At 37.0% G+C, this 129775-nt stretch overlaps 12 protein-coding genes across 22 annotated transcripts; 6 read left to right on the forward strand and 6 right to left on the reverse strand.

Moving 5' to 3' along the window:
- The first annotated feature begins 16209 nt into the window (after positions 1–16209).
- LOC131673562 (uncharacterized) lies at positions 16210–36119 on the forward strand. Of its 5 annotated transcripts, none has more exons than XM_058951645.1 (13): positions 16210–16353; positions 16872–17068; positions 22087–22156; positions 22250–22860; positions 22938–23280; positions 26490–26917; positions 28294–28357; positions 30452–31102; positions 31172–31723; positions 31846–32985; positions 33123–33221; positions 33358–33582; positions 33655–36119. In XM_058951645.1, exons 3-13 carry the CDS (start codon positions 22123–22125, stop codon positions 34989–34991), a joined length of 5484 nt encoding a protein of 1827 aa, XP_058807628.1. In that variant the 5' UTR covers positions 16210–16353; positions 16872–17068; positions 22087–22122; the 3' UTR covers positions 34992–36119. The 5 variants fall into 5 exon arrangements, with proteins under 5 accessions (XP_058807628.1, XP_058807630.1, XP_058807626.1 ...); XM_058951647.1 differs by having other exon boundaries at positions 31846–32273; positions 32385–32985; positions 33358–36119; XM_058951643.1 differs by having other exon boundaries at positions 33358–36119.
- Positions 36120–39628: 3509 nt separating this feature from the next.
- Positions 39629–40339, forward strand: LOC131673577 (uncharacterized). Its single transcript, XM_058951670.1, has 3 exons — positions 39629–39694; positions 39784–40017; positions 40111–40339. Exons 1-3 carry the CDS (start codon positions 39629–39631, stop codon positions 40321–40323), a joined length of 513 nt encoding a protein of 170 aa, XP_058807653.1. The 3' UTR covers positions 40324–40339.
- Positions 40340–40425: 86 nt separating this feature from the next.
- On the forward strand, positions 40426–41583 carry LOC131673572 (DNA mismatch repair protein Mlh3-like). The gene is made up of 3 exons (XM_058951662.1): positions 40426–40926; positions 41007–41130; positions 41201–41583. The coding sequence occupies exons 1-3, from the start codon at positions 40426–40428 to the stop codon at positions 41581–41583; spliced, it is 1008 nt and encodes a 335-aa protein (XP_058807645.1).
- A 255-nt stretch (positions 41584–41838) lies between these two features.
- LOC131673571 (endoribonuclease CG2145-like) lies at positions 41839–46291 on the reverse strand. Of its 2 annotated transcripts, XM_058951660.1 has the most exons (6): positions 46131–46291; positions 44946–45095; positions 44119–44283; positions 43035–43869; positions 42524–42953; positions 41839–42433 (listed from the first exon to the last, which is right to left on the reverse strand). In XM_058951660.1, the coding sequence occupies exons 1-6, from the start codon at positions 46195–46197 to the stop codon at positions 42200–42202; spliced, it is 1881 nt and encodes a 626-aa protein (XP_058807643.1). In that variant the 5' UTR covers positions 46198–46291; the 3' UTR covers positions 41839–42199. The 2 variants fall into 2 exon arrangements, with proteins under 2 accessions (XP_058807643.1, XP_058807644.1); XM_058951661.1 differs by lacking the exon at positions 44119–44283.
- Positions 45527–56446, forward strand: LOC131673574 (histidine protein methyltransferase 1 homolog). 2 transcript variants are annotated; one of them, XM_058951666.1, is made up of 7 exons: positions 45527–46135; positions 52515–52766; positions 52834–52994; positions 53081–53325; positions 53405–53520; positions 53594–53714; positions 56322–56446. In XM_058951666.1, the coding sequence occupies exons 1-6, from the start codon at positions 46111–46113 to the stop codon at positions 53632–53634; spliced, it is 840 nt and encodes a 279-aa protein (XP_058807649.1). In that variant the 5' UTR covers positions 45527–46110; the 3' UTR covers positions 53635–53714; positions 56322–56446. The 2 variants fall into 2 exon arrangements, with proteins under 2 accessions (XP_058807649.1, XP_058807648.1); XM_058951665.1 differs by lacking the exon at positions 45527–46135 and adding an exon at positions 52057–52340.
- LOC131673573 (glyoxalase domain-containing protein 4) lies at positions 47092–48780 on the reverse strand. The gene is made up of 6 exons (XM_058951663.1): positions 48646–48780; positions 48522–48571; positions 48186–48451; positions 47933–48088; positions 47681–47856; positions 47092–47605 (listed from the first exon to the last, which is right to left on the reverse strand). The coding sequence occupies exons 1-6, from the start codon at positions 48733–48735 to the stop codon at positions 47486–47488; spliced, it is 858 nt and encodes a 285-aa protein (XP_058807646.1). The 5' UTR covers positions 48736–48780; the 3' UTR covers positions 47092–47485.
- Positions 49659–51957, reverse strand: LOC131673575 (pyridoxine/pyridoxamine 5'-phosphate oxidase). 2 transcript variants are annotated; one of them, XM_058951668.1, is made up of 5 exons: positions 51578–51721; positions 51362–51518; positions 51135–51288; positions 50864–51060; positions 49659–50784 (listed from the first exon to the last, which is right to left on the reverse strand). In XM_058951668.1, the coding sequence occupies exons 2-5, from the start codon at positions 51514–51516 to the stop codon at positions 50619–50621; spliced, it is 672 nt and encodes a 223-aa protein (XP_058807651.1). In that variant the 5' UTR covers positions 51517–51518; positions 51578–51721; the 3' UTR covers positions 49659–50618. The 2 variants fall into 2 exon arrangements, with proteins under 2 accessions (XP_058807651.1, XP_058807650.1); XM_058951667.1 differs by lacking the exon at positions 51578–51721 and adding an exon at positions 51770–51957 and having other exon boundaries at positions 50346–50784.
- Positions 55360–57067, reverse strand: LOC131673576 (signal recognition particle receptor subunit beta). Its single transcript, XM_058951669.1, has 4 exons — positions 56881–57067; positions 56284–56450; positions 55999–56138; positions 55360–55928 (listed from the first exon to the last, which is right to left on the reverse strand). The coding sequence occupies exons 1-4, from the start codon at positions 56972–56974 to the stop codon at positions 55592–55594; spliced, it is 738 nt and encodes a 245-aa protein (XP_058807652.1). The 5' UTR covers positions 56975–57067; the 3' UTR covers positions 55360–55591.
- A 4566-nt stretch (positions 57068–61633) lies between these two features.
- LOC131673556 (kinesin heavy chain) lies at positions 61634–72428 on the forward strand. 2 transcript variants are annotated; one of them, XM_058951628.1, is made up of 13 exons: positions 61634–62007; positions 63667–63833; positions 63910–64051; positions 64427–64600; positions 64674–65189; positions 65264–65500; positions 65580–65932; positions 66133–66477; positions 66564–66848; positions 66927–67112; positions 67205–67408; positions 67487–67790; positions 68002–72428. In XM_058951628.1, the coding sequence occupies exons 2-13, from the start codon at positions 63675–63677 to the stop codon at positions 68025–68027; spliced, it is 2931 nt and encodes a 976-aa protein (XP_058807611.1). In that variant the 5' UTR covers positions 61634–62007; positions 63667–63674; the 3' UTR covers positions 68028–72428. The 2 variants fall into 2 exon arrangements, with proteins under 2 accessions (XP_058807611.1, XP_058807612.1); XM_058951629.1 differs by having other exon boundaries at positions 61636–62007; positions 67487–67829; positions 68002–72427.
- A 231-nt stretch (positions 72429–72659) lies between these two features.
- On the reverse strand, positions 72660–73993 carry LOC131673569 (uncharacterized). Its single transcript, XM_058951659.1, has 4 exons — positions 73697–73993; positions 73494–73630; positions 73309–73434; positions 72660–73211 (listed from the first exon to the last, which is right to left on the reverse strand). The coding sequence occupies exons 1-4, from the start codon at positions 73991–73993 to the stop codon at positions 73112–73114; spliced, it is 660 nt and encodes a 219-aa protein (XP_058807642.1). The 3' UTR covers positions 72660–73111.
- A 273-nt stretch (positions 73994–74266) lies between these two features.
- Positions 74267–80142, reverse strand: LOC131673553 (transmembrane protein 201 homolog). Of its 2 annotated transcripts, none has more exons than XM_058951625.1 (8): positions 79812–80142; positions 78223–78344; positions 77908–78143; positions 77692–77809; positions 77260–77613; positions 76888–77175; positions 76520–76806; positions 74267–76455 (listed from the first exon to the last, which is right to left on the reverse strand). In XM_058951625.1, the coding sequence occupies exons 3-8, from the start codon at positions 78003–78005 to the stop codon at positions 75735–75737; spliced, it is 1866 nt and encodes a 621-aa protein (XP_058807608.1). In that variant the 5' UTR covers positions 78006–78143; positions 78223–78344; positions 79812–80142; the 3' UTR covers positions 74267–75734. The 2 variants fall into 2 exon arrangements, with proteins under 2 accessions (XP_058807608.1, XP_058807607.1); XM_058951624.1 differs by lacking the exon at positions 79812–80142 and adding an exon at positions 78969–79195.
- Positions 80143–90162: 10020 nt separating this feature from the next.
- LOC131673557 (nuclear receptor-binding protein homolog) lies at positions 90163–100754 on the forward strand. Of its 2 annotated transcripts, XM_058951630.1 has the most exons (11): positions 90163–91028; positions 92741–92833; positions 93267–93491; positions 93697–93827; positions 94168–94262; positions 94952–95035; positions 95229–95516; positions 95591–95750; positions 95859–96045; positions 96120–96239; positions 96770–100754. In XM_058951630.1, the coding sequence occupies exons 1-11, from the start codon at positions 90900–90902 to the stop codon at positions 97064–97066; spliced, it is 1809 nt and encodes a 602-aa protein (XP_058807613.1). In that variant the 5' UTR covers positions 90163–90899; the 3' UTR covers positions 97067–100754. The 2 variants fall into 2 exon arrangements, with proteins under 2 accessions (XP_058807613.1, XP_058807614.1); XM_058951631.1 differs by lacking the exon at positions 92741–92833 and having other exon boundaries at positions 90370–91028.
- Positions 100755–129775: the final 29021 nt, after the last annotated feature.

The raw sequence follows: 129775 nt of genomic DNA on the forward strand, positions 1-129775 counted from the left end.
ATCTTTGCTTTGCTTTATCCAAAGCTTCCTCTTTATCTTTATCGTACTCGTTGTTCACTTCTGTACAGTCGAAACAATTATTTTCTTCATGGTCCACTTTTTAGGCTTCCTGGATTACGTCGATGTCGTTCTTTACAAATATCCTCCTCGTGCTATAACATATTTTTCATCGTCACTTTTGCCACGTCTTTATAATAATTCATTCTTTTCGCTACACATTAGTTTACGTAACAGCGTAGCTTCGATCGAACGTGTAACATCGCGCCAGCTTTCTTAATAATTCGTAGAATACAATCTGAAACACGTCGAACATAGCGTAGTTCTATGCGTACTTCAGGTGCGCTCGTCAAGTGCGGCTATAAGTTTAACGAACGACGCGTTTGTTATTGACAGGCAAGTGCAGTTGAAGAATTGAAAAAGGGTGCAATTGGAGCAAAGTACCCTCTGGCCCGTAAGAAAGACTATCGAGGAGAAAACTTTTGTCGAATACTGTATGCAGGTAAGAGAACCGAGGTGTTTGGGTGCAACACATATGAGTGCGAGAGAGAGAGACCAACAGAGTCAGAAAAAAGAGAAAAATCAAAGGATTTATACCGAGAATCGAAAGAGTATAGATAAAGGGAGCTTCATTAGGAGGAGCATGATCAGACAAGCCAACGTAGCCTCGTGGAAGCTGCTACTGATTTTTGCTATCACGGCTAAACATGCTAAGGGATTGAATATAAATGCTTACGAATTTAGTGTCCGTAAGAACTATTAAGTTGCTGGTTTACAAAATTCATTTATTTTTATTATGGTTAAATATTATATGTAAAATAAACTAATTTGGCCAATTTAATGAACTATTTTTTTTTCTACCAACAAAGCAAGAATATATAAACGAATTTAATTATAATGTCACATTGCTTCATTCTCAGAATTCTCTGGATCTCTTTTTCTTGTTCTCTTATTGACTACCCATTATAATGATCTTGTTGTCGCTGTGAGCTCCGATCGGATACGCGTTCTAACTCATTGAAAATTCATGCGCTACTTTGCAGTTCACCTGCATTGCTCTTCCTGGGACTTCTGGGGAGTCGGAAGAGTAAAGATCGGTCTCCTGATTTTCCAACTTAACTCTATAGTTGTTAGATGCACGATGTGTCTTTCGTCGTGGTCTTTGTTTGTCTTCTCTCTTATTTGTCTTTTATTCACCTTTGTCAATCGATCCCTACTAGGCGGTTTGGCATTCAAATTCCGTCTCACTGAATTGACAATATATAGTGTCAAAAAAATCTCTTTATATTCTTTTCGCTGTTTACTTATTTAAGTAGGTCGATAAGCCAACTGAAATTCTGAAATTTCAATAGTTTATGTATTTATTTGGCAACATTTCTGCTACTCTCCACGGCTATTCAATGAATATAGAATACAAACATTGCGTAAAATATTCACCTTTATTAGTTATTCACAAGTGAATAATTGTTACCTTATATATCACTTTTATTCGACGTCCCACGTACGTTGATTAACCAACAGCGATAAAGACAAAAAGTTATTACCTATTAGATAATACGCTACATGTAAATAACTTGTCAAACGTCAAACAAATATAATTTTTACGTACAAATTCTATATCAGTATTATTAGACACGACAATCATATTAATGATTTGATCACAGATCACGGCATAAATTATCCATCGAATAGTTATAAACAATACAAAACTGTAACTCAACTCAGTCTTTGAATTATGGGATTTTGCGTTCGTGTGTGTGTGTGAGTAAGTAAGTTGAGTTCTAGATATCTTACAAAAAGTGATTTTTCAACAATTTACTTTATCCAAAATAATATAAATTTGACACATCGCGCATCGGAGGAGATTATGTAAATTTTGTTACGGCAGTAAGTAATGCAATATTCGTGCAAGCTTTTTTCTTGAAATAACTGCTTAGTTTGCTCCCACCTGAAAGAAAGACAGTGCCCTCTTTGTTGACATTTCGATCATATTATATGCTCTTGGCGTAGGATTAACCATTCTGCGCGAAGAATGTAGCGATTTAGAAACGCAACTTAAGCTGTAAGAAAGTGGTAGTCACACTCGCGGATTGCAAGGCTATAGTCATTTCAGTCATTATTTTTTGTTTTTGTAGAAAAAACTAATGTCTTCACGCGCACAAGTGGGCATGAGACTTTGAGGTGGGAGGGCCAAACAAAAAGAGAGCCTTATCACCATCAATTTAAATTGGACATCAGAATGGAAACCAAGAATAATAGATTGCATACCCAATGAAATGTATTTTTGCATAGATTTGCAAGTTCTCTTAGCGTACTATTTCGCAGCTACACTAAACTTTTTAATATATTAGTAAAAATGATTAGCATACTAATTTCATATAAACTTTGGTTCTGCATGGATTGCTACACTCATGGACACTTTGGAACGTAAGACGAACAGATAGCGAAAATGAGAAAGAGAAGCCGATTTTTATTTGATTCAGTACGTAATTCTATTGTTTTCACGGACTATTAAGTTTCTGGTAATGGGATGCTTCCGCCAAAGTATACTGTGTTTGCACTGAGTCGATTTATCCGACTCCTCGAAATGCAGGAAAAGGTGTGCCTAAACTGTTTTAAAAGTGGACCCCGTAAAATGCGACACACGTATACATATATACATAAATATACGCGTGCGCACGTGCGTGTGTGTGCACGTGCGCGCGATGCGTATGTGTAAACGCACGACTTCAACGGCACAGTCAATTCAATGTAGGTATAAGTTTAGTCTAAAAGTCTCGATTGACCGTTAAGGATGTGTTTTCCTCGCGAGCTTTCGATAAATAGAGTTTACTTCATTCGGAGCTTTATTAAAAAATTCAAGGCAAACTTCGTTATCCGCACGTATTGCAACGTGTCATTTCTCTTACCCTCTGAACGTCCAAAATGATAATCAATATAAACTGCCAAAAATTGGGCAAATGTTTTCTTCAGTTTCAAATAAGTTATTAATAGCGCATATAAGAGGCCAATAAATAACGACTCCTACAGTACAAAAGTGAATGTAACAATGAGAAATAGAGAAAAAAATGAAAATGCCACACAAGAAAATTGCGCATTTGCGTGAATTTGTAGGCGTGTACCTATACTTTAGATTGGTTGCGTATGAACCCGCCTTAAGCCCGCCCCTTAACGTCGATTGGCCATCGTACTCCCACTACTCCATAAGCACTCGAGACTTGAGAGCATCATTTGTTTATTAATGTTGTAATCAGGCCTGTATCCTCTTTTGTCCTGCACGGAATGCGACCAGTTTCTTCTGACTGTACTTCTCACTTCTTTCGTCTTTCTTCATCTCCAGAACAGAGCATAGAACAGAGTCAGGGAGCGAAAGAGAAAGAGAGAAATAACGAGACAGAGGGGAGCACACACATATACATATATATTAACTTGATTATGAGTCTAATTATCGAGTACAATTCTATTTCTATATTAATCTTCACTTTATCTTTCCAAAAAAATAAGGTGAATCCAGTCATCTTAGTCATTTACATATACGTTATTTATATTTTCTGATATTGATTATTATCAATACATATAAGCAGATTTACTCTTGCAATTGATGATAAATTATTTGTAAGAATTAAACAGCAAGATTTAGCTTAGGTTATATACAAACATCATACAATGTAAATTTTAAATTAAATGTTTGCGTGTATAGAATTACATTTGTTGGTGCTTAACAAAACATATACTCAACCATCAGTGCTCTTGAGTAACATGAGCTGTTAAGGTAATCACGATCTAGTGTATATATAGATATATAAAGTACATGAATGATAGGCTTCAACGTCTAATTTAGGAATCCGAAAGATTTACTTTATACTATCAAAATTTCGTGAAATTTTAAGTTTCACATAGAATACGATTGCGTATACATTTTAGTACTGCTTAAAATCCAGATTACAGAGCAATAACAATTATTTGATCGATTCACGATATAGAATGATGGTGTTGTCATTTGAGGGATGTACCCTTGACAATTACAATCGATCTTAATTCTGCACCCGTAATGATACGTGATGTGTAAATTTCTTAGCAGAATAGTCTGCTAAGAAAATTGAAATTTTGCATTTGAAAATCTTGTGTTGTAGAATGTAGTTACAATACCGTTAACGATTTACAGTATAGTGTATAAGAGTGTGTCTCCAATTTGTCGTGTAACATAACAATAAATGTAAGTCATATGGAAAGCTTAGCGTACGAATAAGATATATATACTTGAAAGTCCTATTTTCAAGGTTTATTACTACTGTCAAGACAGTTTGTTAATATCAATAAACTATATATTGATTTTCGAGCATCTTGAGACTATACGAGTGCAGGCGTTGAATTTAATGTAATCTAATCAAATATAAAAATCAGTAGCAAACGTGATTTTATAAAGCATTGATTTGGACTGTCAAAAAAAGATTTTCTTATTTCATTAGTTGATATTGCGCGATTACATGAAATTTCACATTTTTATATATTTATATGTTTGTTAAGATAAGAAATCCGCAATAGATCTCAAATGCACATTCACATCACAGGGATTCGTGCTCGCGAAACACGTAACTCAACTTGCCGACTATTACACATTCGCACGGAATAGTTCTAAACGTATGGACGACGCTGAAGAAGACATAAATTTCTAGTATCACCAACGACAAGTTTTACGCCTTTGTCCACAGTAACACCGAGCAGTACGCTGAACTTTATTTCAGTCGAGCCTGCTATAACACATGTGTTGGCAGTTAGGAGCATATCAATTCTAGAAATGCAGTCTTACAATTAGAGGGGTTCTGTCAGTTGGAGTCTCCGACTAAACAGTCGTTTGATTACTCTCTAATATATTACGTGTTAGTTACTCAGCGATTTAACAAGACATAAGTAGAGAGTCGAGAATTTGACAATAAAGACGTTATGAGTTCGCTGCATCGCATGCATACTTGCATACTTTTTCTACGTACAGTTTACTAATGAGGCTTAAGGGCCTGGCTAAATAGAAGAGAAAATCGAGGTTTTGAGTCTCGTGTCAAAGTTAATAGTACATAGACAACATTTTAAGCATTTCAATGTTTCCATTTTCATTAAGAATATCAGGCGCACTGTGTCTAATGAGGCAAGCTAACTACTATAGGACCATTTAAATGAACACTTCAATATGATACTTAATATTCTCATACTATTTTTATAATATACTATTTTTGTAACGATCGTACAACTCCTTGTAGATAATTTTTAAACAACTAACTCGTTTCAAGGATCATTGTTTGGCTATTTTATTTACTTTTAATTGAATTTTCAGAAAAATTTTTATTGCATTCAAATATTAATAACATTCAAAATATATATGTTTATTGGTTTTTTTTACCTTGAATTCAGTTCAGTATAATATTCAAAGAATGAAACAATGCATTCGTATTCTATAACTAATAAGAAGAATTTTTAAGTTTTTAATAACTACTCGGTTGATTTTCATGATCAGCAGATTACGTGCAAGAATAAAAAAATTAATAAACAAAAATAATTAATGAAAAGTGAAATGGAATGATACAAAATGATAGTATTGATTTTACAAAAGCATGCATATACAGAATATTGATGAAATATATGATTTTTAAAGACAAAATCATTGATTTCCAAGATTTAGCCAAAACGTTAGAAAATTTGTTGACTTGATACATTTCACAGTTAACAGATGTATAGAATATACAACTTTTGATCATCTTACCGTGGATTTTTCTGATCGACTATGTATACAATTCTATTTCTCAGTGCATAAATTACATGGTTGTATCTAACATGTAAATGTGAGACGAGAGTTTAGAAGGTACGAGTTACTACACGGCTATACTGATACAACTCTGGACCAGAGGCTCAGGTTTGAATTTCCATTACTGAAGAATTTTTTTTAAGAAATGAAAATGAAAATCCGAATGCTTGTATAATTGATAACGACGTTATGCTTTAAGTTTGCTGAAAGTGCATTTGACATGTTAGTGAAACACTTGTAACGCTGATCAACTCGTATACTATGTAGAAACAATAATATAAAAGAACTACTTTAGGACGCGGCACTATGGCGGTTCTCAAAAACATCAGCAGAAAAATTATCTCTCGTCAAGAAGGTGGTAAGTGACGCTCCGTAAAGTTATTAAGCAATTCGTACTTTCTAATTAATTAAAGTTTTTTCCAGGGAGGCATTGCCTCTGAAATTACCTAATTTCTTGTCGCCATGAATAAAAAGTATACCATAGACCCATAAAATTAAATATTTTATTCAGCTACGTTTTCAGCATAATGTCATATAAATATAAATCGTCTTTCAATAAGATGCTCGTAAAAAATTGTTAAATGGCTGGCCATGAGTAGGAAAACCGTAAGATCGCTTTTCCTCGAGTGATTCGCTGAAGTAATTGAAAGCGTTTTTTTAAATATATCCTTTCGTTATTTTCATCCCTCTTTTCATTTCTTTTCCTGGGTGATTGGCTGTATGTAAATTAACCGATAAATCAACTAGGTGACGCAGATTTACACACGAACGGATGCATTATCGGCAGCTGCCGATATTATTTCTTTCTCTCTCTCTCTCACTCGCTCTATCCCTCCCTCTTATGCGTGCTCTCTACCTCTTTCTTTTCTCGCTTATTCGTTCGATATTATAATGCGCTTTCAAAGGTAGAGAATGATCTATAAAGCCGAGTATGAAACTTAAATATACATAAAATTGATGTAATTATTTAAAAAGAAATCAAGGAAAATGATAAAAGAACTGTTAAATTATTCTAGCAATTTTAAATTATTCTATCTACATAGTAATGAAAAACAAAATATGTAGGTAATTAAAATATCATGAATCGATCTCGAATCGCACAAATAGAAATCTTTTGGAATTTTGACAAGGTTGTTAATTGTTTTCAGTTTACATCATTAAAAACAAGTAAAAAATAAATAAATAAATAAAAGTATAGTTATTAGTAAAACTAAAATCTTCATCCAGGCTTCATTTGCAGTTTATTGGTTTCTTAATGAGTAGGTCAATGAGTTATAAAAAAAGATGTAATTTTGATTGAAGATGAAATTTGCAAACTAGAATTGCAAAAATAAGATGAATAGCAGATGCATAAGCATTAAATTTTCATTACATTTATTATAAATTCTTGACGACTGAAATGTTATTATCTTATTGGAGAGTTGCGTTCTATAGGTAAATGAATAGTAATGTTTGTTATGAAGCATTCATAAGATTGTACGCAAAATAGAAAAAAGAAAGAGAAAAATAGAAGAAAGGTGAGCAGGCGAAAAGGAATACAGAGGTGGAAGATATTGAAAGAAGACAGGAACAAGCACAGCTATTCACGAAATAATAATTATTTTTGCTGTAAATCACTCGTGAGCGCTCTTAAACCTTATTCCATGCTTTAGGCTCTTTTCGTTTATTTGTATTGCCTGCAAACAATCTCAGCTTTTTATTGGTTTTCGCGTACCTACACCTGACTTAATTTACAGCTTCGGTAGTTTTGGCCAAGAATTGAGAGTTGATCTTCCATGCGCGTTATTAATCAAAAGATACGTCTGCGAAGGCAAACCTATGGTATTTTCAAGTTTTAGCGTCGCAAGTTGACAATAATCAAATCAATACCGTTAAACAGCCACGTAGTAGTACACGAGTTTCTAGGGAGGAATATGAAACTTTTCATTCAATATTGATAATTTTTCAAATAAATCTGAAAGATCGACGATTTGTATAAGCCGTTTGCGAAATTTTGAAAAAGTTTCTCCTGTTGTAATTTGAATTTGATCCAATGGTGTACTTATAGTCCCTCTGCCCCACGCACCTTTTGAAAAAGGTCAAACCTTATGCGAGTATGCTATATATCAAATATAGAGATTATTTGACAATCTTTAAATTTTTCAGCAGAAAGCATGTATATACGCTTTAAATTTGATAAGAAAACAGGTAACTATATTATTATTTAGCGGAACGGAAATATGGTAAATGAGCTCTTATCAGGTTTTACCTTTTTGAAAAGGGGAGGGGGTCGGGAACACGGGGAGTTTTACTTAATATACTAGGGTTATAGAAACTATTACCCGGAAACAAATAAGTTAGTAATGATTTTAATATATGCATATGTGTGCGTACATACAATTTTCCGCTTTTTCTGTCAGTAGAAAGAAAACTTCGTGCATACAAATCTTCAAAAAAATATGATGAAAAAAGAACTTGTTCACCTGATAGTTATGCGTATCGACATATATGGCACATATATACAATATGCGTGATACACAGTGTATATTATATAATTAATGAGCAACGTTAAATTTTTGAGCTGGCTCGTCTCTTTTCGATCAACGAATTGATCAAAATGATTGTTTGAATCGTAACTATTTGACATTTTCATATTACACCAAAAGTCCGCTTAAGCATTATTGTAAATATTTGGATGAAAGTAGTACATTACTAAATTGCTCAAGAACGTTTGTTATTCTTGATAGTAATATACTAAGACATTAGGAAATCTGTCAACTCTCCACTAAAACATGATAAGTTATGTACCTTATTTCTTATTATTAAGTAGTAGTCATTTATATATTAATTTTTGCAATGTTTAAGATCTATTACCCATTTAGTTTTTGTGTTATTTTTAATAAAAAATTAAATGTTAAAGGCAGTTTTATTTCTATTTTATATTTTTTTATTACATTATTTCTCTCAATAACTATGAATTCACTTTGAATCCAACGGATTAATTTAATGGGTCAAAGATAAATTCCTATGTTGTGTTATTTTTGCTACTATTAGTCATTTTTCAGTTTTTACCACGAATTATATACCAATGGTAATCATCTTTATTTCTTCAGAATTTGTATAATCCTACATCTCCAATTTGTTTTTCTTTCTTAAATAAGCATATAATACGTGTAGCTATATAGAACTATTTTGGAATCATGAGCGACAACTAATCGATGATTTTGACTTTTGTCCAGATACGCACATTAAATCTCATAAATGTGGTTTGGTGTTAAAAATTCAAAAGTCACTTGTCACTTTTTTTATTTGCTTTTATTTTTTCTCAAGAGCAAATTGATCGTCAACAAAATACACTTCTTCGTGTGATACTGCATTTATATTTTCATTAATAACGGGGATGACGACATTGTAATTTTTGCCTCAATCAAATGATAAAAATTAATTTCATTTCGATTGAAGCAAACTTCCTTCCGCTTATGATAGTACACAGTCTAATGCGAAGGGTGAGAAAAGCTGGTTCACCGAGGTTTTGCCGAGGAAAATTATAATAATTTTGTGATTCGTAACTGTTGCAACCAGGCGAATAAATTTGTGCTCATTTAAATAACGGTATAATTTGAACGCCATTAGGGCGGGACCGAAAAACGACCTTCACTATCAAAGATAATTTAGATGCTGTTCTTGCATACCGTATACTTTTCTCTCGCGATATATGAAGGATTAGAAACGTGTTTAATTACCGTCACACTATGTAAAAATTAAATTGCGTATATAACATGTCACTATTAGAAGTTCTGTATAAGTCATATACAAATACTAAATGCTCACAAATATATATACTTTTTTCTTGGCAAATGTGTAAAGATACGGAACTAGTATATTAATTTTTGATACTTTTACGCAAATTCAACTTACGAAAAAGCTCGATGATGAATAAGTGTATATTAATTATTCTTCTGAATCTCAAAAACTAAACAATAGAAAAAAAAAGTCGAAATACATTACTCATAATCACATTCTCCAAGCGAAAATTGAATATATTATTGAAAGCTGGGTTTTATTAATCCAATAAAATGTTGTCCTATTTACATTATTTAATTTACGTGAAAACAGACGAAAGTATGACTACCAAAGTAAATTACTTAGTCTGATCTGAAAATGTGCAATAATGGAGCAAAATATCTGAATATACAAAAAAGAATAAGAACAATATAAACTGCAGTAATTATCTTTTGATATTTAATAAAATAACGTCACTTATTTCATTTCTTTTATCTGTATCTACTCTTTATTAGAACTAGCGTTGTCAAGCGCGTTTCATGCGCGCTTTCTTATGTTTTTCTCTTATTTATTACATTATTTGAACCTTTCATGTGACAATTTTGAGATTCTAATTGTATATACGTATAAATAAATTATGCTGTTTGAAATACATTACATCCATCGATATTTATTAATGAGTGAGAATAGAATTCGCACCCATTTTTCCACAAAACCGATGAACTTTTACTTATTTAAAGATGTATCGGAAAAATTATTCGAAAAATTAATTAAACTTACGATTGATAAAATGAACTAAGCTATTATACTATTATACAATACTAAACATTACATATTTAATAGCAGTGGTTACGGCCCCAATCTTATAGTGTGAGTAATATAATTAACACCGTGACTTTTTTTGCCTTGTTCAAGACATCCGTGAATATTCTTCAAATTTAATGGCTTAATATTTTGATAATTAATTTCCGTTGTTGGCATACCTTTTAATTTACAATGCTTAAAAGCTACAAATGTATTTTCCTACATTTTATTTTATTCGCTTTCTCCCTCTTCTAACCAAATTTTAAGACGATAATATCAATTTCAGTATTAGATGGTTATAAAAAATAAAAACATAAATTGAATTTACTGTTGACATATAAATCTCATACTTCTAGATATATGATGCAAATATTTCAAAGTATACTAAAATTCAACATTTCGCGATCTTTTTTAGCATTAACTAATCATAATGGCGTAAGTCGGCGACTCATCATTTTTTTAAGATAAGAGAAGATAGGATAGAAATATAATATTCAATTTCATGCTCGAATCGAATATACCGTATACGTAAAACAATTCTATGCTTAACACTCATTGACGTTAATTGGCAAATAAAAATCTAATTGCGTTTCTCCTTTTTTTTTCTAAATAAATCTTAACGTCAGCTGCACCTGACAATTTAATTTTCTTTATTTTTTAAACATATTTTTCTACTTTTTTTAACAAAAATACTAAAATTTAATTTTACTTTATTTGGAGCAGTACTTTTTGCAAACTCTATTTAAACATTTTTACTTTTAGCAAGATAACGGTAATTTTTTAACTATTCATTCCTGACAATTTTGAGGTTATATTTACATTTATAAGTTTGTTTTCATAATTTTTTAAAATAAATTACTGCATAAATTAGTTCACAGTATATTATTAATGAAATAATTTATCGGTTTATGAATCTTTTCACTGCTAATGATGTTTATTTGAAGTTAAACATTATAATATATATTCAATATATGTATGCCCTAAGAGTAAATGTAATTTGAGTGCATTAAGATTATTTTAAGTTGTAGCCTTTGAGTGAATGTGGACGTTATTCTTTTTTTTAATGCCTAACTAAAGTTCAATACATGTACATAAACATACATACTGCCACATGATGGTAATCCATGTGACTACCTTTCGATCAATTCGATCACGAATAAAATGACTTCAGTTGACAGGTCATCACTTTTTTATACAGATTATATAGAACTTTTAAATATAGAATTTAATTTAATTTATAAAACTTATACGGAGATAGAATAAATTATACGGTATCTATGCTGCATTCTTACTTTTCATACAGGAAGTTTCGTTTTAGAATTATAAACTAACAAATTATCTTTTCCATGTTCAATTTTCACGCATTCATTGATGAAAACACGAACAAAGGAAAATTTATTATGACATGGTTCTATGCAATTTTTCCGAGATTTCTTATTTCTTCATATTTGTCTTTGCAATGGGAATTTGAGGCTATCCAAATATGTTAGTATTGAAAACGGTACTTTCTTAATTCAATTCAATTAACATTTCAAACCGGAAGTATGTCTGCTGCTTCTTGACGTGCAGGAATGAGAGAAAATGTGTACGCATTTATACTTACAATTTCGCTTCCGCCATATAGGTACAACAAGAAAAAGAAAACGGCTGAAATTGATTGATGAAACTCATCACGCATATATGAATATATAAAGATATATTTATTAAATTAAATTGTTACTATTATGGCTACTTTTGTGTGATCATCTCTTCATCTTTCAGCTTCTCTATAAAAGTCTATATACAAGCATGGACTTATTCACACTCAAAGATTAGTATCGACATTTATTTTTATGGTTATATATTTAAAAGTATATATATGATTTCATGTAGACTAAGCGTTACTTGTTGTTTGTAAGTTTATATTTTATTTTTGTATTTTATTTTACAAATGAATCATGTACGTATTTGAGATGTACAAAGGCATATATATATGTATATATATGTATATATATCGTTCACAATGATTAAACTTGAATTATTTTTTAATATAATCAGTACCGAAAGTTTATTTCACGATATTATTTACTGTAAAAACTATGCGCAATTTATAATTCTAAAATTTCGCACACAAAGATCATGAGAAAACGAAATATTTAGCAAGCGCCAGTCAACGAAACCGGTTATATTTCCAATAAAAATGTCAAACCGCCCTCGACGCCAGAACGGCGGCGGTGGCAGCGGCGGCTGCATATGGAAATTTCACGGCCATTAATCGAAAGGATCTCGCGCGCTTATTGTTTTCCAAGGGGTCTTACGGTCGTTAAGCGATATTGCTCTCGCTGCCGCCATAGGTAAACGTGTTTCCTTAGCCTCCAGCCTTCAAGAAACAGTATATATACAGTCAGTTGCATATGTTGACTTTGTATATCAATGGATTTTTCTCGATATTTTATACTTTTCATAATTATATCGACTCTACGATCTTACTATAAATGTTTACACATTTTTTTAATGCTATTTTTGCGGAAAGAACATTCGATAATTTATTTTTGTCGCCGTTATATAGATATTCTCTTTCTTATAAATATAACAAATAATTGTTTTTCACGTCAATTTTTCTTTTCAGTAAGGTGATACCTCTAAAAGTGATCATTTGCTTTGTGATAATCGAAGACAACTATATTTTTCGCCGCGTGTCGTGAAACTATTTTGCAACGACGTGATCGCGTTTTTAAAAAATAATTGTAGACTCAATCACACCGATACATTTAAAAACAGTTACAAATGCGGCTTACGATATGTGTCGTCAATATCTAATATTTCTGTTACGGTTACCATAAAAGTATTCCTTTGCCAGGATATAGCGTATAATCAATGTAAACTGTTTGAATTCATGTAACAAATATTTATATAAACAACAATTTTATTCAATATACCATCCGTAGCAACTTATACTGTCAATCAACTGTTTAAAGCAATTGCGATTTAATTAATAAACTTATTTATTCAAGTTCTATTTTTTTCCAAGTTAATTAATTAATATTGGCAAAGTCGATATGCGGCATTGTAATTTATCGGAAAGAAAAAGATGCGGACATATGATGCATTCTTAATTATATGTAAAATAAACGAAATCAAAGAAGTAATTACAATGCAGGATGTCACTTCATGAACAATCCAAAGTTTGATTATATTCATTTCCCGAAAGCGACATAAAATTTATACCTATTGAAAAGCATGAAGGAGCAAACTGACGCCTCTTGCATGTAAATTGCAATACGTCCGGAGAATGTTTTCTTCTTTAGACTTTCGTTTGATTTTGTAAGCCTCGTATGTTGATATATTTTTTACATAATGAATCATGATTACGTAGCATTTTAGGCAGTTTGTTGTAAAATTATTCTACAATGATTTTAGACAACGCGCTCAATTATATTTTATAAAATTTATTTGAAAAGTATAAATATTGCATTAATGGTATTTGATGAACTTAAATTTATTGACGCAAAGAGATTAATTGTTTTCTGGAAAAGCTTGGAGAAAATAAAATAATACGGAGAGCTTGTTACAAACAAATCGTGAGAATTGATTTTTACGTAAGCCAAAGCTCGAGTGCTTATTAAAAGATGATACATGTACGTGCATTCCACATATAGATCAGGCTTACTGCTTGTATATCGACTTACTCGCTTGCAGAAAGTCTCTTTCGTATCGATTGTTTTCCAAGTCAAGTCAAAGGATATCCTGTTTCTTGGACACCGAGACATATAATACTCGTGCATACCTACTATCTACAGAAAGTATATGCAATATACGGATGCTTATGCAGACACACATGCGCGCGCGCACACACACACACACACACACGTACAAAGTATTTTAATCAAGTACTAATGTCATTAAAATGGTAAATTCTTAACTGAACTTGAGCTGAAGCAATTAATGAATCTGCACATAAATCCGAGAGAGAGAGAGAGAGAGAGAGAGAGAGAGAGAGAGAGAGAGCAAGGTTTGGCAGATAGAAGAAAAACAATCATGATGTACTTTACGACGTTTCGTTAGCTATGATACCAATAGTACGTAGAAAATAAATAAACCGTTACATTGTAAATACGTTTGAAGCAGTTTATTCTAAGCAGTCTTCTTGGTACGGTGTTGAACTATTAAATATGCCGAGTTATAAGAAGTAAGTTAATCAGCTTTTTCAACTCAACAGCATTTTTTAACCTTATTTTTAATTCCTTACAACTATGCACAAAAATAGATACTCAAGTAAATTAATGCATTATGCAAAAGTGGAAGGAGCGATAAAATGTTAGTAAACATGAGTAACTCAGATGACGCTTCGTTTCTGACATAATGATCATAGTGGCCACTTTATTGACTTTGCAGATAGAATCTGTGAAAACGCGAATTATTAAAAAGTTAATCATTTGTTATCCAGAGTAACTTGATTTCAAATAGTAGCAATGTCATTGAAGTACGTGTAAGTAAAATTCTCTATCCCAGAAATTCACGTGGAAACAAGGTACAGAGAAAAGTACCGTTTTAACTCGACTACTTCCTGCTGACGCGTAACGTATATGCAAGGGTTTGACGCACGAACGCAACTAGTGAAATTTGGAATGTGGGAAAAAGCGTAAACGACCCGTTAGTTTCTTTTTTTTGTGAGTGAAGGGTGGCACGAGAGGAAAGGGTTGCACGAGACTGAGAAATAGGTCAATTCAGTCAGCTATACTCTTGTTAGTTCTGAAGGGAGTGTCACTGATCTTTTTTTTCTTTACACCCTAACCCATTTTAAACGCGGCTCATTCATTTCGTTTTATAAAAGATATGTTTATATAATATAATAATTTTTGTTATATTTCGTGAATTTTGTAAATCGCACGATACGCGATGTTGTTATTTCAGTTAAAATTCATATTTTTATGGAAAAATAATATCATTGGACTTTTATACCTATGAGTAATGGTGTTCGTCATTTGAAGAAGCACGTGTTCTTTATATAAAGATCTGATAGAGCTTGTACCAATAGAACATGTAGCATTATTCTATGTTTTCCTTAGTATACCGATTACAATATATTATATTACTATTATCCACATGCTCAAGTTTAAATGAAGCTTTAAAATTTTTCGCAAATATAAGCGTCACATTCGGGATGCAGTAATGAGCCCTGGGGAAGTGGTTATAATGAAAGCGGCATATGACTGGGTAGGTCGTATATCCGCGCACGCGCCTTGACAAAACAGCTCACCGAGGCTTGAAACGCTGAAGCAGATTTGAAACTATATTTGCCTCAGAGGGGGCGATACTGGAAGCACCGCGCACGCGTAAATCGTGCGTATTTTCTTCCATTTTCCCAAATATGCGAAGATTTCAATGCTTGTTAAATGTACCATTGCTAAGGTGTTGAATGTTCAATAGTAACTTGAAGGATTCACGCACGCGTGTAGAATCAACTTTATAATTAAACTAAAATGTAGAACTGACTTTTCATTGAAATTTGGATTATGAATAATTGAAAGTTTGGAAGTAATCAAAGAGAAAAAAAATATAGAAAGAAGCAATGATCAATCTATTAATTTTAAATGGCGTGTCATTCTGTCTCTCTATCTCTTACTCTTTGTTTCTCTGCCTATCTGTATATGTTCCTGTTTCCGTCTCTCTCGGTCTGCGTCTCTCTTCTGTATGTACATTGTACATGCACAAGGGGCGGAGCAGAGAGCAAGTTGTAAAGTGGGGGGGTCGCAAAGAAAAGTCCATCCTTCTGTTACTCTCGCCCTCTTGCGGAAACCGGCATATCGTCGAAACGGGGGGCTTACTCAGTCACCTCGCGCCAGTCGAGCCATGAGCATAGTTGTGTCTCCGTGTGCAAGTGTATGTGTCTTACCTCGATCTTTCTTTCTCCTACGCTTGTTATCGCAATCTCTTTCGAGTGCACGTGTGCGATTCAAAACAGTGGACGACGCAGGGGGTATAAGAAGAAAACTATCAGCATTTAGGAACAAGTATTCCAAATATTTTCTGTTCGAATGAAGCAATAATAGGGCAGTCTACAAGAGCAATTTCAAAATTATTCGATCGTTGCAAATCGATACCTCGTTCATTTCATCCGATCAGTATATTGTCGACAACTTTTCTCGCATTTGTTTGGAATTTATTGGAATAAAAAAAAAGAAAAGAAAAAAAGAAAAAAAAAAAAAAACATTCCTTGGCCTGTGTGTTGTGCGAACGTGCGCCCACATCATATACATGCATAAGTACGCGCGCATCCACACTTTTATGCGTTACACATGTTATTCTGGTTACACTCCCAACACGCGCGCTCACACACAGATCAAGTCGAGCGTATATCAGTGCTGCGCTAGCCCTAGCATCAATCCCGTTGGACTGCTCTCGTCGCTCGCTCAAATAGTGTTACGTGCTCTAAAAAAAGTAGTTATAGTTGCAACTAGTTCAATCAACTTATCGACCTAAAAGTGAAGATTGACTTGCATCTTACTTGAGACCATGTGGATGTTTACAGGTTTTATCGTGAGTTGGTGTCAGCTTTAATTGAGATGTGCGACAAACTTTGAGCTTGTACAAGTGCAACAACAGTGCTGCATCTATGTGATTACGAACCAATTTTTTATTTGCTACGAGGCTGCTGCTTGCAGCAAGCAGTGCCTGAAATATAGTTTTCAAAGTCATGTACCTCGCTGCTGACTTGATCAATTCAAGGTAAACTACTGAAAAAACTCTTATTTTCGAAACAATGCCTATGTGTGCATGTGCATGCGCATGAGTGTTTTTACGTATTAATTTTCCGCCTTTTGTAAAAACTCGGATGACTTTTACTCAATGCTCTGCACTCTTCTTAAAAGTCATTTATTCATTGTAGTTTCATTGGTAGTTTAGCTAACTGACGTACTTGAATGTTAGCACATATCAAAAGTCTTCTTGTTGCCTCGATGAACTGCTGTTTTTTTGTTTGCCGCGGAAAATTGAAGGTGCAATCATCGTTTGCGCTTACCAGAAAGCCGTTAGTAAACGTGCTACACATTTCCATATATTTTCTACTAGTTGCATACTATTCGTTACTAATACACTGGTTCAGACGTCAGGTTTACAAACGTATGTAATAGTTGATCGAAAACGAAAATTCCGTGGTTGTACGGTGTTTTCTTTTCCACCGCATGAAATGAATTTTTATTCATGCAGCCAATTAATCGAATAAGACTTTTTGAATAACCACAGTGAGCGCGGCGCACACTTAGCTCGAGTTGAACCCAATTTACCGAGGAGGTAATTTCTATTGACTATGTGTTGACGATTATGTACGTACATGCTTACAAGGTTTAATATATGGTAGACACACAGTACAGTAAATATTACGATAATGGTTACATTTGAAGGCGTAAGTGATAAATACTTTCTGTATCTCTATAACTGTCCTTAAAACGTTCACGTTAGATATCTGAGTAGAGAAAATTATTAGCACGATTAACTTGAAAACGAGACAAAAGTACTGGTATGCCTCTCAAAAAAGGCCATTATTTGAAGAAAAATGGACTGAGGTGTGAAACTGTAGGTATTTCACTATTAGAAAAAGGAGAGAGAAGGATTGTAAAGCGGTGAAAGGTTGGACGAGGTAGCAGGAACTGTAGCTCCAATTCGTTATAGTACAACTATTTCACTTGAGGCAACTATAAAGGATAGGCTATTGCATTATTTATCAATATTTACCTTTGGATAGTAAATTTGGAAAACATTTGACGATAACATGTACAGTATTTATTTATTCGATTCGGTGGCGGGATTGATCAGTGATTTTCTATATCCGCCGATCACCGACTGATAAGTGAGGCGAACGTTGTAAGAAAACTGAATACATACATATATATACGTATTATATGTTTCCTTGCAGATACAAATATCATTTTAAAGCTTCGCAATACTGTAGTGCTATGTGAATTTCATTTTTTCTTGATGAAAACCTTTTGATTTTTCGAGGCGCAAGAAAATGCGTAGACTCGCGGAAGTATCGGCGCAAAGAAACCGGAACTTCCGGAATGCGCTGATTCTTTCTCTTTTACTTGCGTACATGAGGTTATCTTTAGAGTAACCAAGCTACAACCGGTTTTAACCTCAGCATCTTTCGACTTCTCGTATCGCGTCAACACCAACAACAAAAGAGGGCAATGCTACAGGGCTGCTTGTGTCACTTGTGTGCCGTTTATGCAAAAACTTTTCTGATTTATTTAATTTTTTGTTTTAGCAAATGAGTTGTCGACAAAGCATTGATATCATATTTCAGTTTTTTAATAAAATAAAATCTAAATTTTTTTCTACCTATTGTTGAGTTTATATATTTCTTCTCTCTCTCTCTCTCTCTCTCTCTTTCCCTTCTTATTCGGCTTCGCTCTTTCATTTTGTTTGAATGCTATATTTAAATTTACGATATGCTTATTCACCTCTTAATTCTATTGCGCGGAGGTGCAACATTAAATCGCGATGTTTCCACAAAGCTGCTAAAGCGTCGATCTCAAATTTATTTTAAACTGAACGACTTTGCTCATTTGACTCGTCATGTTGTTGCACAGCAAAACTACGCTTCGACAATAATAAAGTAGTTATGATTTCGTCTTTACTAAAAGTCTATTCTATCTTTTGTATCGCTACCCTGAGAGTTGGAGCAATCACGAGCCGTCCGATATGTCATTGTGAATATTCTCTTTATGTACACCAATGCAATGTTTGGTCTGCGTTTTAGTTTCTTTTTCGTAATCTCAAATCGTTTCGTATTTCGAGTGTGTGGCAATTAAGAGTGCACGAACGGAGTAGAGGAGCGATGACCTGCGACGTCAATCTGTTCGATGGGTAGACTATTGTTTCTTTATCTGACTTTCCGTGGAATTGACTGGCGGTAATTTTTGACTTGCACGCTTGAGTTTTCTGCAAATGAAGCTTCACTTAGCCGTCGGCGATGAGCACGAATATTTTGCAGCAGTCGAAAGACGGATGGTCTTTACGGTCCGAATAAAGGAAATGTAATTAAAAAAAAAAGTCTCGTCAACGCAAGTAGTGCTCCGAGTTGTTGTGACCTAGGCAGAACACCCTGTATTTTCAGAGTCTGTTCGAAAGAGATATTTGACCGATACGCAATGGTTTGGCGATCTATCGAAGGAGCGCGATAATTTAGAAACGATTAGCAAAGGACGTTGCACGAAGCTCTGCAGGTATGCATAATTGGCGTCTAGTTTCTAGCATTAATTTGCACGAGTGCGCGAGGTATTCGGAATGAAGTTATAGCCCCTGCAGATGAATAAGTTTGCGTGAATCCGGCGGCGGCAGAAGCAGCGCCTAATATGTGACAAATGAAAGCAGAGCTGCTCGAGGACTGGCGGCTGTGTAACAAAGAGATACTAAGGTAGAGGGAGGCACGGCAGAAAGAAAAAGAGAGAAAGAGAGTTACGATGTGATTAATGGACTTGGTCGAGTAGCGGGGGATAAGATCTCGTCGATGGAATTTCCGAGAGCCAAGCACTGCTCCTTTTCTATATTGGATTTCTTTAAAATTTGTTATTACGTTTTATCACTGCGCACTATGTTAATAGCTTGCCGACGTGATAGCTCCGGTGCATTTATCACCTCGAGGATTTTTGCTGGAATCGGTCCGAAATGCGCTTGGTACTTGTCGAATGGTCGCTGCATCTTGCCACCGCTGTCTTTTTCTGCGTTTCGATGAGAGGGCCACGTCCACCTCGCAGCTCCTTTCGTTCGGCACAGTTGGTTCGACTCGGTTCGAAAAGGTGCAAAGTGCGCTCGGGCCCGATTTCTGCGAGAGTTCTGCCGATTTTAGGTCTTGCGATCGACTGTACCTCTTAATCCGGATTGAAAATATGTAAATAAATCCAGATCATGGTGTTCGCTCACTGCTGAATGCTCGTTCTATATTCTCCGTCGAAAAAGTATTTTAATAGAAACGATTCATCATTCTGCGCTGGCTGTTTGAGCGCGAGGCCCGAGCTCTCGTCTTTTTTTTACCACGACAGTTGATTCTTTCCCTCTCCAGATCGGCCCGTCATTTCTCCTCTCCTCGAAGGAGTAGGGGAGAACGCGCTGTACCACGAACCCAGCCGGACGAATCAACCTTATTTCTCGGATCATTCTCTCTGTTTCTCTTTCTGTATCTTGTTACTTCGTTCGGTACTCCTTACTCGTCAACTATTCAAATGTTCGCATCCGAGCGTCAATTTTGAGCGATCCCAGAGCACGGAGCATCGACACCGATCGGCGCGGCGGAAGCTCCCTCGACAAAAGCTTATAAGCAACGAAATAATTAACCTGTTGCTTCTGTTCTCGCCCATAGGCCTCTCGAGCGCTTATAATAAGACTTTTTAGCGCGCTTCTTGAAAAGAGGATCAACGCCTTTCGCAACTGCCAGCCAGTACGCACTTACACGAATGGCTGCGCATTCAGGTCCTAAATGGCCAGTGTTCTGCTAAGTGGATCTAACCAGATTAGTGAACGGCGTATGCACGGAGAAAAACTTACCAGTGTAGGGCATGCCAGACGAGCGTTCGACGGCTCTTTCCTCTATACTCGCTCCTTCTTGCTTTCTGCCTTGCAACAATTTCATCAATTTACCTTTATCAATTTATTCGCTCTGCGAGAATTGTTATGACTTGCCGAGCCAGCTTCCAAGAATCCCCTGTTTTTCATTCTTTTATCTCAACTTCTCGGCTTACGTACAAAATCTTGCCAACAACGATATGATGATTATTTCGTACGAACGCGCCCCTTTGTTTCAGATAATCAAATAAAATATAAATAAAATATAACAAAAACACGTGTTATTTGGGATTTTGTTTATCCGACGTAATTTTCCGTTCGATTGATTCGAAAGTCATAGGTGCGAATGTGCGAACTTTGCTGATAACCAAAAGACGCAATGTTACCGCGGGGATGTCCAATCGACAAGCGCATCCCCTCTTGGCATGCTCCTCCTCCTCTCTCTCTCTTTCTCTCTCTCTCTCTCTCTCTCTTTGGTATGTACAGAAGGGATAATTAACAACTGTTACAATGGCTATTGCGTGTGAGCCAGCCCATTTTCCTAGCCCCACCACACGGGGCGGACCTAGAATACATTATCACCCTTGAAAGAGTCCGAGAGTAAAGTCGCTCACTTATACTCTCACTCATAGGCAGGTAGACCGAGCTGGCATGCATGCACGCACACGCACGTATCGTTCTTGCAGATCTGTTGGCTCTCTCTCTCTCTCTCTCTCTCTCTCTCTCTCTCTCTCTCTCTCTCTCTCTCTCTCTCTCTGTACATTGCTCCGCGTTCGCATTGTTGCAATTTAACACGCATGAGTCGAGTCAAGCTACACTCTTACTTCCATGATTTACCTTGCTTCTTTTGCCGACAGCTCAGCCAAGAGTAAGTATTTTTATTCATGGCGCCTCATAAACGACACGCAGTAACGCCTCGAGGAGGAAGGAAAGAGATGCGTGCTTGCGTGCTCGTAAATTGAAAATCCGTTCTGTGTAATGCGATCATCGGACCGTACTATGCCTGCACATTTTCAGCCCAACCAGTTTCGCAATTTTATCCGCATCTCCAAACTAGTTTGTTCATAATAATCATCTTCTTTCTAACTTAGCTTGCTAATACAATAATGACAACAATGAAAGAAAAATCTTATGCTCTTTGATGGATGTTTTCAGCAGTACTTGGTATACGATTTGTGTTTCAGAATGCTGTGACAAGTAATTTGTCGTAGAGCTTTGCAATGTCTGCTGTAACAAGTCCGTATGGAGCTTGCAGTAAGAAATATCGAGATTTTATTTTAGCAATGAACGCCAATTCGAAGCATTTCGTTTGTCTCACAAGGCTAATTGCCGTTTGTTTGTTCACAGCGGATATGCTTTCGGAGTCTGTATACAATTTTACATCAAGCTCGTCTACTCGTCGCAGCGCGGCTAACTCAGCTGGTGGCAGCTCGGCCGATCAAGATTGCAGCGATTCTCAGCTGTACGACAGTTCGAGTACAAAGTTACAGCTGGCTGCTAGTATCCAGTCATCTCAGTCTACGAGTCAAATTTCGCTCCAAGATGTACAAAATAAACCACGTAACAAACGGAAAAATTTCAAGCCAATCAGCAGTCGTATGGCCGAAATATCGGACGAGTCGGATGCAGACGGCCAAGAAGAGTACGCGAAATCTCCGGAAGTAAGCAACGATCGATCGAACGATGAAGCCGTGGATTACGAAGTGAAAAGCATTCTACAGCAAGAAAATGATTGCCGCAACACCGCAGCAGAAGCTCAGCAGATTACAGCAGCAGCAGCAGCAGCAGCAGCGAGCCAAAGGCTTAATAACAATGAAACAGTTCCAATGGACCTCTCGGTAACCACGACAAGACCACCTTCCTCGGCAGAAGCTGACGAAGACACAGATGATTCATTTAGACATAAATTCATATTAGAGCAGCTCGAATCTCATAAACTCTTTTCTCCGCGTACCGATGTGAGTATTAGCTCGTTAGGACGAGTGGAGCGAAGCTTGATTAATTCATGAAACTCGAACAATTTTCATTCGACTAGGCGAGAAGTCCTACCTCAGAATCATCGGGCAGAAGCACGAAAAGTACCTTGGAGCAGGGGCAAGTGAGCCAGTTGGACGAGCAAGAGGCACAAGACGAGGAGAGCTCGTCAATATTAAATAATCAAGACGAAACGGAGACTGAAATGGAAACGGCGGAGTGTGAAAGCGTTGCTGGGAATAAACCTTTCGAAAATATGTGTGAATACGCGGAGTCAACTATGCAGGAGCTCCTAGCAATCTACGGACTGACGGGCAGCACCGAATTAGCCCGAAACGTCAATAGACAATTGACACCTAGTCTTTTGAGCGCAAACACAGCCTCTCATAATCTCCCCTATAAAGGTCAGTCCTATGCACTCTTCACTCTTCACTCGACAATCTATCTATTTTTCCACCAATGACCGACGAAGCTTATGCCAACGGTCGTTGCAAAGCCCAACCTTTTTCATGAAAAAGATAAGTAATTTTGTAAACTACTCGGGCATAATTCAACACGACAGATCTCAGCGTTATGCATAACCGCGTCTCTGTCTTCTTCTCTTCCTTCCCTCATTCTTCTCCGCGTGCCGTAGCAAAAAGCAAAGTTATTTTTACCCACGTATATCGCAGTCGAAGGCTCCTAGGCTTACTTCTCTTCGGTAGCATTCATGTCGATTAAGCATACAGTTCACAGCTGAATATTCATAATCGACGTTAATTTATTTCTAAGTATAGATTGTTCGCGACGAAAAGTATTTGATATTTGACAGCGGTAGCAGCAGCGCAATTTTCAAATAATAGGACACTCGCGATAGAGCGTACGAGTTTGAACATCTTCTCACCTGAAGCGTCGTCTACGATGCCGCCTATATGTGCCTTGGTTTATTTCTATAGTCTTCCGATGATATTCTGCACGTGAAATATTTAGTTAGCGGCGGAAAGAGTGCCGTAATCATGTAGGTAACTTGAACGATTCGCACATGTGAAACTCTGACAACCAGTGCTGTTGCCGTTGGTATACGCGAATATACGATTGCTTACAGTGCACAAGATGGCTGACTTATAACTCATAAAGTCGCTCAGACATCGCGCTTGTGCAACGTACAGGGCGATGCATGTACATGCCGGCCTCGATCGATGAGAGAACAAGAAAGAAGCGAGAATGAGAGATGAAAAGACAAAGTTATGCGTGTGGGTAGTTGAAACGTTACTGTACATTATTCAATACGAAACTTTGCTTCTTTCGAGATTTTATCGATTATTTAATAACGTTTGTTTTTTTAAAAACTTTAATTTACCTAAATGCCGTTCGGGCTTGCAAAGTACCAGAGTGTTGAGGGAGTCCATTAGTTCAGTCAGTGAAGAAAGGATCTTGGAGTCCTTGTCAGTCTTACCCATCTCATTCTCTCTCTCTCTCTCTCTCTCTCTCTCTTCGTCTCTATGTTTCTTTTTTACGAAAACCAGAAAGTCAACTTGTCAAATTAATCACGGATGACCAATCCATCAGAAGGTATTCCTAGCTGCCCCAATGCCCATTCTTCTCATTTATATGTTTGAGACTGCAAAATCATCCATAATTGATTTTAGTATCGACGGAAGCGCAATTGCAACTAAACATTTATTGCTGTCGAGACTATTAGCTTTTAAAGAAGCCCTGCACTCGAGGATGTGCGATTGCGGAAAATTTGTTGTTACTCGTCTGAAATGCGCATATTACGTATTACAGATAAGCTGTCCAATTCAAGTATTGCTTTGTATGCGTGCGTGTGAGCCTGAGTGCAAGCCTCTTTTTCATTTTATGCCCAGAGTCTTTTATAGCGAGAGAGAAAGAGAGACAGAAAGAGAAGGAAAGAAAAGGAGATGGGGGGAGACTCACACAGAGAAAACAGAATCCAATTCTCTTTTTCACATCGGAGCCTTAGCCACTCCCTGTAGAACTCTTTTCCCTTTTTTTACCCCTTTGGAATTAATATAAACGCATTTTAGTGACTTCCCACGATGCTAACTGAAGGTTTGGTTTTTTTTGTAATCCGCCGTTTGTGAACCGAGCTTAACATTTTTTAAATATCTGATATGTTGAAATTTACCATTGTTTGACACTAGACCAATTAATTATTTTACCATTTAATAGACTAAGAGATTGGATATATATACGTTATTCGGATATTCTTTAGCAAATAAATTCACGATACCAATTGAGATGATAAAAAATTAACTTTTTTTGGCACAAGATGTTGGAGATAATATGCTTTTGCTTCAAGTATTGCACACATACATTCCGTTTCCTCGCAATAATAATCATAGTGATAATTTGCTTTTGTCAATATGTAATGATCGGGTGAACTAAGCCGATTGGAATTTGATCATATCAACATGGCCTGATTCCGTGTCGATGCTCGCAAAGAATGTCATAGTAGTCAAACGAAACCAGTTGGTAAATAGAAAGCACCATGTCGAGATTGCGTAATTATTATAAAAGACGATTTTTCAGAGAATATATTGCAAGATTTTGCCTAATTACGATTGTAGTTCAACGGACACTTTTTCTCAAAGCTTAAGAAAGGAAAATGAAAACGAGGAGTTTTGCATTTTACTTGTTATTGGTACGCCTTGCAAATATTTGCTCTATGCGAGTCAAGCAGTTTTCTGCGAGGAATGAAAGTGGCACAAAAAAAATTTGAGGAACGCCTACGGAGGCAGCGTAGGGTGAATACCGTTTTACCGACTATTAACTTACTTTTACCCTCTATATTCCACGCTTCACCCCTCTAACGTATAAAAACGAGACTGCTCGATGACCGCTTTTTTCGCTTATTTTGTCCCTTGGCCTGTTTTCTATAAGTAATCTGCTATAAGTATTTTTCACTTTTTTTATGTTTCGACTACAGGTAGTGAGTCGCGTATAAAGAGAATACTTACACACAAGAGCTCGCTACCTGCATAGTATTCCCCTAAAAAAAGAAATGTTTCCAGCTGATGAGAGAGAGAGAGAGAGAGAGAGACGCGCGCTTGGTGCGCCAGAACGTACACGCTCGACTAAACGTGCGGAGAAGTGGGATGTTGTACGCGAAGCGGCTGTTGCAAATGAAACGATTTGCCTGAAACAGACAAGAACGATAAAAATAAGCATTCGAATGCACACTAATACTAGGTACTCCGAAGATTAAGAGTGTCTATCTGTTTGGAGAAAAAAGCAACCGCGTTGAAGGGTGCAGCTTTTTTTCTGCAACAAAAGTCGATAGAGCAACAGCAGTGCGTACAGAGCGGTAATCGATCGATTAAACGGAGCAGATGTACCTGCTCGAACGATTATGGGACTTTATAACGTCGAGACGTCTCAATTTCACGATTGTTCCGTGTGTCTAGTAGAAAAAAAAGCCAAAAAAAAAAGCAGGTCACTAGAGTGATTGATTTGCCACAATTTTTTTTCGTCCGACCCTCTCTATTCTTGTTTCACTTCTCCCTCGGTGTTTCTTTGAAAAAATGCCGTTTTATCAGGAACGCGGCGCATGTGGCTGGTTTTCAAGTTGATATGATTTCCATATGAAGAAACTCGTGCGTTTATTTGGCAGATGCGGCAAAAGCGAAGGCGAAAGAAGACAAAGAAGCGTCAACGACAGCGCCAGGTAGTCCACCGACGCCGCCACATACACCTCAAAGTCCATCGCGCCAATTGAGCGCCAATAACAGCAGCAGCAGCAGCAGCAGCAGCGGTGGCTTGGTCAGTGTTACACCTTTGAGCATCGGTTCGCCTAGCGTTCAGCAGGCTGCCGCCGCAGCGGTGATCGCGGCTGGTTTGCATCCCGGGCCAGTTGCTGGCTCGCCCCTCAAACAAATTCTCGTCCAGAATCCAGCGCTCGCCCAACTGCTGCAGCAGAATCCTGCTATATTAAGTCAAAATCCACAGTTGGCGCAGCTACTGCAGCAAAACCTTCAAGCTCACTGGAACAGCAACGCGCTCCAAGGACAGCCGAGCGCTGACGACGCCGATGAAATAAGGGTAAGATGAAAAAAATACGTCTAACCGTCGGGCTTGCAGAACAAACTCGCTTTCGCACAATGGTGAATTCTGAATCGCGCATAAGCTGGCATCGAGCAGCTCTCACTTGAAGCGCAGAAATTGTTCCCTCGATTTTCGCCATGTTGTTTACATTATTTTTCACCTTTGAATATTAATGGGCATATGCTCTTCGGCATTATAACGTGCACACGCAAGCAGATGTATAAGAAAAGTAACAACAGTAAGAGCACGTATAGTACTTGACTCTTAACGTTATTCTATTGTTTGCAAATTAGGCTCTATTGTTTTCTCATACCTTTCTAGACTCTTGGTATTTTGCGTTCATATAAGCCTATATACTCTTGTCCACTCGCTCTCTCTCTCTCTCTCCCTCTCGCGTCTCCGTTCGATAACTTCTCTCGTACTATCTTAGCGACTACTCAATTTGCATAATGTAAAGTCCAAATCAGCATTCAAATCAATAAGCTAATGGCTACGTATTTGCAATGAAATCTTGAGCAACAAACTGATAATTTGGAAACGAAGGCGTTTTTTGAGTGCACTCTTGCGGCAGCACTTGCGCGGCAAAAATAGAGTTGCTAGCCATCGGGAACAGCGCACGAATAAATGAACGAAGGAGAGAGAAAGACCGAGAGCTGGGTGCAGAGGTTCCAGGAAATCCTTGTTAACGACCATTGTAAAGAGAATGAACACGTAAGCGGAAAGTGAATCGACCAATCGAACTCGACCAACTAAAAGCAAGAGAATGAAATCTATAGCACAATTCGCTATTCATAATACTTTTTTGTTTATTATTCATAGAATCGAGTGGATCGAGTGGAAGGAGAGAGAGAGAGAGAGAGAGAGAGAGTTGCGCGCGATTAATTAAAAAGACAACGATATCTAAAACGTTTGGAAAATTCATGTTTCACGGACGAGGCGGGCGTTGGTTGGATGTTCTCTCTGCCTAAGGCTTCGGAAGTCATACAGGATTTAAATAATTTCAGTGGAGTTTGAACGGGGCTTCCGTGCTGCTATTGCCGCTGCTGAGCTCTGGTCTATTGAATAATTCCATAAGATAAAACAACCATTTAATTTCGATTATTCGATGCAAGGTCGGCCGCCGATCCGACGTACTTACCCAAAGTTTTTAGCGAAAACCGGAAATCGGTCATTGGCTTTCGGCGATTCTGCTTACATCGTTCGTCATTGCATACAATGCATATTTTGCTTGGCATTCTTCTTTTTTCTGCATTTCATTGCTGCAGACTTTCTTTGTCCTTTTCCGATTAACAAATAACTTGAAATTTGATCGAACGACGAAATTAATGAAAAATTCGAATGAACGCCCGCTGCAATTCTGTCTTTTCTTGCAGATACCACCGACAATATCGAGTTTGGCAGCGATGAAAGTGGAAGGGATCGATTCCAAAGTTTCTGGTGAGTCTTTATCGATAGTGCATTAGTGCATTAGTGCATGCAAGGGACCGGCTCGGATGGCTCTGTCTATGCGCTCGACAGAAGAGTCATTAACTTGCGCAACAGTCGATACGCGTCGAGTTATGAAAATACGCGTGGTCAAGTAGAACTGAAGCTTTACAAGACATCAGAAAAGGGGGAGAGCGGAGCAAACGAAAGAGAAAAAGAGAGACGGAGCAGCAATCAAAGTTGATTAAGCCCACAACTGGGGAATCTGTGGGGCCAGTGTCTCACGCCAATCTCACCCAATCAGCTGCCGCCGCTGCTTCTCGAGGAGATTTAAAAAATAGAATGCCTACTGTCAATTGTCCCATAATTTAAATAAATCGAATAAATGGACAAAGTGGCCAATTAGAGTAGTTGCTGCTTGCTGATTTAACGTATTATTCTCTTTCTTGCTAGCTCTTTCGTTCTGCGATGCCTATAACGATCAATGTTTGGTGCAGCTCCGTCCGCGGCGATTTTCGATGGAAATCAATGAAAAACGCGCAAAACTCAGCGTCGGATCTGTTTTGAGACGCCAAATTAGGACACGACTATTGCTCGCTTCGAGTTGATGTGCAAATAAAAAGATGTGCTCAAAACGCAAAATAAAAATTACGACATTATCAGCAGCTGGCTGCCAAAAGAACGCATTTGAAGCTCTAGTTTTGGCCCGCGCGGCGGCAATTGTCCCCGATCGAGGACCATGATCGAGGAAAAATTCTAAGTCGCTATTTGTCAATCGGCACGAGACGAGGAACGAGGTAGTTGGATTTGAATGACTTTAAGCGGAGCCTCGTTGGAAATGTCGCGTCGAAAAGACCGAAAAACCGAAAAAATCAAGATGAAAACAATCGAGCAATGCTCGTTTGTCTATAAAAAAAATACCAAATTTCAATTGGATAAGTTATTGGAGCTCGAATAGATCATTGTTGTTTTGTACTTGACAAAACATCTCAGCGGCGGCGGCGGAGCACGCAATGCAGTGTGCCAAATCACTCAAGCTTGGAATTGGAGAAATTTAAAAAATATTCTAAATTTAATTGTTGGACGCGCTGCGCTGTGCAGAGTTTGGCTTTCGAAATCGACCGATGCGCCAAGAGAAAAATAGTACCAATCCGCAGACGCGTCCGTCGCAAATTGCAACTACTTGCTCGCGTACTTTCTATTTCGACGTTTTTTTCTTCTGCTCTGCGAATACTTATCTTTAAAATAGATCAAAGTTAGTCGTTTCGGCTGTACGGCAATGGCCGCTGATGTCTTTGACCCCGAGGACAGGCTAATACGGACGGCAAGTAAAAAGTAAGTGCCGTGGTAGGCAACCTATCGTTTCTTCGATTTCCGCGTTTTTCTTGCGACGACAGATCGCGCGTTCTAGAGGAGCGAACGACCCTTGGAAAATTTTAGTTTTAGGATTCTTTTAGGCATTGCAGCCGTTGTCAATAAGTCCTAGAATAGCACCACGTTACATCTGCAGTTTACCCTTTAACCGAGCTCGAAATAAACCGTTAATAAGTAATACTTAGTCCGCATACATCTGTTCCCTTTTGCCTAATAAAACAGCGTGTAACACATGTTTATTAGAAGCATTTTTCCGGAAACAATGTTGTGACAAGGGTCATCAAAAACTAGCCGTCCGTTACGAGCAATTTTTCAGCAACGTGTACCTATTTGGTTCTTTTTTAAAGAAGCAATTCAATTGAAAGCCCGAAGCGTACAGCAGCCGACCACTCCACTGTATACATTCGTTCTCCCCTTGCTGCTGTATGCGTGAGATATAGGGCAAGTCGACGCATAAAGGGTTATTCAGTTGTGCCCGTATGGATTAAGTGATAAAAAAAGAATTCGTCCCTTTCCCTTTCACGATCGGCTTTTTGAAAAATTTTGAGGCCTCCCTTTTTCTTTTTTATTTTTTTTAATCTTGCTCTCCCTACTCTCCTTTATGCTTAGGAAAATAAAAAGGTTAAAAAGAAAGACGAAACGATAGTTTTACGTAAAAGATGTATAAAGGAGTCTCAAGAGGGAATTAATCTCGCGTTCGTGAGTCTTCATATTTTATGTGTATTTTTTCAGCTCTACTTCGGCAAAGTATGTCTCCGGTGTCCTCTGAAATGTTGCTTAGTACCAGTTCGATAAGCACAAAGGCCATCGGCGTAACTTCAGGGGGAGGAACATCGTCTCAGCAGCAGCAGCAGCAGCAGCAGCAGCAGCAACCGATAATCGACTATTCTCGCTACGTGCGTCGTTACGGTAGTGGGCAGGAGTGCGGCAATTCTTATTGCAAGGAGCTGGGTTGTCGCGAGCATTTTCATTGCCTCGATTGCAGTGGCGGACGAGTGTTTATTAAAAAAGAAGAAATGATTCGACACTTTAAATGGCATAAAAAGCGGGACGAGTCCCTTCAGCACGGTTTCATGCGCTACTCGCCAACGGACGATTGCGCGGAACGCCACCCCGGCAGGCAGTGTCCTCACAACCGCAAGCAAACGCACTACCACTGCATCCATGAAAATTGTGATAAAGTCTACATATCTACTTCGGACGTTCAGATGCATGCCAATTATCACAGGAAGGATTCGGCGATCATTCAGGAGGGTTTCCAAAGGTACAGGGCGACCGAGAACTGCGCCACTGAGCACTGCCCATTCGTCGGCCAGAGGACTACGCACTTTCATTGCCGAAGACCGGGTTGTCGTTATACTTTTAAAAATAAAGCCGATATGGGTGAGTCGATTCCGCGCATTGATCGTCGAACCTGATAATAATTTCATTACCATGTTTGCTCGGTTATAGACAAGCACAAGTCCTATCACATCAAGGACGAGCAGCTGTCGCGCGACGGATTCAAAAAATTCATGAAGTCCGAGGCATGTCCATTCGAGCAGTGTCGATTCTCACGAGTCTGCAATCACATTCACTGCATACGCCCGCAATGCAATTACGTACTTCACTCTTCGGGCCAGCTGTTCTCGCACAAGCGCAAACACGAAAGAAGCGACACAGAACTCGCTTATCGAAGGTACAAGCAGCAGGCGAGCGCTGGCACCGCTAGTTCCTCGGTCTCGACTTACAACCGAGGACCGTCGACGTTAGCCTCGTCTTCGTCCTCGTCGAGTGGCGCTTACTGGACAGCACAGCCACCCCCGTACGACGAGCTCGCGACGCAAGCTCTCTCGTTTAATCTCAACGGCGAGAGTTCGAACGAAGAGCACGACTCGCCCCCGCTCTACTCTATGGATGACTCTTGTCAGAGCAGTAACGCCGATCTCGCTATGGATCTAACGGCTAGCACGACTTTGGGGATCTCGGATCAACTGCAGCGGCAATTGACGTCTACCGAATTGGGTAAATATTACCGAGCAGTTATTATTTTTCAAGGATTTCGTTATCGCTACCAAGTGAATTTTACCTTGCAAATCTCATTAGCTATTCAAATAAATAAATAGGCGTATTAATAAATCTTACAGCTTACTTGATTGCGGCTACGACAGAGTGCAACTGCAATCTCGGCAGAGAGCACTATCATTGCGGTCTCGAGCGCTGCGGGGCCGTTTTGCGCGATCCTCGCGAAGTTCGCGAGCATTTGCGCGAGCACGAGACCCAGGAGCGAATAACGGATGCATTTTTCGAGGAGGGCGGTTGTGACGAATCCAGCTGTCCGTATACCGACAAGGAAAAGCATTATCATTGCAACTGGGACAATTGCCGAGAAGTTATACTAGCGACAGACAAGCCATTTCGCAGGTTACAGCACTATAAGATTCACGAATACAGCCGACAATTAAATCTCTCAGGCGACGGTTCTCATCTTCTGTCTTCCGAGGTAACGCTAACTCATCTGACAAACATCGATGCTATGTTCAGAAGAAAGCGGGGCCGACCTCCCAAAAACAGAGTAATTGAAATTTGGAGTGCAGGCGATGGTTTGACTAGCCATACGCAAGACTCACCGCAAGCGATTTTTACTAGCTTCAAGCTGCCAAAAGTCACTCCGACCTCATTTCAGCCTGCCCATCATCATCAGCATCATCATCATCCGCAGCAGCAGCAGCAGCAGCAGCAGCAGCACCATCAGAGCGCAGGCACAGACGCGGAAAGAGAGGGTAGCGACAACGACCAAGATCCCGTTGGATTTTCTACCTATGGACCAGATACCTGTCCCGACAATTCCTGCTGTTTACGTTCGATCAGACATCATCACTGTTCGCAACCACGTTGTCATTTTTCTACCGATCGTCCTGATCAACTGCTCATGCACAGTAAAGATTTTCACGACAATGTTGATATCCCAGACGGTTTCGCCTTCTTCGACAGGATGGTCGACTGTCGGTTAACGACTTGTCACAACAATCGTATCAATCGTCACTTTCACTGTACACGTCCGGGCTGCGATTATTCTTTCGTACGCTACTCTGCGATGACACTTCATGATCATCCCGAGCATGTCCAAAATGAAGAGATCAAGCCGAGGATACACGTAAAGAATCCTGCCGAGTTGATTGATAAGTCGGCGGCGTCGACGAACGAGGCTGCGAGAGAAAATAAAGAAAGAGACACGGAGGTTCTGCAGCAGGTCCCACAGGCAGACGTCAATAGTAAAACTACTGGTAAGAGCTTTTGACGAGCAGTGTACACACTACTATCTACTCTCGATAATGCATGTAGCTTGCACTTGGTAGAAAGATTTGAAGTAAAATTGAAGTGTGCTTGTTTTCTTTTTTTTTTTTTGGTTGATTATTGTTAGTGGTGAGGGCTGCAGGCACCTATTATCCGGTCACCGGACCGCCGAACGAATCCGCACTACCGGGCGCCATGTTATCCATGCGAGCTTCCGTGCACCAAGGTTCGTGTCTCATTTATTTTTTCCGCTTGATAAATTTTCCGGTAGTTGAGTTATTAGTTGGTTGGTTAATAAGTATTATTCTTGCAAGTTGAGGCGAATTTTTGAAGAATTGTGACCGACTGTACGATTGTTTTAGAAGTAGCGGCGCAGCCAAGCGTAACAATGACGAGTGCAGCAGTAGCAGCAGTTTCCACGGCACCAGTACAATTGTCTTTAACATCGTCATCGCCGTCGTCGTCGTCGTCGTCGTCGGCGGTGGCGGCGGCGGCGGCGGCGGCAGCAGCGGCGGCAGCGGCGGTATCGCTGTCGTCGTCGGCTCATACGCTGTACGGGCCGGAGCAGAGCTGCAGTCGTCCGTTTTGTAAGCTCAAACGAAAAAATCACTACCACTGTAACGCCTGCAACCAGGCATTCTCCGAATCGGATCGTTTAGTCAGTCACGTCGCGAAGCATTCGGCAGGCGCATTACTGGGCGCTAGTCAACAGATGCCGTCTACAGCGCTCGAACATATACAGCAGCAGCTGGATTTGTCTCATCCCCAGCAGCATCCGCATCATCATCACGTTCATCATCATCATCATCATCAGCAACAGCAGCAGCAAACGCAGCAGCAGCAGCAGCAGCAGCAGCAGCAGCAGCAGCAGCAGCAGCACTATCAAAATCAACAGCAGTTATTAAAATCGTCCAAGGACGTCAAATTCGAGTCCAATACTAATAATCAACAGAGCCAGATAAAACGAGAGCAGGCAGAGCTGATCGAGGCAAATAGCGTATCGGCAATAGCATCGACTGATAGCCGAGAAAATAATCAACGTCAGCAACCTCAGCAGCCATTGCTGACCCAAATTGTAACCGAACCTTTAAACGTCCAACAAGCTCCTGCAGGCTTCGAATTGGATCTAAGTCACGGTTTTCATTTCCCTAGTCCTGCCGTAATGGCAGCAGCTATGAACCAGCAAATTGCTCTGATGAATCAGGCGTTGCCTCCATTTCTGCAACACGCATCGACAATGTACGCCGGAGCACCTAGCCACCTAATGTTTGGCGGATCAGCAGCAGGATTACCTTCCAATAACTTTTTACCGACCACGGGTAGGCCAGCAGATGATAATCCTTTGGCCTCCTTAGCTGCTAACTTGAATCTTACGAAGCGCTCGCTGTCACCGTCGGACGCTACCTTATCAGCTTCGGATGCTAAGAAGCAACGGCTTCATCATTCGATGAGAATGCTCAAGGATGAGCCCGTTCCCGACGGTTACATACGATTCCGATTCAACGAAGACTGTCGCTACCCTCATTGTGGTTACAGGGAGCACCAGACGCACTTTCACTGTATGCGCCAAGACTGTGGATACTCGTTTTGCGATAAAACTCGATTTGTTCAACATACCGCGAGGCACGAGCGACTTGATACGCTGATGGGCGGAGATTTTCAGCAGTACCGAGCAAACGTCCCGTGCGGAAGGAGTCAGTGCGCTTACACCTCGTCCTTGGGGTCCGTGCAAAATAAAGCTTCACACTTTCATTGCCTTAAATGTGACTTTGTATGCACTGACACAAATAAAGTTGTCGCGCACCGGCGACAACATGCCAAATTAGACAGTATAGCCGCAGCAGGCTTTCAAAAATTTACTCCCAGTCAACCATGTGGGGCAATGCAATGCCAGCATTCCGGTAAACAAACTCACTATCATTGTCTGCAATGTCAATACGCAGTCCTTGGATTGGCTCAAATGTCGGCTCACAAGTACAGACATATGGACGCTTAATTTGTAAATATTTACGGCGGCGATCGGTAGGACTGAACCAAATTCTCTGACTATCGTCGACTCTTTCATTTGCGTTGATTAGCATACAAGACTCGAAACCAATTGTAACTAAGGCAATAATTCAAGTTAGAATAAACCAAATAGATGATTTGTGCGTATGTATGCGTGTGTGCGTGAGTGCGCGCGTGTTTGTGGAACCGTGTGTTTGTGTATTTAATTGCATCGGAATAAACGTTAAACAGAAAATAATTAATCGGGAGATAGAAAAGGTGCGGATATCGTATTATATACAAACAGTATTGTAAAGATTTTATATGAAATTTAATTTATTCGAAAGACTGCCAGTTGAGATAACTCGATAAATAAATTAATATTATTATAATAATAATTATTATTATTATTACGACGTGTAGACACGACAGAGGAAATGATAATGTGCCTTGAATCCGATTTATAAAATAAATTTTGCCGCTTACTTAAAGTTCAAATAACAAATCTAAATCATTAACCAATTATTTGTGCCTGTGTCAACTTGGTTGGATTTGCAACAATCGAATTATTTTCGTAATTTGTGTACTTGATATTATCCGTTACAGAGTTTACGATCTTGCACGAAATCTTTATTTTCGCATTGCGATCGAATATAAATAAAAAAGGGGTATAACAATTCCTGAAGCTAGACTATTAAACTAGCTAGCCATAGAAGTGCCATACTTGAATTGCAACATGTCAACAGACGAATTAATTAGCCTCGAGTGAGCAAACTGGTAATCAGCAAGAGTGAATACGATTCAAGTCATAAACAATATTTATCTAGTTTTTAGGGTAAAGTTGCAAACTTTCAGTCATGAGAAAAGCGTGGACGTAGATAGATTCATATAGGGAATCAGTTTAATTACAATTCACAAAGTTACGGGCCCTTTAAAAGTGTGCCCTGCTGTAACAACGTAGCTGTAGATTATACGTAAAAGTAGCGCTATGGAATATTGTCATTAGTATTATTATATTTTTCGCATTTGTTCATAAAGCGAAAAACAGAAAAAATATATGGATTTGATTATTGTCGATCGCATGTATTATTACTACATTGGAAAAATATTTTATAGAGCCACATTTTATGTAGCTGTGATTTTGCTTTCAAAAAGTGAAAACTAAAGATATTTATAGTAATGTAATATAAATAAATAGTTATAGAATACAAAACTGTACCAATTATATTTCATTTCCCAATCAACGTTTAAATCGCAAAGAATCCTAAGCTAACTACAAAGTTTATCACTTGCTTTGTTTATGTTTGTAAGTTCAAGTGGAGCTTTTGCTACTGTTGTAAAATATTTCGCTCCCGTAGGGTTAAGCAACAATTTAGTACTGTATACTTGATAATTTTTTTAATTTTTCATATTGTGTACATTATATAAGGCATTCAAGCTTAAGGGCGACGGACGTTTCTCAAATTTTTAACTAACGATTGCTCTCTCTCAAGTTTTGAGTATTAATAAACCATATTTTATCTCGTCTCGTCTTTACGATAATCTCGATCACGATAAACGCTTCAGGGAGTATTAATTGTGAATAGTTTTTTCAAATTGTTATTTAGTGGTATTATTACTAATGACATTTTCAATTGACATATTAATATCGATAACACTTGAAAATAGCGAAATGAACTTAAAAATTAAGGAACTGCCATCGAGAATCACTGAGCAAGATAACACCCTTAAGTCTATCGAGCTGAGATTTTCGATAGAAGCACTATGATATGTTGGTGAATCGTTGTCGGAAAGTTCAACGTTTTGCATACGTTACTTCAAAATTTCAACACGAAATATCCGCTTATTTTTTTACAACGACTGGTTGACTATTGAATAATATCGAAAAGAGCGTTATTTTTCGATCAACGATTAGATCTGTACTCAGCAGGATTACTTTTCAGTAACTAGTTACCAATTACGCAGGTAACCGATCAATTCCCAGATAGTGCTAAACTTTCAATTGACCCAAAATTCAGGCATAAAAGACGCCCTCGTACAAAACTTTCATTGTTCTAAATGGAACGAACCGTTCATAGTATTTGTCGAACCCATTGACAAAAAAAGCTGTCAAGGGCAGCCTTAACCCCCCCCCCCCCCCCCAACATGCTTGAACGCCTCCTCTCAAAATCCTACTCGGACTTTGTTTTTTGTGACTATAAAAAAACACAGGCCAATTCAGAGTTTCAGTCCCGTTCAAAACCGGTGCTGCACCTCCAACCGTCTACTTAACGACCCCATTTTTATCAAATCTAAGAGCTCCCACCCCTCATGCTCACTGCACGAGACAGAGCATAATAAGAGACGTCCCTCGTGACATTTCAGCTTCACAAATTCTCCATCTGATACAATCCCCGAATATCCGATATCAGATCATTGAAGTAAGAAGACTTCACCGCAGAGACAGAAAGCCAGACGGCTTAGACGCTCTCATTCCTACTAAAAACATCAAACTCACCTTTGAAGGACAATCCCTACCCCTAAGGTGTATCTCTACTCATCAAACCATTGAACTGCTTCATTAATGGATATCTCAAAAATGAATGCAACGGCAGACCACTCTGTGACAAGCGTAAAAAAACTATAACATAAATCTGACGATTCCTAAGATGTATGTGCACATAAATTGTAGGGGTGACCGTCTGCCTACGTCAAAAGAATGTCCCGAATATATGTATCAACGAGAAGTGAGAAAATCAGTTGCTTATAATAACTGCTCAGTCCAAGAGACACTCAAGATTCAGCTGAAAAACTCTCCTCCGACCTTTCAATCTAGAGCTTCAGCCATTCACAACAAAAAACTTATAAAAGACCTATCCTCGTCTTCTTCAGTGACGAAAACTTCTTTCCCCTCTCTCAATCAAAACATGCCTTGTTCTCAGTCACCCACAGACAACTCTTTTAGTTCTATCTGACACTATCAACCCCGGGGCTCTTAGCGAGAAGAACAACAACAGCAAAACACTTCCTACGCTACGACCTTCTCCAGAAAGTCACTGCCTTCCCAACAACGTCGTCTACAGCACTAGGCGTCTAACATACATTCATTCGACCAGCCTACGAGCGCCTACCCATCTGCATCACAACCTACAGTCGCATACGAAGCTAGTGACGCGAAGCGCCAGCTTTTAGGCCAGCATCATACCCATTATCACTCACTTGGTTGCTATCCTGTCCCTTCGCGAGTGCAACAACGCGAGTACGTCAACGTTCTATTGTAATTTCTTCGCCCTTGCCTCCTGTTTTCTCTTTAGCCAGCGTTGCCGAGGAAGACCATTATCAACATCTAAATACTGAAGACGACCATCATATATTTGAAACTCTCATAGACGCCTCCTATGCTCTCTCTCTATCTTCTTCATCATAATCACAAAGTTTATTCTACCAATTGTTGCAAAGTCGAACAGCAATCATTTATCCAAATTTCAGGAATTCTTCTCAAATATCGCAACTAAAAATGGTCTCAAGGCCCAATAATAGCTCTCTTCGTATTCCAAAGACCGTAGTTTATTAATATTTCGGACGACTAGCTACGACATTATCATACTCCTCGAGACGAAGACTAGCGAAAAATATTAATTAACCTTGAGCCATTTCACTTTTTTACGTCGCGGCAGGGATGGCAATGGCGGAGATATTGCGCCATAGTTATCAAGAACAATAGTCTATTTACCTCTTTAGAAAGTATGTACCAAGCATACCGAAAATAATGGAAACTCTGATCTCACGATTGTCACTGTATGTAGACCGACGAACGATCAGTTTTCAGCGGCGTATTGACTATTTTTAGTCAGTCCTCTAGCTCCCTTTAACTCTATCTTCGTAGGTGGCGATCTTAACTGCCACAATGTCGTATAGGGAATTAAGCCCTTCGTCAGACATCATGGCCAACTTCTACTCAACGCTCCTAGACAACGATCTGCTTTTGCTGAATGTCGATGCACCAACCTTCGTGAAAAAGTCCAATCGGAACAACTCTATACCCACATAGATCTGTTATTCGTCTCTCCTCATTTACACACTTTGTACAAATAGTCTGTAAGCGAGGACAACTTTATTGGCAGTGATCACTACCCTATATCACCTTAAGCAACAGCAGCGAAACCAGCTCTGAATTTACGATATAACTTAAAAAATTCAAATCTTCGAAAAATTTATTATACAACGAAAAGCTCTTCTATTCAGACTTAAAAAAAGAAAATTGTTCTTGTCATATAAAATCAGATTATTCCTTTCACAAACCCAGACCCTGATGTAACAGATTTGTTTTGTAAATAACATAAATATCTTCTTAGAATCCCTTTCCCTTTCCTTATCAATCCAACTCTCTACTCTTAATTTCTATTCTGAAGCTTCAAAAACCTTTCTTTACTTATTAGCTTTCCCTTTTGTTCATCTAAAACTTTCTATGCGTCTCTCTACTATCTATAAGGCCTGTGGAAATACTAAAAGTCTGTTGATAGTCGTATGGGACACACACTCGCAATTCAGCCTGTCGATACTAGAGCCAATAATAATCTTAAAGAAGCGACGTGACAAACACGGGCATACAAAATCGTGTAAGCCCGATGTGCCAAGTGGATTTTTAAACAAAACATTTATCACGCAATGTCAAACATCACACATAAGTTGAATAATTGTAATTTAACTGTAGAGACATGTATTTTTCAGTTGGTATGATAATTTACTTTTTTAGTACGGCATAAAGTTTTTTTAAATCATTTATATTGAATTTTTCATTACGTGATTTTATTTATGTGAAGGTTAAAATTGCATTGAAACGTAGAGCTTCTGCAATTGCAGTAAGATTTGATTATAAACAGAGAAAAATACAAGTTGTTGATAATTCATATGGTTATACAAAGAGTGAGTTAGCTTCTATTTTTAATAAGAAAAATGAAGAATCTGAACAACACATTTTTGTTAAAATAAGATGTACTTCAAATGCTGTAATAGTAACTTCAAAACATGAACTTTCTTCCCATACATATGTAAAGGTAGGTATTTATCCTTTTCATTAAAAATTTTTGAATGATGTGATTTTATGTGATATATTATAATATTTTTGTAATTGACTGTTGAATACAAAGGTTGCTAATAAAAGTAGAGATAAGTTTATTCAAGGCTATGACAGGCCATCAAAAGGTACTACTGTAACAGTTTATGATTATAGTTCTTCAAGTTGGATTGAAAGTGATAAAAATTATACTATTGCTTATGTACTGGCTGCATTAGCATTTATTGAATTAGAGGTAATTTTGTTGCTCTTCCTCGATATGAAAGATTTTGTGAAATACTTATAAACATTGTTTGGTCAGGTATCATTTTCATTACGAAGTGACAGCGAAGACAAAATATTATTTAGAGTAGGTAAACCACATAGCCCTTGGTCAGTTTTGAAAGAAATGAAAGTAACACAAAACTTTAAACATATAATTCAGTCAATAGGTCAAACATCGAATAATACTAAGATTAACTATAAGACTGAGAAGGATGAAATTAGTAAAGAAATAGATAGTTTTAATTTGCTAGTTACACCTACGTCTACACATAATCAAAATAATTCAGTTTTTAATAACAATGTCTGTAGTCTACCTTCTGTTTGGTCTGATTGGTCATATAAGCCAAAATTAGTTGCTAATGTTGATAGTGATATTTTTTTCAGTTCAAATGAGCAAATTGATGTATCAAATGATGCTTTCGTCAATTTAAGTCAATTGTCAGTTTGGTCTGATTGGTCTTATCACCCAGACAAGTTTAATTTCAATAATAACTCGAGAAATTTACATTGTAAATGGCTTTCAATTTCTGAAAATGTTAATAAATGCAATTTTGAAAGAGATGCATTAATAAAGCCTAAATTGGCTGAATGTAGAATATCTAGTAATACAATCAATTCATTGCAAGTAAGTTTTAAATTTTTACAAAATATAATTGAGCAACTGTATAGTAAAACTATATTAATGTGATTCATAAAATATAATAGATAATCAAGCAAATAAATAAAGAATTTATCGTTGCTGTGGCAAATGATAATGGAAAGAAATTAATTATTTTGATAGATCAACATGCTATTCATGAAAGAATACGTTATGAATGGCTTATAGAAGGTATATTTTTGAAACTATATTAAATAAACTCTATATAATAGTAGTGAAGGTTAAGATCAATATTTTACAGCTTACAGAGAAAAAGGAAGACATAGTTATGTATCAGAAAAACTACATAAGGACTTATTGATAACAGATATTGATAAAAATTTACTCAAGCTCATTTGTATACACAAGGAAATTCCAATGAGAGTTGGTATTCATGTTAAAGGATTTGTTAATTCTAGTACTTGTATAGTTGATGCAGTACCAAGATGCTTTTTAAAAAGAAAAAGATATTGCAATGATGATCAGCATATATACAGGCTGAAGAAAAATGTAAAACAGTTGCTCTTAGAAGTAGCCAAAGGATTGTCACATAATGTTTTACCTCCTATTTTACCAATTACCATTAACAATGTCATAGCCAGCGAAGCTTGTCATGGTAAGAATACAAAGTGTATACGCAGTTGACTTTCTGTAGAAAAACAAATGAAATAAAAATATCTTACAAAATTTACATAATTTTAAGGAGCGATTAAATTTGGTGATCCTTTAAATGTTAAGGAATGTACATTACTCATTCAGGCATTACAAAATACAAAAGCTCCTACAAGATGTGCCCATGGTAGACCTTCTATAATACCTTTGTTAGATTTGGAGGCTGCAGAGAAACGTAATTATTTAAAAAATGTAAGTAAAAATCAATTTATTTTCACAACTGACAAATCTGTAAACCCAATGATGCTTCTCTTTCTTTAATTATTAAAATTATTCTTGCAAATATTTTTAAAAATACTATCGGTTGAATATCTCGAATACACTTATTGAACTGCTTACTTAAGTGAAAATATATTTAAAAATAATTAATATTCTCAATAAAAATACAGTAAATATGGATTTTACTATCGTACACAATACTTCTTTCAGCTTAAACTTAGAATAAGTTTACAGTTACTACCATGTTCTACGCTTTCTAAAACAAGTCTAACGAATCGACGGGTCATATTCATGTATAATCTCAGGAGTATTTTAGGAAAAAATAAAGTATGCTATCACTTTTACTAACAGTATAGTAAGATCTTGTTTTTTAAATATCGGGGAAAGCTGAGATGAGGATATCCTTTCCAAAGTAATTGATGCGGTTAGCGATGATGAGGACATTGGCACCACCTAAAGACACAGGACATACGTTGTTAGGACGAGTGTAAAAGCACAGAGTGTAAAGTGCCATCTCGAGTTCCGGGGACGTTCCGACGAATATTGTCGTGATCGGTTGCACTGTGTCGATCAACTTTGAACGTCCTTTAACTACCGCTCCGTTCTATTCGTAGAAAATTACAAAATAAGAATTACACAGTCATTAAACGTATTTGCACATTTAAGAAAGAAAACAAAAATAGTAGATACTCACGGTACCAAGATCGAGCTTCTTAATATATCCTAGATAATCAAGCTTTTTATCTTCCTCCTGCTTAGCAAAGTAAATCCAATTATGCAGGCCAATGATCTCATTATCGAACTTCTCGGCCAGGAAAACAGTTTCAAATCCAGAGCTCGATGGAGCACCATCGATCCGTTTGAATTGCGAGAACCAGATTCGTTTGAGAGTATCTTTAAACTCGTATTCGTCGTTGGGCACGTATCCCTTGTCGGCGAGATACTCCATAGTCGCTTTCATCACTTCGGTGTCCATAAACGCGTCGAGTAGATCGGCTTCTTCTTTACGTTCAGCGGATGTTAGCTCTTCTTTGGTCTTGACGTCGAGCTGGTAGTTGTCGTGTAGCGCAAGCACTGCTTTGATGGTCGGGATTTCGTAAGCTTCAGATTTGACTTGCAGCAGACTAGAGAAACCGGAAAAAGTCTTAACAAAGTGTAGTTTTGCAATGACAGGATGAATGTGGAAAAGTGGCGGGACGGCTTACTTCTCGGCAGCATCGTCGCTCGTACTGTCATCGGTTTTCTGTCCCTGAAGCTTCATGGTGATATGCTTGAAAGCGTTATTGGTATCCTTAGAGAATAGTTGCTCAGTCAATTTTTGCAGCTCGGCGTCGGAGATGGCGAAGTTAGCTGGGCTCGGAGCATTCTGCTCCTGTGTCGGCTGTTGTTGCTGTTGATTATTAGCCGCAGCAGCTTGATTCGGCTCAGCTGGTGAAGCCGGGGCGGGCGCTGGCAGTGCTGCAGGCGCAGGCACAGGAGCGGCAGCCGACTGAGCAGGCGCCGGAGCTGCTTGCTCAGCCGAGCCCCCATTGGCGCTGCTGGCGTTGTTATAGTAGTTATTGTAGGTGATCTGCGTGTGGGAGACTGGCGGTACGACTCCCGAACTAGAGACGCTGCCGTGTCCGAAGCTGTTGCCATAGATCCCACCAGGGAGAATTCGATTGACAGCAGCGTTAACGCCAGCGCTGACACCAGCAAAAACGAAGGCTTCCTTGGCGAGCTGTCCGATTCCAGGCCGGGAGGACTGCTGCAAAACAACGGTCGACGGCTGAGAGAAACTCGAGTGTCCGTACGATGGGTTGTATCCGTGACCGGGATTGCTGTTGAAGCCGTGACCACCATAATTTGGACTACCACCGTAACCAGAGTAACCACCGTAACCACCCGATGAACCGTATGGTGGAGGTGCATGGTAACCACCTGATTGGCTATAGGGTGGTGGGTTACCGTGATAACCGGTGTTGGATTGGCTGTAAGCTGGTGGATTGCCGGCACGATAACCACCAGATGGGTTGTATGCTGGTGGGTTACCGTAGCTTCCTGAACATATCACATGTTTTTCCTTGAGTCTTTTGACTGATATTTTAAAGAGCATTCGTTTTTTGAATGACAATTTCGTAATGCTTTATTCGAAATATATGTGTTGGCATTTTATAGAGAGATCAATAAAAATCAAAAGAATTTATGAGAACAAGCGTTTGAACTGAAGTTCCTCGAAACATTGTTGTCTATTCGGTTTGCCGCGACGAAAATAATCATGTCTAATATTCAAACCAAATCAAAACAAACCTGACGCATAACCGGATTGCACGTTAGTGGCACTGCTTTTGGACACGTGATCATGACTTGGCGCCGATGGTTTTTGAGCGGTACCGTATCCACCGTTACCGGTCTTTTGATTGTTAGAGCCAACGTTCCATCCGTAGCTTCCACTGTTCGAGCCACTACTGGTGCCTGCATTTGTATCAAACATCTCATCTTCGAATTTACTTGTTGTCCAATTCGAGTCTACGTTAGTTCTTAAGCTTCTCTTAATTAAATCGCTTGACCGATGTTCACGCGGATGAAACAGAGAATCGCGCCGATGGATAGTTGTTCTTACGTAAACTTTGGTATATATCTAACAGCGGTCGCCGTCCGAGCAACTACGCTGGCGGGGGGGGGGGGGGGGGGGGGGGGGTCGTTATATTATTTTGTTTGCAGGGCTACGCGTCGCGAACTATACTTATGCGAGTGATTCAGCGCAATGACAGTTCTATGTACGTGTATAATAATGTGTATGATCATAGATTATTCATGCTGTGTTCAAATGTATCTTTTATCTGTATACGTTTTTGTTTTGGAAAAGTCATTCTTCTATTAGGCCGGAAAGGTGTAGAGCTTCGAATCCGTTGATTGAAAAAATGAATAACATAGCTCACAGCGCCGTATAAAAGAAATACTCGAAAGCAAGGGAGCATAGGGGCAAACGATTTTAAAGAGAAAACAAGCAATTATTATGGATGGAGGGTTATCGAGCGCTTGAACACAATGAATGTCAAACCACATGCAATCAAGTAATAAAACCAAACTGTCAGCTCTATAGTGAGACTCGAAGCATACATGGATGTACGCACCGTGAGTTTGCGTTTGCGTCTGCGAGTGCGTCTGTTGAGGTTTACTCTTGGAACTGGACGACGATCTTGAGCCTGAGCCAAACCAGCCTGAACCCGAGCTGCCTGACTTTCGACTTCCTCCCCAACTTCTCTTAGCCTCGATGTCTGCCACTGCAATTCCAAACACCAGATTGAATCGCGACGAACGGCAAAACAGTAGTTATTTCGGACCTCCGATATTCGACAAGTTCATTGAGATCGAGTGTACGCGTGATATAAACGTGCGCGCATCGTAGCGGGTAAGACACGAGGACACCAGCAATTGGTTGCTTTAAGGATTCGACATCCAGTTTAGTTGATTGCATTGCTGCCAATAATAAAATTCGAAGTGTGGCTCTGGATGCACGCCTGAATGATCAGTAACCCATTTTTGGTGGCATTTCGAGCTATGCGGATTGTTGTGCAGTGGATCAACATCGTGGCTGACGTGTAGCGCATACTTTTATGCTTTGATGCGCGTACGTGGGAAGCTGGCAATTAGCATTCAATCGACACTGTTTTCGGAGAGTATCGCAGTACACGATCAGTGTAAATGTGTTTCCGGTAATTTCTTTTTTATGAGTTTCCGCTAGAATGTTTGCCCTCTGAATGAAGCAGTTTGGAAAAACATGAGATAATACGAAGAATGAAGCGAGGTGTACTCGGCGGACGAGTATTGTCGAGGTGTTGCTTGCAAGCTATCAATTTTACAAACTGTATTACTGGTCGAAAATCGCTCTAGATACGCGCGGCAAGTGGATAATGTCAGACACGCTCGAGTAGAGCTCTCTCGCCTTCACTCAAGGGACTCTCGTCGTTTCGCTTATTCAAACTTCCGTAGCAGAGTTTCCGTTGCTAGTGTGCTGCGCTTTGCCGTTTGATTTGCAAGTATTGCGATATTCTCGTTGAAGGCTAGATGTGTCGATGAGCAATGATCACAGAGCGAGCAGATTTTTCGGAGTATCGCAAGGATCATGTGGTGTACATTCGCCACTTGGAGAGACTGCCTCGTCCTGTTCCAGTTTCTTCGAGCGATTTCACCGGAACTTGGAAACGTCGGCTCGATGGTTCACTGCGGAGAACCGACTCTGATTGCGCGAGACGATTGGCGTAGCGCCGTAGCGTTGTAGCGTTGTAGCGGAGAGCGATGATGCAAGAAACACTTACCCAAGGTAAGAAGAATGAGCGCGATGAGGGGGAGGACGCTGGCCAGCAAAGCCCGGCGATAAGCCATGATCCTTATTGCACTATGTTAGATGCGTTCGAACAATGATCACGTTGCGCGAGCGCGCTGCTTACTGACCACGATTCAGCGTGCAGGCGGCGGGGAGGAGCTTCGGAAGCGTCGCGGCCGGCCGCACACTTCTCTCGAGTCTCGAGCGCTGCCTGCTGGCTAATGGCTATATCGATGATGCTATACCGTTGCTGCTCCGACAGGTCTATTCGACACCCTTTTTTAAACAGGCATTTTTACTTTCTAACGTTGTTCGTTTGACTTTCGGTTCGAACAATTTTTATGTTTTCAAATGACGTAAGAGGATTATCTGATACGACTTGTGTCTTGCAAACGAATATGTCAGCTTGTTCATTACACCAAAAGAGCAACATTTTCACCATTGATTGTTTAACCATACAACTGTGGACCAGCTTGAGTTTCGAGAATCGTTTTTTCATTTGATTTTTCGAATTTTGCTTCGTCATTGAGGCGTCAGCATGTACTATAATTCGAGTGTTTCTCACGTATTTGATAATGGCGCAGCGATTGTCTTTACTTTCACGTCTAGCTTTCTCTTTTTTTCTTTTGAGTGTTCAATGTTGACATATAATACGTACATACTTTATCGCTGCGTGTTTATTGATCCGTGCACTTTGTACAACAAAATAATGAGCAGGTTCATCGTTTGCTTTTATCCTATGATTTTTTATTAATCGGCTACATATTGCGTGAGGTTTCCTCTATAAATTGATTTTCGTTGAGTGATTTAAATTTTGCATAATTGTCAATGCACGTGACTTATGTTTTCGTGCATCGTTATGTAACATGAATTTTATACTCCTACATTTTACGAAAATAATCGGTGCTCATTGGAATATCATTTTCAAAAACATGTTTTTCTTTTTCAGAGAAAACTTAATTTTACCTCTTTGAAGATAAAATCTTAAATGTGTGATCGAGAATCCATCGACTTCCACCAAAGGAATATTTAAAATAAAAATGTATTTTTTAGTTTCGTTTTATTTTCAAATATATACTTATTCTTTCAAAGTTAAATTGTAATGTCATATTTTTTATAATATTTTTAATCAACTGTAACAACATTTTATTTTTAAACAAAGAATTGTAAATGTTAATGAAAAATACTATGAGGGAACATTTTGTAAAAACGTGTAATTTCGAGATTTCAAAAGTATCATTGAGTTTTACTTAAATATAAAAATATCACAAAATCAAAAATTAAAAACAAATTGTTCAATAGTTTATCCAAGCCACAAATAAATATATAAAATTTCAAAAGATAACATTACAAAGTCTTGTCTTCTTCCTTCTTTATAAACCTCTCAAGAATTTCTTCACTTTGGTAATCGGGCTTAGATAGTTCTCTGAAACCTTCTTCATCAACAAAACATATTTCATGATCGTCCTGATAAAAAGTTCAGAGTGAATTAATCATATTTTAAATTTAGAAACAAAGTAAAGATTAATTTGCAGCACTTACAGGATCGGCAAGAATAATAACTGTTACTGTAGCTTTACCAGGTGTATCTAGACTGATCAAATCTGTTAAAATTTTGTTGTTGGTATCTTTGATTTTTTTACGAATGATCGCTTGTTCAGCATTTGGCACAGCAAATGCAATGCGACCATAAGCTTTTGCATGGTCTACTTTAGTGCCTGCAAAGTAAAATGTAAGCTAAGACATAAACTAGAGATAGTATTCATAGTGAATTCTTGTTCAATAATAGTTTACCAATATCAATAAATTCGAGCTTGGCTTGATTCTTTCCATATTCAAAAATAGCAGTTTTATCTTTCTTTTCAACTAAAGTCATTTCTAAGACATTCTTCCAGTATTCAACGGTACGCTTGAGATTTGAGCTTGACAAAGTAATTTTATGAATAGGATCTGAAAAATTTTAATTATGTAACAAAATAAATCATTGTTGCACCAATTGATGCAATATCAATACTGTTAGATTTAGCATTTCTCTAATGTCACAAACCTTGATCAACAGGTTGTGGTTCATCAATGATATAATATTTGTAGCCACCAGGTGCTTCCAAAACATATTTTCCATCTTCTTCTCTGATTGGCCAATCATTAAATTTTGCTCTTTTTATGATTTCTTTTGATCGAATGGTTATTCCTTGAAAATCATTTCCAGTTTCATAATGACTCACTCCGTAATTGTAGGTTAATTCAATAACAAAAGAAGTGTCTTCTGGGCCGTATCCAATCATTGTTTTGCTCCAACGATTTGCATATGGTCTATACAATGCAATTTCATGCTTTTAATTCAATAATTGAAAACCATTTGTAGCATTTTGCACAAACTCACCCGTTACAAGCTGCCTCACAGCCTTCGGTAAACTCTTCATGTCGGAGAACCTGTAAAAACTCTTAATTAGTAGATATTATTTAAGGAATATATAGAAAAAGAATTATAATTAAAGGAAACAGACTTTCATTCCAAGGATCTCACGATAAAATTTAACAGTGAGCTTACGCTCAGCGACTTTGAAGACAAAGTGTAAAGCACGACCGGTTACCATCTTCTTTACTGTACAACTAAAGATATGAGCACTTTCGATTTATATAGTCATACTGTACAGTGTACGATTGTACGGTTCTGTACAGTAGTAGTAATTCTGTACTGTTCGCTTCCCATATAACCCAATGCATAAGAACCGAGGTACAGGATCGTCATATACCTCGCGGTCTTTTATCCATTAAATTAGGATTCTACATTGAATATGGATAAGAGATGTCGTAATACTGAGATCACTAATGAGCAAGAAAATATTTACGATGACTTTCTATTTATATCTAATAATGAGTACGAGTATAAATATAAATGTAATCTATTGAACTATTAATAATTACTCGATGATTATTACTTAATCATTAGCGGTCATTCGTCATTGTAACTTTTGTTCTGATGATTATTCCTTATATTACATGTTCGGTTCGTTCTTTAAACGTTATTACTGTGATTATATTTTTCTTGTTTTTAATCTAGTATTTATATTTACCTGATTTAAAGAAAAAAATACTAGATAGAAGAAAATTTATTTAAAAAACTGTTTCTACTCTTTGCAAATGTCTATTATTATTATTTCATATAATTTATTAAGCTTCTTTTGTAACATTGTTAAAAATTCAATCATGATTAATGATATTTTATTTAAAATTAGATATCATAACGGTACTGACAATTAATGCACAAGTTAATATTACTATTACTACCTAATTTCCTTATATTTCTTTATTGGTTTATTATTGTACTCAATGAATACAATAAAAGTGATTACTTTCTTTTTCATCATTTTTAATAAACCACCTTAAAAAATTGTTAAATTAATTTAAATATGATTAAATAAATTACGATATTTTTTAGTGAAAGTTATTAAAAACGATCGAAGTTATGGAATTCTATTAATTTTAATAGTTTTTAATAGTCTCGTTTTGTCTTACATTAATAGATTTGATTGATATTTAAAGAGGACAGATTCATGATTAAAAATAATTGGTTTGTTTTTAATAATTTTCTATAGATTACTTTTTACAGGACAACAATGTACGCGAATACGTTTAAAAAACTTTATTTACAGATGATAAATTATAAATAATTTGCGTTAATTATTTGTTATCTACAAAGTATTCATTGAGCTCCCTAAAATTGGTACTTTGAACTGAAGTCGTTATTTATAAAATTAAACTCACATGCCCGATTTAGAAAAGTCCCTATAACTACAAATAGTTTATATTTATGTGGAAGCCGCGATCTTATCGTCATAGCCCTGCCCAACCACTCTTATCACATAGAGGCAATAGATAGATTACGTTATATATTTATGTATGTACATACATACCTAATCCGGGAAACTATTGGAAAGATAATAATACATGATTTTTGACAACCGAGGCGAAGACTTGTTAATACTTTTGCGGCCTTGGGTTGTAATCTATTATTTATTAATAATTAATTTATTAATAATTAATAATCACTGATGTATCAGATACATATCTCGATAAAAATTTTTTCATGCATACGTTGGATTATTTATAAGTAAATACTGAAAACGTAATTTTAATATTCTGTATTTATCTCTTGGATGGTATTTACACTCAAAAAAATTAGTTAAAAAACTCAGCAACATAAAGAACTGTTTTGAAAAATTATTTTCAAAAAATAAAACAAAGATTGTAAAGTTAAAGTTAATTACTGTCTCTTAAAATCTGTATCTTAATAAAAAAAAATCCCATGGATAAATTGCATAATATTACTCAACAGTGAGAGAATAAAATATCCAAATTAAAAACAAAGTTACAAAATAACAGTGCTTTACAGTAACCATTTTTTAGTAGAAAAATGCACAAATATTTATATACTTTAAGCTATTTCATTTGAATAGTGATAACAGTTCTATAACATTTAAGGAGAAAGTCTCTCATAAACCCAACCATTCTCTCCTTCGTGAACTAAATGATTATCTGGTATTTCACCCGGTTTGAGCCTTCTGAATCTAATTCTATCATGAAGTCTGTCACTTTGTCCTTGCCAAAATTCAATAATTTTTGGAGTTACATTATATCCTCCCCTGTTAGAAAAATAAATTATTGATAATTACAGTTATAATTATACTTAAAAAATTTTTACTATTATAACATTTATCTTACCACCATTTTGGCCTTTCAACTATATCAGGATGTTCTTGTTGTATTTTCTTTTCTTTTTCTATGAGGAACTCTCTATTTGGAATTACAGTACTTTGTCTACTTGAAATGGAACCAACTTGACTATAATATGGTCTACTATTGAAATATTCATCTGAATCTATAGCTGATGTTTTTTCAACTGTTCCTTCAATTCGAACCTATATAATTAACTGAATTAAAAGTAGAATATAGTCAATGCTTTATCGTAAATTGTAATTTTTTAATAATGTACCACGCGTCGAAGAGGTTCCCAAAAGAATGCTAAGGCTGCATTAGGATTTCCATCTAGTTCTTGAGCTTTACGACTTCCATAATTTGTATAAAATTTGAACCCACCTGTACCAAAACTTTTCAATAATACTGGTCGAACAGATGGCATACCATCCCTAAAGTATATAAAATGAATAACTAAAAGATCTTTTGATTTTTAAAAACTTGATATATTTCAAAGTATTTTACTTAGTGGCTGTAGCCAAAAACATTGCATTAGCTTCTCCGATTCCAGGTGTTTTGCATGCAATATCAAACCAAGCTTTAAACTGTCCGAATGGCTCCTTACTAATTAATGATTCTTCAGTAAAGCATTCACTTTTTTCTTTATATTTAATTCGCATACCTAAAAAGAAATTATTTGTACACACTGCTAAAATAAATAAAAAAATCTGATAAACTAACGTTATTTGATTCTGATTGGATTTATGTTATTATCATAATTGAGTATCCAGAGATATACAATATTAATAGCGACAAATATTACAAAACATATGCCATGTTACTGAGTGAGTAAATGTACGTGAAAATATGGAATTTAACAACTTTACATTCATAGTACAATATTAATAAAGTCATGATGAAATTCTTCATTACCCCCAATATTGACATTGTAAACATGCGATGAAGATTTAGTGTCGTCATTAACATTGGCCATTTTACAACAAGTTGTCAGCTGCCTGATAAGAGAGAAACTGATCACGTTATTGTTTGAGCGTAATGACTGACGAATGCCTACTGCCATTACATATAGCGAAAGATATGTGAAAAGTTATCAACCCGGCAATGTCGTAAAAGCTGCATTCGTCAATTGGATATAATGCAATGGCCAGCAGTGAAAACGCTATATGCCACTGTTGACGTACAGTGGCGCTAAACTTAGGTTAATAATATTAGGTGTTTTATTGAACGGTTTTCATGATTGATTGAAATATCTTAACAAATATTTATTTGAAAATTGAAAGGACTCTAATTGCTAACATGGAGCTCTGCCTGTCGTAAAAACTGTAAAAACACGGGTTTGATGGAGCACGTTATAATTTCTTGTTCAAAATAAAATTCATGTGTCAAACAAATCTGAATTTATTTAGATCGTCAAATAAAAAGTATAATATACTACTTTGAATAATGTTTATGTTTAATTTCGATAAAAGGAATTCTATTGAAAGTTAGTTTAACTTTTGATATTTTAATGTTTTTTTTTCTAGATATTTTAAGGTTATAATTGATGATAAAGATCAAGAATATATAAGAAAACAAAATAGATTGTTACATTATTTAAATCAAAATTCTTTTCAATATTTATCTAAAATAATCGTAAAAATATTAAAATATTTGACAGGTGAAGAGGAAAATAAGAAATGTGACGAAAATCAATTAAATTGGCTGCCAGCTAGAAAAATTGCTATACCATCAAATTTTTTTCAAAAGAACAGTAACAAAATAGAGTTTACATATAATTATAAAGTTCCTAGCTTTGAACTGAAACTTGTTGATTCTGAAAAAGTTATTATAAAACTGAAAGAAGAAAAATATGAAAACATCATTGAAGCAGAATCTCAACATTCTGATCTACTTCCTGCTAAATATGAAGGTAAATCACTCAATATTTGGTATTCGTGATGAGTAACAAGTTTTATATAATTCACACTATGCTTTAGGTGGCTTAAAAATTTGGGAGTGTACTTATGATTTAGCAAACTTCATAATATTAGAAAATTTTTGCTTTGAAGATACAAGAGTTTTAGATCTAGGGTGTGGAGCTGGAATAATTGGTTTGATAGCACTTTTACGAGGAGCAACAATTCATTTTCAAGATTATGTAAGCATTTAATTTATTTCTTTTTTTTATATATAAATTTCCTTTTGTGCAAAAAAATGTTCATAGTGAATATTCTGATATTACAGAATGCTGAAGTCATTGAATCAGTTACAATTCCAAATGTAATACTAAATTGCAAGAATGATGATTTTATAAAAAAAAAATGTGAATTTTATTGTGGTGACTGGCAGTCTTTCACTGACATTGAAACTAGTAATGATGAGAAACAAAAATATGATTTTATTTTTACCAGTGAGACTATTTACAATCCTAAAAATTATCTTAAATTGTACAAAGTTTTCAAAGAAAAGTTAAAAACAAATGGAATTGGGTAAATATAAAGTTAATCTTAATACATAAATTTTTCACACTCCAAAGACTCTTTAATAACTTTTTTGATCTTTTTATAGTTTTGTTGCTGGAAAAACATATTACTTTGGAATTGGAGGAGGCATGAGACAATTTGAGGAACTTGTTCTCAGAGAGGGCTTTTTTGATATCAAAATTGTATGGAAAAGTAGTGAAGGTATATTATCTTTTGAATATGTGCCAGTTAATAAATTACATTGAAAATATAATTGTATAATATTTCTTTTCAGGTTTACAAAGAGAAATACTGAAATTGGAAAGGAAACTATAAAGAAATAGTTGAGATTATATTGGATGTTGATAGATCATATGACAAATCATTGTAGTAAAAACAAATATTTTTACTTTAAGGTATTTTTTTAATTAATAAATGCAGTTTTATAATATTTAAGCTGAAAATTTTTCATAAAGTCAGCTGTTCTTTTCTTCATGAATCGAAACAATTATTTGATCTTTTGCCTGCTTTTAGCTTTCTAAATTGAATTCTATAATGTAACCTAACACTATGTTCTTGCCAAAATTCAAAAGTATTTAGAACAATCTTAGATCCTCTGCTATTTATTTAAAAAAAAATTCAGATTATCCAAATGTTTGCAAACTACAATCAACTAAATTCTAAGAAATTCAAAAAAGTTTCTTACTACTAAGCTAGTCTTGGAACTATCAGGATATTGCTACAAATCCTTTTCTTTTTCAATAAGAAATTATCTTTTTAGAATTATGGTACTTTGTTTATTCAAAATAGCTATTTGAATCTTCAAACAGTATTTTTTCTATTGTTCCTTTTATTTAGATGTACATTTTTAATTGGTTTGGAAGTGTACCACACTATATGATAAACTAACAGTAAAATATAATTCAATCCAATACCATGTAGCAAAGGAAATACCATAAAAATGCTAGAACAACATTAGCATTTTCATCCAATGCTTCAGTTTTATGACTTCCATATGTTTTATGAAATTGAAATCCATTAGATTCAAAGCTTTCTAGCTATAGTGGCTGAAGAGAGCATGATGTTTAAAATAGATATAACGATTAATAACTTTAAAAGATTAATTTGTTTAAATATTATTAAAATATATATCTCGCAGTTTAAACGTTTAAAACTTAATTTTGGTTGTTCATTCATTTTATTCATTTCTAACGAAAATCAATAAATGAGAATTATTTTTTATATTTTTCTATGTAGCTCAGTATATGATTGGTGCCATATTTGAAATTATTCATATGCTATATAACTTCATGTATAGTTCTTTATTATGCTCGCTTATTGTTTTCCTTATTTTTAAAGTATCGTGTTTACGCTTTTATCCTTTGCTCTTGAATAAGTATGAATTCTACTATGATGCGGTAGTAGCCGTATTGGAAATTGTCTAATTTATAATCTCCACAATATTGCAATATAGAATATTTATATATTAAATTTTAAAGTGATTAAAGGAACGTCCAGATTAAAATTTCAATAGAAAAAAAATATAAATTTCTAAATAAAAAAAATAATATTTCGTGAAATAACACTTAAACGAATTTAAAATAATATCGATAGAATGGTCCAGATATAGATTTTCAACTGTTCTCCATTCTCGCACACGCGCATATCGTTGCGGCTCACGAGGACAATGTCGATTGTCGGTGATGTTTAGGTCATGCTCTACTCATGTTGTGTGATCAAATATCAAAGTTAACGAGCTTCTCGTACACAAGCACATCATAGATGATCTATTGTATGAAAAAAATGCCACTTGTATCGTAACGAAAATGTGTAATATATAAAAATCACTTCTATTCAACGCATATAAACGCTACTAAACAAAGGTAAACAAAATTGATTTGAGCTTAGCTGAAAAAAAAAATTCACTTGTGGAATGTATAAGCACGTCATGTTTATTGGTTTAATTGTCAAAATAATTAAGCACAAATTTAAATAATTAAGTTACTCTGGAAGTTTTAATATTATCTAGCAATTGGGTTATGTTCTAAAATTGATATAGATGGGAGGAAGATGAATAAAAATGACACTTTTCTTTGCTCAAATTAGTTGATCTATAATTTGATGAGCTAATTAATGTGATATATTTTCATGATTTTATAAAAATCTAATCATATTGACTTATGCAACACCATTCTTAAACTCATTAATACAAAATGAATCACTTTTTTTTATCAAACAAATAATAAAAAACCATTCTCTCAAAAATAAATTACAATTGATCACAGACAGAACGCTAAACCAACTTTGTCAGCCACGAGGTTAATGGTTCTATGTCAGCTGGTGTATCAGCATCTTTGATAAAAGCACTACATTCTGCAAAGTCAAGTTTTCGGTCGAGTTGTGAAAAGGCAAAGTCTTTTCCAGCTTTTCCTAAATAAGTATTTGATGAGGATGCATCCGTTGCTTCTAACTGACTAGTCTTAGTCATTCTCAAAAGATTCATTTCTTTTTCAAGAAGAATCTTTATTACTGTACTACTTTTAGCTAAAGTTTGATCTTGCTTATTGCAAAGAATTAGAACAGGAATGTTTTTATTCATTCCAGAATCTGACAGCAAGTTATATAGGAACCTATGAAAAAATCTTATTTTTTAGTAAAAGAAAGGTAATTTTTTTCAATTTATAAAAGGCGATAACTTACTCTGCAACATCTCTTATGTCTTTCTGAATATTGGCAGAATCAATAATATACACTAAACCCTTTGCTGAATTCTTATATTTATCGAAATACTTGTATCTCAGTCGTTCATGTCCAGGAATATCAACCACTTTGACAGAACTCTAGAAATTAAAAATTATAATATTTTTGTTAGACGCTATAATAAAAACAACAATTTTTATTTAATATATTCAACAGTTTTTGAAAATCTAATTATAATTAAAGCACATATGTTTAATGAATAAAATTCTTCAAATCAAAACTTACGTTGTATTCTGGAGCTTCGCCAATGTTTTCTTTTACAGAAGTATGAGTTTGCACATATTTGGTGTGCATCAGTCGGGCGTAGATGAGTGTTTTACCAGCATCGCAAAGGCCCGTAAGAAGAACATTATGACCAACAGATACTCTACGTCTCCATAAAGCAAAGATAACTAGAAGACGAACAAAGCATTGTCTACAAACATGATACTGTCCATATCCAAAGCACAATAATTTTAAATAAAATAAAAAGGGGAAACCAAAGTAGAATAATAAAATTATACCAACTACTGATTGTAAAGTACAAGTTGAATTATATTTGAGATAATTTTAATGGGAAATGTATCTTTTTTGTTATTATGTATTTAATTACAATGTTATTATTGTCATAGTTATTGCTTTAGTTCTGATACTTTTGAATTTTTTAAGCATACTTAATCTTTTGTATGATCTGTAAATTTTATGAAGATACTATCAACAAGTATGGTTTCAATGTTGTGTCAATTATTTTATGAAATAATAGTATCATAAGTAAGTAGTATTTAACCTACAACATGATTAGAATAAATGAATTTTTACTGACGAACATGATGTTTTACTTACCTATGGTTATGATCACCGCAAATACAGCTGCGATGACTCCCATTAATTCGGACTCGGTGCTGTCATTTATCACAGGTTCTACGCGTTTTTCCATGGTTTTTTCACTATGGAATATGTGCTTCAACGAAAAACCGGAGTCGTGTAAGCAGCTGTCTACTTTTAGTATATTTTCGAACTCACACGTGCATCGTCGCGGGTTATATTGCGCGTGACTGGTGAAAACAGCGCCATATTGCTGTGTATGCAATCGAAGTTCGAAACCCATTCAATCTTGATAATTTAATATATTAAATTTAGAACAAATATTGTGATAAAAATTCTCATTCAAATAACTATGAACAGATAATTTGTTTAATTATTATGATTTGTAAATGCATTAACACAAGATCAAAAGTGCAAGTATACATTGAGTATATTGAAAATTTTATACGTAAAGCAATAATAAACAAATTTGTACTATAGTTCAATGATTAGTCGATTATCTTACTTATGTATTCACAAAAATATCGAGAATACTTGGTATCAACACTTGCACACTATTGTCAAATTTAAAAATTCTTATAATGGCTTGTTTTAAGTCAAATAACTTTAAGTTGAATAACTAAGTTAACTTTTTATCATCCAATTTTGTTATTTCTTGTCATTCTGATCATCTTTGGATGGTCCGTGGCACATCGCATAAACTATAAAATTCGCTATTACTGTGTTATTAGCATATAAATTATATTCTTATAAATAAAAAAAAGTTACAAGTCAGTTTTTATGATGACGGTAAAATCATCCACGCGTAGCTTCGTCTTTAAGGCACATATTCTACTGTGAAAAAAAGGCTAATTTTAGAGTTTTTAAAGCAGTTACGAAAGCTTCGCTTGTTACTGACTAAGTGTGGTTCGAAAAGAAGGTTGTCAAGTAAAGAATTTTAAGTTTTTTTTTCTTCGCGGGAGTGGAATAAAATGAGTTTACAAATTTCGTTTTGTAGACAAAGTTCTATCTGTCAGCAATCTCAATTCACTTAAATTTTCAATGAAAGTGAACACGCATTAAGGTCACAATTACGATTCTCGCTAAACATGTTCCGTGTGGTCTAGGATCCTTGGTATGAGTGCCTTGAGAACAAACATTCCACGAACTAAGTCATCTTTGTTTGAAAGTCACGAAAGTCACAGATGAAATAAGTCCGACAATAAAGGTGACACAGGTAATTGCAACACAGGAAATTTAAGTATCTCTAATTGACATCCACAAATAAAGAGTTATGATTGTAAAATGTCACTCTGTCTAGGTCCTTAAATGTGTCAATGATTTTTGCTCATAATTAACGTTAAATGAAGACACGTAGATCACGTGAATTCAAACTTTGGAAAAATAAAAAATTCGACACGTCAGTAAGATTTATGTAAGACTTTATTTTTACAGATTCCTACGTGCTTTATCTATCAGCATTCTTGTTATTGATTATATACATAATGACATAGGTGAAACAATTGATTAAGGATTAAAAATTTGTCAATGTATGCCTTCTAGAGCGCTGTAGGTTTTATATTGGTAGAGTTGTGGTCCACCATATCCATAGAGCAAGCGGCCTTTTCCATTTTCATCGTAATATGGATAACGGTATTGCGGCCTGAAAGCGCAAATTACGGATGTAATGCTTTGTTCACTGCTAATATTGCGAGGAATAATAGCCAACGAAATCTTGGTTCTCACCTCTCAAAATATTGGAAATTGGGTGCTCGTGGTTGCGCAAACGTGCTCGATGCGAGGTTGACTTTTGTCAAGAGTATGAGCCATGCCATGATGGCTAAGCACCGCAAATAGCGTACCAAAGTCACTTTAAGCATTGTTCCCGAGACGGTGACACGTTCGATTCGAGTTCAACGATTATCGTATATTGTTATCATTCAGATGGACGGTATCTGCAGTGAAATCCTGCCAGCCAAGCTTGTACGCTTGTGGCTTGTATGTCGACGACTGAGAGAGAGAGAGAGAGAGAGAGTCGAATGAAGAAAGCGAAGAGTGTGCCGTACAGCTGGAGGAGGGGCTCACCCGGTTGAAGAAGGGGATCCGGGCAGCATTGGCCATGTAATGGGATCGCGAGAATTTCACGTTGAGCGATAGCTTATGAGAATTTCCAAGTCCAAGTCCGCGCAGGTATGCGAGTAACCAATTTCGACTTTTCCCTATTGCTACACGTGACTACTGGCACAGAGTCCTTCCAAACTCATTGGCGCTCAAACGTTGGACATCGATCGAGCGAAAATATGGTCTGATGAGCTATATTATCGAACTGCGAGCATGGCGGAGCTGAAGCTGAATGAACGTACAACGGTGTACAAGTGATGTGCAGCCGAGCACTCTCGCGCGGAAGTAGCATGGCGAGAAGGAAGAGCCGGGGCATGTCGGAGTGATAAGGGCGTTGCTCGGTCGCGCACCGCTGCATCGCTGTACGCGCACTAACCAAATCTCGTTTTCTTGCCTCGCAAAGCCCTCATGGGTGCACTTCATCCGATGTGCATTTTGTGTAACTGCACCAGGCCAAGCTCGCGGCCAATCCGTCTGTTCTTATTCTTCCGCGGGATCGTCGTCCAACTCGATCTCTTCGTGCTTTTCTTTCGTCTTGTGTAGCAATCAACTTGGGAGAACAAACTTGGCAGTGCAATAATTTTCTTGCACCAACTGACAATTTGTTCCATTTGAAACAATATAAGTTGCGCGAACGCGAACGCGAAGATGTTGCTAGAAGATACCTGTTTTGTTTAAAAGATCCATATTAACCTTAGTAACAGTACATCAGATTCTATTAAGTTGTAGAAATATAAGATTCTGCAACAATATTAGACGCGGATCGTAAATCAGGCCTTTACGGACGAGTAACGGCTTACAATTTGAAATGCTACGATACTTTCAATATATATTGTGTCGTTTGCAGCCTATACATTTGTTCACCTGTTAGCAAACCGATTCAGAGACGGGCCTGATTTTATTGTAGCTATATAACAAGATGGAAAATGAGAAATCGGGCGATTGTTAGGCTCTACTTACGGTGCAGATATACAACTAAGTTAGAGTTGCCCATGAGGAAAGCCTTCGTCAAATATATTATTCTAAAGCGATAAAATTTGTAACGTCCATTTTCTAAGTAACCGCATCAATTGCTTATTGTTGCGAAAGAAAAACTCTCTCAAACAATATCAAGCAATAGAAAACATTTTGGGTCACTTCTTAATAATTTATATGGGGCTCCTCTGTCAGAAAGTCAAATTTCTGCCCGTGTACCTTATTGTTAAGATTGCGTCGGAGAAAATTCTCGCCCATCTCTGATCGTTACCAACCTCTGACTCAAGCGCTACAACCAACGGCAATCTGAGGCGAACCTTACTCCGGATAACTCCGACCTATACTTATTGCACACTGCACAATGCGCAGTGTGCCAATATTGAGAATTTATTTGTTTCAGCGATGACTTGATGAATATATACATCGATATGTGTGTATATATGACGAAAATTGAAACTAGTTGAGTAATTGATTGAGCTGTTAAATGAATTGTAATACCTATGCTGTGAGTGGCGCAAGTTACGCTTAATTTTCAGTTATTTTCATTTTTTTTATATGTGATAGACAATTATTTATGTAATTTTACAAGATGTTTGTTGTCATGTGATGTTGAGATAAAGTACACTTAATTACACAATTTCAAGCATTTGGTATTTTTCATTCTGAAAAGTTGCAGACACGCGGAAGGTTTTTTTTATGTTTGATAATATTGAAAGATTCATTTTAAAAGAGTAATTTTTTATTTTTAAATGAGTTTTTTCCACTTTGAGATACTTGCTGCTAATAATATATCAAATTTAAGGATTATTGAAAAATTCAAACTTAAGGATCCTTCCAAGCATTTATTATTCAAATATTGTCAATGTTTTGATGATATAATTAATCATCTTTATCAAGGCAAAGTAATTACAAATTACAAATTTGTCAATTCACAAATCGCATTGCGACGGTCATTAAAGATTTTTTCATATAATAAGAGAGTGCACGTATTCTGACTATTACGCTCTTATGTCACAGTAAACAACTAATAATAAAACAGACAATGATTGAATAATAAACGCTTAAAAGGATCCTTAGGATTTGAATTTTGCAATAAACCTTAAACTTAATATATAATTCTTTTATTTGTAACTATTCATGAAAACTTATGCAATAAATAATAAAAAAATGTTTATTTTTGGTCAGGACATAACATGGGGCATAACTAAACTCCTCGTCTCTATAAAATGCACAAGACGACTTAAAAAATGTGTAAATACCCACTACGATTATAATCAAGCTGGGCCGTGAAAAAAGTTGAAAAAATCAGAGCACTACGCCCGAGAGTCAATGAATGAAAAATTTTAGAGCTAGGAATTCTCGCTCACGCCGCGAAGAACGCAATAGAGCGTGCAACCCTCTCTGTAAATTACGAGCAGCGTTGAAAATTGAATCGAGCGTAAACAATATTAAAAAAATCGGAAACTAATTCATGAACCGGAGGGCAAGTGCTTTTTGAAGGGCGTACTAAATGATAGGGCACCGAGGAAGCAAAAACAGAAAGAGAGGAAGTGGGTGGTAATAATGAGTGAATAGATATACCAAACCAAGAGACGAGGAGAGAGAAAGAGAAAGTCGGAAGGAAAAAAATCTCAGCTTGGAAAGGCATGAGTTTCTATCCTCCTTGTGCGGCTGCGGCGTCGGCGGCGGCAACTCCCTCCACAAGGTGCGTGGTGGCGGCGGCGCATGAGCTTCGCGCATCGTTTCGGTCGTCAGTCTGGCCGTCCGCTGCTGACTGCGCTTGTGCTGTATATTTGCTACGTGTGCCTGGCTGTACTAGTCGGCCATCTTGCATAGTAGTTGGTGAGTGCGTGTTTATATGCATGTGTGCATGCTGACGAGTGAGTGAAACTGTACGCGTTAAGTCGTCGTTGTCGTCGTCGTCGTCGGGTTGGCGCGGCAGGACAGAACGACAGCCGAGGCCTTCATGCTGCTGCTCAATTAGCTGTCTTCTTCCTTTCTCTCACTGTCAACTTTACTTAAGCTATCCTTTCTACGCACACTGGGTTGGCAGGCCCACTTTTATCGAAGGTAATTTACTTACTACTCCTGAACAATGCTGCCAGATATATCGTTATATCCCGTGCTTCTGTCGCTACGTTGCAAAAGGAATAACGACTTTTTCTGGGATGTCAATTTAGTTTCATTCTTCATAGATTTCTTTCGTAAACCTAGTGACGAGTAGATGAATACAGTCGATGAGGTGTGTTTCGCTCGAGTGCCAATGTCTGTTGTCACGCTGGTATATTTCGAAGCAACGGGTAACCGCCGCCGCACCGCTACGCAAGTTGCCATAGTGTGCGTGTGCTCGTTTTCTATTCTGCAGTCGCGAGCTGCTTACTCTGGTTCTCAGTATGATATGAATTTTCAAGGGGATATTTTTAGGGTAACTCCTCCGACGAGGGTTAACACATCTTTTTGCACGATTGTCCGTGAAATATGTTTGTGCAGTATTTGCGCGACTATCACATTTGGTGAGAGAACACAGCACGCGAGTTTAGTACGCCTGGCGGTGTGCTATATCTGCCCATTTCTCTCTTTACTCACCCTCTCTCGCTCTCTCTCTCTCTCTCTCTTATTGTAAGTGTATGTATGTATAGCTACAGTAGACGTGTGACTCATAACAATATACATAGTTAATTAAAGTGCTCTGCTGGGCAGGATGGCATGAGTGTTTTGGCATGTGTCATTGACGAATTTCCTAGAATTCTGTGCGGATCGTGTTGATTCTTGTCAATAAGAGAGATTTTGTAGAGGGTGAAGTTTTTTGTTGAACATGTGCGTGTTGTGCTTCGAAAACGTCGATTATTTATTTCGTACAGGTTACGTTCTAAAAATGGAATTTTCATCTGTTTACGTGGTTTTTACGATACGGACTGTGTGGGATCATAAGTAAATTATATTCGTATCGTGGATACTTATGCTATGGAATGGATACTAATTCTCGGACTTCCATATTTTAATTATGTAATTAATACAAAGTGGTATAGCATAGTAATTGGAAAAATTGGTTTTACTTGATAAACAGGCCAATGTGCCTCTACTATTTTCGTGATTAATTGTATCACTCGTTATCGCAGCTGATTCAGTTTAATTGTTTTATTTTGAAGAATTGTAATGAAAGAGAACTGCCACATCTTCAATTTATGCGATCGAATTTCAAAGAACATTATTTCTTAACTTTTGACTGAGTTGTCGATAACCATTTTTTGTTGGTAGTTTGTTTTTGTTGTTGACTTAGCAGAAATGCTTCCTGCTCCACCACTAAATCACTTTTGACACAGAGTTGGTGATATTTTTAGGGTGTCAAACGAGACATTGTCGACTGATCTGAATGCTTTTTTTTATCACCCTCAAGCGGTCTAATCTTGAAAGTGTGACCTTTGATGAATGACACTAATTGTTAGAAAGTGCGCTTGAAAATTTACAATTTTTATCTCAGCTTTTTATGAATTGTCACAAAAGTAAATTCAGAAAAACGGTAACTTCGTATACAAATTATTTAAAAGAGTTAGTACTGAATAATTTTTGTATCATATTCAATCTTCGCTGTTCAAACGATCCATCATAAATAATCTGTTCGAGATAATAAATTATATTCGATTGATATTGAAAATTTTTATTGCGCTTTCTCACCAGTCGCTTGAAATTTTGAAGCAATGATCTTAATGTTTGCGCTGATTATTTCAGATTAAAACATGGCTGCGGACGTTCCACGCGAGCGAGAAATCGCTGCTGAGGACAGTATCAAAGTCGTCTGTCGGTTTCGACCGTTAAACGACTCCGAGGAAAAGGCTGGATCCAAATTTGTCGTCAAATTTCCATCTGGCGGCGATGAAAACTGTATTTCTATTGGTGTAAGTTTGAATGTCTTACACCTTTTTCATTCATTTTTTTACCGTAGACACTGAAAAATTAATATGATTGTTGCAGGGAAAAGTATATCTTTTCGACAAAGTATTCAAACCAAATGCGACGCAAGATAAAGTCTATAATGAAGCAGCGAAATCTATTGTTACTGACGTCCTCGCTGGTTATAATGGAACAATATTCGCCTATGGACAAACTTCGTCAGGTAATTTTGCAATTTTCACAACAAAATCTTCAGAACGAATGAATCAATTAACTGTATATAAATAATAACTGTATTTATTAACTTCGTTAATTATACTGTTGTTATTATTAGACATTTATTGGATTCTTTACATTAAACTCAACATATTTTTTCTCAATAAAATACTTTCAGTTTATTAAAATTTCTTACTGCAAAAAATTTTTTCCAACATCCTAACGATACTGACATTAATTTGTGATTGTTTCATTTTTAAGTTTACTAATTCTAGAGTAACTACTTTCTAGCATTGTTTAATTTATAACATGTATTCTGCCGATTAAACTGTAATTAAATTCGAATATTGATCAATCTAATTAATAATTAACATTTGTGCAGGTAAAACCCATACAATGGAAGGAGTTATTGGTGATCCAAATAAACAAGGTATCATCCCTCGAATTGTCAATGATATTTTCAACCATATCTATGGAATGGAGGAGAATTTGGAATTCCACATCAAAGTATCATATTTTGAAATTTACATGGACAAAATTCGAGATTTACTCGATGGTAAATTTTTACTAAACAAAAAGAGAATCACAGTCATTTCTGATCTGATGGTTATTCTTTTTTCTATTTACAGTGTCGAAGGTTAATCTGAGCGTACACGAAGACAAAAATCGCGTGCCTTTCGTAAAAGGTGCAACGGAGCGTTTCGTATCCAGTCCCGAGGAAGTATTTGAAGTGATCGAAGAAGGCAAATCGAATCGTCACATAGCCGTGACGAACATGAATGAGCACAGCTCGCGGTCACATTCAGTCTTCCTAATCAACGTTAAGCAGGAAAATTTGGAAAATCAGAAGAAGCTCTCAGGCAAACTGTACTTGGTCGATTTGGCTGGTTCAGAAAAAGTTTCCAAGACTGGAGCTGAAGGAACGGTGCTTGATGAAGCTAAGAACATAAATAAATCGTTATCGGCCCTTGGGAATGTTATCTCGGCTTTGGCTGACGGAAACAAGACACACATACCCTACAGAGACTCCAAGCTCACACGTATTTTGCAAGAGTCGTTGGGTGGTAACGCGAGAACAACAATCATTATTTGCTGCTCGCCAGCTAGTTTCAATGAGTCTGAGACTAAATCGACCTTAGATTTCGGTAAGCGTTCACTACGCGATCGTTAATTGTCAACATTTTTGTATAAAATATTAAAATAACTGTTTCCTTTACAGGTAAACGAGCTAAGACAATCAAGAATGTCGTTACGGTGAACGAAGAGCTGACAGCTGAAGAATGGAAACGAAGATACGAACGCGAAAAAGACAAAGCTGCTAGGCTTCGAGGCAAAGTCGAAAAGCTCGAAGCTGAATTGTCACGTTGGCGATCAGGCGAGACTGTTAAACCGGAGGAACAGGTCAATTTGCACGAAAATTTGGATGTTACCACGCCGGTTGCACCTGTCGCCGAAAGTACATACAATTTTTGCAACTACGATATTTTTCCTATTTATTCGTTTTTATTTTAAAAATTTTTATTCGAACATTACAGTTCCAATTCGAGTGGACGACGGACCATTGCCTGCAACTCCAGGTGGTGGTCTCATGGCTGGTTCACTCTCGAACGAAGAACGTCAGAAGCTGGAGGAAGAACGCGAACGTCTGTACCAACAGCTCGACGACAAAGACGAGGAGATCAACCAACAGTCACAGTTTGTTGAAAAACTAAAGGAGCAGATGGAAGAGCAGGAAGAGCTTATTGCAAGTGCGAGACGCGACTATGAACAACTGCAACAGGAGATGAACAGGATCCAGCAGGAGAATGAAAGCGCTAAAGAAGAAGTGAAGGAGGTGCTGCAAGCTCTTGAAGAGCTTGCTGTCAACTATGATCAAAAATCACAAGAGGTAACGATGATTCTCCATACTTTCTACTCAGTATATTTAGTAATAGTTACAGGACGGTTTTACAAGCAAACATGAAAAATCCACCCGGTCAAATTTTACAAAACTCTAAAGCTACTAACGACGTTGTTTTTTTCGTCATTTTCATCATATTTTTATAGTTGAAATAATCGAAGTATTAATGTTATTTTGAAATTACGTAGGTCGAGGCCAAGAACAAGGAGCACGAGCAATTGACTGAGGAGTTGTTAGCTAAACAAGCTACTCTGAATACAACGGCTGCAGAGCTGCAACAGTTGCGTGATATGTCTGCTCATCAGCGCAAACGTATCGCAGAGATGTTGACAAATCTCTTGAAAGATCTAGGTGAGATTGGCGTTGCCATTGGCGGCGACGAGAGCCTGAAAGTACTTCCCGACAGCAATGGAAAACTCGAAGAAGAGTTTACTGTGGCTAGACTTTACATCAGCAAGATGAAGTCTGAAGTGAAGAATCTCGTACAGAGATGTCAGGGATTGGAATCCAACCAATCAGATTGCAATAAGAAGGTACGACTATTGTGCTATTTTTTCAAACGTTGTCGCAACTTATTTGAGTTTCTTCTCCATTATCACAATTGATTCTAAATGCTTAGGTATCTGAGTACGAGAAGGAGCTTGCCGACTGTCGTCTATTGATCTCGCAGCACGAGGCTCGCATGCAGTCTCTGCAGGAGATGATGAAAGAGACGGAGGCCCGCAAACGTGCCTTAGAGGAAGATGTGGATGCGATGCGCGAGGAGTGTGCTAAATTGAAGGCCGCTGAGCAGGTCCAGGCGGTCAGCAATAAGGAGAAGGCCGAAGAGAAAGAGGCTGCAACTAAGATGCGACTTGCTCTTGAAGAACAGATGGATCAGCTCAGAGTTGTTCATCAAAAACAGGTTATTTTTATACATTTTTCTATTTTTTTTATTGGTTAGTAAATTGTGGAAATTATAATTATTATTAAATGTTTCTAGGTGGCAACCTTACGAGATGAAATTTCTGAGAAACAGGAGATGATTAGTGAATTGAAGGACATGAATCAGAAATTCACTCTGGCTCATCAACAAATGCAAGCGGATTATGAGCGATTGAAGCAAGAGGAGGCTGACAAGTCTGTCAAATTGCAAGAACTTATGCAATTGAATGAGCGACGTGAACAGGTATTATTCAATGACTTTAATCCATTTTATTCTATCAAACGATTTGGATAAAATGTGGTTTTATATTTTAATGCGAATATATCTTATTTCAGGCGAGAAAAGACCTGAAAGGCCTTGAAGACACAGTTTCAAAAGAGCTTCAAACTCTGCACAACTTGCGCAAACTATTCGTTCAAGATCTCCAGGCTAGAATTAAGAAATCAATTATTACCGAAGACAATGAAGACGACGGAGGTTCGCTTGCACAGCGACAAAAGATATCCTTCTTGGAAAACAATCTCGACCAACTAACTAAGGTCATTTATTCATTTTCATGATTTAAGGTATCTTTGACCAACTGAAAGCATTTTTAACTTTTATATGATTCTATGCAGGTTCATAAACAACTGGTGCGAGATAACGCAGATCTGCGTTGTGAGCTACCTAAACTAGAGAAGAGGTTGCGCGCAACGATGGAGCGTGTAAAGGCATTAGAGACGGCACTACGTGATGCCAAGGAAGGTGCAATGCGCGATCGCAAGCGCTATCAATACGAGGTCGACCGGATCAAGGAGGCCGTGCGACAGAAGAACTTGGCACGTCGTGGACCTAGCGCCCAAATTGCCAAGCCCATCCGGGCTGGTCAACACCATACTTATGTCGGTGGTATCAATTCCATCAGGACTGTCAGTAATCGAGGTGACTAAGGCGTACAGTTCCGATCAGTAGAGCTTCACTGTACGTTTCTAATCCTCAACAATTTCCAATGCTTATAAGTTATACACACTAATATTGGACCGTAATGCACATCGTTGCAAATGTCATTACTCTTAATTACTGATTTGTTTTCTAAATTTGTATCATATTTTTCTTTTTCTTTGCTTTCATGTATTTCCTCCCACTGATGTAGATGTGGACAACAATCCGCGCTCATAATCTGGGCACAAACGCCGAATCATAGACAATGCCAAAACGAACTTGTCTTCACTCTTTTACAGAAAACGAGCGCAATAGTGCTTTTGCAATGGACGATAAAAAATTTGTTCCAGACGCGAACCTTATTTATAATTCATACGCATAAATGAAACGGAGGAAAGGAAAAACCACAATACGTTGCTGTAATGCTCCAGTTGTCTGATTAAAGTTCGCAGCGAAATCATTACGCAAATCTATTATGCTATGAATATTAATTGTCATTATTGATGATTGCTATTATTAGTACTACTATTGATTATTGATTATTAGTACTATTATGAATTATCATTATTGATATATTATGATTATTGATTATTTTTAATTGCAATTATTATGTTAAGGTAACACATTCACAACGAGCACTATGTCGGTCACGTAAAAAATGTTAGCTAAAGAAAGAAAAAAAAGTGAAAAAAAACAGAAAATAAGAAAAATAATAAAACAACCAATCCCGTGCTTGCAACACCACACTGCTGCAGCTGCTGAGCGAGACTACATAGACAATGAATGCGAGCAATGTATACCGGGGGGAGTACGAGCTGATGTGCCTACGTGTGCGGCGCGCGCTCGGTCAGTATGAATGTATCGCTATTTCGAATGTCCTGTCGATTTGTACATAGCTCATTTTTGATAAATTATTATTCTTAACTATTATTTAATTAAATGTGTGTCAACAAAAAAGTGAAGCAGGAGGAAAATATAAATGGGGAGGTGGATACACCTTGTGTAATAAAGTAAAATAATATAGACATCACTCAATGTGCACCAAAATGAAATAGCGGATTGTGTAATTGATCTTCGTACGTTTGAGACTCTCGGATTCTATATCGAGAGGGAAAAATTGATTATGCCGAAAATGCAACGGGGTATTTAATTATATTAAATAGAGTATTGTAGCAGAGCTATAAGAAAAAAAGTGCATTTGCATAGAAGCTTTTCACTGCAATGATACCGACACTTCTTCGATTGCTTATAACGCAAAGCCCTACGTGCGAAATCTGCACTCACATTAAAGCGTAAAACAAGTGTTGATCTTTCCTCCTGAAGCACAAGAGGCAGTGTTTTTTTACCTCAATTTATAAACGAAGATTAAATTCAGACGAAACCGCCAAGTGATCGAAGATATTGCGTCTGTTGATGTGCGCAATTTAGCACTGAGAGAAGAAAAATCTAAGTTTTTTGTATTACAAGTGCACGAGAGAGAACATCTACGTGGTTGTACTTTTTGTTGAATCGATTCTGAAAAGAAAATTCCTTATCTTGTACTGTCGTTCGGAGGGTTCACTTGACATTTGGTCAAGTTTAGTCAACCTTTCCACCATCGCCGTTTACATTTCCTTTTTCACGATCGAGGCGAGAAACTGAGCTTGAATCAAGTGATTTATCGGAAAGTACAAGTTCGTATAATGATTGCAATGTATGTCATATAATCGTGCGTGATAATTTTCCTCCAAGGATTCGTTTGTGGGTACTAGCGCACACGACGTCGTTGATTTGCGAGAGCGCAGAGTTCCTATCCGCTGAATGTGTGTGCGCGTGTGATATGTATTACGTGATATGGACGCACCTCTGACGTCGTGTCTTAAATGAACGATCGATAAATTTGCTTTCTCTTCTCTCCGTAAGATATATCCGTTTGATTGTGCGCCTCCAACGACGTCGACCAACGACGTCGATTCGCTTTATTACGAGCACGCGCCCGTCTCATATCTTGTAGCTTTTTTCGTTTCTTTGTGTGTATTTTTGTCGCAAAAAACGAGAATCGCGGAGCTGATCCTGAGCATTGGTTTTCTCAGTAGGTTTGCGATTTTATACTTAATGCAATAAAGCATTATATTATATTATGTAAAAAATGAAACATATTGATAGACTTGCGATTAGTCGTTGGCATGTAATATATACAATGATTCGATTGTAAAAATCGATTATATATGCTTGCATGGAGGATAAAGACTATATAAAAACACTGGAGAACTGAAGTAAGTTGTAATTTGCTTAACAAAATAATAAAAGAACTCTAACGATTTTCTGTCTTCTGTAAAACAATTGGTAATGCTTACACAAATAACTGAGGAAATCTATGTTCACGACATGCTATCAGCATTTTCGAATAAGAGTTTGCGACTGTCGCCGTGTTGCATTTGTTTTTGCGCCGGCTAGCCTTAATTTATAATTTATTGTGCGTTACAACAAATACTGTTCTGTTTCTCGAGTGCAGGTACTTGAAGCTATGAATTCTTATAGACCGATGTCATCGTGCGAGAGAAATAAAAATGACAAATGAAAAATTGAAGGGTCTATAGGTGTATGGCGCGCGCTGTAGCCCCGTCCGTGAAATGAAAACATGAGGAAACAAGCTCGATTTCAAACTATTTATTTTTATCTGGTATTGTAACACTGCAATGTGCTTAATAAATATTTTGCATAAACATAATCATACCTTGTTTTACCATTACAAACTTTTCTTTCGTTCGCCTCTCGTCGTCAGTTGCAGTTTCCGACTTTTCTATCGTACCGATATCATCAGTCATTTGTGCCTTTTCCTTTTTCATTCAACTCATCGTTTTTATATACACAAATAAAGCATCAACGCTGTGTTCAGATTTTAGCTTGGCTTTGTCTTGACAAAAGAGCTTTTCTTATTGGACGCGAACGGGGAAGGGTTGAATTGCTGTCCCAAGCATCATCTTCGATAGAATTCAAATAAAACAAATTAAAGACGGAAGGGTTAGCCGTGCCCATTCGTCCTCACGACAAGAGCGTTTTGAATGTGAATAGTTGAGCAGCTATGCTAATGAAAGGATAGTAAATCATGTCGAAGGAGAAGGGATCGAGCTTCAAGGTCGGATTTCACTCTGAACAATCGACATAATAATTTCCAATCCACGGGCGGTTGAAGTAAGATAATTCAGCGCAGATGATACGAGACGAGACGTGTAGGCTTAGCGCCAAACTTTGTATCGTTGGCAAACGTCTTAACGAGCGCTGACGTATTTATCGATGCGTCGTATGCTGGTGTCTGCGGTCGCGTTTCGGCACCACCAGGACTCGCTCGGCTTCCGTGATGCGCTCTGTTCTGACCTCGATTAACGTCAAAATTTGATTCTCATTCGTCCTATGAAAGCAGCAACGAAAGCCGATTTTCAAGATCTTTCTAGATTTGCGTTCGACCAAGTGAAAAAATTATAATATATATAATCATTGTGGCAGCTGGTCAGCACCTAGCGATGAATGTATCTTTGGGTTACTTTTGAAGTGAGGCATCACAAAGGGATGCGCACCGCTCATAGAAATTACGCATTTGTCGACGAGCACAAGGAGCACGAAAGTAAACTATGTGGCAACACACAAAGTCACAAGATTGCAGCGAGCCATAAATAACATTGGACTAGTATTTCCACGAGGAGCTTCGATGCTCCATTTCTCCCTGCAATTTTACCAGTAGTTATTTTTTAAATTCTACCACGTCTGCTTTGAATTGTGTAATCTAATGATTGCTTCAGCAAGCACGTGCATTTTCCAGTGTGTTTTGTTACCATTCCTTTTGTTTCCTTTTTAGCGAACGCATGCATTGTTATACGTCATAGATAGGAACCGCGATTTGAAAGAACAGTCTCTTCGAGGCTGTTCGTTCTTATACGGCATTAAATATATCAGCGTCGTATAGGATTGGCAAACAATTGTTATACTTAACTTGTTATAGTGCTATAAAACAATTTGGATTCGGATGAAACTGTTCTGTGTGAAACGTAATTAACGAGGCCGGATTATGAATTTTATCAATTCTTCAGGATAAGTCTATTTAGATATTGTGAATACAAGCTGTGGAAAGGCTATAGCTATATGGAATGTAATGATTAACTGTATTACTTAATGAAACCATTAAATTACATTTCATTGATATAAACGTGTTCTCTTGTGATTTGCACGTTCCTTTAATTATTTTCAAATATGTACTTTGGTCAAATTTCTAGCCTTTACTTTAAATCAATCGATCTCTTTCCTAATTTCTATCGTCGACAGTAGACTTTACAGAATTACAACTGAGTCAATACAAAATTGTCCTTGGTATATTTAAGCACGATGGCACTATTGGCACGAATTGCGGTCTTTCAGTAATAGTTACGATAAGTTTGGCTGACTTAATTAATGAGCAGAGAGGAGACAGAAAGTATCGTCATCGAAGATTTGGAGAGAGAGAAAGAGATTTAAAATTTAAATATTAAATATTAAATTTAAGATTTAAATATTTAAATATTTAAAGTTTTTGATGTGTATCTGACGCTCCACGAATCATGTTCGATTATCCTCTTTCTTTATCTTTTAGTAATTTATATATAAGGCATACATATAATATTACATTCTGGTAGTAATACGTACGATTTTATTGTAGATGAAATAAAGTCATGTATATAACTATGCATTTTCCTTTTTTTGATAAATTTGCGTTTCCTTTGGCTGCAAACTCCTTATTATTGCTTATATTATAAGGTATTTTTGTAAGGTTTCATCCAAAAAATATTTAAAAGTATAGCGCTCGAGTCATGAATAGATAACACATGGATATATTTGTAGCACATTGTAACCGCAATTAAAGCTGTTTTCTTTAGCGTACAAAGGCAATGTAGGAAAAATTACAGAACATTTTAGATATATACATTAAAGTAAAAGGTCAACGAAAATAGTTGATTCAGGGTTTTTTTTCTAAAACGTTTGTTGCAAATATCAGCAATTGGCTAATACAGTGTTGAAAATGTAAGAATCAAGACTTGATCGAAATGACCGAAAAAATAATTAACTGATTATCATTCTGCGTTGACAACTTTTGCGATGCAATTGATTGATGGCTCCATTGAACTTGTCACATGTAATTGAAGATATAATCGCCACACGAACTCACGATTTAATCAATCACAAATTGTACAAATGTCTGCACAGTGCTCATTAATTCTTCTGTACCAGCATCGGTTATTTCTCGAAACTATTTATTTCTGTTATAATTGTTTGACTGTATAGGCTTACTTGATCGACCAGTTGATCGCAGTTTATTTAGTTTTCACCAGATGACGTCTGAATGGCTGATCGGGATCGATGTCCAAATGGCAAAGCTGAGGTGTATTCATATCTCCTTTGGGTTTTGGAAACCTATAAAAACGTACGTTTATACATTTTCTTCAACTAATTTATATAAGATTTTTCGATTTTTCAAAAGGACGATGTAATCACAGATCATCTAATGTACCTTTTTTGAGAAGCAGTTTGTTTCGGACAGCCGCATGCATCGGTTTGAGTCACCTCAGGTGGGAATAAATTTGTTTGATTTCCAAAATCGTCGGTCAAGTTTGCTTCGGGTAGCCAAATATTTTTCCTGTACGGATGCATGTGCGAATACAGTTACAGGCACAAATGTCGAGCGAGGGGTCTCACCTTGAAGAGAATTTTCTTGCTCTCGGCCCACATGTATCGGTGGCATAGAGTCGGAAAAATATATCGTTAGTCGTGGTATAGTTATTTTGAAAGTGATCACCACGATATTTTATCAAAAACTCGGAACCCAAACCCCTCTAAAGACCAATGTACGAATATCAGTGCTGTTGTTAACTATTGAGATATAACCATGCGAGCCTCACCTCCACTTTAATCTTATTATCGATCGATGCTTGCCTGTCCTTGTTCAAATTCCAATTGGTCTTGCAGATGTAGCTGCTATCATAACTAGTAATCCAATTATCAATCGGTGGTTTATAATCTGCGCGCCGATCGAACCAATTACCAACGAGAACACCAGCATCGTAGCGACCCTTTAAAGAATCTTTCACTGTGTCATTTAACTGAACTCGTTGCTTTTTCCACGACTTTTGTACTGTTGCACAACCCGTGCAGCGAATAGAGGGTAGTGCTTCAAAATCAAAATTCATCGCAGCCATATCGTCAGTTGCTTTCTATTCTGTCGTGTAAAGAACGTTGCAAATTTTGTTGGTTGGCTTGACCGAAAACTACTATGCAAACAAAAGCTAACGCGTCTACTAGAGTGACGTTGTAGCGTGTACAAAACCAAATACTAATAGCCGAAGTTTGTACTTGGCTTTTTCTTTGATATCGCCTACATGTCAATGAGTATTGAGTAAACAAGATCAAATTATTGAGCAGCATCAATAACGAATATAAAGCTTAAAAAAATAAAACATGAGCATAAAAGTTCAACCGATTTATTTTTACAGTTCTTTGAAAAGATCAATAGTTCTCGAGGCTGTAAGTCTAATTTACGTTATTATGTATGGCTTTCGGAGTAAAGTAATTATTTTACATTTACATGTACATAAACTGTCGTTACAGATATTGTAGTACACGTGATAGCAGTTTCAATCATAATTAGTCATCAGAACATATTGGCAGTTACGTACATGTATTTTGTCGTTCAGCCAGTCTTTTTCAGTCGTTAATAAATAGCTTTTATTCAAACAAAACAATCATTTACCTTGAAAATAACTAAATTAAGCCACAAAACAAAATAATTTAAATTGATCGTAGACGAAAACATCCTAAATTGAAATTATGTTTCCGCAATGGTGCATTATTTAACAGTCGTCGCTTATATAGGTAGTTTTGTAAATTTATACACAAAGCATTCGTTCTATTTAATCTCATATACATAACAATATATGTAGTTCAATGCAACTATTGAAATATTTTGCAGTCAAATTTATTTCGTTATAGCAGTCTATTGAAATGTCATTTTCATGCTTTGAATATTTTCTACTTTCCATTTTATGTGCAAACTGTCACAAGTATTTATCAAAAAGTAATTAAAGCGAAGAAGCTCGTATAATGAGTGTTTAGCTAGTTTTTTTAATAATTAGTCAACAAAATTACGCGTCTTTTCTAGGTAGATCATTTTTTTTCAATTAGAAAGATGCAGAAAATATTTTAGCATCATTATTGTATGGATTCGGAACTTAAAAAAACTTATTTTTATTATTTAACAATACCAGTATTATAATAAAAAATACAATTTCGTAGAAAGACTGCAACTTTACGTCCGTAAATATTTAATTAATTAATTCAATTACCTTTCTTATCTATTACAATTGTAGCATTACACAAAATCCATTTGCATAGAAAATATCTCAAACCAAGTAAAATAACATTTTCATGTATAATTAAGTTTATTAATAGGTGAAAATATTTTATGTTGTTTTCATATATCAACTATGAAATTGTTATAATAAGCAAAAGCTTTTTTCGATATCACAAAGTAAAGGAATTCTCTGCATTGCAAAGCAATCATACAAAATTACCACTTTAATTTATTATATATTAATATCTATTAATAAATTCACGTTACCTTAAACCAAATAAAATAAAAATAGAAAGTTTTATGATGTATATTGACAGTGATACGTATCATACTAGTTTTTTTGAAATATATCACAGGCATGTAATATTTTAATAAATCACAAATATTTTATGATAGTAGACTTAGAATTAAATTAAAATAGCAAAATAATTATTTTTAAAATGGATTACATACAAAAATGCACACTTGAACAAATAGCTCTGTGTTGATGAGAAAATTGAATCTTATTATTTTATGAAAACAACATTAAATATTTTAAATAGTAAACTGATTATTAAGTACTGATATTTAAAAACAAAGATGTGAAATAATCATCGCAATAAGATGGTACATAATACCACAATATTCAAAACGAGTGATCCGCACAGCAAAATTGAAAACATAGGACTGGTAACGACAGCAGTATGGGCACTGCATTTCGAGTTATTCGTACCATTGCAAGATCTGGTAGTGGAATCAATGTCACTTATCTGCGAGCAATTTGCCGAACAAGTATTACTTCTAAGTCTCGCGGCAGCCGAGTTATGTGTTGGCAATGGACTTTCAGGTCGCGTAAAATAACATCGCTCTGATGCGACAGAACACTGATCGAATTCATGAATCGAAGGTTCGCGTGAATGTCCATAATTAGAACCTGAAGAACCGAAACCCGAGCTCTGACTTGACGATCGAGAAAGAGTTGGCATATCGATACTTGAGTGCCAATAGCCATCTTCGACCCATGAACTTTGCATTAACGAATGTAGCTTTGGAGGTGCTAGAATGGAACGTTTCGGATAATAACGATGTTGCTTGTTGAAGATATCAGGACTAGCGGTACTGTATACTCTTGTCTCGAAAACTTTTGATGGATTTGATAAAGTCTTCGATTGGCTTCCGAGAGAAAGAGAATTTAGACTATTAAGACTTTCGTTCAAATAATAGTTTGAAATTTTCGACGTTCTAGATAATTGACTGTCTGTTTCCGGTATGACAATCGATGGTTTCGTCGTTGATAAACTTGATGAGGTCATTTTCTTGTCCATATTTACCCTTGAATTCAATAATAAAATTTAATAATTATTCACTTGAATGTTTTTTTGCAAGAGATTCATACCAGTGAGCAAAACTTGCAGGTCTCAGTGGAATAGGAGTTTCCACAGCTGCAAGAGCCATTAAAGAATCAGTTATATTTACAGGTGAATGGAAATTTCTAGGTGTATCTTGGTCATTGTTTGGTTCTTCATCAGTTTCAGACAAAATCTTTGATGACGGTGATCGTGATAAAGTATTTTTTAAAGATGAAGATTCTAATTTTTTAAAAGCTAGAGATCCATTTGTGATTGATTTTGATGACTTAAATTTCAAGTTGGATAATCCTACTGCTGTACTAAGAGTAATAATCTAAAAGATATGAAAATGTGATCGATGATTCTTTATAACTTTGCAGTAAACAGAATGTGATTATTAAAAGAAAATACTTACAAAGTAATTATATGTATTATCATGATCAGATACCCAATCATTATTAAAATATATCTTGAACACTTTCAAAATGGCAGTGGTTGAGAAAGCTCTGATCAAAACGAGACAAGTCCATCCAATTATTGGAAAAATATCAAATTTTCGATTTCCAGCTGGACTTGCAATGCAAGCAACTAATTGAAATAATATTCCACTCAGTGGAAGATACCAAGCTTCAGTAAAGTAAATAGCTACTGAAGCTAGAATTGATAAAAGTACTCGTACAACTCTTTCAATCCATTCTCGATTCTAAAAATATGTAAGTCAATATTAAATCTATCTCCATATGTATTCAGTTAAATAAAAAAATGCAAATGAATCTAAGTAGTTTACCATAATCAATCTTTTGATTGGCTTTTGTTTGAATAGGAGCATCTTATATTGAGTTATCCATACCCTTTGTTGATGCAATACATTTTTTACTATTGATTGACATTTTGAACATAATGGAAATTTCTTTTCAAATTTTGATTCAAATCGTAACAGTTTCTTATCATCAAATTCATCTACTGAGTCTTCAAGTTCTCGTAATTTGTTCAATTTGATTTCTTCTTTCGTATTGCATTTTTCACAAAGACTGTTTTGACTTGGTTGAAAAGTTTTCCTTTGACAATATGACTTATCTGTAATGCTACTTCTATGTTTTATTCTATGTTGTTCAGGTATTTCATATTTATAATCTCCATCCTGAAAATTGAATTTTTACTGAAATATACAAATTACAAATACGTTACAAAACTAGAAATAAATATATACTAATTTTACCTTACGAAAGCCGTTGTATTGTTCACAATGTGGACAAAACCACCAATCAAGGGACTGCCTTTGAACTTTTACATTGCAATTGCAAAACCAACAATTCACTTTCACTGGCAAACGATTTCTGCTCACACATAGTAGATATCACAAAAAAATTTTAGTAATGTAAAAAAAGCGAAAAAAGAAATATATCATTTATTTTTGTACAAGAAAAATACTTGCCTTATTTTATAAAATGCAGTCGTACAGGTGATTAACGTAATGGTTGTAATAGAAATGAATGGTATAAAATTGAAAAACAGATTTATATCGAAATCCATTTTCGTTAAAATAATAAGTGCTGGTGCTAAACTATATTCAGTTCCGCCAAGTACCAGCTTACAACCTCAAAGTCGAATGTTTCATATCTTTCCACATTGAATGTAATGCACTCAATTCCTTGAAATACGTCAGGCACTCTATTTTGAAAACAATAAAATAATTGTATGTATATCGGGCGTTTATAATTGCGTGTTTATCAAATAATTCATTGATTACATTATAGGCGCGAACTCTTAACTTTCACGTGTATGAGCAGCCGGCAGCGTTGCCTAGAAAGCTAGTTTGGTGCTATAGGGACTTTCACATTTTGAATTTTCCATGTCACTGATTGGCGCGAACTGAAAAAAAAGCAACTTGATTTAAAATGTAATTGGATATTTTTTAATAGCGTGTTAAAGTGAAATAACAAACAAGATTGCAATGTTATATATGAATTGGTTTATTAAAGTGTATTATTTGTACACACATCGCATCAGGGAATAATGATAAATTATTACTCTCTTCAGTATTGGTTTCACTCTCTTTAAATTAAATAAACTGGTGTTTTCATTCAAATGTGAAGGCTGGTCCCTGATTAAATAACTATCAATTTCACGTATACATTTTCTTAATTTGATTACGTTTAGTTGAACGTTTAATTAACCTCTTCGGATCTTTAGTTTTCCAAAGTAAAAAAGTTTTAAACTATAAGATATCAATATGTGTAAATACAGTTAAAACAATATGAATAGTAAAATATAACGAAACTACCTTTAAATGAGAAAACTATTAAATAATGTCACAATTACAAAGAGCACACTTTTTTAAATAAAGGAAGTTGGGGAGAAATTGTAAGGAATCGCTAAGGAAATGTTATAGAAAAACTGTAAGTGATTAGCAACGGTAGGAAAATTCATTAAAAAATCAATTATATTTTAGCAATTAGATTTTCATTAAAAAAAACAATTCCTAATGTAAAATACCTCAAATTTGGTGTTTTCCGAACTGCGAGAGCGTTGTAATAGTTGGATGTTAAAAAGGATTTTTCCATTCGTTATCAAAAAATCCGCGCAATTTTTCTGTGCTTTCGGTTTTTCAATCAGATCCTCCAATCATTATCGAATAATTATTTTCTTTTTGCAATTTTTTTGTCTCATATCGAAAACTGCTATAAACAATCTCTATAGTTCTGTGGTGGCCACGCAGTATACACTCGCACACACACACACATACACACGAATACCCGAAACAATCCGATCCGTTTCCAAATACCTGAGTAACCTTTTTTTTTCCTTTTTGGGATTTCCCCACCATTACACTAATTACGCCTACACTGTTACAACCGCCAATAAATCTGAGTAGTTACAATTTCTCCTGTTTTCCATCCTGTCCCTGAACTTCCTTTTATTTCTTGCACGTCTCGGGGAAAACCCATTTTTCCTTACATTTTTTATATTTGTTTTTCCCTTTCCACGCCTCCAAAAATTTACACATAAAACAACGACAAGTACTACCGCTTTCAGTTCCTCTGGAGTCTCGACGCGCGGCACACGTTCTCAGAGCGCGTTATCACTTGTAATGTAGTTCGAATAAACGCAGTCCCGTAACAGACATATTAACAATTCCTTCAACAAAATAAACCAAAAATTCGTTGTCCTTTACTTTTCTTTTCTACTCACATCGCACCTCGTACCCCGCTCCCAAAGTTCTTTTCAACTATAAGGGTCAAATTTATCCTACTCTTGCGACATTACTACAATTATTTAATCTTACACCTTCAAATATCATATTATCAATTTGTAATAGAAAATAATGAGAATAATAACCTCTTGCTTTTATCAAACAATTTACTCGTTGTTAGTTTCATAAAATGAGTGTAAAAGCAATAACATTGCAGCCTAAATTTTTTTATTATCTTCATTATTTATATTATCTGGAAAATTATCCATATCAATTAGGATCAAATGAATTTTTATTACTAAAATCTCAACTCGAAACCACATCGATACGCTTGTTTGCCGTCATACTAGTATATCGTGTGATTATATCTCAGCCAATCAGATCACAAATAATATACTTCAAAATAGGATCCATCACTTTATTATACACAATAAACAAAAACTACTGTCAAAGTTGAGTGGTGCAGTTAAACTGAAAGTCAACGTAATATGGCGGATCAAATACCTTTAATTCCCTTTACATCCTAAGAGATTAAACCTACATATCTTAAAGTAGAAGATCAAGTAAGCAACGTATATAATGAAAACGCTGATAAAACACAATTGTCTCTGTCAAGAAATTATAAGTCAGTAGTTGTAAACATATAGAGTTGTCAATAAGCTCAATTATTGCTAAAAGTTATAAACTAATATTATCCCTGACGTGAAACATAATTGAGATTCTCGTATTGTTTACTTAGCAATTGAATATCCCCTTGCTTATTTAATTGTGCATTTTGACGTATTGATAACAATCATTTCAAATAATAATCTTGTAATTATTAGATTCTCTATTCAAAATCATTGTATTTTCCCAGTCAAATATTGAGACGAATAATTTTTTAAGTACAACGGTATGGGTAGTGATTTTTTCAAAGAAGTCCTTTTATATTCTCTTCAATACGTTTTTCTAAATTACTTTTTGTTTCACCAATATAGGTAGCTGTGAAGTTGTTGCAAATTAGTTTATACACTATTCCAGTTTCACTCCGTTTATTCCATTATATCTTTTCTTAACTTTATTACATTATTAAGTTTATGATTGATTAGAGGAATATAATGTATATTGACGTGGTTAGTAATGGATACTTTTAATAATTACAACAGTTATATAAAGTTCACACATGAAATGTAATCTGACAATAGCATTAATTTCTTGGATGTTTGTCTAATTATTAAAAATAATAAAATTATTATTAATTGGTTTCTGAAACCCTCTTTCTTGGGAACAATTTCAAAGTATCATTCAAATTACAATACACGCAGCAAAAACGAAATATTATATTCAACCTAATCAATAAAGCTTTACTATTGGCCGACGTCTCCTTTCATAATATTAATATAAAATTAGTGAAGAATATTTCGAAAAACAATGATATCCATAAAAATTTATTGATGCTTGTATATTATTAATACTCATAATTGTAAAGAAAAAAAGAATATCAAGTTTCTATCTCTACCATTACGTAAAAAATATTTTTACCAATGTAAATCTAGTTTTGAAAAATTCAATATACATAATGTTCCTCTTATTTATCATAAATCCAATAATGTAATAAAGTTAGAATAAAAGGTATATCGAATAAATGGAATGAAACTGGAATAATGTATTAACTCATTTGCAACAACTGCACAACTACCTACATTGGTGAAACAAAAAGAAAGTTAGAAAAACGTATTGAAGATAACATAAAAGGACTTCTTTGAAAAAATCACTATCTCTACTGTTACACTTAAAAAATTATTCGTCTCAACATTTGACTGGAAAAATACAATAATTTTGAATAGAGAATCTGATAATTACGAGATTGATATTTGAGATGATTGTCATCAATACGTCAAAATGTCCAATTAAATAAGCAAGAGGATATTCAATTACTCAAGTAGACGATAGAAGATTCTCAATTAAGTTTCACGCCAAGGATAATATTAGTTTATAACTTCTAGGAATAATTGAGCTTGTTGACAACTCTATATGTTTACAACTACTGACTTATAATTTCTTGACAGAGACAATTTATTGTGTATTATCGGCGTGTTTATTGTGTACATTGCATACTTAGTCCTTCTGCTTTGAGATATATAGTTTTAATGACTTAGGATATAGAGGGAATTAAAGGTATTCGATATGCCTCATTAAGTTGACTTTCAGTTTGACTGAGCCACTCTACGTTTACACTAGCTATTGTATATAGTTATTAAAACTGAAAAGATAAAGGAAAAAAAGTGTGCTCTTTGTAATTGTGACAATCTTGTTTAGCATTGATACTTGTGACATCATTTAATAGTTTTCTCATTCAAGGTAGTTTTATTGTGTTCACTATTCTATTGTTTTAACTGTATTTACACGTATTGATATTGATATCTTGTATATTAAAACTTTTTTACTTTGCAAAACTAAATATCTGAAGAGGTTAGCAAACCGTCCAACAAAACGTAATTGAATTAAGAAAATGTAGATGTGAAGTTTGTAGTTGTTTAATCAGGGATTAGCTCTCAAATTTAGATGAAAAGGTTATTTTCATGAAAAATTACAAGTTGTTAGAATAATTTTATCGAACACAAATGTACGCTAAATGTTTGACGCCAGCTCGTGAATTTTCCTTTGAGCGTAATAAAAGTAGCTGAAAAGAAATGGAGCGTGTTTTGACAAGGACTTTCGAGTATATGGCCAGAACGGTGAGATTCGCCTGGCTATAAATCGTAATTCCCTGTTTTGGGTCGCCTTCTTTAATAACCGCACGTGTGTCTCCTTCAGTCCTATTTTAGTGGGCTTCTATGAAATATTATCCTTTAGAATGGAAAAACCTTCGAGCGCGATGCACTTGTGCATCCTAAATTTTCGGCAGAGCGACTTCGCTCACGGTTGCGTGAACATCGGCAGCTCGCAGCCTCTCTCAACGATATAATTTTATTGTGACGCGCGCGCGTTAAAGCTCTGCTAAAGTATAGCGCTCGCCTGCGCAGACACAGTAATAACACGCTTTTCACAACATTCGCGAGTTACTCATTTGCTATGATGCATACTTTTATCTGATAAATACGATAAGAGGCTATCGATTCACATCGGGTAGGTGGCGATAAATGATATTAGCTGAACCTCGAAGCCCGTAAAGTTGACTGAAGATCTTGAACAGGATAAATTCTGCAGACAATCTATTGATAATCTTATTGTACGAAGAATGAAAGATATTGATGGAGGATAGAGAGAGAGAGAGAGAGAGAGGAAACTTGAAATGTCGATGAGAGGCTGTCCGCTGTAGTTTGAGCAGGTCGATTGCGCACCAGTATTATTTCCTCGGAGCAATTCTAATTACGCATAATAAAACTTTGCTTTGATAACGTTCATCGTTCATCAAGTTATAGTTATGCAACTGAAACTCTTTTTTGAGCATTACTTCATTTCATTAGCGTTCACTTATCTTTATCGTTACTTTTATCATTACTTTTTTAATATTTATGGCTGCATTTCCGAAGAATGCCTCTGTTTACAAGTACTGGTAGATTTCCAATGAAATCGAGTATTTATAAGAATACGTAACTGTACAGAGTTGTGAGTTGATTGAAGCCTTCCCAAGCGAGAATAAGAATGGCTCTGGAAATTCGTGCTCAACGAGCTTTCCTTTTTCGATGGAGCCACAAGGCCGAAAAGAAACGCAGATAGGCGGCGAAAGAGCCCCGTTGGCGAGGCGAGGCAGCTGAAATGACAAGTTGAAGGAGATCGTGTGTCGAGGAAGGGAAGGAAGGAGATAACGAGAGTCCGGTAGTCGTCGATTGACCCAGTAAAGTGCCCGCAGGCCTCTCTGCCGCCACGGCGAGCTATAAATAGAAGCGACGCGGCGGCTCTCTCGTGCGTAGTAGCCGGCAGTAGCCGATCTCACCTTGATTTCCAGTTCTGCTCGTTACTTGGTGCCGCCGCGCACCAGCTTGGATGCTGTGCCAGTCGTTGCCCTGTTCTGCTATTTGGTATTTTGCAATACCCGATTCGGCTGTTCAAATTGGGGCTTTTCCGTCTTGTTCAATTGAGCTGCTGTCTTATAAAGATTGATGCGTTCGTAGCCCCTTCGTATTTGTTCGAGACACTCGGCCATTTACTACTTGGGATATTTCAATTTCTTGACCATCCTCTTGTTATTTCCGATTTGTGATGACTTGTGATTCCAATAGCTTCAACTGACGAGAATGTAAAGAGCTGACGTTCAGCATCTCTTGGCATTCAGTTATGTCAGGTAATCACGCGCCCCTTACCTCATTCACATGCATATCCCGTAAGTCAGTTGCGTGAGATTCCAAAATAGCCATTAATCGAAGTCGCCACAGCAGTCTTCGCCAAGTTCTCAAGTTTACATCTTTGCTGTCCAAATTGCTTGGACTCTGTCAACAATATACAATAAAACTACTGATTTTCTCACTGGAATACAAAAAAGAAACGATGATGCTTTTCTGCTGACTACTATTGTTCGATTGTACAATTATTGTAAGTTTCCAATTTTATTGATTGGGTTAAGAAATCCAACTGCAACAGTTTCCTACCGCAATCTAATGGTTGATGTTTCTTTCGAAAAAACTTGGCTAGTTTGCTTTCGTTTGTTAAATATAAATAATCGCGTAGTGGCTTTTCCAACTGCTTCATTTGTTGCGCCTTCATGCAAACTAACTTTTATAACAACAAAACAGTATTTATAACAATTCGTATCGTCTATTCACGCCATACATCATGAAGCTGATGGGCATCTATTTATAAATGCAATAAAAATAGATTAGTAACAAATACCGATACTTAAATGGACTATGAGACACGTAGCTTTATCAAACGGCTTATCTGTCGAAATAGATAAGCGAGCAGGGCTGCGGTTGATGTCGCCTTCACCATCGCCATGTGAATTTTCAAAGCTAAGATCGAGATCAAGCTTCTTTTTAATGTTGTTTCAATCTGAAAGATAAAGATTCACCTGCGCGTTGTTTTCTTCTTGTAACCGAATCAAATCACGTTATAATCTTTTCTGGGCTCATCATAATAGTATCCTTCAAATTATTTTCAGTCGAATCGATTGTACGTTCACGTTGATTGCTAACTGGTGATTTGGTGTGATTATTGCCAATAATCAACATATTTAATGTGTAAGTGGCATCTTTAAGTTGAAAATCATAAGGACATCGCTGCATGTAGATTCAATTGAATATTCCAATGTACACGTTCGTTTGATCACCTCTTGAGTGTCTTCTGGCCGGCATAACTGGTTTTGAGTATAAATATAATGCGATGGTCATAGCTTAGGGTAGCCATGGATTTGTCGGCAACGCTTACAAAACCAGCTGTGGTACAGCTTAACTCTCGAAACTGTGGGAAAGCATTTAGAAAAGGCTCGTTTTCCATTGACGAGGCAGCGGATCAAATTCCAAACGAGCGTTCGCTGCGTTACGGAGGCACATTGGAAAGGATTTGCGAGAACAACGGCCACAAGTAAGAAAGCCGCGAGAATCTTGTCCGACAATCTTATCGCTTACAATCGTCAGCATCGTAAGCAGCTGCGATATAGGCATTTAACGAAACGAATTTTAGGGTCGGTAAAATAACGTGTAGCACAAGTTTACCTATAATATTGGTTATTTATTGTAGAAACAAATGTAATGCGTTACATCGTAGCAGAGGTTTAACGCGCGCGTAAACTTTGAGACAGAACAAGCTCGATTTTTTTGGCTACTTTTATTACGCTGGAAGGAAAACTGACGGGTCAGAGCCTCGAACGTTTGGTGAATATGTGTGGTGATACGGTTTAAGAAAGTCTGCGACCCATCCCAGCCCACAGAATCGTCATTTACGGTGAAAAAGGACGAATGAAGATTTAAATGCAGAAAAAATGAAAGCCACGTACAGGGCATAAATAGACGCAGATAGACTCGCTTGAGTTTGCGCAAAGCAGTGCAAACAGTAAAAGGACAACGATGAGAGCGGCATTTGTAATCGTACTCTAGCACGCGCAATCGAAGCTCACTTTGCTCCGAGAAAAGGTCAATGAAGCGATTTAGCATGCGAATCGAGGTCACGATACATCGGCAGAGCCACTGATACTGGCGGCTTTAACGGGGTTTCCTAATTAGCCCGATTCGCCGTAGTGCTGTTGGCTTTCACTGCGCACGCGTCCGTTCAGACTTTGCCAATTTGCCGATCAACCTTGGTTCGAGTCGCGACGACGCGACGTACGACTCTGTACGTCATCGATTTTTCTGGTGGTGCGTTTGAAATGTTCGGCGCATCATCAGCACTAGCTTGTCGTCTTGCCGATGACGCATGTCGCCGTTGTTGGCTCTACAGATCGTTCCCTCGAACGAGCGCGCTCAGCACTCGTTTCTTCTTCTTGCATCTGTAAATGGTCGACGACTAGTCGCGCAAACAGTGTCCAGTCAGTGCACCTGAGATATGCTGTATTCGATTAACAAATGAACGACCAAATAGAAATATCAACGAACCTTCTATTTTTACCGAGGCCTGCTGTTGTGCTCTCGCGATACAAACTACCGCGCGGTCGGGACATCGATTAGCACTTATCGCTACTCTGCGCGCCAAGTACTGCGATCAACGGACAGAGCCGAGGATGCGAAGAGCGTCAAATTGAAAGTATCCGTTGGCGCGTAGTTCAAATATCTATATGGCTCGATCTATTCTCACTTGAGTAGATATCAATGAAAACGCCGAGCCTTTCATCGTGATGTATTTCTTTTAAGACTTTCATGTTTTCGGAAGCCTTTGGTTTCCTTGTAATCCAGATGATGGATTTTAATATGAAAATTACTCGTCGGACAGTTGAATGACGTTGAATTGAGTATTTCTGGCATGTCAAAATAAGATGCCGTAAAATCGAATTCATCCAAAGCAACATACGAAGCAATAATTCGATTGCAAGTCAAGAGAAAACGACAAGTGTTGCGGGGCAACGACAGCAGATAACTGTCGAATAGCAGCCACTCAAACTCAGCTCTGGTGAGCCAGAAAAGCTATCACGATTAGTTCTGAGGCCTGAAACTTGACTGAAGGGTAGCCTAGCTATACATTTTATGTAGAAAAGTGTATATTTAGGTCAGCGTAGCGTTGAAGCTACTGTTATATCCAGTCTTTTTGAATAATCGTCAAAGGGTCGAAACAGCTATCAAGTATCGATGCAAGCACAGCTTTCGCGTGTGAACAGACACGAGCGTACCTCGAAAATTGTATATTTTGTGGTATCTCTCAGCTTCAATAATTACAACAATTATTTTTGGTTTTTCGGTTGGATCTGCCTCGGCAAGAATGAACATGCAAACGAATGAGCTTCTATAGCTGGTGGAACGCGCGGCTTGCTGCGCTATCATTTGCAGCGAATCAAGCAAGTCCATTGCCAATTCTTGAGGAAAATGTCAAGTGAATAAAGGCCAGCCGGCGACGGGAGCCTCGGCCAAGGCCGTCATCTCGTATTACCGCTAGCCGCTACTGCCATGTGACGTCAGCTGCATCTACTAATTTTATTGTTCATACTTACCACACAACTGTTGCTCTACTCGTCAAAGCTAGCTGCTATATGGACAATGTTCACACGATCACAGCGGCTTGCAAGAAAGTCGGTCGGTGCTCGATCCTCCGAGCTGATCATAATAGCGTAATAGCTATAATACTGCTGGCTTTCGCGCTTGCAAGCTTCTCGTGGCCTGATTCGCGCTGACATTCGTTTTCGTTAAACTTGGACTAATTTCTCAGGTGTTTACGATTTTGACGATTAGACGTGAAGCGATTCGAGAGCTGTATAGCTTGCGGCCAAACATTAAACGAGCGAGCGCCCGTGTATGTCCGCATTGTACACGGAGCATGACTTTATTCATTTGGCAGAGCTGCCAATTTATTAACGTCCGATGCTTGACCGTAGGCTTGTCTCATCGTTCTATTAATTCAATTCTTTATTTCGACGTGGCTGACTGACTCGGGCCGCTTTAGTCTGCAATTGCGCGTATACCTATGCGAGTATTACGTAGGCTCGGCGTGACAAGAAGAGGAAGGGAAGCTTTCGTTGATATATCTTGAGTCGTAACAAGGACAATGCATTTTCGCTTGAAAAGTCTTGGACCGAAGATGCGTATAAGCACGTTTGCGTTCGAACTCTCGTAAACGTTATAACTCGTGCACAGTTGCCATAGAATCCAACTGCGCGGCAATAAACGACAGAATATCGTCGGATTTATTAATAGTTGCTCGACGATTGGAAGGAGTTTTCTATGCAAAGCTCGACGCAGATATCCGCGTCGCGTATTATATCGACCCGCATCATACGGATAAAGCTGTTTACCAAGACTTCAAGTTCCTTTCGACGCTTCGAATATCGTGGCATTCTTGCGTGGGCATCAGCTGAAAGCCACAGGCGAACTACATATTTTTATATATAAACGCTGCACATTATTTGGCTAAAATAAAAGAAATCTCAAGATTGGTAAAAACCGCGCAATGAGTCTAATTAGCGCTTATTGCACAACGAAATTAGCATAATTTCTTGAAACGGATTACTTTTAATTTAGCACAGAGATGCGGCGGTCGATGCAGTATAGGAAATGCTCGTTGCGCGTGCGTTCGTCTACTCTATTTTCTCATGTCACGTCGAGATTTTGTGTTCCTTCTGCCGCTTGTATATGTGCATATGACGACTGCATGCAATCTATTGCCTACCTGTACAACCATATGCCGTACGTCCGATTGCCGGCAAATCCAACTGACTGCGTGCCCTTTGTACGCTTGGTCAGCTTTATTTGCGAGTTTTCATTCATGTTGGCGGACGTATTGCGATATTTTTTAATTTTTCGAAACCGATCCGATGTATATTTATGTTTTGCTGTAGCTTCGTTCAATTTCAATAATCTTGATATACTGCTAGATAAGCTTCTTATTATTTATTGATTTGAAACAGGCTATATATTTCATTATTATCGTTGTGTGACAATCAAATTAATTAACGAGTTTTACATCCAGAAAAACTGTTTTGTATACATATTTGCCATTGAGTAGAAGTTTCTTAGATATTCGCTAGTTTATTCGATCGCCTAATGGCTAACTTAATTTTTTTAGATTATTTTCCAAATTTTGTAAGGCTGCCTTCTTGATTTTTAATTCTAGTGCTACCTAAAAGTATAGTGCTCGATACTACCTTAACAATTATTGCACGAGAAATCCGCAGGAGATTCAAAAACATATAGACTGTGCAAAAAATGGTGCTTATTGAAAGTGCATATGCACATGGGCGCGTGCGTGTGTATACAAGCATAAAGCCACATTCACAATAGAACGCTCGAATGTGCGACATCAGAGTTCACTATCAAAGTAAAATAAGAAAACCAACCCAGCTGGGTCTTTAAAAAGAATAGAAAATACGTAAATGTGGATACAATTGAGCTCAATCATTCAATATCCAACATAAAAGTAATCTCGCTTGTGCAATAAATACGGTGTCACCTCTAGTGTTACCTAACCTCGGAGCCTGTGGCTCTATGATGTGAGAGGAGGGAGGTGAAGTGTGCGCAAGTCGACAGTGTCGCCACTCCACTCTAGTTGAGGGAGGTGCAACGTGACTGTGCGTCGTCAATGGTGATTGGTGGTTGGTTGAATGGTCGGTGCCTCACAGCCCGCTTGTGACGCTGGTGCTGGTGTCGTTATTAGCTATATTATCGTCATCCATCCGGCAGCATTGAGCAGTCCGGCGTGTGCGTGTGCGGTATCTTGTTCGATTACGTCCTGCCAGATAGACTATGATCCAGTATATCTGCCACTGATTCAAGAGTATTAGCAATTAATAATTGAGAGGACAGTTGTCAAAAGTTTACAATTAGTTCCGTTCAAAAGGCCTGTGATTTGCGAACTATAACCTTTCTTCGCATCCTCGCCGCCGGTTTTCTGTCAGTCTCTCTCCCCCTCCCCCACTCCTTCGGCGTCCGTGTGTGAGTTACGTGCGTATGTGTATGCGCGTGGTGTGTTCTGTGCGCAGTGTAGCCGCCCAGTCTCGACGATGCGGCCAATTCTTACCTATATGCATGTACGCACCGAGTTACTTTAACCAAAGACTGACGAGAATATTGAATAAGGATAGAAGCCCTTAACTCTCATTCGAAATTTATATGTGCGGAGCAGCAATTAATTAGCTCTTGTCACACGAGACAGAAAGAACGAAACATCTATGCGCATATGCATAACGGCCTCTGCATATACGTGTGAGCGAGCACGGATACACATGAGTTAGGGGACGTGCGACCGCCTGCTGCTACTGCCTGTTTCTCTCCAAGCTACTGCTTACTGTTGTCTGCGAGAACAAGAACAGAGAATAGCATATCTGTGCTGCTGCTACGAGATAGAAGGAGAGATATATCCTCTTTCTTACTTTACTCTTTTCCTTCGACTCTCGTTCACTTGCCGCTAGTCGTTTTACTTGGGTTCCCGTTTATTGCCTGTCTTGTGCTCCTTGGCCCTTTCTCTCGCTCTCTCTCTCTTTCTTTTTCCCTCGCTCTCTCTTGCTTTCTCTCATTCTCTCTCTCTCTCTCTCTCTTTCTTTCTCTTTCTCTCTCTCTCTCTCTCTCGCTCTCTCTCCCCTTTTATATTCATTTTCCCTCCCTCCTGCTCTTCTCGACACCAATCGCCTCTCCGGCTATGTAGTGTATATTGTCAAGTATATAACTGTGTGCAAGCCAGCAGACAGAAAATACTCGCCGCCGTCGCCACTTCCATCGCCCTTTCTCTCTTTCTTGCTGGTTCGCTGCTCTGGTAGTCTGCGACTGTGACCCCGGCCTTCACTGTCTGCGCGCTCGGCTCGCAGTTTCAAGTGTTTCTCACGTTCACCAGGACTAGTGATTGTGCGTGTGTCTTTGTGTCTCTGTGCCTGTGTTTGTTGCTAAGTAAGGCTGCACTCTACTTGCCTGGTCCTGTTGTCAATTTAGCATTACTTCACTGAATAGCCTAGTGCAGTCATTGCATGTTGAGTGTGGAGAGCTCAGCCTGACAATAAGTTCCAAGATCATTGTCAAGCCTCATTACTGTACTGCCAACTTAGTCTCTCAGGACAAACGTATGTGTCAATCGAGTCATTGGTCGCACTGGTCATTCTTTGCAGCAGCACTGATGTACCTGGCCAAGCTTCTATCTCTTGAGGACTTGTCTTAACTACTCTCCCAAGACCAAGTGCAGAGAGTGTGATGCCTGGCAGTAGATCCAGCACTGACCCAGAGCACAAGTCTCCAAGGGAAAGCGGCGAAGATTCAGAGGATGAGAGCGAAATTTTGGAGGAAAGCCCCTGCGGGCGGTGGCTTAAACGTAGGGAAGAGGTAAGTCCTCCTTATCCTTTCTTTGTACTAAATATCATCCTTTACAGTTCAATAAACTTTGCTTTCTGTAGTTCATTAAACAGTTACTTTGGTGTAGCTCTAGAAAGACTATGTTTTGAATATTTCATGATACAGCATACAATTCATGATCAAACTTATAATGGGTTGCTATTGAGCAGACTGAATATTTATTGTTTAACGTTACCTGTGACTCATAACTAAAAATTAAAATGGCTAAGTTGGAAATTTCATGCTTAAATTATTCCATGTGTGGGGAGTGATTCATCAATAGAGAATTGATACCTTGATGTTTTAAACTCTGGTATTGACAATATTTTGCTATACCTGTTTGTTTTGTTTTAATGAAAAACTTTCTGACTCTTCTTAGTTATCCTATAGTTTGATGAACCTTTTTAAATAAATGTAGAAGGTACTAGAAATTTTTTATTATTTGTTTTTAGTATTATGAAAATTGTTTCCAATTGTTTTGTAGGTTATATCTTTTAATAACCATGGAAATTATTGTTATAATAAATATGTTTGACTAAACAATAATTCATGTTACGCTAATATAATTCTTGAAAACCTAAAATTTACAAAAGTGGAATGTATAATTAAAATTTAATATTGAAATGTGCATATGATTAACAAAAAAAAAATTTTTTTTTAATGTTGCATAAGACTCCATGCATTATACATATATCAGTCATTTTGAAATGATTTTCAAACTTGCTGTGCTTGTGCTTTTAAGAAATCAGTTTTAAAAAATCTGATTAAGTTGTATCAGTTGCAGTATAATGAGAAAGCAATAGATAGATTTTTACTATGGTTTGACTGACAAAGTTTAGTAAAACACTCAATAAGCTATTTAATGAAATGTCAGAAGGCATTCAGGAAGATTGGTGTAATCTTAGTTTTTATTAGATGATGCTTCTGTGAAATAATAAATCATATAGATAGAAAATAAATCATACATCTCAAAGGCAAGAAATCAGTTTTCAAATGAAGCTTGACTACTCATTCGAGCGTCCCCCCCCCGTCCCCCAAACACACACCACATAAACACATTACCCTTTATTTCTAATCTAAAATCGGGGTGGAAGAAAAAATAAAAGTAATTTTCTCGTTTAAGCACGATGTTAGTTTGTCCAAAAATATTTAACCTATAAAGAGAAGGTCAACAAAAAGCAATGCAATGGCAATAAGTAATAATCTTGTAGGGTTGTTTGAAAGCAACAATGGAGATTGAAAAACTTTTGCGCACACAGAACTGCTTGATCATGAATAAATGAATCACACGTTATCTCTCGGTTGCACGCAAAAGCTTTTTATCTGCGATAAAACTACAAGAGCAATAAGTTAATTGAACTGTTTACCGTTAGAAACGGTGTTTTATTGCAAAATGAGCGCCGCAACAAATAGGTATGGGTGGTTAAAAAACGGATAGGCCGCACTTGCCAAAAAGAAGTTGATCGTCGGAAGAAGAAAAAAACAGATGTTTGTCGAAAGGAAATTGCAACACAAGCGGCGCCAAGTTCTAAATGACCACGTCATTCGTCAGAGAGACTTGGCACTGGCGAGCTTTTCCGAAGCGCTTATCGCTAAAAATAAATGATCATCGCTTTGATTCGCAAAAACTCGCATCGCCTCGCAATCATCATGTCAGTGGTCAGAAAAGTCAACAAATAACGCTGTCCGTTGATACCCGGCAGGTATACGTAGGTTCGAAGTCGTCGACGAGTATGAGCAGCAGCGCCGTGGTCGTCGTCGACAACGAGGCTTCGCTGGCCGAGTCGTCGACCAAGGTAAAGCAAATAAATGCGAATTCGAGACTTGAGCAGTGCCGCTATCGGCGTACTGCTTCGTCCCCTTTGCCTCTTGAACGCCGAGCCAGGAAGGAAAGTGAGGAAGAAGAAGCACAATGCTGGGAAGAAAGCGAACCGAGCGAATCAATCGAGCCAAAGACTAATCGTTATTTGAATGTACGGGGCTGAACGAGGCGCCTTGCCCAGCTGCGTTGAGTGCCGGGCGCAAAATGAAATCGCTGACCCACGCTCCGGGCGGTCCATTCCCCTCCGAATAGCGTAGCTAAGCCGCGCGCCGCCGTTCAAGTGCTCGGCAAGGTCGCATCCATGTCAGGGCAAACGAGCACGAGTGCACTCCGACTGCGCGTTCTTTTAGCGGGTGGCTCGCGGGCCCCAAAGCAATTGAAACATTTGCTTTGCTTGACTGTTGCAGGTGGCGCAACAGGATCTACCGGGCATAGACTGCGCCTACCTGGCCATGGATACCGAGGAGGGCGTGGAGGTGGTCTGGAACGAGGTGCAGTTCTCCGAGCGCAAGAACTTCAAGGCTCAAGAAGAGAAAATACAATTGGTCTTTGAGAACCTCACTCAGCTCGAGCACCCGAATATCGTCAAGTTTCATCGGTACTGGACCGATACACACAATGACAAGCCACGAGTGAGTTGCAACAGAAGCTATGCTTATTGACTTGTCTAGTATTCGCAGACGCCAGTCTGGCAGCCATTGCCAACCAACGTCTAAATTTACGCGAGAAAGCGATAGCTGCACGCACACTTGCGAGCTGCTTTCTATCGAACGTACCAAGGCTACCGTGCTCCCGCTGCCCATCACCGACTCATGCAAATGTCCGATTGTTTCGCAGGTTATTTTTATCACGGAGTACATGTCGTCGGGCTCCTTAAAGCAGTTCCTAAAGCGAACAAAGCGCAACGTCAAGAAGCTACCGCTACAGGCCTGGAAACGATGGTGTACACAAATTCTTTCTGCACTTAGGTAATCGACGCTTACTGAAAAATAAAGAGAGAGAGAGAGAGAGAGAGACAGCCAACTTATACCCCCCATTAAATCTGCATAGTCGGACTCGTTGATCGCTCAGTTCTATATTTGGTACCCTTAAAAAAAAAGAAACTCTTTTTTGCACGTGTCGATTTCTACTGCATTCTTCCACACGCCTTGTTCACTTCTAATTATAGACCCGTCAACGCGTGCTTTCAACAATTACTCGTGCGTTTTGTGTCTGTACATTGTCCTTTCTTCTCTGACTTACATTTTTTCTGTCTCTGAATCGATGATTTTTTTTCTTTCGTTAACAACGCTCAATGTGTTTTTACAGTTATTTGCATTCCTGTTCACCACCCATCATTCATGGAAATCTTACTTGCGATACGATATTTATACAACACAACGGTCTAGTCAAGATCGGCTCTGGTGAGTTTTCAATGTTTTTATTTCTTGTTGATCCTATATAGCTTTTATTTCAAGTATTGTTGAAAAATGTCGTGGATAATACGCGGACTGCTTGCGAAATGTTGGTACTCAATCTATGTATTTAGTGTCATATTTTTTATTTGTCAATTAGTTATGGGTAGCTCATTTATGTCCATAAATTTCTTGTTAGTATAATCGTCTGCTCTACTGTTATGAGTAACTTGAGTCCAAATAATACTCATTAGATTAACATTCAAATATATTGTACCTATACATAAAACCATAACGCAGCAAAAAATCTTCAAAGATCCCTGAGAAGTGGAAGCAATAAACATGACTGCATCCCGAAGACGTGTTCCTGAATAGAACAACCGTCACGGAAGATTCGCAATATAGAAGATTATCAAAAATAGTCTGAACACCTGGATATTAGCTAAGTAATGTGCGGCAGCGAGGTATCAGCTAAACTGATAAGCTAAACATTTACATTTGCTTTGTGTATAATTGTTTGTCTGTTTTTTTTTTTTATTAATAATTGATTACGATTTGATTTTTCTTAGTTGAGAATCATTTATGTGTTAGGGCTCAAGTTACTCAACATTTTATTTTTTAATTTAATGAACAGAGATTGAATGAAAAATCGTTTTTCATCATACATTTGTGTTTTATTGATTTTTACTTTCTTTCAGTGGCGCCAGATGCAATTCATCAACACATAAAAACTCATCGAGAAAATATGAAGAATATGCATTTCGTCGCTCCAGAGTATGGAAGTGAGTATAATTTATTTAATTATAATAATAATTAACTTTAATTCTTACTAAAAAACTCAGTTAATGAAATTATTTCTGTTTGTTTGTTCAACATAATTACCTTCATTCCGAATGAAAGAAAATTTTTAAAAACTAATGAAATAGATATTCTAATTTAATTTTGCTGATGGAAATTATGTATGTATGTTTATAGATTCAGTGACACCAGCCATCGACATCTATTCGTTCGGTATGTGTGCATTGGAAATGGCTGCGTTAGAAATCCAGGGAAACGGAGAGAGTGGTACTGTTGTCACAGATGAAAACATTAACAAAACCATTGAGTCGTTAGATGATGCACAGCAAAAAGACTTTATCAGGAAGTGTTTAGCCTCAGATCCAATGAGTAGACCGAGTGCAAGGGAGTTACTTTTTCATCCTGTGCTATTTGAAGTTCATTCTTTGAAGCTACTTGCTGCACACGCTTTAGTCAATTCAGCTAGTAAGTTTTCTCTATTTCATTGTAATAAGTTATTTCATGAAGAGACGTGCTCATGTTATATTTCGTTTTCTTAGCAAATATTTCTGAAACTATAACAGACGAAGTATTACAAAGGCTCTATGGGCCAGATACCATTGTGGCAGAGATTCGATATCAAAACAGGCCTCCGCATCAAGTTCGTTTTAATGATATACCCGTACCAGAAAAATTAGAAAAATTCGTTGAGGACGTAAAGTAAGTAAATTGTTTTCAAGCTCTCTGACAGCGGAAATTGTAAAAAAATTTAAGTAATAAATAAATAATAATGTTCTATCTGTCTATTATAATACTAATTACTTTTAGGTATGGAATTTATCCATTAACTGCATTTACGGCTAAGCTTCCGCCGCCCGTACGGCCCAGGGCGATTTCTCCAGAAGTCACTGAATCAGTGAAATCTGTTACTCCAGAACCAGTCGATGTGGAGTCTCGTAGGGTAGTTAATATGATGTGTAACGTTAAACCTCGTGAGGAGAGCTGTGAATTGCAAGTGAGTGTTTTTTCAAATGTTAGATCTGTTTATTCTTTATTGTAAAATCAATCCTAATGGTCTTTAAATTTTAGATGACAATATTGTTAAGAATGGATGACAAAATGAACCGTCAGTTAACTTGTCCGATAGCACAATCAGATTCATCGATGCTTCTTGCACAAGAACTTGTACACTATGGGTTCATCAATGAGGTAAACACATGTGAATTAAAATTCATCGTCAAATTATATTCTCAGCTTTGTCTTTCTAGGTTCTATATAAATATCAAGATCTTGTTTATCTATACCGATCATTATTTATAACTTTTACAATAGATCAATATCAATTTACAAGATATTCCGTGGTTAATCTATTTTGATCTTGTAAAAGCTTTTCGATAAGGATTCTAAAATTTTCAGATACTTATGTAGTGTAGATCAAGTAGGAATCTGCAGTGTTTCATCTTATAAAGCCACTGAAAAAATTATAAATTTAAGCGTTTATTTAAGGTTATTGTTATAAAAAGTTGAATATTGACAAAAAGTTTAAGACATTTATAAAAATATTTTCCGTTGTAGAAAATATAAAAACTTGTTATATTTGTAGATACATTTGTCTTTCTCTGATCTCTGTAACAGTTTAATATTATATTGCATTCACTCATTTAGTTCATTACGAATAGCCATCATCATAATTCTTTCAGATATGACTTTACAATAAAAGAATATCTGACTTTTTTCAGAATGACCGTGATAAGATAGCAAACTTAATTGAAGAGGCATTACGTGGCTGTATAAGTAAGCAACAAATGATGAGTCCAAATCTCGTGTCACTTGCAAATCTTCCCAACCAAACTACGCTGCTGTTACCGGGTCCCGAATTTTCTCGTTTACAGCGTCTTGAAGATGTAAAAGAGCAACCACAGTTTTCAGCACCTCAGAAGATGGTCGAACCAGTGACAAGGCCACAACAAGAGCAGAGGCAGTGCGAGCCTCACACAATTGAACCTCAAACAGTAGTGAATGATGGTACCAGTTAACTATCGGCTGTTACTCATCGCTTCGCTAAGTCTCGACTTCACTACTGTGCCACTTTGCACGCTCCATGTATAGACTGGCTATGTATTTTTATATTTTAAGTAAGATAATCATGAGAGAGAAAATGAGAATAGAAAAAACAAAAATAGCAATGAGTTCATACGAAATGTACAGGGAACATGAAAATGTTGCACAATACCTTGATTTATAGACAGTTTTTCAATTAATAATTGAGTGTACATAGTCGACAGCAATGATGAAGTATTTAATTAAACCTGATGCAAAACGTTAAAGCTCTGAATTAACTAAATTTTTCTGTTCTCTCTGCAAAAGACAAAAGTCCGTTATTATTTGATGACTGTTTATAGATTGAAGATATTAAAATTTTTCTAATGAAACTTGTTGTAAAAGAAAAGAAATGAAAGAGACCCCATTGTTTGTTTCGTTTTAGTTTATGTATTAAGTTTTTTTATACAGAGAATTTATTTCTTCCTTTTCCAAATAGTCAATAGATGTAAGTCAGACTCGAAGACCGTGAATAAAGGTTCAAAAGGTTTTAATTTTCGATCTGGCAAAAGAAAATTTTTAAAAACCAATGAAATAGACTACCGATAAATATGTCATTGATCATTCTTCCAAATGAAATATATTAAAATAAGAATTGCTTTACGCATTTACAAGATTAAGTTAAATATCAAAAGTTCACTTCATAAAATTATGAAAAATTTATTAAACTACTGCAAATCGATGATGTATATTTTTTATTTATTGATTGAAATCAATTTACGTGAAAAAATATGTAAATACATGTAGGTATGTCTTGTTTTTTGTTGTAAATTTTCTAAATCGAATATTTCAAAGAAGTTTTAAGCTATTCCTTGGCATATATTTGAAATGTTGTTCGATTTTTAAAATACTTTTCTCTAACGTCTGTTTATAGTATTTTGACAGCTTAATGGTACACGAGCTTATTATAACTACTATAAAAATTATTAAATTCCATGGAGAAAATGTAATTGAAATTAAAAAAAAGGTGCTGCTCTGAGTCATAGCAGAATAGTAATAGGAATGAACTGAACATATTTTCAAGAGTTTATTTGTCGATAAATAAGTGTTACCTGCTTCGTTTTTTAAAATGAGCCTTGAATTCGAATATATTGGTCGAACTTGCACAGCTATCCTGCAAATCTTTTGCGCTTTGGAAATGATCCATATGTACATGATGCATTGATAAAATACCTATAAATAAACAGTAATAATTTCCATAGTTTATGCAAAAATTAAACAAATTTAATATAATGTTATAACCATATCTTAAAATGATAAAAAATTAAGATGTGCAAATTGTTTCGTTCCAGTACATTGATTGTAAAGTATACCTTGCAAATATGCGGCTTTGTGCCGTCTTTGTTTTTTCATAGGGAATTTAAAATAATAATGATAATACTAGTAACAAATATGATAAAGTAATAGTAATAAAAAAGAGGAAAGATATAAATAAATCGAATTAATGGATCGTCATAATTCAAGTCTCGCACAAAATTTGTAAGAAAAAGTGAAACCCTCTTTGGCCAGCGGTGCGAGTCGGTCTAACTAAATCACTTGAAATGATAGACTAAAAGTGAAATGAATTAAAAAAAACCAAAAATACCACAAGTATCTCGACAAATAATTTTCACGGCAATAAAAATTGCTGACAACAAAATAAGCCATTAGGAGTGATGCAAACTTGGGTATTATATTTGATGTGATGCAACCAAGGTTATTAAAAGGTGTCTCTTTTTTATTTGTCTCTTCCTATTTATCCGACAATAGGAGTCATTATTAATTACTAAAAATAACCGAAATGAATTTTAATATTTGAGCCGGTATGTTTTTGGATCGCTCAAGTTTTTTTTAACGAAAGTCAATTTTCGAAAATAAAATTTTAACTTACACCAATGACCCTTCAAAAGATAGAAAAATGGTCATTTCATGGACATTTTTAATTTTGATTTAATTTAGAAAATAGCAATGACAATCTGTTAAAATTATTTAACATTGCTGTAAATGATTGCATCTATTGAGGCGAATGAATATCGAGACTAATAATATTCATAACTAAACAGTAATTCTTCGAATTAAAAATAAAACAAAATCAAGGATGTAAAAGGAAGAGGCACGGAAGGAAGGAGATCTGTGTAAATAATTATATTTTTAAGAGAATCTGTCAACACAGAAAACTAGTCATGTAGTTATATTCGAGTGCTAAACGAAATAACACACCAACCTTGTTACGTATACTTTGCATTTACACAAACACGCGCTTGGCCAAGACGGGAGAGATTGATGCAAATAATTAAAAAAAAAAAAAAAATTGCGAAATAACAAGTGCGATGAAGTAAACGAGCAAGTGAGCAAGCGGATGTGAATAAACACTTTTGAGCACACGAGCGAGTAGAACGGAGAGTGAATGAGAAAATAAGAGACGTATTACTCCATTTTCATACTTCTGTTAAAAGAAAATTGTCGCAGTTTCATAATGAAATAGAATAAGTAAACAAAATAAATCACAGAAAACTCCTTGACGATGCTATGTAATTATTCTGTTATCCTTACTTCATGTTGATTTTCAACGTAGAAGTGAGCATTGCGAAAGTTTTCGGTCCGTAGATTTGTACAAGATATTGAATGGCAAAGTGGAGTTACACAATAATATATAGAACAACGCGTTAGCGAATAACCAGAATGGATATCGGATGTGTAGAAGGTATTGTTGATCAAATAATTCGGCGACGATGAAAGAACAATATCTAGATTAGCAAGGAGTAAATAAAAAAAGCGACAAAAGTGATAACTGAAATAGAATAACGTAAGCCAGTAGTGCGTTTGCTTTTAATATCCTGTCTATATTTTTTTCTCTTATTTATATACGGTACAGTGTTGGATGTTTTACAGATCACAAAATTTATATGAAAACTTTTTTATACATGGAAATGAGTGTCACGCTAACAATTGGACAACGAAGGAATTTTTTGAATGATTATTGAAATCGATGTTGAACTTTTTTGATTTTTGTCATTTTATTTACAGCAAGCAGGACGTACACGTATCGATCGGAGTAAGGTTACAATATATTTTTGTACATAGTTGCTATATTTTTAATCAAATATTATTTAAAAATATGATATTTAGACCATTTGATGTAGATAAAAACGATATTTTATACTCAATCATTGTGGAAGCAAAAGATAATGAAGATGTGTGTAAGTGAATTTGCTTAAAATTCTCCTTTGATACAGCAATATTATATTTACACTTTCAGATACATCAATTTTGTTCACACGCTGATTTCAATAATGTTATTCGAGATAATTTATTAAATTATCGTCGCTTCAGTGGCATTGAGACGTACGTCAATATTAAATAAATAAGTAAATAAATAATGAGATAAACACAAAATTTATTCATTTCCGAAACAAATGAGAATCGTTGATGCAATCCCACTTTCGAATTAAAGACACATTGTTGGAAGCAACTCTGCCGGTAATCGATTTTATCTATTTTTATTTATTATTTATATAATTATTATATACGTAAAAACCGCGCAAAGATTCTTTTCCTCGTGTATAATAAATCAAATATGTTCCAAAGTCATTGTTTTCGTATTTTAAAAGCTATGTTCAAATTTAACAAGTTTATTCCATTGTCAATTTTAATAAAATTCAATGCGTTAAATAAAAACAATGCTTCTTCTTATTTTATATTCCTACAGCGATGTCGACCAATGAAAAAAAATCTAAAGAAATGTGAGATTTTTCTCGGCATATTTTTTACGCATAGTGCATGTATGTACACTCAAATTACTTTTCTCAACTTGGAATATTTACCAGACATCCTCCCTGATCCGGTCCAGCAGGTAATCGAGGTCAAGTGATCATACGATCGAGTACGATCACTTGACCTACAATATGTCCATACAAAGCTTAAAATCAAGTTTACACGCAAGTTTTTCATAAAGATTCACCAGCATAGCGTCGACATTCTTATGATAATGAGATTAACACTCCCAATTTTGGACGCGACCCACCAAACTCGCCAATTCCTCAGTTATCGCGGTTTTCCCTATTATCTAAGTTGAATAGCAAGTTGCAGTCATTTGGTAGGGGTGAAATTCGGCAGCACGGAATCATTATAGAATATAGATCATTAGAATACATGATCGCAGATCAGACTTACTGCATGCTCGAGGGGGATGGCCAAGTCGACTGGTTGCTGGTCATTGTCAAGATTAATGTCGTCGGCTTGTGATCGGTGCGCGGCGCTGCTGATGACGATGACTATTCTTTCACCAGCTCTCTCTCTTTTTTTTTTCATTGACATTAAAATTTTCATTTCGGGATGTTTTTACTCTAGCTGATATTGCATTTATAAATGAGTATATATGCGCGCACATACGAGACGAAAGCTCTCTCATCGCTAAACGCTGTGGGATTCCGTTGGAAATTCCATTTTCTACGTTATTTGGACTGTATAGCGGCTCGCTAGAGTCATGAGCTTTATACTTGTGTAATTTCAACGAAATTGCGTCGTACAGAGAGTTGTTGAATCAGCGTATTGTCATATTTAAGAAATTATTAGTTGATATCCGAAAAAAATCATGGTTATTCGGAAATTCATAGTCAGATTTTCATGTTTTCCATCGTATTGAAATCGACATTAAAAGCGAACATGGATTGCATTGATTGAAAATAATCACTGTCTTCAGCCTTTGCAAATCAATCTTTGAAATAAAGAAAATGAATAAATCATAGCAACTTCACTGTAATTCACGTGTACAAATTGTAGGTTGTCCGACAGCTCTGCGAACAAAGCCGCAGCTATATAGTATGACGCATACGTAGCTTTCATCTGCTTTGAGGCACATTTACTGTTAGATTCGAACTATGGTTTAAATGTGTGAAAAACGGAGGTGACGACTTCCCCATCCATAATGTACATCGCTAAAAGTAAAAAACCTGTAGGAAGCAAAACTGACGGAAAAAGGTACCGTTATAGCAGCCGTCGTCGCTAAAGCTCTCTGTTAAAGGCCGATTAGCCATTAAAACTTGAATACTTAGTCGCAATTCATTTGATCTCAGTTCATTTAGATGTTTTCCGTAAATCTAACCGAAGAAAACTGGCCACTCCAAATACAATTGCACAATGCATTGTTAGCTTTAATTGGCGAATACTTGGTTGAAGCATAAAATTTTATGAATAATGTTTTAGGTGTACTGACACATTCGCAATGAAAATGTTGTCGAAAACGCAAGTCCACAGTGCGTATAAGATTTGGCTAGGAGAGCAAGTCTATATCTGCGCGAGAAGTGCGCGCGACGAAGGACCAAACAAGCGAAAGAATAATGTTTATTACGTATATCCAGAAGGGGAAAGTATTGCGGTAAAAGCATTGCAGGTGAGAATTGATAGACATCAATGGGAATTTGAACGTTGGGCTTTATTAATAGAGCATCACATCGAAAAGAGCGAGCGTGCCAAGATTATTACAAGTATATTGTGTAGTAGCTTTCGCAACCAGTTGAAAGCCGTCATGAGAAGAGCCGTATTGTCCAGTGGAATTCGCAAATAATGGCGCGATATCCGATGCCATCGGAAAAGTTTTTGCATGCTGGCACGAATGAAATAACAAAAGTACGCGTAAAAGCTCCAACAATGCTGGCATAATAGTCCTCGACTACGAACGCAAAGAGAGCGGACAAATAGAGAGGTATGATGGAGGATTTCTAATGAAAGAGCCTTGTATAACAAAGAATCTTGGAAAATCCAATATTTTTTGCACTGACCTCGTTGTAGGGGTAAACAAACGGCTCGTAAAGGCAGTTGGACAAATCAGTCATCTCCTATTCGGTCTGCGCATCCACATACTACACCGTTGCCCAACACGTGGACGATTGCACGCCGAGGACATGGTAATAAACATGTCGAGCCTGATGCCGTTTCCGGGCAATTCAAGCTCCAATCGTGCCGCTCGCTTGCGCACAATGGTATGGGTATGCGATTCATCACATCCACTTGAGCCGACGCCTATGTCTCGCAAAATGCCGACAGATTAACACAGTTATGGCTCTTTTTTGTGCCTGTAATTGCGGCTTTGTTCTTTATTTTTTGCGGACAGTTTTTACTTTTAAAAATGAATTCAAGAAAGAGGTTCGTCTGTCGAAGCACATTTATAAGCAGCAATATCTTCGTGTGCAGAACGCTTTGCGTTTTGCACGTTTTCTTTTTCTCAACGTGTTCGTATAGATTTAGTGGACTAATCTCATTCACGGCCCGCGCAGATTTACGACCAGCAGACTGTCAAGACAACGACTTAGATAAGTGCATTTCTTGAATTATCGACCTGAACAAATGTATGTCGCTTTTGTTCTTTTTATTTTCTTTTTATTTAGTATTTTATTTATTTATTTGTTTATTTCAGCTTTGAACTGAACATTTATGTAAAACTTATATCATCACTGCTTGCAGATCGGAAGCCTGAAGGGCTGTTGAAGGATTGTTTTGGAAATTAAAATAGTTTTCTCGTAAATACTTTTCACGCTTTCACATCGTGGGAAACTTCGACAAAGTAATAATCGATAACTGTACGAATATGATAACTAATTGAAATGAAATGGTTTGCGGCACTCGGAGTTTGAAGCAAGTGAACGAGATTTTGCTCAACCGGGGCGCGGAAAATCAGCTGAATGTGAAATATGTAAGAGTAGGAAGTGTGATTGTCGTTAAACAAGTCACTAATAAGTCGCTTAGCGTCTGGCTTTCCTTGAGAAGGGAGACAAATGCCGAATTTTATCAGCTTTATTAAAAGTAGTCTTATCAGCAAGTTGGAAAGTGCATAAAAAAACATAGATTTTTACAGCTCCGATTTATTTGGCTATCGTTTCAGTAAAACAAGTTTCACTAAAGCCACAGGAAAGCGAGTGCGGGTAAAAATAAATCTAAGCAAGCCGTGCGATACTCTGTACATAAATAAAGTGCTCTCGGAGTTGTAGCTTACGTATATACACGAATTTACCAAGTTATCTTACCTCTTTCTCGGTGTAATACGGGTCAGTTGGAAATTTCTTTTTCTTCGATTTTGGTTGTGGAGTGGCGGTCGATACGAAAATCGAAAATAATTCGGTTTGAAAAAAAATTGGCCGTGTGTTAGTTGCTGTTTCGTCGTTGTCCTTTGAATCAGTTAAAAATTGGAAGTTCACCTCAAGAGAAGCAGACTCTCGTCAAGTTCAAATGTGAGTTGAATAGGTTAACTACAGCAGGCACGTACAATTAAGCCAATTGTTGTTTCGCGTCGCTAGCAGAACCGCAGTAAGCAATTCAATTATGGATATCGTATATTGAATTCTGTCGCTGCTCTATATCGATTATGGCCATGCTGTGATTGATTGTTCATCAGTCACTTGTTTTTTGTACGAATTCATCATCGATATTATAAATTGATTTTCGTTTTCGATTGTATTGCTTTCAACGACGTCAAATCAACCAAGACAACCGCTTCGATAGGCGGCGAGCAGTTAACTTATTAGTCCGGCACAGCTCACCGACAAAGTGACAAGTGCGAAGATGTAAATAGTGATTTGCGCTTGGAGTAGGCGGAAAAAATCAATTATTCGCATAATCGTAAAATAAAAATTAAAAGTATTATTAATCGATATAATATAATGAATATATTTTGTAGCTTTATTTGAAAATTTGATCTTTTGCTGTTTTACTTCTGAATCGTCATTACAATCTCCATTTCATAGGATTTTAACGTGAAAATAAGGGTAGGTAAGAGCAGTCCGCACTATTTTCATTCTCCAATTCATTCTCAATAGCACAAATAAGTTATTCGAGAGAGTTATTAGTGAGATCTTGTGAGAACATATAAGCTCTGGAGAAAGATGATTTGTTCCTTGAAAGGATGGCATATACTTTTGTGGAAAACATCTCTCTCTCTCTTAATTTGTTTTGTAGTTAAAGACTGCTTACCATGCAGCTTTGAATACTCGAACAATGAGCTATTTTGTTCGAATAATAAAATCAATGTACACTGAAATTTTGCCATGCTAACTTGTTGACACTTAAGATTTTCATATATCCTCTTTATATCTTTGTATTGAAAGGATCAATTGTGCTTTAGAAATGCAAACCTAATTCATGGCAGAGGAAAAATAAAAGGAAACACGCCTCGGTTAGTCATTAGCAAATGTCCACGTAGCCGAGCACAAGACCAGACCAGATTGATATTATAGCTTCGATGATGTGTTATCGGCAGCAAGATTGCGGCACGGCGACTCTCTTCCTACGTGATAACTTGTCAAGAGCGAGCACTTTACGAGCTTTGCCAGCCCTCGCCGTCATTGATGAAGGTATTGCACTACTGATTGGGGCGTGGGAGCAGTTCTTTACGTTTTCCTTGTCAGTCAGGCATACGCAGCTGGAGCTGGCAAAGTATGCGTTCCGAAGCGAGCTTAATTTAGTATTTTAACGTTGCTAAGCTCTTTGAACGCAGCCGGCTCAGTTTCTCGTTCGCGTGGCCGACAACCTTTTGACGCTCAGTCTGGAGCTGCATTTGGTATTTGCGTTTTTTCCAGAGAACGCGCTGTACGTTGTAAGCCGGCGCGCTTCATTTCCTAGTTCAACTGAACCAGACCAGCCATCATTCCAACGCGCTTTCGTTCGTAGATCAAGTTAGAAAGTACGCGGGCAACTGCGATACAACGGCAGCGCTGCTCAAGGGATGGCTGCGGCTCTGCGTGCAGCCTGGCTACGTATGCTAAAATGCCATGCGGTGAGCGACGTCCCGTCAGCATCGTCACCGGCAACTTTGTTAGGGTATAAAAAGGCGCTCGTGCAATCACAGTTTTTCACGTTTGCCCACTGGGCTTCAGTTTTCAGTCATCCTTTTACGCTGTGCTATCTCCGCGAAAAACTACTCGCAAAGTCTCAACTTCTCTGCGAGCTTATATTATATTTGGCAATCGCAGTTTCATTATTTTAACGTAATTCTTATTGAAAGTGTGACTTACGCAGCAAAAATTGCCTCACTGTTTCACGCCAAGTGGCGATAAAATATGCCATCGTCAGATGGATTGGCAAAATAACAAGATATATGAAAGGGAGAAACGAGAGCAATAAACATGTCACCGACGGAGTCTACGTATAGACCCTGCTGCGCATCCCAATGACTTTTCCATTGGTCCTCGTAACTCGTAACTTGTCGTGTGCGAGAGCCCGGCCGGCATCTACCGCGCGGATGTATACGAACCGGCTTGACTCTTGTTGACTCTTCCAACCACGAAATTGCAAATCAGTGGCCTGGGCCGAGATGCTTTGTCCTCGTGTTGGAAAGTTATCTAGTATCTTCGCAGTTGTAGTTTCTTACTGCTGTTTAGTCAGCTGCAGCCAAATATTAGTTCTCATAAGATTTCACATGTTTTGACCGTGGAGAGTTTCGGCCCGTTCGCTTATTGAAAATGAAAGCGAGCCGAAAATTTGCACGGCGAGCACGTCGCGCAGTTTGCCATACTCCTCGCATTAACCGAGCTTGAGCTGCTTTCGTTGCGTTTGTGATTGGCGACTGCCGATCTGTTGCCATTGACCCAAGCCTACTACGCAAATATGCAAGTGCAAGTGCAAGAGACAGCTGTTTGTAACGTTTACACCAAAATATCGAAGTAAAGTAAAGTAGGCTGATTTTTGCGATGCTGCCCTTTAAGCATTGACTTTACTCTCTCTCTTCTCGGCACCGAGCGCCAATGCCAAAACGGAGCTTCAAATAATAATAAGAATTAAGCGTATGATTTCCAAGTGGACAAATAGAGCTTAAATTGCTCTGTGACACGCATACGTAGCGGGGGAGTGCGACTCACGTGCAGCAGCTGCTCTCTCACCGCCGTATCAACTTCTGTCAACAGAGCAGAAGAGCAAGCTCGACCTGACAAACATCCCTTGTGGATATATGCGCGCATTTATGATCGCGCGACTGCTCTGCGCGTAGTTAGGTGATCCCTACTTCGCGGCTGTCGTTCAAGCACAATGAGCATTGCTACTGCGCTTTCCAAGCAGCAGTCGCTCCAATTTCTGACGTAGTTCAGCGATCTCTGAACCCTTTGCTCTTTAGTTTGCAATAGTACATTTTGTTGGTGGCACCTGGTGATGCTACGCTCCGATGCTGTAGAGCAAACCAGTCTTGGCATTTTCTGCGTGTTTCTGAAAGCATTTAAGCGCGATAGAGCCTAGAGTAGCCTGTTACAGAGGTGCACATACAGAGGTATATCTCGACCAAAAATCGAACTAGCCGTATTTCAGGCTTTTAATTCATTTTGAACAGGCCTTCATTTTGAAACTCATGGGACTTGATAACCAATCTAATTAGGTTCATGACTTTTTTAGAGCTTTTTTATGTCGGCTCGCTTGCTAATTTTATCAGTTGAATTAGCACCTGCTATCTGTCATATTGAAGCAATCCGGAGAAGGAACGTTGGGCGTGCGCGGGCCCGCATTTCATTCATTTTCATTTGCGGCGGCTGTCCGTTATTCTCTCGTCTTCCCTGTTTTACTTTTTACTTTCTTGCTGCATTAGCTGCTTCTCGAGACGATATAACGATCTTGGTCTGGCTCTGCGGTGTTGCCGCCTGTGGGATTCAAAATTGCTTAACCTTCCGTGGCTACTCATTGGCATAAGCTCCCCTTTGCCTTCTCTTTCTTTTATTCTACTTCTTGGCCGAGATCATTACGTCATCCGATTCGCACTCACTTGGCCTCCAACCTGAGCTTGAAAACCCTTCTGTTTAAGTAGTAGCTGTTATTCACTAGGCTTCAATTAGACCGTTAATTGACTTCCGTTCTTCTTCCCTTCGCTTCTCATACAAACTTACGGTCTCGTTTTATATTGTGCTCGTTGAAATGCTACCTGCTGCTTTTTTGATTGTACTTTACGTTTACCGATCCTACCTCCTGCCAGCGGACACGTGCGCACAACTAATATTACTTCTCCTTTCATAATGAGCAAATATTAGTGTGCGGAACACGACTAATAGTCGTACTTCAATTAAATCAGAGGTTTTTTTTCTTCAAGTGTATACCACTGCGCGCAGAGAAATACGGGATTCTAAATTTTTTTTCCTACCTTCAATTTCAGTATTCAAATCAGGTGCTAATGAGTTTTTTCATCTTCTCTACTTTTACATTTTGTTGCACTTGAAATTAAATTCCACTTCGTCGGTACTTTCGAGATTTCTATATATGGACGTGTTATCACCGTCAATTTCAACCAAATTTCTTTGCCTTTCTAGCGAAGTTTCGAATTTGTTAATTTGGTTGATTTTTCAAAATAACAGTAATGAATTACTCAACATTCAAAAGCTATAACATCTTTTCGCGAATTTCGACCACCTAATGCCAAAAAATATCCAATTGTCTATCAGTCGACAATGTTGAACAATCGATTAAACGACAAAACGTTTAATAGTAATTTTGATTTTATACCATCTGTTAAATTAATTAGAACTTAATTCGCATGCCAGCTTATCAATTTGTCATCTATTATAAATGCGAAGCAAAATCAATTTCCAATGTAAAAAACCATTAATGTATCGATAAAAAAGTGTTTCTACTAAAAACTAATCTTATTTTTTGAATTTTATTGTCGATAAAAATGACTTGAGATTTAACTGCTACCATTAGCGAGATGAGTTGAGAGAACGGTGATAGTAGAGTGGCCGTTCTACTCAGTCAGCACTCATCTCGAAGAGCATTACTTGCGGCTGATCTACTAGTAGCTCGGTGAACAAATTGTCGCGCGTTACGTTCTTCATGAAGGATAATGACAGTTGAGTCAACTGAGAATAATCTAAATTTATTAATCGAGCTTAAGATGTAGTTGTCTATGGTGTTGACTAAAGTTTCCTGCTATTCTATGATTTGTGAGAGTGTTAGAATTATTAGTTAATGTTTGCGTTTTCGTAAAGTCGTATTTATTTTTATCCCCTAAAAATATTTATTTATTACATATTCACTATATCTACTTATTTTAAATGAGTTTAGTGAGTAGATTGTTATTTGTCAAAACTGACAAGAATTCAATTTGGAATATTTTAGAATTCGATATTTTATAAACTTGAACACCTAGTAAGTAGTAAGTCATTTATTTTTCTATCAGAAATTAACACCTCTATGATTGCGTGTTTATACTTTTATGATTGAAACCTCCAAAATAAATTGTTAGTGCTCACGGAGAAAAAAAATTCAATACATTATGGGTTAATGAAAAAATCGAAAATTATGAAAAGTCTAAATACTATTCTAACAGAAGTTATAGATTGAAAATATCTTAACTGTTGAATAAATAATTGCAGTATTACATGGTTTAATTTATGAACCTAAATCATTTACACATTTACGAATCTAAATCATGAATGTAACCTAATCAAAATTAAATTTGAAACTTTCAGTATTTTTGAATATACGAAATATTGAGAGTATGTAAGAAGCTATCATCTAAACTTGCAAATAAATTTAGTTGTTAATAATACAAATTTTTGTTTAGATAAAACATCATTATTAGCAAATTATAAAATGGAATGAAATGAACAGATAACTCGTGAATTCGGATATGACATATGCATCGGCAATTAGTTATTGAATATCAGTTTCATAGACTTACTTAGATCACACAAGCAATGGTTGCGTATGTAATCACATATTGCGCACTCTCTCGAGTTACTCCAACAGAGATCAACCTTGGTATGAAATTAATGCAAATAACAAACGATATTGATGAGAAACAACGACGATAAGGGTGTGATTATTTGTCGAGAAGCTGTTAAAAGAGTAAATAAAAAAAAAGAAAACTAATGAGCAGATTATGCAAGTGAGATCACGCGATATGGTTAGAAGATAAGAGGTATCATGGCGTATAATCTAAACGTGTTAAGATTGCGCGCAACTTGTCGAACATCACAGTTTCCGCTAAAGTTTTGACGAAAGTTGGGTATTAAGTTTCGCAACTCATCGCTTTAGCTTCTCTCCTCCACAAGGCAAACTATTTTCGTTTACTTTTACTTTTCTTTTCTTCAGCGCAAACAAGCTTTTTACTACCGGGACTATTTGTTTTTTCGCTGACGAACTTGATATGTGAACTTGATATTTGATATTTATCTTTGAGTGCGGTTTCAGCAATTTTCAATTATCAAACTCACTGCTACTATTTTTTATGGTTCGATATTCATGAATTTTAAATGATTGCAAATATCAAATTTAATGACAAAATGAAACAATAAGCCGCTTATCCTATAAGTACATGCTGCTGCTTTCATTTTGCGATCTCTATCGGACTAAGATAAGCTGCTACTAAATTAATGTTCTGAACTTGTATTTATGGAAAAAACAGAAAAAGAAAATAAGAAAGATCGATCAAATGCGTCCGTATATTTAATCACCTGGGGTGAACAATGAAGCTGACCAAAAATAAGAGTAAAATCGGTCAAAATTGTTCATAAGAAACACTCGCGTAGAGGCTAATTCGTAGACTATTAAGATATCAGCAATGTTTCAGAATTGGTAATTAATTAAATATTGGTGATGTGAACGTGCTGCAACGAAAGGCAAGTAAATAAAAGTTAAAGAAATGGGAATAAAAATCGAAGAAGATACGAGAGAGTAGCGCGTATAATTTCGTCTTGCGCAGATGAGCGATCGTCCACCGTTAAGTCATTCAAATGGCTGTGCACCGTGACATTTTCGAAAGTATAATAGAGCTACGTTGGAAAAAAGAGATAGAAGGGGAGATAAATGACGAGGCACAGCAGCTGGCGGTTGATGCACGTATGCGACCGATGCTCTTTCAAAAGCGCCTCTCGCCAGCTGATGGATTTCCATCAGCCGCCCACTCGGGCAGTGTATACGACAAAAAGTAAGTGAAATGTTGCATGAAAATGCTGCTGCAATTTTGCTCTTTTAAAGTGCATACGTGCGATTGTGTGAGTGAGCCAATTCTCGAATCATTCGTTGTCGTGTAGACTTTGTTCGCCCCATTCGCCATGCGGCGCACGATAATGTATAATTCAACGTGTCTGACACGTTTTTACGCGCTATCAATGCTACGTTTACCAGCCTTTGTGAGCCTTTTCGTGTTTGCTGGTTCTGTATCGTTGCCATCCTCTCAACCGAACTATTTTTGTACATTTAACGAATTATTGCTTAGCCTTTAACCACTGAAAATCCAAATATTCAAATATTTGTTACGTAATGAGGTAAACTAGACATACGGTCATTTCATCAGCATTATCGCATAGTTGTGTTTTTAATCACAGTTAGATGTATGATTCTCAAGGTATCGCTGTCGCAATGAATGTTCAATGATCGTATATGAATTTGTGTTGGTGTACTAAAGACAGGAGAAACTTGTAATATTTTTATATATAATAGTTAGAAAAATAGTTACAGTTAACGAAACAAGTTACTAATTCGATTCAAAACATATTTTATTCAATCTACCTATGTCTACCTTATTATGTATCTACCTTAATGGCCGTTATTCGAAATTTCAGTGGTGTAGCATCTGAGCGAACGAGAGTTGCTGGATCTATGCGATTTGATACTTGTTGGTGACTTGCTGTACTTGCTGTACAAATAGGATATAATACGAAAACTAGAAACTTGACATTGGCCGATAGAGTTCCGGTTGGGAGCGCGATTTTTTTGGCGGAGCCTGACCGACTGACATGAACTGATCGAGAGGCTGCGTCAGAAGCTCGTTTATTTGCCCTGCTCTCAGCTACTGGTTCACGCAGTTGATAAGCAGAAACTATTTATTGGATTTCGTTTTTTCCAAGTTTCATTTTTTCATCGAGCTTACAATAGCGTAACAGAGAAAATTTGAAGCTGATAAATACGATACATACGAGCTTACATTCTGCGCCAAGTTTCTTCCTATTTTTTAACTTTGCGAAAGGAAAAAGTGTATTAAGCACTTGATGAATTGGTACAGCTAGCGTTTCAATTTACGTATCAGATTTGTTCAGTTTACGAATAACAATAACTCTAAGCTAATTGTCTTCAGCATTGGAGCAGTAAGTAAGCACTGGAAGAGATATCTAAATGCTCATTAAATTAACAAGAGCACTTTTTGACAGAGTTAGCCTTGTCAGTGAAAACTTGGATAAAGTGAAAGATGAACTTTGCAATTCGCGACTAAATATTCAGTGCTCATGAAAGTCTAATTTTATTGGCGAAATTTTAAGCAGCATTGAAAGCGAAAACAGAAGAGGAACGTGTAAATAAGAAAAAAATGATGCTTGGTGCACTGTATTAGTATTTAAATACATGCGCTTGTAAACGAAGCTGGTTTATACGACTTTCTACTAGTTCGACTCAGCTTCACTTTGAAAGGCAAATATGAGCCATAGCTCAGTTTTAATGATGTTACACGAGCAACATTGCAACGTTGATATACTATACAGCTGATATTTTGCATTATAGTTGCTGGAAAACTTTTCTTTCCGACTAATCATAGTTTTAGTACGCGAGCTTTATTTGCCACAGCCAGTGGATCGACAATTCAGCTAAAAACTTTAATTCCTACGAGAGACAAATTTTCTAACTTCAATGCTGAAGGTTGTGCTATAAAAAGAACGTATTACTTTTTGAACAAAATCACGAGTTTATACAGAAGAGAAAAACGAGCAACTTCCATCATTGCTTGCTCAAGAGGCTAACTCACTCAATTTTAAATTGCATGTGTTTAACCAGCGCAACAAGCATAGAGCTTAAATATTAGAGTATCCGTAAACTATGCAGGGAGGTTGAAAATAGATTTTTGTATAATCCCTTCTCTCGCTACATGGTGGTTAATTTAAATGCGCAATTATGCAGTCAGCTTGAACAACATCGCTCGACAATTTATCTTAGCGCGTGACGTATTTGCACACAATGAGAGTCTCGAAAATGTAAATCCTATTTTATCAGTTAACCAGGGTAGAGCTTCACAAAAGTCATCAGGCCGATATTAATAAGCGCCACCAAACTAATAATATCTAGAAAATTGCAACTTGCGATGCAATTCATTACCACAATTAAAGATAAATTTCCAATCGGAAAGCTTCCAAGAGATTCTCGTACGCTGAAAGCTACCTGCAAGTCGCGCGGGAGCGTCACACCTCAACTACAGTTCGCACTTTGTGAAAAAGCTCGAAGCGATTGTTCGATGGTACCATAATTGCGTATTGTACTTTCTTGATGAAACCTGTTCGAGTGTCGATTGTAGCGGAGAAAAAGTTGAATAATTAATTATCGAGTCACGAGTACTTAACATGCAATATGCAAAGGCAACGCTCCTGGCGCATGTTAGCTGAATTCTCAGCTGTATGCAGAATTAGCTAAATTTACCAGGCTAGAATTAATTGATCGCTTACATATAGCCATCGCTCTCTCGTTAAACGATAGAGATCAGTCAACATTGCATTCGACAGAATCATGTCTATCAGTTTTTCCTGTTTTCCTTTTTTCAATTTTGCGTACGATATGAGATATACACGTCGATGACAGAGACAGTTCACAATGATTACGAACGAATAACTCGCGTCCGGAAATGGACGTGTCTTACCCTCGAGGGATGACACAAGCAAGTCCGAAAGCAATTTGCACCAGTGACGAGGTGTTAGCGGCTTCCAAAACGCCGCGAGGTTACTGCTGCTGCTGATGCTACTGCTATTGCTATTGCGAGAGTACTTACCGTTCGTGCGCGCGAAATTTTCGGAACTGTTAAAAGAATATGATTGGGAGTATCAAAGAACCACGTTGTCAAGTACGTTGCCGGATTGCTCTCTTGAAGCTTGCTACAACGAAAAAAAATTCTTTGACTCTATAATTAAAGAACAATTTTGACCGATTAACACACGTAGAAAGAGTTCAACAAATATTATAAAATCAATCGTATTAAAAGTTTGGATAAGATATCGTACCAACGTGGGTATGAAATATTCGGGAAAGAAACTTGAAAGTGTCAATTTTTAATTGATTCAATTCAATAAGTCTGTTCATTTAAATTCAATGATTCTGCATATAAAAGGCCATATTTATGCTATCAGGGCAAACACGCGCGATCAATTTAGAAAGGAAATTGCAATGGCCTTGACCATTCTCGCATTCTGTTCATAAAATATTAAATGCGATACGATAAATAATCGTTGATCGTAGAATTGACGCATCATTTTACATACCCGAAATATATTATACAATATATAAAAAAATTGTTTTTGATTTCCTCGAAGCATATTTACAATCTGTCTGACGACAATAGGTAAATTGTATTACAAAATGTGTATTACAAAGTGTATTACAAAATAATTTTAAATCTATTACATGACGGTCCCCAATGATTTGTATAAAAAATAAACATAAAAAATAGGTGGTCGAAAACGCAAAATGATCCAAGTTGAATTTGTGTTGTGCGGTAAAAATAACACAAGAGAGAATAGACGAAGCGGCTGATCGATTGTTGAGCTGCATCACTAGTCTCAGTCAATCGTCAATTATCAGCTCGTTTGCTGCCCAAATGCCTAAATCATTAAGAAATGCACTTACTGCACTGAGCAACAATATTTGGTGATTTATAGCGAGTGAAAGTGAAATTTGTAATCCAAGTGGGTGAGCGTAAGACAACGCAATGGCAAATATGCAATTCATTAGTCTCTCGCATAACGTGTTGGAATCGTAGATTGGGTATTAAATGAGTACCATCGAAGTCCATAATTAATTATAAATTATTGTAAAAAAGCGAAATTGAGGGTCAATCCATGGACACAATAAATGAAAGTAACAAATAATTGGCATTTTTCAAGATTGCCCCGTTCAGTCCTTAGCTTCCATGGCAAATTTGTTTAATCAAATAATAAGCGTTACAACTGGAGGTAAGTATGTAATATCATAATAACGATGTAATTAATTTTAACAATATTTTATGATGGGAGTTAAATTCATGTCCATATGAATTACACGTATTGACACTGATAGTTAGATCTTACTGATTCTCTTAAAGCAAGGATGCATTTTGTCGCCAACGTCTCATTGTTGTAAACACCTGTCTACCATTCAATTTAGGAGCTCATTCCTGCGGTTTAGTAAAGCTATCGTTGAACATGCCTCTATGTATACATACCGTTTTGAAAATGGTTGAATGCATGGCACGTCAAATGGTTATTTGCTCATTGCGATCGGAATGCAAAATGAGCTATTTCAATTGGTGAATGTTTCAAGTTAAGCGAGATGCCGCAATTGTTATGTGCATTTGAAAATGTCATTTTATTTACAATTTACATTTTTAAAGCTTTATTTTTCTCTAATTTTATTTTTTCATTGTTAATAAGTCTTTCATCTTATACATTTTTTGTAAAGCGTGTATCTAGGCCATTAATCAGTCTCATTTTTAGTTATGAAATCGAAAGCTTCACTCGCTTTTATGGAAGCCATAATCTAATTGAATGACACACACCGTGAAAGAACTTTAATTGACAAGATTTGTCAATATAATAGTGAAGTATTGCAAAAGTTTGCAATCAACTTATAACTTTTCTAGGAATATTTACTTTAAAATATACTACGCACGAGGATTCAACCAAGTTGAATAAGCTATAATATGTAACGATTATATTATCGACATAGGAAAATGTAGGAACAATTGTGGTACACTTTTGTTAATAGATACTGAACTTTAGTTTATTATTAATTATATGGGTTGGGTTAACAATTGTGACGCTTCATCGTTTTTGAGGAATCTCGTTAATTATAAAAAGGTAATCGAGCTTCTATGCCTTTGATTCAACCAAATCAATGCGACACGATCGGGTATTTCTACGAAACATTATGACAGGATAATTTAAATAGAATGGATTGCGCAGCTTGCACACGTATTATTTATCTTGTATTGTTTAGCGACGCAGTGGAGGCAATAGTTGGTTCGTCGCTTGGGGCTTCTTGGCCGTTCCCTTTAGATTACGGCGATAATTGTGTGGACCTTCAGCTTCCTTTGTAGCGTCCTAGAGGGGTATTGTTACGGATTTGGAGTTCCGAAGTGAAGTCAGGAAATGCAGCACGTGGTATTCTTTCGAGTTCTTTGCGAGGAGAGCAAAGAAAGTCGATATGTTGCACCTTCGATGGACCCCAAGCGAGAGAGCCAGTGCTTGTGGCAATATCTCTGAAGGCTTTTCGATCGCCCAGTGATTCGGCGCTTTGATCGTCTCACTAACTCTAATTATAGAATCCAACCGTTAGGTGACAACTGGATGCACAATATTTCGCGCTCTATACGAATGATAGCAATTCTGGCGCTACAAATAGAAGAACGTATGTTTGCATTTTGTAAAATACACACTACTCCAGCATTGGATAGCATTATATAGCTACAAGTACCCCCATTCTCACTAATCGGGTTTCCACGTTCGGTTACGCAAAGTGGTCGATGGGCGCAGTGACCAACCCTGCGATTCTTCAAAGCAATCACAGTAAAAGCTTCTAATGAAGAGGAATGGTTGGACGTTAGTGTGCTTTGCTGCTGTTCTTTGTCACTATTACGGACATAAATGATCTGATAGTTCGCCTTTTTTTACGTTTTACGCTACGTAAACATTTCTAATTTCTTGTCATCGGTATATTACGTAAGCGGAAAATTGGCGTTAATTAGGATCAAACTTACACGACATTCTCTACTTTTCTTCCTATAGAAAACTTAATGTATATGTTTTGGAGTGATTTGATGCAATAAAACGTTACTGGCATCTGATAACGCGTTTCAGAAACAAGATTGGGAGGCCTAGCTAACCATCTACTAATTTCCGTTTGCAGTATAAAACCTTATCTCGATTTTTATACATCTCTCGATTGCTTCTTGATTTCGCGTTCGTTTTAAACCGCGCAAAACGAGTGCGCACCAGCATCAAGCATAACGGAAGCGGATCGAAGCGGCGCTCAGCCTCGCACCGAGGCATGACAATTCTCTAATGATTTTCAATTATTATTTATCGAACCCACACTCACAGTATAAATTTAGGAGCTGATACCAATGGTGAACTTGAATATCGTTCTTTCGCTTCAATCGATAAAAAACTTTTTAAAGTTTTATAATGTCATTATAAGAAAATCAATAGTGAATAGAGAGGAAGATGAAAATTCAGATTAGCAGTAAGTGAAAATCACTGAGAGAAAAAGCTAAAAAGAAAGTGAAGAAACGACGTGCCAGCTCAAAGTTTTAACTAATATTCCATATCGCTTCGTTCAGTGCAATTTCTCGAGGAGCTTCTTAAAATGTGATTTTGGAAGACGATGCATTGCCGGCTGAGTAGCAGGCTAAACCTTAGTCACAGCCGGGTGCTGTCGACTGCGTGATTGACAGTTATTGGATCTTGGATCGGCTCCTCGTTATTCCACGTTATGATGGTTTGTAATTTGCATAGTAGAGGGATGAGATATTGAAATGAACAAGACATTCGAATCATCGGTACGCCAAACGTCGCTTTAAAGATGTCATAGGTTTGTCACAGGACGATATGTACCGTAATTAAAACTCAAAACAATTCTACATGAAATTTATTTGGCGAATTTATTACTTAGATTCGATAAGCTTCCTTAGGTTGGGAATAGAAAAACAATGTAAATATATTCAAAGATCATTGAATGTCATGATAAATTCATGAATAATTGATTATCTTTAAGTATCAATTAACGAAGAGTGAGATACGAAAGCCGACTGTCTGACTAAACATTGATAATACTCCTAGGACTATTCTTTTCATGTACAATAATGATTGCCGTTTGAGATACTATCAAAATTTTTTAATTTTTGAGATTTTTAAACAATAGTAACGCTTTTACATGTTCATTTTTCACAGTCTCAGTTCTCACTTGACTAGTACGTGAAATTGATTTCAAAACTTTTGAGCTTCTGGATAAGCCATTTTCCCTTCTCTTTTCTATTTTATGATGAAGTTGTTGATATTCTATGATGTATAATGGTACTGTAGAAAATTAATTCTTCATACGCATAAAATAACCATAAGATACTTCATCTTTAGTATTATGGATTTACTGAACAGTTTTCTTTGCATATGAATGGATACCCCTCCAAATACTTCTGGATCAGTTTATCATATTAAAAATTTGCCAATAAAAGTCTGCTATCAAGTCGTTGAATTTGGAAGGAAAATAAAAATAACGCTATGAAAAGACAGATTAAATTATTATTATTAATCTTGACGCGTCATATTCGGTAGTAATCGATATAAGCCTACTTACAAAAATAATCAACCGAGCTATACTTTTCGGTACAGAGGGTTATTAGAATGATGAACGAAGGGAGAGAAAAGGAAATTGAAGTTTTATGAATGAGTTCCAGATGAGTACTTGTCGCATAGGGATTCTTCTTCATTGAAGCGCTGCTAATTATTGGTTTGTTACTACTTTGGCCAAGTTTTATTGTTGTGATCTGCAAATCGCTCGGCCCGATACCCTCTTTTTGGTAAGTTTCTCTTGTAGTAATAACGTCCGTGGTCTATTATTTGGCCAAGGGCGTATGTAGCACGTCCTATGAATACAAATCTCGTTAAGCGAGTCGTCCGTTTAGACTAAATGCTGATAGAATTAGCAGAAGAAAAAGGCGAAGGAAATAAAGACTGAAGGCAGTCAAGCGACAAAGAGAAGAGATAGAGAGATTTGCTAAAGGGCTAACTTACAATTGATGATAAGGTAGCTCGCATGACGGTTTATCCTGTATAATCTCATAATAAAGCGTGACAGAGCCTGCAGGCTCAAGCTGTGGTAGCCAAAAAAAAGGGCAATTACAAGACACTGCTTGTTCAATTGACAACGATTAGACGCAGCCTCCGTTAGAATTCGATGCAAACGACTCCCGATTACGAGTGTTTTTATTTTCACGCACACGACCATCCTTCACTTTCATTCAACCGAGAGCGATAGTATTCCTCTCATTTCTCCTTTGTTATCAGCGGCGCGCTCCAACTCCAAATCTAGTCTGTCGGCCGCAGCGTGCTGCCGTGGCTCTTTCTCGTTTTGCGCACGCGCCATTCTGGCCTGAGTTCTCTTTCTCTCGTACTCTGTATTCTTAGCTTGCTCTCTCCAACGGCTATAAGCTTCCACTCAAACAGTATTACGTAGTCTACTTGTTCGTATAGTTTTTGTTTGCAGAAAAATAGAACATGAAATATCGCGTATTCGCGTGTCATTGATTATCTAATGGCGGCACAGCACTCAGAGCATTATTGATTATCGTTACTGTCCGATCACCGTTATTATTATCAGCTTGTAACTATACGTAACATTGTTGAAAAAGTGAAAGAAGACACGCAATCGCGGTAAAAGGTCATAAATCTTGGCAACAGTCACGATATTTGCTATTAAAATTCTTAAGGGAGTTATCCACGAGAGATGCACAGGTAGATTGGGTAGAGAGAAGGAAAGCTAATTGCGCAAGTAGGAAGAAATGAAGCGAAACGTCAAGTAAGGTGTTGAGACTGAAACCAGGGAATGCCAAGAAAACGAGGAGAAGGTTGGAGTAAGGGCTAGACAGATAATGATAAATAATGGAGCTAGCACCTACGAGGATAGAGAGAGAGAGGGCTAGGGAGAGAGAGAGACAGAGAGAGAGAGAGAGAGACAAGGCCAAGGATGCAAGGAACTTAGAGAGAAAGTACATCGGCAGTGGTCGTTGTCACCCCTCATCTTTCCTATTCGGCACATGTAGACACACAAAGATAAAGAGAGAGAGAGAGAGAGAGAGAGAGAGAGAGAGAGAGAGAGAGAGCAAAGGAGTATTGTGCGCGCGCAACCAGTAGGCCAGTCGCGACGAGCAATAGATGCGCACGATCAAGCGCCATCTCGCACTATACCAACTTGTATAACATCAAATGGTAGGAAAAAAAGAAATGAAAATAAATAAATCATTATGATAATTAGAAGATTTCTGAGGAGCAACCGACTGAGAAAGCTATAATAACGTACGTCTTGTTGAAAAAGTGGCTCGTCAACTTTTAATATAAGAAAATTACTTTCAGCTGGAGAACCATACACAACTCGGTCAATCATCGTACAGGGGTCGCGAATATATTTTATCACGTTGAATATCCGTATTTTATCTTTTACTCGTAATCTTTCACCGCAGCAACGCAGATATGGAACAAAAAGAGGCTTCCTTTCCACGAGGTTTATGCAAACTCGCTTGAAGGAATTAAACTGCTCTCGAAAGTTGGAGCTCGTTTGGAAAACAAAGGCAATTTAGAGAAAATAAGGTCTGCACAACTACTCCAAAGTAAAAGTTGCTTACTAAAATGAAGAAAAACAACTGTATGTATACTAGCTTGCAAAACATGAGAAAATATCGCCCCAGGCGTATGTTCGTGTCGAGGGTAGGTGTCATGAAAGGCTGTAAACAAACAAAAGAGAAGCGTTGAAAAGTTTTTAATCTCTTTGACGCACATCTCATAAGTGCAATACATGCGACCGTCGTGCTTTATTTCAGAACTACGACTAAACTATTTTTTATGCTTGAGCAAGAGTCGCAACGATGTACAATTACTTCACTAACAGTCAGACGATTTAGCTATCGATGACAGGGTGTCTTTTTCAGTAGCTTATCATTACGCTGATAAAAGCTAACTGACCTTCGTTCAGCCTTTAGGATACGCGCAATATCCTTCATTGAGATATATACATTGAAAACGTAGAGTAACTAAGCGTAACTTTGCTGATAGACGGTTCCTTAATAATAGGCTGGTGCCTTACGCAAAGTGAAATAATTGGTAATACGAGCAGTTAGAAACCATACAAAGGTTTAATCACATGACGGTATCAAGAATGTTCTGATAATCCGATTAAAACTTTCATTAATGGACGCGCCCGTCCAAGCTAACAAACAAATTTGTCGAAGAGTAAAGCTCGAAAACTTAGAGACATTGTTTATCGCGGCTTAGTCTATTATATAACTTACGGCCAACACAGACGCGAGTGTACCATTTTGTGGTCAAAATTCAACGATAAACTCGATACATATAGTCGTGCACGTTCGATGCGGCTAGCAAAGTTATAATTGCTACCGATTGTGGCTGATACCTCGTCTGTGTCTATGTCGTAGCTTGCACTCTGAAGAATCATGTCGTTCAGGTATAATGCCTACGGATCTCGATGTGGCTAAGTGCAAGCATGAAACTTTCAGCTTTGGTATATAAGTACATGAGTTTGATAAAGTTGAGTTATTTTTACTTTCGCAAGGGAACAATTTTAGCTCTTATTATTTTTTTGAAAAGATTTATTCCTTATTTATTTGTTGTTTCAAGTAATTCATATTCGAAGATTCGATAACGTTAACATAAGTTACTCGTGCGCCTTCTAGTGATTATTAAAATCGCTCGTTTAAATAACTTTCTTTTTGGTCAATTTATACAATAATTCAGGCCTAACATTGCTTTTGGTGACTATACACATCGGTAAAAAAGTGTAACAAGGGCAATTGTCGTCCAACATGAATTACTCAAGACTCCATCTCCGCGGACTTGTTCTTTGAATTATTCAATGCATTCGACAACGGTAGAAACTTGCTTGTGGAAAGAAGCAAAAGGAAAATCTTGTTAAAATTAATTTGGTAAGTGTTAAAGGAAAACGAAAACTTGCCAAAATGAATGGTCAAGAAGTACGCGCAAGAGAAAATTAACCAAGCATACTTGGTTATATATAATGTGCTCTCGTGCGTTAAACTTGAGCGAATGTATAAAGTTATTTCTTGTTGTTCCTTCTCCTAGTGCTCTCTCGGTGCTGCGGACGGACGCCAATGGAATATTGTCTTTCTCTGAAGATAAGGATGACCTACAATTGTACTACTGAAGCTGACTTTATTTGAAAGGTAAAATATGTAGGTTCCCGAGCGCAACGGTAGCCGGTTTTGTGGCTTTGCGGTTTGGTCAATCACGTTATTTATTACCGGCTGCCCAACACGTGTTGAGTTTCTGTCGCGTCTCGAGATGCCGCTCGAATAGCTCCTCCGCTTGCGCTATAGCCACTCGACATTTTGTATTAAACCCTCGTGTAAGTTTAGCGTATCTGTGACGACTGCCGTCCACGCATACAGACTGCGCTCTTCCCGAGTTACGTGTCTGCGCTCTGGAATCGGCCCACCTCCCGGTGCTCATAGTGGATTGTGCCCTGGCTCAACATGCACCCGTTCTCGAGACGCCGAGGCCGTCTCACGTGGGTATCGTCCATACTCGTAGCGGCGTCTAAGTAACTGTTAGACTGGACACGCTAGCCTAATTTTATTTGTATTTGGTTCGATACGAGCTTTTGGCTTTTTCCCCTATATATTCAGTCCTTTCTCTTTGTACTTTTTTCCGTAAACAATTTCATCTTTCAGTAAATTTGAATTAATTAAACACGGTTATTTTCTTTTTGTACACTAACTCTTCTCACTAATTTTAAATTCACCTAATCACTTTTCTTTTCTATTATTTGCTTTTGCACTTTATGAGTGTACATTAAATGTAGACATTGTCGTTATTGTATTACCGAGTTGAGAACATCACGTATTTTCTCGACATCTTTGAAATTACCAATAAAGCACAAGCTTTTCTAGAGAGTAGCACTGCGGAAAAATAGAGAAACCGAGGAACAAGTAGAGTGGAAGAGCATACAAATATTGGAGACTCGAAAGAGGCTTAAAAATTGAAGCCCAGGGTCTATAGTCTGGACACACTCTCACCCAGTTTCGAATGTAAGCTGAGTAGTTTAACTCTTGCAAGCACGTGCCAGTTCGTTAATTGTTAATGTTGGAATCCTACACTGTGCTACTGGTAAACCGAAAGTAGTGTAAAGTTATTAAGAATTCAATTGTTGTTTCCTAACGTTAGCGGATTACTAAGCACTGCTATGGCATTTACAGATTTGCTGTAATAAATTTGATTTTACGTAACATGCTTTACGTAACGGCAAAAGCTATGATTTATTATTCAGAAGCACATTTTTAACCGTATTCAAATTTACTGTTTTGTTATTACTTCGATATTATAAAATAATTATTAAATTTAATCAGTTTATAAATATTGTGAAATGATTTATCTTCCACGATTGTTGCATTTGTAACTTTACGTCAAATAAATCTCACTCAGAAATTTGTAAATAGGATATAAATTATTAAAATAAATTTTCTTTTGAGACATGCATACCGTCTGCAAAGTGATATGAATGCTTTTGCGAGCATTCATTCTCAACTAAATTAATTGCTTTTTGATTGATAAATACATTAAATGTTTTTTTTTAATGATTGCAAAGATTTGTTATTTAGTTTACTAAACTTTGCACGAAAAAAAATTAATTCGTAATTTTTTCCGCCGTTCAAGAAAGCACTGCAAAGGCAGTTGTTAGTATTTCTTTTCTCGTCTTCTTTTTGTTTACGTGGGTATCTTTGTGCTTGTCCTGTAACAATTAAATTTCTGCCTTTTTATTATTAACCTATGGAAATTTTAGTCAAGAGATTGCGGTGTGAAAATTCAATTTCGAAGAGTGCTTTTTAATGCTCGTTTCGTATAGAGGGTTACTCATTACATTATTCATTTACATGTCCGTTTATATTATTTGAATTTGACACAGTATGGTGTGTAGTCAGAATTACTATTTTGCTTATATTTTTTTTGTTTAAAGAAATCATTTTTAAATAATTCTTTCGCTGAAGCTTATTTTAAGTTGTAAAAATTATTATGACAAATAAGCAAAGATTCACTCGGTGAACTTTGGAAATCTAATAAAATATTATCGGAATAACTAATTATAAGTAATAGAGCCTTCTGCATGCGTTTGAGAAATGATGAGCTATATCGAAAAAAGGTACGAGGAATATATGATACCGATGCAGGATTTGTCGTTGGAAGCTTATATAACTCCGTTGCGTATCCCAATGACTTTTCAATTTGACCTCGTAACACGTAGCTCGTGCGCGGGAACGTGACCGCGGCATCGACTGCGCGGATATACATAAATTAAGTTTAATCTTCTGACGACGAGCTTGCGAATAGACGAGCTGGACCGTGCTAGTTTGTGCTAATGTTAAAAAGTTATTTGCCATTAAGTCTATTAAATTTGAGAAAATTTCTCTACTTTTAGTAATTGTAAGCTTTTTTTCAACTTTGGTTCATATCCATTTTGGTTTAATATAATACTTATTCTCTGCGTGTGCACTTTACTAGCTAGTTTTTAATTTGCTATTACTTGATTTTTCAGACTTGAATTTTGCTGAGTATAAGTTACGTCGCTTTTGATTATTGCATAACTTTTTTTTTCATCATTCTCATTGACCGATGTTGATACATATAAGTTTTTCTTTTCAAATAAACATGTATCGTTCTAGTTTCAATAAATACACTGACGATAATGTATTTAATTCTTACATTCGGGATACACACAATTGATTTAGGCATATATTTTTATAATTTCTGATTTATTTTTTTAAATTTAATAAAATTCCAATCCAGTCATAATCTGCGGACTGTCATAGTGTACATTTTAGTATGATCGCTCAATATGAAAAATGCAATAGAGATTATTTATGACGAGAAAAATGACGCTAAAGAAAGGCGTACGTATATAATGCAGTTTCAGCTTACTAAAATATTTCTACGCTTGTAAATCTCGAATTTTTACTTTCACCATGTTTATTTTGCATTCGTATAATTTGTTAAGATGTAATATAAAAATAACATAACCAATCGGAAAAATTTTCGCACATAAAATAAATATATAAATTTTATCAACGTAATTCATAAAATTAGCTAGAAATTTTTCAAATGTTAACTATGTAAATGAGATTTTACGTAAATTTACAATAGAATTACTATTCAATCAAAATAGCTACTTTACAACAGTATCATTTTTAATAAAAGTGGATTCATCTTGAAATAGTTTGGCAAGGGATGGTTACAAGATAACCAAATTTTTCGTAACCGTAACAGCTTATATCGTGCAGAACTTGTCAAGACCTTTTTATAGAAACTTACTGAAATAAAACATCTTATCAAAAACTGACTGTAATTTAATCGTTGTGAATTTCCCATTCATTATATAATCGAATTCGTTACGTTTAGCACTTTGAATTTTGTGGAAATTACACGATTTTTCACATTTTTCAGTTTTTTCATCATTTGTCATCTTTTTGTCGAAATTTCAAGAATTTTCACATTTTTCGTAATATTGACGAAATTTCAAGATTTTTCACTTTTTTCACATTTTTCAACATTTTGTCGAAATTTCAAGTTTTTTTCACATTTTTCGTAAATTTGACGAAATTTTAAGATTTTTCACATTTTTCACTTTTCATCATTTTACATCATTTCGTCGAAATATCAAGATTTTTCACTTTTTTCTCATTTTTCATCATTTTGTCGAAATTTCAAGATTTTTCACTTTTTTCACATTTTTCAACATTTTGTCGAAATTTCAAGATTTTTCATTTTTTTCACATTTTTCAACATTTTGTCGAAATTTCAAGATTTTTCACTTTTTTCACTTTTTTCATCACTTTGTCGAAATGCCATTATTACTAATATATTTTTTTGAACCTGACTAATGCAATGCGCATGGACATTGACATTTTTGGAGTCTCACAAAAGCAATGCGCATGGACTTTGACATTTATTTGATTTTCGACATTCCAAGGGTACCATTGTATAGAAGGCCAATATTCAGGGGGGCTTCACGGATTGACTTTTTTTCCATTAACCACTCCTTCCCCGCGAAAAAGGCCCGTTTTCGTTGCCATCGCACAAACTCGATTTCCATCCCTTCCGATCCATCCCCGGAGGTCTGCCGGGGCTCTATCTCTCTGTTTTTCCAAGCTCTTCCCAATAGGTAAAGCTGCAAATTATTTGAATTTTTTTAAATACATTTTTCTTCATTTTTTTTCGAGAAAAGTGGTTTTTCACCCCCGAATTTTCTGATTTACGATATTCCAAGGGTACCATTGTATAGAAGACCAATATTCAAGGGGGCTTCACGGATTGACTTTTTTTCGATTAACGACTCCTTCCCCGCGAAAAAGGCCCGTTTTCGTTGCGATCACGGAAACTCGATTTTCATCCCTTCCGATCAACCTTCGGAGGTCTGCCGGGGCTCTATCTCTCTGTTTTTCCAAGCTCTTCCCAATAGGTAAAGCTGCAAATTATTTGAAACTTTTTAAATACATTTTTCTTCATTTTTTTTCGAGAAAAGTGGCTTTTCACCCCCGAATATTCTGTTTTTCGACATTCCAAGAATACCAGTGTATAGAAGGCCAATATTGAGGGGGGCTTCACGGATTGACTTTTTTTCCATTAACGACTCCTTCCCCGCGAAAAAGGTGCGTTTTCGTTGCCATCACGGAAACTCGATTTTCAACCCTTCCGATCCATCCCCGGAGGTCTGCCGGGGCTCTATCTCTCTGGTTTTCCAAGCTCATTCCAATAGGTGAAGCTGCAAATTATTTGAATTTATTTATATACATTTTTTTCGAGAAAAGTGGCTTTTCACCGCCGAATTTTCTGTTTTTCGACATTCCAAGAATACCAGTGTAAAGACGGCCAATATTCATGGGGGCTTCACGGATTGACTTTTTTCCGATTAACCACTCCTTCCCCGCGAAAAAGGCCCGTTTTCGTTGCGATCACGGAAACTCGATTTTCAACCCTTCCGATCCATCCCCGGAGGTCTGCCGGGGCTCTATCTCTCTGGTTTTCCAGCCTTTTTCCAATAGGTAAAGCTGCAAATGATTTGAATTTATTTAAATACATTTTTCTTCATTTTTTTTCGAGAAAAGTGGCTTTTCACCCCCGAATTTTCTGATTTTGGACATTCCAAGGGTACCATTGTATAGAAGGCCAATATTCAGGGGGGCTTCATGGATTGACTTTTTTTCGATTAACGACTCCTTCCCCGCGAAAAAGGCCCGTTTTCGTTCTCGAAAAAAAATGAAGAAAAATATATTTAAATAAATTCAAATAATTTGCAGCTTCACCTATTAGAAAGAGCTTGGAAAACCAGAGAGATAGAGCCCCGGCAGACCTCCGGGGATGGATCGGAAGCGATGAAAACTGAGTTTGTGCGATGGCAACGAAAAACTGGCCTTTTTCGCGGGGAAGGAGTCGTTAATCGAAAAAAAGTCAATCCGTGAAGCCCCCCTGAATATTGGCCTTCTATACAATGGTACCCTTGGAATATCGAAAATCAGAAAATTCGGGGGTGAAAAACCACTTTTCTCGAAAAAAAATGAAGAAAAATGTATTTAAAAAAATTCAAATAATTTGCAGCTTTACCTATTGGGAAGAGCTTGGAAAAACAGAGAGATAGAGCCCCGGCAGACCTCCGGGGATGGATCGGAAGCGATGAAAATTGAGTTTGTGCGATGGCAACGAAAACGGGCCTTTTTCGCGGGGAAGGAGTCGTTGATCGAAAAAAAGTCAATCCGTGAAGCCCCCTTGAATATTGCTCTTCTATACACTGGTACTCTTGGAATGTCGAAAAACAGAAAATTGGAGTGTGAAAAGCCACTTTTCACAAAAAAAAATGAAGAAAAATGTATTTAAATAAATTCAAATGATTTGCAGCTTCACCTATTGGAAAGAGCTTGGAAAACCAGAGACATAGAGCCCCGGCAGACCTCCGGGGATGGATCGGAAGGGTTGAAAATCGAATTTCCGTGATGGCAACGAAAACGCACCTTTTTCGCGGGGAAGGAGTCGTTAATGGAAAAAAAGTCAATCCGTGAAGCCCCCCTGAATATTGGCCTTCTATACACTGGTATTCTTGGAATGTCGAAAAACAGAATATTCGGGGGTGAAAAGCCACTTTTCTCGAAAAAAAATGAAGAAAAATATATTTAAATAAATTCAAATAATTTGCAGCTTCACCTATTAGAAAGAGCTTGGAAAACCAGAGAGATAGAGCCCCGGCAGACCTCCGGGGATGGATCGGAAGCGATGAAAACTGAGTTTGTGCGATGGCAACGAAAAACTGGCCTTTTTCGCGGGGAAGGAGTCGTTAATCGAAAAAAAGTCAATCCGTGAAGCCCCCCTGAATATTGGCCTTCTATACACTGGTATTCTTGGAATGTCGAAAAACAGAATATTCGGGGGTGAAAAGCCTCTTTTCTCGAAAAAAAATGAAGAAAAATGTATATAAATAAATTCAAATAATTTGCAGCTTCACCTATTGGAAAGAGCTTGGAAAACCAGAGAGATAGAGCCCCGTTAGACCTCCGGGGGTGGATCGGAAGGGTTGAAAATCGAGTTTGTGCGATAGCAACGAAAACGGGCCTTTTTCGCGGGGAAGGAGTCGTTAATCGAAAAAAAGTCAATCCGTGAAGCCCCCCTGAATATTGGCCTTCTATACACTGGTATTCTTGGAATGTCGAAAAACAGAATATTCGGGGGTGAAAAGCCACTTTTCTCGAAAAAAAATGAAGAAAAATGTATATAAATAAATTCAAATAATTTGCAGCTTCACCTATTGGAAAGAGCTTGGAAAACCAGAGAGATAGAGCCCCGTTAGACCTCCGGGGGTGGATCGGAAGGGTTGAAAATCGAGTTTCCGTGATCGCAACGAAAACAGGCCTTTTTCGCGGGGAAGGAGTCGTTAATGGAAAAAAAGTCAATCCGTGAAGCCCCCCTGAATATTGGCCTTCTATACACTGGTATTCTTGGAATGTCGAAAAACAGAATATTCGGGGGTGAAAAGCCTCTTTTCTCGAAAAAAAATGAAGAAAAATGTATATAAATAAATTCAAATAATTTGCAGCTTCATCTATTGGAAAGAGCTTGGAAAACCAGAGAGATAGAGCCCCGTTAGACCTCCGGGGGTGGATCGGAAGGGTTGAAAATCGAGTTTGTGCGATAGCAACGAAAACGGGCCTTTTTCGCGGGGAAGGAGTCGTTAATCGAAAAAAAGTCAATCCGTGAAGCCCCCCTGAATATTGGCCTTCTATACACTGGTATTCTTGGAATGTCGAAAAACAGAATATTCGGGGGTGAAAAGCCACTTTTCTCGAAAAAAAATGAAGAAAAATGTATATAAATAAATTCAAATGATTTGCAGCTTCACCTATTGGAAAGAGCTTGGAAAACCAGAGAGATAGAGCCCCGTTAGACCTCCGGGGGTGGATCGGAAGGGTTGAAAATCGAGTTTGTGCGATAGCAACGAAAACGGGCCTTTTTCGCGGGGAAGGAGTCGTTAATCGAAAAAAAGTCAATCCGTGAAGCCCCCCTGAATATTGGCCTTCTATACACTGGTATTCTTGGAATGTCGAAAAACAGAAAATTCGGGGGTGAAAAGCCACTTTTCTCGAAAAAAAATGAAGAAAAATGTATATAAATAAATTCAAATAATTTGCAGCTTCACCTATTGGAAAGAGCTTGGAAAACCAGAGAGATAGAGCCCCGTTAGACCTCCGGGGGTGGATCGGAAGGGTTGAAAATCGAGTTTGTGCGATGGCAACGAAAACGGGCCTTTTTCGCGGGGAAGGAGTCGTTAATCGAAAAAAAGTCAATCTGTAAAGCCCCCCTGAATATTGGCCTTCTATACACTGGTATTCTTGGAATGTCGAAAAACAGAAAATTGGGGGTGAAAAGCCACTTTTCTCGAAAAAAAAAGAAGAAAAATGTATTTAAATAAATTCA

The sequence above is a fragment of the Phymastichus coffea genome, unplaced genomic scaffold, assembly GCF_024137745.1.
Source record: "Phymastichus coffea isolate CEN01 unplaced genomic scaffold, Cenicafe_Pcof_1.1 PCOF00184, whole genome shotgun sequence".
Lineage (NCBI taxonomy): Eukaryota > Metazoa > Arthropoda > Insecta > Hymenoptera > Eulophidae > Phymastichus > Phymastichus coffea.

Coding starts and splice junctions, on each gene's coding strand:
- LOC131673562 (XM_058951643.1), top strand. CDS start 22,123: ATGTCTGCTGTAACAAGTCCGTATGGAGCTTGCA. Junction 31,103..31,171: donor TAAAAATAAAGCCGATATGG/GTGAGTCGATTC, acceptor GCTCGGTTATAG/ACAAGCACAAGTCCTATCAC. Junction 32,986..33,122: donor CGTCAATAGTAAAACTACTG/GTAAGAGCTTTT, acceptor GATTATTGTTAG/TGGTGAGGGCTGCAGGCACC.
- LOC131673577 (XM_058951670.1), top strand. CDS start 39,629: ATGTCAAACATCACACATAAGTTGAATAATTGTAATTTAACTGTAGAG. Junction 39,695..39,783: donor AGACATGTATTTTTCAGTTG/GTATGATAATTT, acceptor ATTTATGTGAAG/GTTAAAATTGCATTGAAACG. Junction 40,018..40,110: donor CTTCCCATACATATGTAAAG/GTAGGTATTTAT, acceptor TTGAATACAAAG/GTTGCTAATAAAAGTAGAGA.
- LOC131673572 (XM_058951662.1), top strand. CDS start 40,426: ATGAAAGTAACACAAAACTTTAAACATATAATTCAGTCAATAGGTCAA. Junction 40,927..41,006: donor ATACAATCAATTCATTGCAA/GTAAGTTTTAAA, acceptor AAAATATAATAG/ATAATCAAGCAAATAAATAA. Junction 41,131..41,200: donor TTATGAATGGCTTATAGAAG/GTATATTTTTGA, acceptor AATATTTTACAG/CTTACAGAGAAAAAGGAAGA.
- LOC131673571 (XM_058951660.1), bottom strand. CDS start 46,197: ATGGCTTATCGCCGGGCTTTGCTGGCCAGCGTCCTCCCCCTCATCGCG. Junction 43,870..44,118: donor GCAATCCGGTTATGCGTCAG/GTTTGTTTTGAT, acceptor TGATATGTTCAG/GAAGCTACGGTAACCCACCA. Junction 42,954..43,034: donor AGCGACGATGCTGCCGAGAA/GTAAGCCGTCCC, acceptor CGGTTTCTCTAG/TCTGCTGCAAGTCAAATCTG.
- LOC131673573 (XM_058951663.1), bottom strand. CDS start 48,735: ATGGTAACCGGTCGTGCTTTACACTTTGTCTTCAAAGTCGCTGAGCGT. Junction 48,572..48,645: donor GTGAGATCCTTGGAATGAAA/GTCTGTTTCCTT, acceptor GAGTTTTTACAG/GTTCTCCGACATGAAGAGTT. Junction 47,857..47,932: donor GCTCGAATTTATTGATATTG/GTAAACTATTAT, acceptor TTTACTTTGCAG/GCACTAAAGTAGACCATGCA.
- LOC131673575 (XM_058951667.1), bottom strand. CDS start 51,917: ATGGCAGTAGGCATTCGTCAGTCATTACGCTCAAACAATAACGTGATC. Junction 51,519..51,769: donor TTACAATGTCAATATTGGGG/GTAATGAAGAAT, acceptor ATTTCTTTTTAG/GTATGCGAATTAAATATAAA. Junction 51,061..51,134: donor GGGAACCTCTTCGACGCGTG/GTACATTATTAA, acceptor TTAATTATATAG/GTTCGAATTGAAGGAACAGT.
- LOC131673574 (XM_058951665.1), top strand. CDS start 52,301: ATGTTTATGTTTAATTTCGATAAAAGGAATTCTATTGAAA. Junction 52,767..52,833: donor ACTTCCTGCTAAATATGAAG/GTAAATCACTCA, acceptor ACTATGCTTTAG/GTGGCTTAAAAATTTGGGAG. Junction 53,326..53,404: donor TTAAAAACAAATGGAATTGG/GTAAATATAAAG, acceptor ATCTTTTTATAG/TTTTGTTGCTGGAAAAACAT.
- LOC131673576 (XM_058951669.1), bottom strand. CDS start 56,974: ATGGAAAAACGCGTAGAACCTGTGATAAATGACAGCACCGAGTCCGAA. Junction 56,139..56,283: donor GCGAAGCTCCAGAATACAAC/GTAAGTTTTGAT, acceptor TTTAATTTCTAG/AGTTCTGTCAAAGTGGTTGA. Junction 55,929..55,998: donor GACATAAGAGATGTTGCAGA/GTAAGTTATCGC, acceptor ATTTTTTCATAG/GTTCCTATATAACTTGCTGT.
- LOC131673556 (XM_058951628.1), top strand. CDS start 63,675: ATGGCTGCGGACGTTCCACGCGAGCGAGAAATCGCTGCTGAGGACAGT. Junction 64,601..64,673: donor AATTCGAGATTTACTCGATG/GTAAATTTTTAC, acceptor TTCTATTTACAG/TGTCGAAGGTTAATCTGAGC. Junction 67,791..68,001: donor CAGGACTGTCAGTAATCGAG/GTGACTAAGGCG, acceptor CCACTGATGTAG/ATGTGGACAACAATCCGCGC.
- LOC131673569 (XM_058951659.1), bottom strand. CDS start 73,993: ATGGCTGCGATGAATTTTGATTTTGAAGCACTACCCTCTATTCGCTGC. Junction 73,631..73,696: donor ATAATAAGATTAAAGTGGAG/GTGAGGCTCGCA, acceptor ATTGGTCTTTAG/AGGGGTTTGGGTTCCGAGTT. Junction 73,435..73,493: donor GCAAGAAAATTCTCTTCAAG/GTGAGACCCCTC, acceptor GCATCCGTACAG/GAAAAATATTTGGCTACCCG.
- LOC131673553 (XM_058951625.1), bottom strand. CDS start 78,005: ATGGATTTCGATATAAATCTGTTTTTCAATTTTATACCATTCATTTCT. Junction 77,810..77,907: donor ACTGCATTTTATAAAATAAG/GCAAGTATTTTT, acceptor ATGTGTGAGCAG/AAATCGTTTGCCAGTGAAAG. Junction 77,614..77,691: donor AATACAACGGCTTTCGTAAG/GTAAAATTAGTA, acceptor TTCAATTTTCAG/GATGGAGATTATAAATATGA.
- LOC131673557 (XM_058951630.1), top strand. CDS start 90,900: ATGCCTGGCAGTAGATCCAGCACTGACCCAGAGCACAAGTCTCCAAGG. Junction 95,036..95,228: donor CGTCGCTCCAGAGTATGGAA/GTGAGTATAATT, acceptor GTATGTTTATAG/ATTCAGTGACACCAGCCATC. Junction 96,240..96,769: donor ACTATGGGTTCATCAATGAG/GTAAACACATGT, acceptor GACTTTTTTCAG/AATGACCGTGATAAGATAGC.